This window comes from Dermacentor albipictus, chromosome 10 (assembly GCF_038994185.2).
Source record: "Dermacentor albipictus isolate Rhodes 1998 colony chromosome 10, USDA_Dalb.pri_finalv2, whole genome shotgun sequence".
Classification (NCBI taxonomy): Eukaryota; Metazoa; Arthropoda; class Arachnida; order Ixodida; family Ixodidae; genus Dermacentor; species Dermacentor albipictus.
In genome coordinates this window covers 48,654,048-48,798,226 of record NC_091830.1, presented here as the reverse complement: position 1 = coordinate 48,798,226, position 144,179 = coordinate 48,654,048, and the positions used below count along the sequence as shown (strand labels likewise).

Genomic DNA, 144,179 nt, shown 5'->3' with positions numbered 1-144,179 from the left:
CGCCAACAGCACTCCTTGCGTTTGAATACAGCTTGTTAAATGCAAAATGCGCATTGCATCTGGTAAAATAAAATGTCAATTACAGTGAGTCAGCTAATTCCGGCAAAAGAATATGCATAAAGTAGCATTTGGGCCTTTAAACATGCGAAAAGAATGCGCAAGAATGTCTGGCTCCATGCAAGAGGTGGCGCACATACCGCGAACTGACTTCATTAAAGTTGCTGGACCTTTTTCGCAAACGATCACGCAGACAAACTTACGTCAGCTCCGTCCTCTGATTGGTGGGTGTTGGCAAAAGTACGCTGTTACTAGTCTCGTCTGGCCAATCGTGGGCTGCGACGTAATCTCCCTCGGCCCATTTAGCATTTGTGCCTGCAGAAAGCCGACATTTTCTGTTGAGACTGTGCCCTTGTGAACTCTTGTGTGCTGCTGCAAAGAGGTAAGATAACTCTCTTTTTTCTGTTAGCTCGCTTTCTACCTCCACCAATTTGACGCAGAGTACGGTCTCTTGGCTCGTAGTGCATGCTGTCTGTGCGAGCGTTCGAAATTTTACAGGACGTGCAGGTGCAAACTGCTGTGGTAGCTAGCTTTAAACGAAGTAGATGCAGCTCACGCAGTGCCTTCGAAATCTTTCATTGGTTCAGTTCATTTGAATTTACTTGCTTTTTGATAATTCGCGGAGTACTGCTGGATGAGTCTTCAATGCGTCTGTCACTGTATTGCAGTTTCTTTAGTGGGACCTATTGCGCCGTTAAGATTAAGGGTGCAGTCGTCTCGGAGTATGACGTTCCATTCTTGGTTTCTACAAATGATAATTTGGGCATTACTGTATGCTCTATCGGCTAGTATATTTTGGAAGTTTTGCTAAATTGTTCATCTAAAAGCCCAGCGAAGTCAGTTCGAACGCGGACCTTGGGCCTATGTACGACCACTGTTGATGTGCCGACACCCCTTTGTTCGGTTACTTTCCTGACTGCTTCCCCATTTCTTTCACAGATCAGCCCTTATGCAGATCTTCGTGAAGACTCTCACCGGAAAGACCATCACGCTTGAAGTTGAACCGAGCGAAACCATCGAAAATGTGAAGACGAAAATCCAGGACAAGGAGGGGATCCCGGTTGATCAGCAACGCCTCATATTCGCCGGCAAGCAGCTCGTGGATGGCCGCACACTCTCAGACTACAACATTCAGAAAGAGTCCACCCTTCACCTGGTGCTGCGACTCCGCGGAGGCATGCAAATATTTATCAAGATGCTCTACGGGAGAACAATCACCCTGGAGGTTAATCCAAGTGACACGATCGAAAATGTCAAGGCGAAAATACAGGACAAGGAGGGGATCCCACCTGATTGGCAACGTCTCATCTTCGGAGGCAAACAGCTGGAGGATGGCCGAACACTCTCAGACTACAATATTCAGAAAGAGTCCACCCTTCACCTGGTGCTGCGACTCCGCGGAGGCATGCAAATCTTTGTCAAGACGCTTACCGGGAAAACAATCACCCTCGAGGTCAAGTCAAGCGACACCATCGAAAATGTCAAGGCAAAAATCCAGGACAAAGAAGGGATCCCACCTGATCAGCAGCGTCTCATCTTCGCCGGCAAACAGCTCGAGGACGGCCGCACACTTTCGGACTACAACATCCAGAAAGGGTCAACCCTTCATTTGGTGTTGCGACTGCGCGGAGGTATGCAAATATTTATCAAGATGCTCTACGGGAGAACAATCACCCTGGAGGTTAATCCAAGTGACACGATCGAAAATGTCAAGGCGAAAATACAGGACAAGGAGGGGATCCCACCTGATTGGCAACGTCTCATCTTCGGAGGCAAACAGCTGGAGGATGGCCGAACACTCTCAGACTACAATATTCAGAAAGAGTCCACCCTTCACCTGGTGCTGCGACTCCGCGGAGGCATGCAAATCTTTGTCAAGACGCTTACCGGGAAAACAATCACCCTCGAGGTCACGTCAAGCGACACCATCGAAAATGTCAAGGCAAAAATCCAGGACAAGGAAGGGATCCCACCTGATCAGCAGCGTCTCATCTTCGCCGGCAAACAGCTCGAGGACGGCCGCACACTTTCGGACTACAACATCCAGAAAGGGTCAACCCTTCATTTGGTGTTGCGACTGCGTGGAGGTATGCAAATATTTATCAAGATGCTCTACGGGAGAACGATCACCCTGGAGGTTAATCCAAGTGACACGATCGAAAATGTCAAGGCGAAAATACAGGACAAGGAGGGGATCCCACCCGATTGGCAACGTCTCATCTTCGGAGGCAAACAGCTGGAGGATGGCCGAACACTCTCAGACTACAATATTCAGAAAGAGTCCACCCTTCACCTGGTGCTGCGGCTCCGCGGAGGCATGCAAATCTTTGTCAAGACGCTTACCGGGAAAACAGTCACCCTCGAGGTCACGTCAAGCGACACCATCGAAAATGTCAAGGCAAAAATCCAGGGCAAGGAAGGGATCCCACCTGATCAGCAGCGTCTCATCTTCGCCGGCAAGCAGCTCGAGGACGGCCGCACACTCTCAGACTACAACATTCAGAAGGAGTCCACCCTTCACCTCGTGCTGCGACTCCGCGGAGGTATGCAAATATTTATCAAGATGCTCTACGGGAGAACGATCACCCTGGAGGTTAATCCAAGTGACACGATCGAAAATGTCAAGGCGAAAATACAGGACAAGGAGGGGATCCCACCCGATTGGCAACGTCTCATCTTCGGAGGCAAACAGCTGGAGGATGGCCGAACACTCTCAGACTACAATATTCAGAAAGAGTCCACCCTTCACCTGGTGCTGCGGCTCCGCGGAGGCATGCAAATCTTTGTCAAGACGCTTACCGGGAAAACAGTCACCCTCGAGGTCACGTCAAGCGACACCATCGAAAATGTCAAGGCAAAAATCCAGGACAAGGAAGGGATCCCACCTGATCAGCAGCGTCTCATCTTCGCCGGCAAGCAGCTCGAGGACGGCCGCACACTCTCAGACTACAACATTCAGAAGGAGTCCACCCTTCACCTCGTGCTGCGACTCCGCGGAGGCATGCAAATCTTTGTCAAGACGCTTACCGGGAAAACAATCACCCTGGAGGTCACGTCAAGTGACACCATCGAAAATGTCAAGGCAAAAATCCAGAACAAGGAAGGGATCCCACCCGATCAACAAATTCTTATCTTCGCCGGCAAACAGCTCGAGGACGGCCGCACACTCTCAGACTACAACATTCAGAAAGAGTCCACCCTTCACCTGGTGCTGCGACTGCGCGGAGGTATGCAAATATTTATCAAGATGCTCTACGGGAGAACGATCACCCTGGAGGTTAATCCAAGTGACACGATCGACTATGTCAAGGCGAAAATACAGGAGAAGGAGGGGATCCTGCCCGATTGGCAACGTCTCATCTTCGGAGGCAAACAGCTCGAGGATGGCCGCACCCTCTCAGACTACAACATTCAGAAAGAGTCCACTCTTCACCTAGTGCTGCGACTCCGTGGAGGCACGCAAATTTTTGTCAAGACACTCGCCGGGAGAACAATCACTCTGGTGGTCAATCTAAGTGACACCATTGAAAATGTCAAGGCGAAAATCCAGGAAAAGGAATTCATCCCACCTGATCAGCAGCTTCTTATCTTGCACGGCAAACAGCTCGAGGACGACCGCACACTATCGGACTACAACATTGAGAATGGGTCAATCCTTCACCTCGTCTTGCGACTACGCGGAGGTATGCGAATGTTCATGAAAACGCTCAGTGGCATGAGGATCACACTTGAGGATGAGCCGAGCGACACGATAGACAAAGTGAAATCCAAAATCGAGGCCAAAGAAGGCATTCCTCCGGACCAGAATCGTCTCATCGTCGCCGGTAACCGACTCGAAGATGTCCTAAACCTCTCTGACTACAACATGCAAAAGGAGTCGGCCTTTCACCTTGTCCTTCTGAAGCGCGGAGGTATGCCGATTTTCATCAGGACATTAAATGGCAAAAATATCACCCTCGACGTGGAGCCTAGCTATACAATTGAAAATGTGAAGGCGAAAATTCAGGACGAGGAGGGCATCCCGCCTGACCAGCAGCGTCTGAGTTTCGCCGGTAAGCCGCTCGAAGACGGCCGAACATTGTCCGATTACAACATTCAGAAAGAGTCTACGCTCCACCTGGTGCTGCAACTCCGTGGTCACATGCAGATATTTGTGAAGTCGCTCGCCAGAAAGACCATCACGCTTGAAGTTGAACCGAGTGACACCATTGAAAATGTGAAGGCGAAAATACAGCATAAGGAGGGTATACCTGCCGAGCAGCAACGTCTCATCTTCGCTGGCAAGCAGCTCGAGGACAATCGCACACTCTCAGAATACAACATTCAGAAAGAGTGCACCCTTTATCTGGTGCTGCGACTCCACGGAGGCATGCAAATATTTGTCAAAACTGTCACGGGGAAAACAATCACTCTGGACGTCAAGCCAAGTGACAGAATCGAAAATGTCAAGGCAATGATCCAGGACAAGGAAGGGATCCCACCTGATCAGCAGCGTCTCATCTTCGCTGGCAAACAGCTCGAGGACGGCCGCACACTTTCAGACTACAACATCCAGGAAGGATCCACCCTTGATGGGCTGTTGCGACTGCGCGGAGGTATGCAAATATTTATTAAGATGCTCTACGGGAAAACAATCACCCTGGAGGTCAATCCAAGTGACACGATCGAAAATGTCAAGGCGAAAATACAGGACAAGGAGGGGATCCCGCCCGATTGGCAGCGTCTCATCTTCGGAGGCAAACAGCTCGAGGACGGCCGCACACTATCGGACTACAACATTCAGAAAGAGGCCACCCTTCAACTCGTTTTGCGGATTCTCGGAGGCATGCAAATCTTTGTCAAGATGCTCACCGGGAGAACAATCCCCCTGGAGGTAAATCCAAGTGACACGATCGAAAATGTCAAGGCGAAAATGCAGGGCAAAGAAGGCATTCCTGTGGACCAGCAACATCTCATATTCGCCGGCAACCAACTCGAAGAGGGCCGAACCCTCTCCGACTACAACATTAAAAAGGAGTCGACCCTTCACCTTGTCCTCCAGAATAATACGAAGTTCGGCATATTTCAGATTTTCATCAAGACGCTCACTGGTAAAACTTTCACTCTCGTAGTAGAGCCTAGTGATACCATTGAAAACGTGAAAGGTAAAATTCAGGACAAGGAGGGTATTCCGCCGGACCAGCAGCGCCTTATTTTTGCAGGCAAGCAGTTGGAGGACGGGCGCACTCTCTCAGACTACAACATTCAGAAGGAATCTACCCTCCACCTTGTCCTGCGGCTCCGTGGTGGCCTGTAGAACTGTTTTGTTACTTACAGCCGCGATGGTCCAGTGATCATTTTTTTCTCATCAGTGGTTCCATAGCGGCCAGCGTGTACATGAACTTGGCATGTAAACCTGCTAATAAAAAAAATTTCTTGCCAGAAATTCGGATTGTTTTATTGTCCCTGTCAAGCTCGCGGCGAAGTGTACGGTGCCGCTTGAGCTATGGAATGTATGTAGTTCGTTAGCTTTCTGCCCTATACTATGCATTCTGAGCCCACTCTTTTGGGGACTCGTTTCCCACCTCGGCCACAAGTAATTCGCTTTCATATTCAACAAGCTCCCGAGTGGTAAACGTATGTATATGATTAATGTTATGGCGCTCCTGTCATTTGAATGTAAGCCAGCCGAGTTGTCGCTTAGGGCATCTGAGTTGGAGTTATTCATCACTAGCTTCTGTGCACATGTCAAAGTAGTCATGGCCGTTGTAATATAGCATATGTGTGTCATGAATCACAGCCACCTCAGCAATTTCACGTGTTTCGAAGGCATTGGCAACAAATTTTTACCATGATAAATTTCATTGTTTCAATGAGGTGGAATGAATAAGCCACCCTCTGCTGCATTAATTCATCATTTGAGGCATGTCATCTCTTGCAAAGAGAAAAGAAAATTGTGAAGTACTAGCACTAATTTTGTGAGTGCCTCAGGACTGGGTGACGCTTCTAGAAGAAAGAATGGTGACAGGAGACCGGGATTTCTACCGCTTCTGTCTCAATGGCACATACGTATTCTTGGGGAGTGGCCAAGTATTTAGGAGCATACCCAGTGGTCCAGGACTAAGAAAGCTTCAAAGGATGAAAAGCCACTCAAGTACACAGTACCTTGCAATATGTGATGCCCACGTCATACTTACCACAGCGGGCTCTTTCTGAGTAATCAAAACCAATCTTGAATGTCATGCTTTTGCATGGTGCAGGTGCTAGAAGCTATATCGTGGCCACCATGCTTTAACAGGAAGTACCTAAAGTTTATTACTTAAAAATTTAGAATCTTCTTATTGCTTTTTTGGTACCCACAGATGGTGTAAATTTTGAAGTATTCGTTGATAGTCATGAGACTTGGGTCCATAGTTGTCTATATGATTTAGCCCAAGGGGAAAATTCCAACTGCTTCTAAATCACTCTCAGCTCGGCAATGAAAAAAAATGACTGAGGCTTAGGTAAGGTTAAGCCCAGGATGCGAAGCATACTAGCCTTTAATTTAGTTGTTGAACCACTGTTTAGCCTGGTGAACTGCTGTTGCTTGGCTATATTTGGTTCGGCTAGACGAAGAAACAACTCATGCGTTACTCTCCTTCGCCTTCAAGAGTGGAACGCGACAGCGTTCCCGTCGACCCGCCAAGGGGTCTAAGACAATGGGCTACGGCGCAGCGACTACGCGCCCCGCATTGGACGCGGTGAGCGTCGAGCAACGCAGCGTTCGGCGCGGCAACGAAATGTGCGCCTGAGCAAGCGACGCACGCCTGAGCCTTAGAAACAGCTCGTTTCTAAGGCAACACCGCATTCACTAGAGGCGCTTTTGTACCGCTTTGAAGCATCGTGCTCGTGGCTCAGTGGTAGCGTCTCCGTCTCACACTCCGGAGACCCTGGTTCGATTCCCACCCAGCCCATTTCGCAAGAGTTGAGCCAAAGCCACTTCTCCTCGGTCGTGACGTCACGGTGTCACGTGGTATTGAAGGCGACACCGCCGAGCCTGAGGATCTGGGTTGAGCTCTCGTAATATGCTTCGCATAAAAAATCTGTAAAGCAAACGCCATGCATCTGCACCGCATATATTCGTGCTTTATTTCCGTTATACACTTCAGGAACTATTTTTATTTGTATTCTTTTTAATGCTGCCCTTTCTGGTGTGGATTGACACAGTTGACACCACCGAGGTGCACCTTTTTTAAACCGCTTAAAAAATTTTCCCTTCTCAAACCAGCTCTGAACAGCATGTTTTATGTCAGAAATATCCTAAGAACATTGTCGCTTCAGGTGTTTCTTCAAAGTTCAAGTAGCTCAGATGTTTCTTCAAAGTTCCCCTTAGCTGTCCGAAATGACCAGCTAAGGGGAGTAAGAGGGATGGTGGCGCAAGTGGAAACCCAGAGCGTTTAATTTGGGATCCACAATGTTGGAAGTGTGTACAGGTGCAATGTCCTGAAAAAATTATACCCTTGGTCAGCTTTCCAAGTAGTTTTGTCTTAATTTCTTCCGTCAGCTGGTCTACCAGTTTACCGTACTACTGTCTGGGAATACTAGAGCTCCGAGGTAAGTAGTCCACCAACATAATACTTTATTTTTCCCAAAGAATGGACGCCATCACTTTTTGGTTGATTTCTGGGTGCCAAACTTTGCTCGGTGGGACCGACAGTGACACCACTCTTTGACTGTTCCTCTGTTTCAGCATCATAGATGTGGAGCCAGATTTTATCCTCAGTCACTTTACCTAACCAAAAAACTCGCTGTGAAAATTCTGGAGTGCGGAATGGCGGGCAGCAGCAAGCAAATTGACCCTCATGCATCTCTCGCTTCAACGCGAACTAAGCGTCGAAAGCAAAGCGCATACGAAGCTACCAGCACTACGTGCAGTCTGCATAGAGTTTCTCACTACATTACCTAGAGGGAAATCTGGCGCTGCTGCGCTGTGGTATGCATGGGAATGCCGGTATATTGTGACTTCGGATTGGCATCGTTCTCGTAGAGACAGGACACCTTGAAGACGCGCTTGGCGAGTACCGTTCCGTCTGTCACAATGGTTCATTTTCTACTAAAACAGCACGTGAAAAGCCGTTTTGGCTTCATTATTACGCGAAAACATGTTTTGTTTCTATGAGAACTTGTTATTGTGTGTACGACTACAGGCTACGTAAAACGTATCAGCGGGCCGCTAAAGTTGGAGCACAGAGGACAAGGTTGGCGCTCGCTTGAAAACAGTTTGTCGTCTGTTCTTGCTTTTCTTCGCTTGATCATGCATTGTGGGTGAGTAAAGATATAATATGCGTGAATGGAAACATCTTATGAAGATTTTACTTTGAAAACGCGTTATTTGCGTAGCCATATCCACGTTCTAGACGAAGCCTCTTACAACACCAGCCAACACGAGCCTCGCAGACACATATACCGTCATTTTCATGACGGCACGGTGCCCCCTTAAGAAACTCTCATAGACGGTGGCGCCAGATTACCCTCTTGGTGTTATAGTGAGAAACTCTATGGCAGTCTGAAAACATCGCAGATAGCTTTCAAGATGAAGCCAGCGCGGGCGCGCACTTTGGCTACGTCGCAATCCCTTTAAAGGCGCACGAGCGCCGACAACGCGTCTCTACGGCGTCCGCGATTCGCGTGGCCAACGCCGTAGTAGACGCAGCGGTTGTCTCTACTTTGTACCGAGCGGAGGGCGAGGAGCACATCGAGGCACTCTATCAGCCGTCGGAGAAGAACGCCCCTCCTCCCTGGCCTGACGCCCCTGCTTCGCGCGCGACAGGAGGGCACGCATCCGGGCACCGTTCCTCGCTCGCGCACGCGAGATTGAACCGCGTTCGCCGGCTCACCCTCACAGGCTTTCACTCAAACGGAGCCTCACGGTGACGGTGACGGCGATGGTAGAAATGCGCCTGCTGTGTCCATATAATTTCTATCGCAATAAAAACTTTATGACGGCCCGTAACTCCAACGTGAAACAGCTTCTGCCATCAGAGCTTGTCACTGAGAAAGAAACATGATATTTGCAGACTTTAAATATTGAGATGTTAGGCTATGAGCAAAATGACCATAAGGTGAAAACTGGAGCCAGCATTTCGACAAGTGGATTTGTCTTCTTCAAGACGGCATACGATTTTGCTAATTGTCTTGAATTTCCGTCTCCCGACTTCCACCTATTTTCCCCGAGACATCAGGCTGGCATTTAACCCCATACTTGTTTTTCTATTTCATCTGGAGGGGGAAAAAGCAAATAACTTAACCGCATACCCTCGTACTTAGATTTCAGTGCACATTATCATAGTACCTCAAAGACCAAAATTAACTTGGCATACTCCCCTACAGCATCACCACTGTGCCCTTTCAGGGCGTTCAAGCTTTAGTTTTTTGGTTCTTTGGTGAAAAAAAAATATGCGATGAGCAAGTGCATGAGAAAACAGTTGTATGTTTGAGAGACCTGGAAGAAAATACTGTCAGGCTAAAGTGGCAGATAACACTTTTGGGATACGAAAAAACTGGCTTGGTCTGTCAGACTATACAGGATGACATACGAGTGCCAATTCTACTCTGAAGTGTCGCCACAGATCTCCATGATGCCGCATTGTGGCAACAGCTGCCTTAAACTTGTATTAATATTCCTTATTAAAGAAAGACTAGCACTTCATCCCTAAATGAATAGAGGGACAACATGACAACTCTTGCAGGCTTCTTGCACAGAAACTCCTCATAAGTTACTTGCCTTTCTTTTTAAAGACAAATGCTATTTACCAAACATCCCATGGAACCGTAGGCATTGCATCATATGCACTGTCATCCCATTCCACGGTTCCCTTGCTACAAGTAATCTTAAATAATTCCTGCGCTAATTTTTGCATTGAAATGAATGCCCTAATCTGAGACTAGGTTCTCAACGTATCAGTTACTTCCTGCAACAAACAAACAAAACAGCAGAATAAGCGTGAGATTGACAACACGAAGTGGATACTGTAATGCATGACCACGCAGTAAAGGGAGAAAATGCCAATTTCAGAGGTACTGGTGGATCCCTCTGCACCTAGCCCTCACTTCAAGAAGGTGAATTTTGTGGTTCATGCATATGGCAGTTGTTCACGCTAATGTGTGAACAATGTGTACAGATCCATGGCTTGGACATTGTTGTATTTGAGTACGTGGCATTGTGTTCCTGTGTCCAAGTTTCATTGTAACCTATGTCCCTCTGCTGAAGTCCAATTCATCCTGCCGCAATGCATGACATTGCTGCTCCATGTTTTAAAGCAAAGATTTCTTCGTGAACTCTCCTACACTTTCCTGACTATGGCTGTTGGAATGCCAAATAGTGGCATGCCTCATGTCGCGTAGTACCTGCACGAGAGCGCGTGCACGCGTGCGAGTTTTCATCGCACCATTGACGCATGAATCAAATGGGGAACCCGCCGTGGTTGCTCAGTGGCTATGGTGTTGGGCTGCTGAGCACGAGGTCGCGGGATCGAATCCCGGCCACGGCGGCCGCATTTCGATGGGGGCGAAATGCGAAAACACCCGTGTGCTTAGATTTAGGTGCACGTTAAAGAACCCCAGGTGATCAAAATTTCCGGAGTCCCCCACTACGGCGTGCCTCATAATCAGAAAGTGGTTTTGGCACGTAAAACCCCAAATATTATTATCAAATGGAGAAAATAAATGTCAGTCTTACCCTTGTCTCTCGCACAGCACTTCTCTCAGCATACATCTGTCCTCACCATTTTCGCATCGAAAATCATCCCCGCGTCCATGTATCAGTGTGCATTCGCATAAACTGCTGTTTGTATCGCACCTTAGATTGTGAACGCTGTAGCACATATACATTGCAGCCCATTGATTTTGTGACTGGTATGATAAATAAACAGTGCATGAAAAACATGTCGCATGGGCGACAATGAAGTTAACTGTAAGGACTACATTTAGTTTCATAGTATTAAGTTACCGCTTCATGACAGCTTCGCTTTAGATTCCAACATATTCCAGCATGCGCTTTGGATAAACTTCTGGATCCAAAAAACTACAGTTCTTAAGTTCTCCTGTTTGTCATCAATGGTGTTAACGTCGTTCAGATCTCTCTGGCGGTTGGAACGACACATGTTGGCAATGTGCGCAATTTCTTTTACATTGGTTGCACTGGTTTCTCTATGCTGAAATTCTCATGGTTTATGGAAGCTTCCGCGAAAACCACACACCCTACTGGGAGGTGTGAACTTACTCGTCTTTGTCCAGTTCTTCTCCAGCGTCCATCAGGGCCATAATTACTTCTGTGGTTGTAATTCTCGAGCTGTTCGCTCGTTCCTGAATGCATACGGATGTAATCTATTCAGTTGATGTTGCTAAGAGTTTCTTCCAGGATTTTTCTGAGAACTTGTTGGAAAGCCTCTAGAGCCGTTGTGATGCCAAAAAGTACTCTCTTAAAGCAGCAATTCTATCATCTGCACGGTGTACTGAAGGCCAGATACTTTCTCATGCATTCTGACATTTCTATTCGCCAGAAACCCTTCTGAAGATCCAGCAGATTAAATCTGTTGGGGCTCTCTGATTCGCACAATGATTTATTCCAATGTCGTGAGGAATGCCGCCGGCTAACAACTTTGTTCAATTCTACTGGGTCGATGCTGCTCTTTATCTAGCCTCTGTATTACTAAATAAGACCATATACTGCGGAATAGAATTGGTTCTGTTAACTCCAGAATCCTCACATGCTGAAAGCAATCTGATAACAAGAACTCGCACCCTCAAGCTCAAAGTGAACTTCTGAATTTTTAAATATTCCTCTGCACCGACGTGCTGTCACTGTACTTCATTATGCGCCTCAGTGATTCCAACAGTGAGGAGCCGTTTCAAGGACAAACATCTATTCGAATTTTTGGCAACTAGGCGCGAAAACACACACGGCACAAGGAAGGGAACGGGACAGGCGCTCTGTCCCGTTCCCTTCCTTGTGTCGTGTGTGTTTTCTCGCCTAGTTGCCAAGATGAATTGTGACCCACTCGCCCAACAAGACGTCCTTTTAATCTATTCGAACATTTTCAGATGCTAAAATGGTAGCAAAATCAAAGCTGCTGAATCACAGAGGAGCGCTACTGAAGTGTAGCGACTGCTTTAGTCAAAGGACAGTACTACCCTCTGCTATTAGAAGTCAAGGCAAGGTGTGAAGTGGAAGAATGTTTAGGTATGCAGGGTTCAGGAATAGTACACCGCCTGCCCATGGTGACACCATTCACAGCCCTTTGGTTCAGCTACTGGCCATATGCCTAGCGGGCTTGTTAAACCTTAATTGCACATCACAATGAGGTGGCATGATACAATATCTATCATGGCCATCAAAATGACGTTTTTCTAAGAAAAGTAATTAGGTTTCAACATAAGGTAGCTTGTTGACGTATAAAAAGTTGATTGTGTACATCATCATCATCATCATCAGCAGCAGCAGCAGCAGCACTTCAAGACAATGAAACTGGCACCTGCAGTTGCGGGCTTATGCTGATGCTGAAACGGGTGTCACACGGCGCAATTGTGATAGCGGTTGAGCCCGATGCACTTCAAATTTATTGGTCGCAATTGGCTCGCTTGGCCAAGCTGCGAGAAGGAGCCAAACGCATTCGAGAATTTCAATGCAGATCAGGCTCGATTGTGATCGAAAGTGGCGGTGAGACACTGTTAGAGTGGCTTTGAGGTTTAAATGCTTATCTGCACACTGTTGCATAATAAATCAATTAATTAAAGCAGTTGGACTTTATCTGATCATTCATACACTAACGACTCTGCTTTCTAGATTGCCATAATTTTTTTTCACTGTAATAACCCCACATTACAAAAGTGCCTCAGATGCAGCTGATGTCACCATTACATGTATATCATATTTCGTCCAGTCTCTGTTCTCTTTGTAATATTCCCAATAAACTCTCATATTTCCCTAGCTGTTGCCCTGATCAGCATTTACAGACAGTGAGCTGTTTACGATGAACATATTCATAACACCTTTACAAGCCCGTCTATAGATTTGACATTACCATCATCATCACTTGGCAAGTTGTATGATACATTTGCAATACTAACTCCTCCTAGGATTCAGACATCAGACAGCTAAATTATTGCCTTAGCTGGGTAAATGTCAGCCTCAAAACGAAATGACACTCAGTTTCATCATTGCTCAACAGTACGAGTTAAATACTATTTTACCTCTCACATGTGCTTTTACCAGAGGATTAGCGGTACGTTTTTTATGAAGATGCAGAATGGTTCTTGAACAAAATTGGTGAACCTGCGTCTCCTTATCCACTAGCCCCTTCAGCTAAACTTCATGAAACCAATCTATAAGTTGTGGGAACGCATACTTGTGTACACAATACGCAAGAGAAGCCATTATAGTTTAAAACCCACTACTGTAAGATACCGTCTGTCACAAGATAGCTCCATGGCGGGAACCATTTTTTTACGGGCCCTTCGGACTCTCATTGAATTTCACAAATGTGGCAGGCAAGAAAGGTGGAGCAATATTCGAAGACATGAACTGCCTGTTAAACAACAATAATCTGTCTTTCTAAAACTGTACACAGCCCTTACTCACAAGAAGTGCTTCTCAGTGCAAGGCATGCAACAAAACTTTTTTTGGTACAAGAGTTACTTGCACTCGCATATTGCCGAGGCAAACTTCTCATGAGAGGACTGACATTAGGTTGCAGCAGGCACCACATGTGGAGTCCTCCGAGGGCACCTCCAGTGTTGCTGGTGGTGGCACCGTTTGTGAACTGGGAGCACCATCATCGAGTAAAAATCCACCACCTGCATCAACAACTTCCTGCTGCTTTGTGGATGAGCCACAAGTCACAAGTACTACAAGGAAATTTAACATACATAACGCACTCACAAGAGTGCAAAATAAAGCGCGGTCCCGAGCACAACAGAAACCAAAGCTAATAATGAGCATGTTTAATTGGGAATAGTTAAACAAGGGCTACTAACAGGTCATTGTAGAGTGCTGCAAATGTGACCGTATGAAGTAACCATTATGTCACCATATATGCTTGTCAAGATGGAGCTGCTGCAAACAGCAATATAAAAGTGGACATGTACATGACCTGCTGCTTCATTGGGCTGGAACAAGGAAACAGGGAAATGACAGGGAAAGGAAATAACAAACGTAATGTCATACAGTAACACGAGCTCAATACCGGTACAGATCGGTACCGGTAGATGACTTAGGCTAATTAAAATGAGTTCCAGGGTTTTACACGGCGAAACTTCTACATAATCATGAGTCGAGTTGCAAAACCTGTGTAGGAGCATTACAAGAATGAAGACGAATTCTGGACGTAGAACAGCAAAAAATCAGGACGCATTTCTGGACAGTCCGCGGCACAGCAAAATGCGTTCATTTTGTTTCTATCACGATCGAAATGCCTATCGTTCCCACGCCTCTGAAACTCATGCTGCTTCATTTTCTGCCATTGAAGTAAATCGAAAAAATAGTCCTCAAGCGGCTCCACGCTGTACAAGTGTCTTTCTCCTTCAGGATATTGTTGAAATGGCTGGAAGATATGAGTTACGCTTCTACAGAGACGAAAGGTAAAAAAAAAATAACCAGAGCGCTCCGTTTACGTCAGAGTCGTAATCCCCATTCGCTGTTCTTGGGACACACAACCACTCAATGTCAGTTTTTCTCGCGAGTTTTTCCATGCTAGGACCATCGAACTGGGCCCCTGCGTCCACCCCTGGTGTTCCCGCCTAGGTGTGGAACACCCTACTCATCACTAGTTCACGAAGTCATATAAATGTGCGCACACATGTCAAGCGGATATGATTCTTTGAGGGCAGGAGCTTTAGAAGTCTGCAGCCTTGCGGCCCATCATGGACAGCCCCATCAATAGCTCTTGAATGACGTCACTCACTGGTATAGCAGAACTCCGTGTAGCATACGCTATAGTACACGCAAGACACAAAGCATTGCGTGTGGAGATGAGATAGTCGGACGGGTTCACGGCATATGTCAGACGTCTCGTAGTTGAGTCCCTTGAATGAAAATTAAACTATGTAGTTGCAAAAAATGGACCCTTCAATTTAAGAGCTGTCCTGAAAGCGAATGCATGACCCATGATGCACACGAAATAATCGTGGTGCTTTCACAGTTCTTGCAAATTTTGAAAGGAATGAAAGACGCTTTACGGCCATAAGCACGTAGGCAGAGGAAAACACTAGTGCTCCCTACCGAGGATAATAAAATGTTACCTATGGTTGAATATTATCTGTAGTTTAAGAAGCACAAGAACGTCACAAGCAGAAAGACAACTGCTTGTCCTTTCTCCTTTTTCAATAAACGCTTTTCCTCCTCCTCCTCCTCCTCCCCCTCCTCCTTTGTTAAAATCCTGGAAACATTAAAAAAAAACCTGCACAATTGGGAAAATATGTAACTTTCCGGGACGCGAGACATAATTTCGGTACACATGGTGACACGGCCCCCCTTTCGTCGCGAACCGTAATATCCGGCGCAATATCAGCACAGACGGTATGTGCGTCCGGAGGATACAGGCAAATATACTTTACTCAACCGTGTTTTTAAGCGAAATTTACCTCGAAATTGCGTACACAGTGCGCAGTATTTTGAGCCAACGAGTTGTGCTTTTCACAGAAGAGCCGTTGATAGCGGACTCTCATAGTGGCGCAGTACCCAATCTGGTGGCTCAGGAACTTGGAGGCAAACGAACAAGCTCGAGAGAAGATAAGGACCGCGCATCGAGCGGTGGAACGAAACGTGATAAGCGTGACGTTAGACAGAGAAGGTCCGGTATGGGTTAGATAGCAAACGCGATTAGATGCGATTATATATTTGAAATAAAGACGAAGGAATGGAATTTACAGGGCCACGTAATGGCGCATGTCAGGTAACCAGTGGTCTATTAGCGCAGAAGAATGGGTGCGAAGGTAAAGGAAGTGCACTCCAAGACTGCAGGTGATAACTTGGCGATATCAGATTGGGAAATTCGCTATCTTGGGACGGAGCCAACCGATGTAAGAGAGATGTAATTGGCGATCGCTGGGATAGTCCTTGGTCCTGCTCTGTGCGCAATGTAGAATTAATGTTTTTACTTTCTAAGTAATAGCATATTATCGCATTGAGTATTGAATCGTTTAAAACGGTGTAGTATAAATACATAAGACAGACAGACAGACAAAGAACTTTAATAGCAAGGTCCTGAGACGCTTTGCCCTAGGGCAGAGCTGCGGGCCGCTCCCACGTGGGGACTGGTAGGCCGAGCCTAACCGCCGCATCGTGGGCTCTCTGGACAGCCCAAGTTTGATGTGCATATTCTGAGCTTCGGATGGCAGAGCTCCATTCTTGTTCTGTGATGCGATTGGGTCCCTGTAACGAGGGGCATCGCCAGAGCATGTGTTCGAGAGTGCTAACAGCCCCACAGTCGGGGCAAGTAGAGCTGAAAGCCTCTGGAGTGATCATGTGGAAAAGAGCCAGGTTCGGATAGCACTGCGTCTGAAGCATGCGTAAAGTGGACGCCAGAGGTCTAGCCAGTTTGCAGTGAGGGGGAGGATAAGTCCGCCTACCCAGGTGATAGTGCGTAGTAATTTCGCTGAAAGTAGTGAGAGTGTCCCGAAACTCGAGAACCCCAGAGTCTGAGCTCAATCTTGCTCCCGCGCGGTGGGTTAGTGGGAGTGGGCAATGTCATTAAGATTGGGAAACGAGTCAAGCTGGGGGTCGAGGTGAGCCGGAAACCACGTGATGGTGTGCGGAGAGATTATCTTGTTCTTGAGAATCTTGTGAGCCTCCTCAGCGATGGATCCTGAAGCGAAAGCCCTGACCGCCGATCTCGAATCAGTGAAGATTTGTAATCTGCTGTTGTCTAGGAGTGCCATAGCAACTGCGACCTGCTCCGCTCTGGTTGGTGTTGAGCACTTCAGGGAAGCCGCATTCACTATCTGTCCGTTGTGATCAACGAGGGCAATGGCGAAGTTAGACGACTGTCCATATTGGGCTGCGTCGACAAAACATGCCGAGTAAGGATCGTCTTTGGTACGCTTGAGGAGGGCGAGGGCTCTTGCCCTGCGTCTGCCTACGTTGTGTCGAGGATGAACATTACGGGGAAACGGTGCAACTCGTATGTTGTTCCTTTGATTTTCTGATATTTCATATTTACGCTCTTCCATGAGGATAGGGTTGATCCCAAGAACTGCCAGGATCTTCTTTCCAGCCGGGGTACAGGATAGACGGGCCAGTTGGGCTGACTCCTGGGCCTCGATTATCTCGTCCAATGTGTTGTGCACTCCTAGTTGCATAAGGAGGTCCGTGCTCGCCCGTAACGGAATGCCTAGTACTTTTTTTATACTTTTTCTGATGAGAGTGTTTAATCGTTTTTTCTCGGAGTTATACCAATTGTGCATGGCTGCCACATAAACTATATGACTCATGAGGAAGGCGTGGAACAACCGGAGGAGGTTTTCTTCCTTTAAGCCTCCACGCCTATTCGAGACTCTGTTGATGAGTCTCATCATGTTCTCAGTCTTGGCTGTCAGCTTGTTGAGCGTAGTATTATTACTGCCATTCGATTCGATGAACATGCCAAGGACCCGAATGGTGTCTACTCTGGGGATGGTACAGCCGCTTTTAGTGTGGAGTTTGATGTTTATTTCAGGCAACGGTTTCCATCCTCTAGGTTTGGGGCCTCTCCTGACTGGCCTGTAGAGGAGGAGCTCAGACTTGCTCGGGGAGCATCTAAGCCCCGTATTTTCCAGGTACATCTCTGTTTGATCTACAGCCTCCTGTAAGCCTAATTCAACAGCTCCCTCGCTTCCTCCGGTGCACCAGATTGTGATGTCATCAGCGTAGAGCGTATGATTGATCCCTTCTATGTTGGAGAGTCTTTGCGATAATTTCGTCATGGCGATGTTAAAAAGCAGTGGTGAGACTACCGCTCCTTGTGGCGTGCCTCTTGGGCCCAAACTGAAATTGTCGGACTTGAGGTCACCGATTTTGAGCGTGGCCTTGCGATCCCGTAGGAACGAGCTGATGTATCTGTGGAAGGCGTCTCCCAAATTGAGCTCTGAGATGGAGTTCAGAATGTGAGCATGGGATACATTATCAAAGGCTTTCTCTAGGTCTAAGCCTAGGATGCCTCTTATATCTCTTGTGGTGTTGTCAATGATTTGACATTTGATGAGTTTCATGACGTCTTGCGTTGACAGGGCCGGACGAAAGCCGATCATGTTGTACGGAAACAATCCTTGTTTCTCGATGTGCTTAGAAATTCGATTGTGTATGACATGTTCCGCTACTTTCCCCACGCAGGACGTGAGGGAAATGGGTCTGAGGTTTGAGAGACTCGGGGGTCTTCCAGGCTTTGGAATGAGGATGACCAAGGCCATTTTCCAGGACTCCGGGACAACCCCTCGTTCCCATATTCCATTAATCTCCTCTGTCAACCATTCTATAGAGCAGTCGTCCAGGTTTCGGAGGGCGCGGTTGGGGATGCCATCAGGACCAGGGGCAGACCTGCCATTTAGATGCTGGAGAGCTTTCCTTACCTCGCATGCCTTGAAGGGGTTATCTAGCTCGGGGCAAGATGAGCCTTTGTAGGGGGGATAGTCTTCGTCACTCGAGTTACCCAGTGGCAGATACTTGCGAGCTAATCTGTCGAGTACGGTCTGCAATGTCTCTGATTGTGATGCCTGGTGCAGAACCTTCGCTATCACTTGTCTTTGGTTTGACTTGGTATTGGTATCATCCAGCAGATGCTTGAGTAGGTTCCATTTAGCTCCAACTCTCATCTGGCCATCCACAGAATTGCAGACCTCATCCCACTGTTGTCTGCTCAAGGTTTGGCAGTGATCTTCTATAGTTCTGTTGAGCTCCGCGATCTTTTTTCGGAGCCTTCGGTTGAGTTTCTGCCCTTTCCATCGTTTCAAAAGTGACGTCTTAGCTTCTAGAAGATGAGCGAGGCGGCTGTCCATCCTGTCCACCTCCAGTTCAGTCTGGATTTTCTTTGTCGCCGCGCTGATGTCCTCCTTTAACTGTTCAGCCCACTGCTCGAGGCTAAGTGCTGAGTCATGCGTTTGTGGTCGCTCTTCCCGAATCTTGCGAAAGTAATCCCAATCTGTAATAATGAACTCTTTGAGGTCCCCGCTTTTCACGTTGACGCAGGTGGCCAGGATGTTGTGATCACTGCCAAGGTCAACTTGGAGGTTGGACCAAGATGCCGATTCCACATTCCGTATGAAAAAAAGATCGGGTGTGGTATCCCTAGAGCAGGAGTTGCCAATCCTGGTCGGAAAAGCCGGATCTGTTATAAGCGTGAGGTGATTATTGATTGTAGTTTGCCATAGGTCAACGCCCTTGCGGTTAGCTTGTTGGTACCCCCATGCTTGATGCGGAGCGTTGAAGTCTCCGGCCACCAGGAGTGGAAATGTCTTGGCCTTGCTTGTAGCCCTGTTAATAATTGCCGCGAATCTTTGCCTGAGGTCTTTGGGTGTGCTGTATATGTTAAGTATAAAGATACTTGTCTTGAATGGTCCGCTGGGGATTATTTCAACAAGCGAGTGTTCAACCTTATTGGATTGCAGATTCAGATCGTGGGCTATGAACGCACATTTGTTCGAGACTAATGTGCTTATTCCCCTCTTCCCATCAGCATATTGGGTATGCGATTTATAGCCTGGAAGGGTGACCTTATCCGTGAGCGTTTCTTGTAATAAGATTACATGTGGCTTTTCCGAGTGGGTCCGAATGAACTGTTGGAGGACGTTCCTTTTACGATGGAATCCCCTACAGTTCCACTGCCAGATGTTAATTACTTTGTGATGTGCCACCATGGTGGGACGTAGTAGATAGCTTTTATTATAAAATGCTGCGGAGCGTAGCCGCTGCCGACCTTTCAGTGTCGGTGTCATTCACTTTTTCCAACGGTGTAACTGAAGCCATTGTAGAAACGTGGCGTTCCAGATTATCGCATCTGATTCCTAGTGCTTTGACCGCCTCCGCAAGTCTGTCAATAACAATTTGGACTTTTTACAGGGATTCATCAATTTTATCGATCGTTTTTTCCAATTTTCGAACGCTGGCGCTCTTGTCTGAGGCATGAACTGCCAGCGCCCTCTTTTTGGGTAAACCATTGGCAGTCGGTTCCGCTACGGGGATCTCCATAAATACATAAGGTGAGTGGAAATAGCGATCGTGAAACAGTTGGCATCGTTCTTGGAGTAGGTGTCGGCGCGAAAGTGGTTCCACTCTGAGCTCGTGGTTGGGGCGAAAGAATTAAAATGCTCATTGGCGCAGTAATAGGGCATGCCAATTGTGAACCAGGGGGTAATTGTGAGAAGAAACTATGATGGTGATGATGAGGAGGATGATTCGGTGTAAATTCTTCTATAGTCGGACTTGCTCACTGACGCTTGTGCACCGACTTCGTACCCTACCACCGGCTGCCAGGCCGAAAATATAAAAACTTGCCGCTAAGACAAATCTTGCGCTCACGACTGCGGCCTAATGGATCACGAGGACCACGCGCCACGTGGTGTCATCATCCGGTCGTTCACAGCGAGACGCCGCACAACGGAGTGGTTGTGCGGGATACGAAATTCAGAGCCGCGCACGAAGGACCTCGATTCTTTTCCAGTCACGCGTTTTTTGTGTGCAACAGCCGTCTCTGTCCATTTGGGTGAATTTTTTTTCCTCTTAGACTAAGTACGGCGACTTTGAGAGGCGCCTATAGTTCGCACAATGAAGTCTATGAGGAACCTTTAAAAAACGCCGTGCTTTGTTGTGTCCCGGCATTTCCTACGGCGCTCGGCGCGGTGGGACATAATAAACAGAGCTGGGGATCTTTAGATACTTGAACTCCTCTAAGAAGCTATTTACCGCGTGTTTCTGCACCGACGGTCTGAGGTTAATGCAAATGGAGGAGTGGAGACAAAATTAGAATTTTTACTGACAGTAATTCATAGCACGGTGAACATCAGACTCTGCGCAACGATCACCGATACGGTCATTACACAAATTTACACAATTGACTAGTTCGCTGTTTGATTAACACCTGGTGGCTACTTGTATTTGAAGAACTGAAGCCAGCTGGTGCTTAAAGCAATGTTCTTTGCTAAAAACCCTTGCGTTATATCCTATTTGTTTCTTTAATTTAATTTCAATCATTATGCTTCTTGTCTTAATTTGTTGAGAGTCACGTGTATTTTTCGATGGGTGTACGATACCTCTTGCTGGTTTCGGTCATCTGTTATGGAATAAATGTAACTAGCTATATTTTCTTCCAAAGTACTAGTTTCCCCCACCTGTGTCTTGGAAATCACTCAGATTGCTTACTGTGTTATGCGCCATGTATCAGTCTATTTAATTTTACGGATTAATAAAGCAAAAGTTTCTTCGCATCTTCGCTTCGCCTTGCATGGACGGCTGTGTGGCAGAGCCAGTTGGGACATTCTCCGAGGCAGAGCGACCAAAGCTAAAGGCTTGTTGCGCCATTTCTGTTACAACGTGCACGATACGTTCCCTCGCAAGAGTTCTTATGCACATTGTAACGCGGGCCGATCCTGGAGGCAGTGCAACATCACAACAAACATGTGGCTCATAACATTAACCAATACAGCTAACCAATATATTCCTCCGACAGCAACCTACATCATTTAATCTACGCACTATTTGGAAATTAGCCATATGCCCCATGCCGTAATCATATACGATCATATGCGTTTATATGGAAATGTAAAGGTTTTCATGGAGGGTTCTTTAGGACCACAGAGATTATGGATGTAGGGCATATGGGACATGCGGGGTTTTTCAATAGTTACAGTGATAACATAGATATCACGCATGGGCTTATATGTATAGCCACTTGTACTATGCTGCCATATATATTCTGGTTAATGGCTCTGCCCTCGACGGACGCAACGAAACGTCGAACGCTACCTAGATGTCCTCACTGCAACAAATGCAGGCCCGTCAAGCGCATCATTTCCTTAATAAAGTCGAGAAGCATTCGGCTGTTCTCTTACATTGGCCACTGGCAAACATCTTCGATGGTTTCCGCATAATTTTTTTTTTTGCAGTGCAAATTTCGATTGTCAAATATAAGTCTGTTTGAAAAAAGTTAGCGCAGCGTTAACTGAGCTAACGGCGCTAACGAGTCGGGCCACAGTAGACGTCAGCGAAGCGTGTCTCACTAACGAACAGACGCCTGCTGGGAAGCTGTTAAACGAGCTGGAACCTTTTGTTCTCTACTGCGTACAAAGCGAGAAAGCATTAGAAGGAAGTGGGCGAAGGACCGCCGGTTGACGGTGGTTTAAGGGCTGTTATTTTAGGCGGGAGCACAATGACTCAAGGTCAATATTACGTGTTAAAAATGGAAAAGCAGTGGTAAGTGGCCGACCTTCTTGTGATGATTGCGAGGTCGCGGACCAAAATTTCGTAAAGCGTCTACCCTCGGATCCCTTGCGGTGAGGCAGCACTAATGATGATGATGATCCTCTGGCAACACTGAGCTCAGGCGACCTTCTCCTCCTCTTCGTCTGTTCTCTCATGCCGTCATGTTTTACGAAATGTACCATTCCTTCCTTGTACTTCTTTCGAATTAAATTCTTGACGTCCAGCTCATGAAAGTGACCTTGCGCTAATAACAAACTACAAGATTGTGTTATCTGCGAAATAGAAGCATTAAAATTAAACTAGTTTAGGTGTTGTGAGCACGCCGTGGTGGCTCAGTGGCTATGCTGTTGGGCTGCTGAGCCCGAGGTCGCGGGATCGAATCCCGGCCACGGCGGCCGCATTTCGATGGGGGCGAAATGCGAAAACACACGTGTACTTAAATTTAGGTGCATGTTAAAGAATCCCAGGTGGTCAAAATTTCCGGAGTCCTCCAGTGCGGCGTGCATCATTGAACAGAAATTGGTTTTGGCACGTAAAATTGCATAATTTAATTTAATTTAAGTGTTGTGGCTATGCGCGCCAAGACCACGATCTGAATACGAATAACGCCATAGTGGGGGGACTCCGGATTAATTCTGACCACGTGTAGTTCCATCTGACATGCACCTAAGCCCACAAATCTTGTGCATTACGCCCCTATTGAAATGCGGCCGCCGCAACCTGGATCGAAACCGTGACATCGAGATGAGCCCCCTTGCAACGCAAGCGCACATGCCGGGCTCGCATTTTTAACGCGAGAGCATTAAGGACCCCGTCTCGCAGAAAATCCGGTGTCGGCATCGGCGTCCTGCACCGGCGTCACCGTGAGCAAAACTCCCCGTATATTTTAGTAAGTTTAGTATTTAGTAAGTTCAAGTAACCTACCCTATGTTGTCCTTGGTGTCAACGTTTGTTGGCCTCTTACGATATGCTTAATAAAAATCGGGCTCCTAGGTTAACCCTTTTTCTTCCAGGCTCTATGTGGCATAAGTGCAGGAGCCTTCTTGAAGCTTCTACTGAAGTATTTATCTTCGCCAGTCATTTAATTCAATTACATATTTTATGTCCAGGAACTTTAATGTTCTTTAACTTTAACGTTCAGTGTTCTTTAATGTCTTCGAGGAAAATTTAATGATAAGCGAGTGCTTAAAATATTTAAATATGTTGACAATTTATTTATCATTTTAATGATTATATCCAGTGGCCTTCTCTTAGCCTCAGTGAACAACTTTCTAGACACATCAAAAGCGTGTTCCAATGAGCTACATTTTATGCTTGAACCCCTGCTAATCACTCTATCCGGCTTTTTGAACGTGCTGCCAACATTTACTGGTCAAGGACATGTCGGACGTATTCACCGAGATCGAAGAAAGTGTTATTGCTGCCTCTTGTGTCAAACCTTTCCAAAATAATTAGGAGAGGAATCGCCAAAGTCATGTTTTCAAAACGCATTAAGTATGAGCTTCTCGCACGCGCTGATGACAAACATTAAATTGCAATTGGAACGCCTATAGGAAGTTGGATATCCGCAGGCACGGCTAAAAACAGTGTCTGGGGCTCTTAAGCAAATCAAGGGCACACTTCAACAAGAAGAGAATAAGCAAGAGCGCAAGAAGGTATAAGTGGTTTCCCATTTGCTTAAAGTGTCATATTCTTTAAGGACAGTGGTTGAACGGCAAAGCGTGAATGTTGTGTTTTTCGCGTCGTCAAAGTTGTCTACTTTCTATTAGCGCGTTTCAGCAAATTGCGAAAGCAGTCACGGGTGCTCTACTAATCGCAGCAACAAATCAGTTACCTATGCCTCACAAGCGCTACACGAAAATACCTGCGTTTTTCAGAGAGGCTTGCATTGATCAAACAGAGCAATGCAAAGGCCAGATGCTGAGGGATTACAAACACAAGGTATTTTCTGAAGATGATGGATCACTCAGCCTATCATTGCAGTCGATGTAGCCATGTTCCCCTATTAAGTGCTGTAACACGTCTTGGACGGAGCAAACCGCGAATTGGCAGATACCGTTTTTAGGTTAACATTAAGATTGAGGTTATCTTTAAGATTAGGAAGCACAATTACATATGCTATCAGTATGCGGTCAATCTGATTACCTGAGCGAGCGTGTTCGTATCTAGAGCCTCGAACATGATAGGAGGCAGAAGTGATAACATGTATAAGTCGTGGTGGTTTTGCGTTCCTTTTTGCTGGCGCATGCGCTTTATGGGACCTGGCTGGTTTATGTGAGCATTTAAGTTCATTGTAACTACAGCAGTCCTGCTCTGTATTCATTGTTTCTTTTGTATGGGTTTAATTCTTTCGCTCGCTTTCATCTTTGTTAGCATTTCGACGACGGCACATTTAAATACTCGAAAAAACAATTATTTTTATCCAAGTCTGCAAAACACATCGAGAATAAGCTTAATCAACAAAAAAGAGGACTTTTACGCGAAGTTTTTTGCAGCGTTAGAGGGAAACCTCCAGGCAGAAAACGGAAAGTGCCCTTCAGCCCAAGCTACTAATAGTTTTGTTTGGTATTAGTACAGACAGCTCTCGTCATATGTGAATCATAGGTGTACATTTTTATTCGCTTTGCATCAGCTGTATGACACCACAGCAGCCGGAGATCTTGCACCCGTCTGCCTCCTCTGACCGCACTTGCAAACGAAATCGAGTCGCGTGCGGGACTTCTTATACCTCCGTACTGTGTTGCTATTGTAGACCAACAAATCATGCTTGCTGCTTGTCAATTAATGTTTATCCAAGACATTTAGCCAAAAAAGGAACTCAAAGCCGAAACTCTGCAAGAAAACAATATCTTCGTAAGTTGCCTGAAGGTACCCGCCGTGGTTGCTCAGTGGCTATGGTGTTAGGCTGCTGAGCACGAGGTCGCGGGATCGAATCCCGGCCACGGCGGCCGCATTTCGATGGGGGCGAAATGCGAAAACACCCGTGTACTTAGATTTAGGTGCACGTTAAAGAACCCCAGGTGGTCAAAATTTCCGGAGTCCCCCACTACGGCGTGCCTCATAATCAGAAAGTGGTTTTGGCACGTAAAACCCCATATATTATTATTATTATTATTGCCTGAAGGTAACTTTCCTCAATAAAGGGTTAAACGTGTAGCAACTTGCCCAGCACATAGCCTTGTTCTACACTCATTAATAACCAGGGCATCTGCTCGCAAAATATATTTAGTCTTTTTTGTTATAAAACTAACCATCTCTACGAGACCAATCTCTGTGATCGATTACTTTTTGCAGTTATAACGGTTTTTCTGACATGGCCTAAATATTATTGCGATATGCTCCAAAATGTTTACTGTTTGTTATAAAACTAATCATCTATACGAGGCCAATCTCCGTGATCGATTACTTTTTGCAGTTATAACAGTTTTTCTGACAAGGCCTAAATAATATTGCGATATGCTCCAAAACCGTTTCTGCAAATTTAGAGCCCTGTGTGAAATAAAAAAAAAACATGCAGGCCGTAAGAACATTGTGTTGAATAAACTGGCTGTTTCGTAGTAGGTCTGAAAATAGACAGAGGTTTAGTGTTTTTTATTCATTTATTTAGATGCTCCGCCCATCCAGACAAGTGCCGTTGCCTTAAGTGGGTTCATCCTATGCAATTACGTAGGGCGGATTTTCGGCCTAGTTTTGTAACTTCCGCGGAAAAGCGGAATGTTTGCACTCCCTGAGAAGTAGCACGCATATTACCCCATTCAGACTTCGCTAGAACACGCTTTGCAAGTGGCTTCCACAAGTCTTGTTTATAACGAGCCTTTTTCTTTTCTTTTCCTGGCGGGGGGAGGGGAGCGGTTGGCGCCAACTGTGGCTCCGGAGCAAAATAGCAAAAGAAGTAAACATTCTCGGCTCGTTCGCGCGAAGGTAAATTTAGTGCGACATCTCGAATTGAGTTTAAGCTTTCTGCTGGCTTTCACTCACGATTGAGCGGATGGTCTGTGCATCTTTACATTTTTTAACAGTTTAGCAGGTTTGTCCCTGATTAAACTTAACTGACCACTGCCGACACTTTACCACCTCTGCTTTCAGCACAAATTCAAAAGCGCCCAAGATCAGAACTGCTAAAATGCATCCTTTCATTTGCAGCTTCGCCTACATATCTTTCTACACCTCTGGGATGATGGTTGCCGGCAAAGAAAAATTACCGAGCATTTCCATCACCAAATTTGACAGAGCGGGTCACACCCAAGAACGACGTATATGCCAAGCCGTAATGGATAGAGGTTCCTGCAATGATTTCACGCCAAGCTGTGAATGTTTTTTATGCGGAGCTACACGAAAAAAATGTGTTATTCTGAATACGCTATCAGCGAAATCATTTAACGCCATTCCCATAGAACAAGGAAACGTGCTTTAAAGAAATGAAGGTGGCACAGGTTGAATTTCATACAGCGGCTAAATCATTACCTCTTTTCTTCTTTTTGGATTAATGCTCGCCGACTGGTTTGAACGAGAAACTAGATGGAATGATAACAAGAAAGAGAGGCATAGAAAAAAAAAGAAATCGTGTACCACCGCATACCTTCACGATCACCCACTCAAAAGTAGGCATATGGTTCAGCGAGTGATAGGTCCCGGGCGCGGTTCATTGTTGCCGCGCCAGCGTCTGACTGGGCTGAATTGCAGTGCGCCTGACAATGGGTGCCCATTGTGTTCTGACATCGCGGATGTTTTCAAGGTGAAATAGCAAAACGAGATTGAAAACAAAAACATCAATGGGCGTCCCGGTTTTTTGTCCTTCTCGCTTTGGGGCCTGTGAATGCTTTGCGAGACCAGTCCGGAGTGACCTCGTATGTGTGCTCCTCGTCGTTGGTTTCTCGCAGCCTTACGGGTTTAATGATAGCGCATACAAGGAAATAAAAAAAACGACAAAGTGTGGTCACATATGCGAGAAACCGCGATGATATCTTTCGCAGCATCAGTGATGGATGGCCTATGCACAGGCTCGATGTTGCACTGGACATAGACCATAGTTTGGCAACAATAAGCACTTTGGTTATAGGCGGGCGGGGGGTACGAAAGGCTGATTTGCGCCACTTCGGGGTGAAATTGAGATATGTCGTGCGCAGTGTACCGGCCGCGTTGTCATTGTGCCGTATTCATGAAGAGTCTTTCAGTGGTACAGCATAATCTCAGGACTATAATCTTCAATGCGCGTAATCTGCATGTTAATGCGTAAAACAGTGTCATGCTGAAGCGAAATTTCTTCATGCTCTCATGAATTTGCAAAGGCAAGTTGGTGAAAGGAGCGGATGCCAATCACGTTTCGGGACTACTGATTACAATACCTCAAGTAAGGCTCAGGTAACACCTGGCTCAACGATAATTTGGCTACAGCAAAAACAAACATAAAATTCTGGCACTCAGGGAGATCCTGTTTACCAAGCCAACAAGAATAATGATGACGACGAAGACAACAGCAACAATGCCGGTGATGCAACAATAACCATAATAATGACAATACTTTTCCACCATGCTAATTTTTTTGCAGCTTTACTTTCTTTCGAGCACTATTCGTTTCACTAAAATTGCTTCTCCAAATTCTTCCTTAATGGGGCATTTTATTGTCTCCTTCATTAATGCATCTTTGATAATTTTGTTTCAGTTAGTATGACTACTCCCTGGCTTGCCGTTCTTGAACGCAGGTTTTTGAGCAGAAGATGAGGACAAAGCTGGAGCTAAGACACACGAGAGTCAGCGTCAGCGCACTCAAAGCTAGTAAAAAGGGGCATCGCGATGTTATGCCTGTACAATTCTTTATGCGAGTCTTGCTCAGAGATCATGGCCGACAGCTTCTCTGAACAGTCACATCGCCCCGGGAACGCGGGGTACCCCACGCATGTTCTCGTTAGCGGTGCTGAATGCCTCTTGAAGCGTATGTCCCAACAAATAAGAAATGCAAACTCAGCCTTCCACACTTTGCAAAAAAGTCGCGTTTGTTACGTATACCCACGACATGTCGGATCGATTGAAAAAGATTGGCCAGCAGGCCAATGTAAAAGTATTGTTTTCTAATCCCGATAAACTGCAATCTTTGTGCAGATTAACCAGCATGGTGTCCCCCAGAGAGCTTGCATGCAAAAAGAGACATCAGTCAAAGTTCGTTGAATGTGCGGAAGAAACAGCTTACAATCTGCCTTTGAACTGCGGGTCCGACTATGTTGGTCAGAGCGAACGATGTCTTAATGACAGGCTCCGGGAGCATCGCTAGAATGTGATGGAAATTCGAGGGGAATTTTCGGATACACACTGTAGAAATTGCATACGTAATTAGGCAAACGCCACAAAAGCGGTCACATGTAAACCGGTGTATAGTGCTTGCTGAATTGTCAGCAAAAGTCTTAATCAGTAAGCTCGCGAGCTCATCGAAGCAGAATTAGTTGTCAGGTGTGTCAAAACCTGTGTGTCAAAACCGTCTCTCGCCCCTTTCAGCAAGGAGCTATCCTTCTTGTGTAAAGACAGGAATTTTCCGCAGGTGGCGCATACGTGACGTGTCACAGATGTTGCCTTATACGTAAGTGGTCACTTTTTCCAAAATAAAACACTACGCTCGTGTGTATTAGCCTCTGCTCTGTCCCCGTCTTGTGCTCAAAAAGCTGCATTCATGTCCTACCGATATGCCCAAACGGTCACCTTACCATTCTTGCTTTTTCGATCTTTCGTTTTAGACATTTCATTTCTCCTGTTAGAGAAGATTTGCTCTTAAGCTACTTACTGCCGCTCGATTCTTGGTCTATGCCTCTTAGTGGGTACACGCCATAGACTTGGATAATAATAATAATAATAATAATAATAATAATAATAATAATAATAATAATAATAATAATAATAATAATAATAATAATAATAATAATAATAATAATAATAATCATTCTTCTTGGGACTTCAGTTAGTGCGTGTAGAGTTTGTTCATATTTTGGTCATGTCGTCCTTCTTTTTCTTGTCTTAGGAGTGTGCGTAGTAGTTTTGGGATAGTTGGGCTTTCAGAGGCCTACATTTTTGTTTTAGCACAGACACACACAAAAAAGGAAAATGTTTGGCACGTATTTTTTTTGCTATTGAACGAATCGGCATTGACAAACAGTAGTTTTTCAGCGCACCGATATCGGCTGTAACGCTACCGCATCAGCCACCTGGGAGCCTAGCTTGGACGTGCGATTCAATGTCAAGCTGCACATGTGCCTTGCTTGGATTAGTTGGCAAGTGAAAAGCCCGCCACTGGTGGAGACTGCAGTGGTACAAAGGTAAAACAACAGCGGTGCATGATAAAATACTCTATTTAGTAAAGAAATGAAGGGGGCTAGTTGGTGACTGTTCATGGTTATATTGCGCTCAGCTTTACAAACACGATATTAAGGAAGGACAGGACGCTACGTCCATCCACGTCCTGTCCTTTCTTAATATCGTGTTTGTAAAACTGAGCGCAATATAACCATGAAAATGCTCTAGTTATATGCAATGGATTTTGATGATCGGTGAGAAGAGACCTCTCTAAACGCGCATAGCGGAGATTCCTGACTCATATTGTGCCAGCTGTGCCGAAAGTCGTGACGTTAGAGACTTGCATGGCTGAGATAGCTCCCACACTGCATCTGAAATTTCATGTATACGGATCAAGCACATCGACATTCGCACTTGTCTATATGTTTTTTTTTTCAGTGACCATTTATCACTGACTGACAAGTGTTACGTTTAAAGGTAGATGTGTTAGCCATGAGATTAACCCAAACCAAGCGATGTTATCTATTGACAAACCAAAACAAAAGAAAGCCTTGTTATCCATGTAGAGAACGAAACCAAACCAAATTCAAACCAAGGCTATGGTGTTAGGCTGCTGAGCACGAGGTCGCGGGATCGAATCCCGGCCACGGCGGCCGCATTTCGATGGGGGCGAAATGCGAAAATACCCGTGTACTTAGATTTAGGTGCACGTTAAAAAACCCCAGGTGGTCGAAATTTCCGGAGCCCACCACTACGGCGTGCTTCATAATCAGAGAGTGGTTTTGGCACGTAAAACCCCATAATTTAATTTTTAAATTCAAACCAACACCAAAACAAAACAAAGCAAAACAAAAACTTTTTGCTCTCTATGACAGAAAGCAAATGAACACAATGGTAGCGCATTTTGCTTTTAGCACTTGTAGCCTCTAACACGTGTGCAGTCAGAGCTGCAAGGCGTACTCGCTGCAACCATGCACGCATCGGCAGACACATTGACGGAGCCGTCTCTATGCAGGTAGCGCTAGTGCGCATTGCATTTGATAGCTCGCTACTAAGACGTGTGGGGGGAATCATTGAGCAGGGCAAGGCTGAGAGTACTCAGTGAACACCCCCGGTAACACAGTAACTCCCGGTATCACCATCTACAGCGCTGCACCTACTTTATCTAGAGATAAAGATTGCCCTTCCGTTGGAGTACCTTAGAGTCCACATCAAACCATATCTATAAACTGTAATCTTAGAAGCTGCAAATGTCAAGTTGACACAGACGCAAAACGTTGTATTTGGCTGCTGAGGCACATTTATTGAAGATATTCACACATAACACAGAGCTCGCTGGTCAAAAGTTGTCCGTCACGTTGTAGGTCCTGGTCCTCCTGAAAAAATAAAGAGTACATATTCAACTTGAGAAGTTTCTCGTTAAAGCGTAAAGTAGCACATTTAATGTAAAATATATTCGCAAGCACTGACCACTACATTTGTGCTCCGCAAATTTTCATAAATTTCGCAGGATACGATATATGTCACTTGTGCGCTCAAGCGAAAGACCTGTCATTGCCAAACACGCTTTGCTCGTAAGAAGTCTCACTGACCCGTTACGATCAAAACGAATGCAACCGTAGGTTAAGGTGTAACATGAGCAACGCGAGGTGCCAGGAAGCACATGCGATACCGATAGCGAATAATGCAGTTTGAAGGCAAAAAGGGCAAATGTTCGACTTCTGCGCACAGCACACCAGATTCCGCGATCGACAACTGCTTCCGGTATCTCACAGCTCCGTCGCGGCTGCGCCACCCAGAGCGCTCCCTGGAACCATCGCAATTCCGCATATCCCTCCGGCCAGTCTTCCTCAAAGTCGTTTATTGCGCAAGGAACTTACACACACAGCGCACCCCACAACTTCTAAAGGCAGCGTGGAGATCGAGGGGGGGGGGGGGGCGGTTGCACCAAATACAGCCGTTCTTTCCGGGAAACGCCTCCTCTTAGCACTTTCACGATCGCCGGTGCGACCGGGTACGAAGTTTGGGATGCTTGGTGGAGAAGAGAGAAAGTGCGCAGCGTTTTTCTTTCTTTTTAGGTAGTTCTCCTGCGACTTAGAGCCGCGGCCGACAAAGAAAACTACATAACCCGAAGCAGCATTCTGACGTCTCGGTTCGCCTACCACCGAACGTGGTCGAGCATTGGGCTTTGGGACGTGAAGAATGAAAGACGACGAGGAGGGTTGGCGGAGAGAGGGGGAGTCGGTGGAATGACCTTCTCCCACCATCACGGGCCACCTGGCACTACTTCGAGGACCGCTGTGCTGCCCGCGTCGAACGAGGTCACACCATTGGGCAACGGGCGGCTGCGACGCGAGGGGAGAGCTCCGTGAGCATGTCGTGTGCTGTGGAACGGTCCGCGCCACACGCCACCGTTGTACACGCCTTGTCTGCTGCTGCCATTTTCTTTTTCCCACTAAATTCCTGGTCAATTCTCCACTTCTCAGACTTTCTCGCGCTATGATATTTTGTTTTTCTTTCGGCTCACGGGTTTTTAGAACGCCAGCTTTACGGGAGATTGCGTCAAGGCCACCCGGTCCGTTATGACGCGTCGCTGATTTTCTGCCGAGGTCCTTGCATTCGGCCCGCAGAGACGATTGGAACACGCGAGTTTGCGTTCAATAGGAACGAATGCTTAATGCGCCGACTCGGAGATTGAGAAGCGAAAAGAAAACCCGGCTGGCTCGCTTGGAACCAACCGAATTTGTTTCTACCCTGGGCTTTACTGGCAAAACTACTGCCGTCTGCTTCGTTCTGCGAATTTCGCGTGGGAGAAAGGTACGCTGAGTCGCCGCGCCGGCCTAGCCGAAGAAAGTTTCGCACGCGAAAAACTCACGCGAGAAGGTGCAATCGGGCCGTTAGGTGAAAAGCAGATGCAAGGTGGCACTGTGGTTACAAAGAGAAACGAAGAGAAAACAACCGAAGGTCACTCTGCGACGCCGGGAAACAACGACACATAGCGAAGACAACAAGCAAGAAGAAGCCCATGGATTCCGTTTTTGTTATTTTTTTTTTTTTCTGACAGGGTCGGTCGCGAGTTGTTACGTAGCTGCCTGGAAGTTGTTGGTCATGCGTTTCCGCTGCGCAATTGGGCGAAATATTGCCGGGTTGCACGTAGCTAATCCTTCCTTTGCAACGCACCTCTTCAAGATGTTGCTTAATACATTATTATTTACTGCCCGGAGAAAATGCGAATGATTTCTCGAATGTATGGTCTAACAAAACAAATTCTTCGACACGGTCATTGATTTTCAATTACTCGTAATTCAGCCTTCATTTTGGCATGAAAATGTCCTGTATCCCCGCTAACTACATATTGAGAAATCATGAGTGTCCTTGAATACACATACAGAACGTATTTAATTACTTCTGGATGCCTAATAGTGGCATCCAGCATGCAACGTTCAACGTTCATTGCATGCATGGCATGCAACGTTCCCTACAACTAAGCGCACATATTTTAGTCATGGTTAATCCACATCCTCACGTTCACGACAGTTAAGCCACGTTACTATAATTTGTATAAGCTATGAAGTCAGAATCCGCTTTTGGAAAGCAGGAGTTGTGAAGTGCACGCCAAAAATACGCATATGAACTTTTCCATAAGCGGATATTTTCACTACACAACACGGGTCACCAATTCTCTTTGGTATGCTCAGTTGAATAAACATCCCAGTACGGTAGACAGTGTGCCCAATTGACTAAATGTCAAGGGGGCATACCGTGTATTCTCAAGGCTAATCTTTGGAAGTGCTTTTGTGTAAACCTTATTTCGTGGATAGATTTGACTATTGAAATTGTCGTGAATGAATGGAACCCAACGACAACAGTGGATTTAGAAGAGTTTATAGCGTAAGGAAGGCCTTGGCGTGGACTTAAAAACAACATTGCAAATATAAAGGCAACTATTATTATTCAGTTTCACTGCATAGAGAAGGTCTCATAACGTGCCGCATATGACGCTTCGGTACTGTGTGCACTGTGCTTCCTGAAACATCGAGCCTCGTGTTTTGGTATCAATGATCACACTTGTATCACAGCAGTCGCTCAGAAGTGTAGCCAAGCGACGAAATTCTCTTACGACGCCATCATCCTCAGCAATTATGCTTGAAAATCGCTTCTCCAGTACTATTCCCTGCTTGCATCTTTCAGCGCTCATGAGTTTCAGTCGATGATAGCTCGCGTACAAGTGCTACGAAAAGTGAGCACTGTAAAATCTTCGAAATTAGTTTTACCTACCTTCATTTCGATCATGTGAATTACACATTTCCCCAGTACTGCGTCCGATGAAAATAGCTTTCTATACAGTTTGACACGTGCTTGGGCTACTTGTCGAGGGCGCTTACACAAAACTTTCCTCAAAATAAGTATGGACTTAAAGGAACCCCTCCGAACGTTACAGCCGTTTATGCTGTCGCGTGCACACTGCTTCGGCTTTTACACAGTGAGAACAAAAAAGCTGGAGCCTAGTGCCCCGTAAAAGTCTCCTCGAAATCATCTCACCAGAACATGTATGCAGAAGAAGGGATTAGCCGTAGATGCTAGCCTTTGAAGCCGAGACCGTATCCGCCGAAGCCACCGTAGCCACCATATCCGAGCCCGTATCCACCGTATCCGAAGTAAGGCGCCGCCCTCTGGTTGTCGAAGTAGTAGGTGCGGCCTATGCCAAATCCAAGTCCGTAGCCACCGTAGCCACCGTAGCCACCGTAGCCGCCATAGCCACCGTAGCCCAAGCCGTAACCTCCGTATCCACCATAGCCAATGCCGTAGCCGGCTGAGGTCAGAGCCACAAGGGCAAGAACGACAAGGAGACACACCTGCGTTTAGAGGCATTCACTGAACCAAACCCTTTCAAAACCTGCAGACTACAAGCAAAAGCTGAGGCACACAATATGTTAGGAGTGAATCGCATCTTCTTATAGGTGGTTTCACGGATCATATTCTGGTGGCTCAGATTCGCGTAATTTTAGTAAGAAGATACCAAATGATTCACGGCCTCACTTCTAGTTAATCCTAGATACAGTCCCAACAAAATCATTCTAAAGAACTCCAAAGTTCAGCGGTTATTGCGTCAGTGCTTGAAACCTCCCAGAGAAAATTAGATGCGATTTTAGTCCTTGCCAATCGTTGCATGTTTTGCATGCATGGCGCGAAAAATTTTGTACATGCAAGGTACTGTTAAGCAACTGATATTATCGACGGCTTAACTGTCAAGTTATATAAAAATCTACAAGGGAGGACCCTACAGAAGCTACCACTTGGGCACTTTGCTCTCAGTGCCTAGCTTTCTCTTCAACTCCCCCGAAAGTATCCAAGAACAATATACATCTTCCGGTAACGCCCACTTACGGTGACTTTCATATTGATATCCTTTCTGCCCTGGTGACGGCGAGTCTCTGTTCTACTCAGCCAGCTGTGAGAGCCTTATATACGGGAACACGCCCTGCGAATACGTCACGTGTTTTTGGCGACACGAGTTAATGGCAACACGCAAAAGAGCAAAAAAAAAAAAATGTGCCCCCACCATTACAAGATGACATTTTTCAAGGGTCAAACAGTCCACGAAGAGTTCTGTCCCGTTCCCTGGTGCTTCAGCGTCCACCATTTCGTTTTTTTTGTTTTTCATTTGGTTTCTCTAGCTTGAAGCCTTCCAGCCCAAATTCCGCGTGGGCTGACAAGGCTTAAGCTGGGTCACCGGGCACCACTGCAATGCTGAGAGAGCAAAAGAAACAAATGATTCAGCTGCCGAAACAACCGGTGACACACATTCTAGTGTAAGAAGCCAATTTTGTGCCCCACACTGTCTTTCCGTGATTGTTCGCGACGACTGCGTCCTTCTAAAGTAGTAGCAGTTTTGTTGTACTTTCACGCTTGCAGCTGTACTTCTTTGTCTGATTTCGTTTTTCTTCGCACGCTTGGAGGGTTAATGAGCCGGCCATTTACTTGAACGTTGGGCTGGGCTCCTGGAATCCGGAGGGAACTAACAACTCGCAATGGCCCGCGGGCGCACGGTATGGCTGGCATTATGGTCAAGGCCTCAATTGGGCTCAGTGGCCGGCAGCTGTAACGTAACTGAAGCGGTGAAAAGTAGGAGGGACCGCACATTTTGCCTCGTCGTTAGGCCACTTTCTCCAAGTCCAAGTATTTTCATTTCGGCGAAACGGGAGGATATTTAAAGAAAGTAACGCGATCGGGCGGTGTAGGCTCACATTCATGATTTCTCGTTGCCCGAGAGGACGCGTTATACCATAAACTCCTAGTGAACGCTACGACTGTTCTTACGTGCGCTACTACTTTCATGTCCTTCTACAGAAATGTCGAAGAAACGTGATACTCACCTGTGGGTTTCAGCGAAGGAAACTAGATACAGTTTGTCGTTGCTCCGCCCGGGATTTTCAGCTGCGCGTTCTGATGAAATTAGGGTGTACATTGTTTTTTGAGCACTATAATTTGGAATAAAAAGCGAAATTTTGTAAAAACAACTACTCAAACAGAGAGGCCCGCTATTTATAAAAGGCACCGTTCGCCGGATAATTCTCCTTCGCCGGAATTTTTTTAAATAATTTAAGTGATTCATGAATTTCACAGCCAAAATTTTATTTGCCTCCACTGCGTTCTGTTTCAAAATTCTGCGCGTCAGTGCTTCCTCATATCAGTGTTCATGCCTATACGTTATCAGGAATATGCAACCAGATGTCGAACACGATTACTTCAGCTTCAAGTTTTACGAAAGACATGTCAGTGTGCCGAAGTCACAGACGACTGTTGTTTATATTACGAATACTCGGAATACTCGGAAGCAATTATGTTCACGGGGAAACATTCTGTGGCAATAGAAGAAAAGCTAAGGAGACAAAGGCGTGTACAACTAAAAGCACTTCTGAATTTATCTCACATTCTCAGTCGCGCTAGCTTAAGCTAGGCAACAGAAAATATAAACAGATTTTTATTATTAGAATAGTGAAGAAAATGCAACACTCAGTGACCTGCGACCTCTTTTAACGTTTTTCTGTTCCGCGTTTGGGATGAATGCGGAACTGACACACGTGGAAGGTACGCTGATTTCGTGTCTCTTCCAAGAAACCCGCCGTGGTTGCTTAGTGGCTATGGTGTTGGGCTGCTAAGCACGAGTTCGCGGGATCGAATCCCGGCCACGGCGGCCGCATTTCGATGGGGGCGAAATGCGAAAACACCCGTGTACTTAGATTTAGGTGCACGTTAAAGAACCCCAGGTGGTCCAAATTTCCGGAGTCCTCCACTACGGCGTTCCTCATAATCAGAAAGTGGTTTTGGCACGTAAAACCCCATAATTATTATTATTATCTCTTCCAAGAAACCTAAAGTGCTGCCAGATGCCGTGGAACTACATGGCGCCTTAGCGCACGTACAGAAGCTCCCCTCCTGCAGCTTTCCTTCCATTGCCATATAACGTTCTCCAAGATCCTGCTGATACATTTCTAGATTTAGGAAACCGTAATTACGTCTCAATAAGTGCACAAACCACACTTGTAAGGATCGCGGTTTATCACAAGCCCATCAAGTAGGGGCTTTTGCAGCATAGCACAGTATGTATGCGATGGTGTGAATAAGAAAATGTGTAGTGGCGTGCAATACAAAAGATAGAATAACCATGCAGTTGTTTGGATAGGGAAACGTGGTCGACGCGGGCCGAGGAATGTGCGGTGGGATGAAATAAGAAAATTATCAGGCACTGGTTTGAGTCAGCTCACGCAAGACAGGCCTGACTGGAGATCACTGGGAGAAGCCTGAGTCCTGCAGTGAAATTAAAATGAGGCTGGCGGCGTTGATCGATCCCGGTTTTATCAGTTTTTTGCAAGCGAGTCCGCTATCGTTGTCGTCCTCACCCATGACTGCCAACGCAAACCACTTGCCCAGTTTCACGCATGCTTTTGAAACAAAATGCATTTATTTTCCTATGCACAGACTGTACAGCGACTTCTAGGGTTTCTCCTCATAGATGTGTCAACCGAAGCCTTAGACATGATAGCCGTGACCGCCGTATCCGCCGTGTCCATAGCCGCCATGTCCATGGCCTCCATATCCTCCGTGGCCGTAACCTCCGTGTCCGTAATGGGCACGCTGGTTGTCAAACAAGTGCGTGATGCCATGGCTGTACCCGCCGTGGCCATGCCCACCATAGCCGCCATGTCCACCATAACCTCCGTGCCCACCATGTCCACCATATCCATGGTATCCAGCATTGGACACAACGAAAGCAAAGGCGAGGAGAACAGCGCTGCACATCTGTCGAAGTTAAAGCAGATGACTTTTAAATCACTATGAATCGGCAATATAGAATGTAGAGATAACAGTGGAGCTCTGAATAGCTGCCTCACTCTGTTGTAGAAGAGTCAGCTCGTTTTGATAGTTTCTTATAAATTGAGAAGTTGGAAATCTTTCCCAACTAGGCCAATTAAGACTCTCCTCAAGGGATACAAGGATATTATATGTTTCCTTCCTTCTGTTTTCTGACGCCGCATACTATGATCAGAAATAATCTTGAACTACTGCACATGTACTTCTTTTCACACGTATATCCCTGTTCCTGATATTATTGATGAACTTAGTGTCATATTAAGGTCGTAAACATCAATACAGTTCTTGAGCATCATGCAGCAATGCGAACACAATTCTTGAAACGTTACCCTTTCAACAAGCCCATCAAATAACAACATTGTGTTTAATCGCACTTATAAAACCGAAATCCAATCAATACAAAAGCTTCACAGGAAGACGTAGACTTGAAGTGATGCATACTCGACGAATAAAGGGAGCCTCAGCCTGGTGAGAACGTCGCCCTTGCAAGCTACCACGGCTACATTTATTTACTGTTGTTGCTCCCCAGCGTCCTGGTGCAAAGCAGTTCTTGGGATCGGCCGCTGATTGGGCGGTACAAGAGTTCACAAAAAATATTAATTTTGATGAACATAACTTCAAGCAAAATGCTCAAATGGAACATCTGCAAATTAAAAGTTTTCTGATATAGATTTCAAGCTTATTGTATCTACATGTTACAAAATATAAAAATGCTAATTACAGGCCAAAGGCCAAACAGAATATCTTTATATTGAATTCCTTTTCTTTCGCGTAATAAATTGCTGCGGCCATCACAAACTTCTTGTGGCTAAAATCAAGTAGCACCGATGTAAATGACCAATGGAATGTTCAAATTCAAGCCAAGCTGTCGGGAAGGCTCTTTCAAAAAACTTTTCCTTTGAACGTTAAAACGGCGACATGCTAAAATGAAATCCTATTGAAGCGGTAGACGTAGCGCTGTCGTCTCAACAGTTGTTAATTGAACATGTGGCTCACATCCTCAACGCAGAATTCTCCAAGAAATGGGTGGGTTTTTCCAAGTTGTAATCAAGAATAATCTTTGGCGACTGACATTGAGCAAATACCGTTGAAAGGTGAAATTAAATGTTAGAATTGAAGCAATAATACCAAGAAGAAGCAATAATTATTCCCTGAAAAGAACTAACACACAATACGAGCAATGTTTAACAGACAAATTCGGTTGGACTCAATAAGAAATTCCTGGACAGTGCAGCAAGCATTCCTGTGGCTGAATTCCAGAGCGCAGGACACAAAGGAACGAATTACGGCTTCAGCCAAGTCCACGTTAAGCCTTCGAAGAGACAGCAAATAAGAAGCTGCTGGCTGTGTTGATGAACTTCTTCCTCGTCTCATCTGCTGCGCTTTCGAATACCTTACGGCAGTGCCATTCCGCCTTCCCTCCTTCTCGTCGGCAGTGAAAACTATGCACAAAAGTTACGAAGCCAGCGTTTCGACAATAAAGCCCTTGTCAGCGCTTGACGAAGAAAATTCTCTCGTCGAAGCAATTTGCTCCAGGCTGCGGTTTTTTTTTGTTCACCCACCGCTCGTCACTTAGTGTCGAGAGCTTTCTCTTGATTCATCCAATATAAAGGCCCTTTTCTTTGTGAAGACCTTCCGTTAGTTCGTTCACGTCTAGCGATGAAACAATCGCGCAAGTAGTTTTTTTTTTCTCAATAAATCACTCTTTTGATAAACTTTATACGCGAGCATATATGACATCGATTTGTTCGGAACTATTCGCACTCGCCTTACTTCGAGCCAAAAATGTTTGCTCTTTGCATTTTTTTTTCCTGCATATACAGCTATAGAATTTTCATTAGACTCCTACAAGACAAATAGTCGCTTGATGATGAAGCGCAAACCACCAAACTCATCGGATAAACCTTCCGAAAACCCTATGGCGTGAAATCAGGAATCACGCGAGCAAAACCAAATATCGACGTAAAGAACGGATAGCGTAAGGATTGCCGCTGCCCTAATTTCGCTCGCCGGGGACTTTCAAAGTAAAAAAAAGGCGCTCCGAATTACAAGCTAAGTTACAACCTAAGTTACAACAAGCTAAGTTACAAGCAGTTACAAACTACAAGCTAAGTGCTCCGCTTTCAACAGCGAAGCTTCATCAACAAACACCGGTGCAATCACCAGGAGACAACAACAAAAAACTGAAGTAACACGCATGGCGTAAGGAAGCGCTATATGGTTACCGAAGCACATCTATGGTTCCCGTTTCTAGAAGGCTCACCCCTCCCCAGCCCCGCTCGTATTCGCCGTGCAAAGAGATTTTGGCTGATGGGAAGTTCTCCGGCAGTTCTTGTTTGTTCCGCACAAACGCGGCTGCCAGGACCGTCTTCGGGTGGCAATGGGTCCCGAAGGGCTGGAAAGTGCAGAGCAGTAGGGTGTAGGTGGATGGGGGGGAGGCGGAGGGGGGGGAGGGGGGTTGGCGGTTCACGGACCCGTAATGGACTCTTTCGTCGCGTCACCTATTCTGAAGGACTCGCTCGTCCGAACCACTCTAGCCGGTTTAGCCGGTTACTTGGAAAAGGAAATCGAACTCTCCTTTAGCGCGAGCTGCGAGTAGCTTCGCGAAGTGTGAGGGAATGCGGGAAGTTGAAGGTGCTCCTCCGTTCTCTTGGGAAAGCACTGTACACTTCGCGTGAATGGGCTGCCAAACAAAGTCGAAGCGTGGGAGGTGAAAGTTTCAAAACGGACAAAAAGATATTCGAGGACGGAAAGGTAGTGGCCCATTGTTTCAGCAAGCATCGGCAACTGCAAATCGACAGCTGTAATGTCGGAAGAAGTTATTGAATGTCACGCGGAGAAGTAGTTATGCGCTGAAACCTAACGACACCCTACTGCTACCCCTAAATCAACTTGTGTGATGTTTAAACTAACTTCCTTATAGGAACCAAGGAAGAACAAACTATTGGCTGTCTTTAAAGCACTGAAAAATAATTTAGTGCTTAAATTTTTTTCAGAATAAGAAGCAAGAAGAAAAAACATAAGAATCGTACCATTTCTTCACAACGTTCAAAGAACGTTTTCTATTCGGTGTTTAATTTAATTTCACAGTCACTGTTATGCCTAAATTGGAGAGCTGTGTGGAACAAATAAAATAACGAATAAATGTGACTAAATGAAGATCAAATGCGGAATATTACTACAAGCTATTATATGTTACTAAAAATATAATTACTGCAATGACATTCAAAGGAGCGATGCCGTGATGCCACTTAGGCTATGACGTACTGTGGGTACGTTGGAACACCTTCACAACTTCGAACAAAATCTACAAACTTATCATCTTTGCAAAAAGTTCAAAGAAAGGTTTTCATTGAATGCTCGAGTTTATTTCAGAGTCACCGTTATGCCTGAATTGGAGAGCTATATTCGGGTTCTTATTGAACAGTCACTGTTATGTAATCTATTGGGAACATTAGGTACGGGATGAATAAAAATATGAATAAACATAAGCAAAAGGAATCATCAGAATTCCTGCAAATGTTACTAGCGCCATTGCGCATAAAAGATAAAATACTGCTAACACCGTGGTACCGTGGGGTGCCCCCCCCCCCCAAAGAAACGCCTTCCACTACTATTGATACTACTGTTACCACTGCTACGGCTACTGCTGATACTGCTGCCAGCACTACAGCATACGTTCAGAAAAGGACGCACACCCAAGGTGAATGCATTAATTTCAGTGCAAATGCATGCTTTACATGTGGCCTTCAGACTTTTCAGTTTTAATCGCGAAACACCTAAAGGTACCAGCCTACAGCGTATTTCGCAAATTTCCGATGATGAATTTCTTCGGACCGTTACAGAAAATCATCACCGACTTTCGGGACATCTTCACACACATATAGTATTCTTCCGAACCGCATAAAAATCACGGAAATGCTAAAATTTCAACATCTGCATGTCCTTTCGCCTGAAAAAGCAACGAGCTGTCCGGATACGTTTTCCCTAATAATGCAGTGAGAGGGTGCGTAATTGAACGACAGTCATTGATTGCAAGCGGGTATCTCATGAATTTATTGTATCTCATGAATCATCATACTTGGGCCCCCGTCTTGATGTCACCACCAACCCCCCGACCCCTCCTCCTCCTATGCCCCATTCACTACGCTCTGATTGCTTACCGACGGAAAGGTGTCTGACTAGCTCGAAAACTTACGGAGCCTTCTTTAACTCATGCACCTCAACTACAACAAGCAGTTAAGGCCGACCGCTGCGAAACATGAAATATCATCCCCTAGATTCCATTTTGTGCTCCAACGGTGTTTTCAAATACCGGCGTCATGAAGTCTATACTGGGCGCCAAGCAACTGTCCGGCACAGAATCTCCTGACTCATGGGAGTTTGCACGCGAGCGTTGCGCCTGTCTTTATCGGCACTTAAAGATTACTCAGCGTTAGCATTCCCATGCATTGCGTATCCCTATACCGGTCTTTCAACTCACAAGGCCACTCCTGTCGGCATCCATTTGCACAGGTGTGGAGATGTCCTTGCTGCCGCGCTCAAAGGCGTCTGCACATGCAGCGTTCCTGCATCTGTTATTCGAGCATACCTCCTCTATCTCATAATTTCAAGCACACCGCAAGGTTTTTTTCTCGTATATTATATTTCAGGATATTTGCGTAGCTTGCTTGGTCGCTGCGGCCGTTACACCTCATTCTAACATGCATGGTGCTCACGGCACAGAAAGCCTTCTCGGTGATTGATCATACGAATTGTAAGGTTTAACGCCCCCCATTGCGAGAGGCACTGTGTTAGTCTGTACAGCTAGCAAAAACTGTTTTGACCGCCTGTGGTTGGTTAACGTGCGAGCGCACTTTTAAATTCCGCCCCTATCTCCATCTGGCCTCCGCGGGCCGGAATCGAACCCACGACCTCGCGTTCAGCCGCGGAACGCCAAAGCCACTCTGCCACTAAGCCAGCTGCAGCATTCGCGCTCCCTTTGTCAGCAAAATACTCATGCGGATCCAACGCATATTTTTGGAATCAATGTGAAGCGAAGCCTTCTTGAAAGGGTCAATAAAATGCTGTTAATTTGCCTACTTCATTTCTGCGTCTTTGACGTAAAGGAAGTTGGCGCGCCGTATGGGCTCTCATGCACCCGTGTTGCGCTATGGGAGAACTCAAATAGTGGCTAGAATTTCTTCATTTCTTCTGATTTGTTTTAAGCGTTTTAAACTCTCTGCTTGCTCGATCTCCCGTTGTGGGTATGTGCCATAGCACCGAAATAATCATCACCATCGTCAACAAGCCGCGATTATCTCGATAAGCTGGTTGATGTTGGCACCGTGAAAGCATACTTCCTCCGGCGTACTCCCCTATTCCTTTACCTTTCTCCTCGAAGGCTGCACTGACCAGCTTAGACCCGCAAGAGAAGAGATGGCTGATCCGGCGGGCACGTGGAGTGGTGCGAGCCAATGGGACCCTGCACTAAGGGCTCCACCCTACGAGGAACTCTCCCCACATCAACAGAAGTCGATGTTTTCTGTCTCTCCCTCTCTGTCTTACGATTGGGGCATATTGACTAAAACATATGGCTGCTGTACAGGGGGGGGGGGATGCAGTGGTCGATCCCAGCATAAGACACGTAATAATTCATTTTCTTTTTTTTTGTGTGTGTGAGCTATCGCCAGGACAGCAGTAGCACCCACACAGCCAGCAGTCATGGTCAGGAAAGTGTTGGAAGGTGCACTATGAAACTTTCGCTTTCATACCAGTGTACGTCATGTGGCTCTGGACCCCCTGACGTTATACATTGGCCATGGCCATGCACCATGCCTGACTTAAGCTTAATCCAGTTAAGCTCAAGGCTGCTCCGAAGCCCGTATAGACGAAACGGAAAACATCAGTTTTTACAGCGAAGCGGCTTACAGCTAGGATTCCGTGAAATTTTCATGTGTGTGGGCAAGAACTAGCACCATCAGCAATGGCTCGTGTCACTGCTCGAACATTCGTTGTCTTCTTCCACAGCATGCTCCGATGGCGCGCAGCATGCCAGCGTTCCCATACTACCCTTCCTTCTGCAAAGGCGCTGACGGCACTGGCCCACTGCCTGTGGGTGCAGTGATTTCTGTCTCAAATCATGTGCCTCAAGATATCGTGAAATAGAAACACGAATGTATACAACGAATGCCAAGCCTTTGTTGACCTACAGGAGGCTTTAACTCTCGTCAACCTCCCCTGCCCTTCTCTCATTTGTATCTCTCTCTACGTAGATATACATAAAACGAATGTGAATAACTTAGGTATGACACTATTGAACGCGAATGCACAAAAATAAATGTGGTGCGTACCTTTCGTCACGATGATCATGGATCAAGACAATAAATCTGTCCGTACCTTTGCTCAAAATTATGTGTCACCTTTTTGTCGTGCGCTATACAGCTTCGCTCGCAATCCACCTTCACCGCGTGGAATAGCCAATGACTTTTTTTTTCTAGTACTAAAGTCATCGCCTCAGAAGTACAAGATCGTGCACCTTAAGGAGGCTGTAGGTTTGGCAGTCTCACTTACGAGAAACTTCATGGTAACTCGTGCCGTGGCTCGGGTGTAGCTCCAAAGTCTGCGAACGCTGCAAGAACGGCTTCAAGTTTATATACTGGCAGTGCACCATTAGCTGAGAACAGGATCAATCGCGTCCGATTCGCTGTCGCGTGGACAAAAGAGGCGTGTTTGGTTTTTGTTCGTGTTCGACTAAAAGCTTTTGGTTGCAGTCGACCGGGTACAGCTGACCGAAAGTGCAAGGCACACCAAAAAGAAGAGACAAACCGTTGGTTCTGCTTGGACGAAGACGAAACCAGCGGGGAAAAAGACCGCTTCTTTTTCTTTTGCAAGGCTGGTTGCGTCAGCACCGGGCTGTTTATCTTGGTACTGCAAGGCTCGATACATTGTAGCCATCGAAAAACCTGTAGCACTACATCTCCAGCGCTTCAAATACACGCCACAGCGATTATTGATCGGAAATATCGTAGTCAGGCACTGACGGCTGCTACGCAAGTACACCGGACACAAGATTAGTTTTTCAAAGTAGTGCTCGTCGCAGGAATCAAAGACGATCATTTATTTAGAGCAATGCATGTTTTCACCAGTCGAGAAGCCGCGCCCTGTTCCACTTGATGAAATCGAAAAAGCTCTTCCAGTTAACGCTTGTTCTAGCACTTTGAAGGAAAAAGTACAGCGACCATCTTTGGAGATTTAAATTGGCTTTTATCTGAACGCCAGTCAGCATTCCTACCTCTTAAGCGCTGCGGTGGATGGCCCTAAAGAGGCGCATCGGAACGCAAAGGTGGTTGTCGATGCTTGAGCAATGCGCAAAAAAGGTTCTGGCAAATTAAATCCGTTATGATGTTACGGGGATGGTGAGGGTTGAATATGCAATAAAAAGTGTTGTCTTGCAGCTCGATGACAATGCAGTTAAGATGTTTCTTAGTTTAAAAGCGTGACGTAATTGTGCGAGAATGAAGGAAGTGTTTTTTAGCGTTGTTGCAAACAAACTTTGACCAGTCATGGTAACTTTGAACCCGAAACATGACGTGTTTCAATATCGAGAGGAAAGAGCGCTGGGACGGTGCACTTCCTTAAAAGAAATATGAAGAATGAGGCATAGTTAAACTGCGTAACTTAATATGGAGACCATTATGCATAGTTCGTTCAATAAAATTATTACGCCATAAGCTAGATGTCAGCTTGAGGGATGCCCAATCATAATAAAACACTTACACAACGTGATATAACACATCCACGCCTCCTATTTACCAAAAAGAAACACCTGGCCAATATGAGCCAACCACAGACTTCTCTTGACTAAGCATTAACTTCCAGGCCTTCATTTTGAAGCTAAGCTGCTCTGGGAATTTTGTTAATTAACGAAGCATTAACCGCAAGACTAGACGACATGTATACCTAACCCTCATACAGACGAAATGCACCTAGGCTAGCTTCTTTAAAACGATGCTTTCTTTGCTAATCTTCCCAGTAATTAGTGACCGTGACGTCTGGGTGCTTATGCTGTTTTTCTGAATACCTCACACTTAAAAAAAAATGCTTCATGTGAAAAAAGAAAAGGTAAGTCATACAGACATGGAGACAAGACAATAGAAACAGACGGCGTTTGTGTTGTCTGGTTCTCTTGTGTCCGTGTCGGCATGGCTTACTTCTTTTTGCACGATGTGCCTATTTGGGATGATAGCCACGTTTGTCACATTACGTAACACGGGGGGGTGGAAGAGCGCACGCGCTTTCCTTTACGCCGAAGGCGCAGGGACGAAATCGGCAAATTTATAGCATTTGCTTAACCGCCTGACCAAAGCCTCGCTTTTCGTGTATTCTAAGACGTGCGTTGGATCTCCATTTATATTATTTCTTTCAATGTGAGGCCCCATACCGTAGCGGCATCAATGTAGTCTACTTCCTTGTTGGTCTTGTAAGAGCGACACAAGACACAGGACTCTAGCTCTCCGGCTGGCTATTTAACCACGCTGATAAGGTAAGCTCGGGAACATGACCTCGCGCAAAACGGATTTTCCCGCAAAGCACTCGGGAACAAAGGAGATGCGCAACTTGTCAAACACACTAAATTCGCCAATTCTCACTTGGTCCAGAATTGCAAAATTGACCAGGTCAATTTCTGTGCGCACCAGCACATAGAACAGGTAAGTAAATGCAGATAAGGTTCTTACGAAGTTGTAGCTCAATTCGTTTTACATAGTGCGAGTATAGAGGCCACACAAATGAGGTTGGCCAAAACAGAGGCCAAAACCATCATTAACTTAAGAAATAATCTTACATATCGCCCATTTATAGGTAATACAAGGTTGCGTCGTTCCTGCAGAGCTTGTCATCACTGGTAAATATTGTTCATTTGCGAAATATCTGACGGACTGCAAGCAAGGGCGAACACGCCTCACATGATCGCCCCCGGCGATGACGTCATGCTACTGACGGTTCGAACAACTACTTCAAATAAAAGTCTGATGCCGTGTGCTAGTCGTGTCGTTGGGAGCCGCATTGAGATCCGGCGACTAACGAGAAAAGTGCAGCGAAAGGACTTGCGGACGTCCTCGAATGCCCTCATGAGCTGCATGTGGTCATTCATACCATTTTCTACAGACTAATATCGCACATCACCCACTTACAGGCCTCGTATATGAACAAGTGTTGCATTGTCGATTTACAGGTCGTACATGTTGTCATTACTGGTAGCAATAAGCACTGATTATTTCGAAAAAGCTTTCGCGGCATAAAACACACCTTCACACAATGCACAACGGTAACGACGTAGCACTGCAAAAGGCTTTCACTAATTCCTTTAAAAGATGCTTTAGGTGGCAAGGTTGATCAAACAAAGATGAAACACATTAAGATCTGCTGCTTCCGAACGGACAAACTAAGGCCTTGACGAAGTCTTCGGAGTTCGGCATGGTCCTACCAATCAATAAGCAGAGCCTAATCTTGCACATCGCCCACTTACAGGTCATTTATATATATATAGACGAGTCTCGCATACTTCCTTTACAAGTCGTATATGTTGTCAGTACTAGTAGCAATAAACATTAAATTCATTCACAAAAGCGTCTCGCAACAGGAAGCACATGCTCCCACAATCCATCACGTTGAATGTGTTGGTAACTATTGGCAAACATTGGTCACTTAAAAAAATCGCAGCTTCCATGATCTCATCGATCACAACAGCGAAATAACACCGCTAAGATACCGCTAAGGCACTATCTCCAATATGGATGCGTTTGATCTCAGCACAGGTCATCTCGAGGCGAGTCCCACCGATATCCGGCTCCTCCCGAAGGACGGACAGCCGAAGGCCCTGCGAAAGTCCTCCGAGGCCATCAGGAGCTGGGCGCTCTGCTGCAGGTAGGCTCGAGGCAGGCGTCCCGCGTTGGAGCAGACCTCGCGCACGTAGAAGAGCTCGTAGAAGAGCTGGCTCTCGCTCAACTTCCACGAGCCCCAGGTGAAGGCACTGCGGTGCCAGGACTCTCCCGTCTTCAGGGCCCGGCTGACGAAGCGAAGCGCCAGCTGCGGGTACAGGACGTCCGTGAGACGACGCGGGTCCTCGGCGCACAGACGGCCGAGGGAGCCCTCGGGCACGACTTGGGCTTGGCCTTCGCTCTCGCCCCTCAGGCAGAGCCGCTGGACGAGGCTGTCCACCAGGTGGACGCCCACCAGGTGGGCGTTGAGGTACACGGCCTCGGTGCCGCACTCGAGCCGAAGCTCCGAGTAGATGGTGGGAGAGAAGACGACGAAGCGCGAGGTGACGCGGACGTGCTTGTCGAAGAGCTCCTCCCGGTGATACCAGGCCTGCGACGCATTCCACTCGTGAGGGTGTGCAAAACATAAACCTTGTCTGCTCACTCGCTCCGCCATCTAAAGGGGAACATTGAAGGGGGTACGGCCTTTGGCACGCGATAAGCGCGAGACCCACAGCGATGACGAAAAACTGTAATCGGCTCCTGTATAGTTATGCATCGATATTTGTCGTGCGATCACAGCACTTGACAGCTGCCGGATTTGGTGGGGCCTCTTCGGCCGTCCGTCGTTTCCCAAACGCTGTCGCCATCCTAGTGTCGTCATTAGGCCGTCTCTTAGTCGTCGACTTTACAATCGCCACATGGAGAAGGAAAAGCAGAACGTTGCACCCAACCACCTGGGGAAATCCGATTCATGTCTAGGTGACTTTGCGATCAGGACGCTCTAACGACTGAACCATCGCGGGTCATTCACGCTTGCAAGTTTGTGTGTGATTTGTGCGCGATACAGACTCGATCCAGACTCAATCCAGACTCGATCCAGAGAGCTGTAGTGTCTGTACATGTATTACGGAGGGCACCGGAGGCAATATTTAGGCGGACGAACACGACGTGTTTCACCTCACAAAGAGGAAGTTATCCATGAAAACAGCAGCAGTAAATGACGTAATGACCTCGCAGATGGATCTTTTAGTGAAGCCTAATTTCTCGTACGTCTTGAAATAAACCAATTGAAACGGCGGAATTGTTTTATGTGCTACAGGGCTAAGTTCTGGTTAATATCTGTAAACGTTATTGCAACAAAAAAAAAGGAAGACGGAGGCAGTTTCGATCGGAGGGCGAAGCATCAAAAGCGCTAACAAGCATTGTGCTGAAGCTTCTCGAACAGTGCTCTAACAATACGCTGGAGGGACATGCGGGCGCAGCACAGCACGCGGGACAGCTGCGGCGGCAGAGCAGAAACAACGCCCTGGCCGCTTACAGGCGTCTCAGAACGCTGGCCTGAGGACGAACGCCGCCACCGCAGCGTCGCTGACGTTCTACCTCAACAGTGCACGAAATGAGACCGAAGGAAAACCGTTAGCGTTTGTAGCTTGTACATTGAAGTACATGCAAAATCCGTTCCGCTCAGGTGACTGTACACACCCTGGCGTGGTGTACAGACAGCTGCTCAGTGGGAACGCTATGGCGTCTGTGCTCACAGCACTCGTGCTTGCAGCGGATGGCAGAACGCTGCCTCATGTTGCGTAGTGGAGCCGACTGCTAACTGCGTTCACTTTGCCGTTTTTGCCTTCGAATGGCCCTGCGTGTCTTTGCGTCTCTGGAGAAGTAAAGACGCATGCGCATGCGCATGCGCCGTCGATGTGATGACAGTGCTACGATGGCCCCAATGACGGCGCGATTAAAAAACTTGGAGGACGCTTAGGCTTCGCCTTTAAGAGTGGAGCGTCCCCCGATAGCATTTAAAGATGCCTGACTGCTTCTCACGCTTCCCGGCAAATGCAGCATGTGTAAGCGTAATTAATGTTCATGGGGCCACGGTTGCGATGAACGCTACGCACGAAGGCGAGCTTTCTGATAGAAACGTGGCCTCTTGCGTGGGTGGACCCACTGTTATTGCTCCACCATTTTAATATTTAAGTCTGAGAAGATTTAACATAAAAGGCACGCGTGGTCGGTCTTTTGCTTCATGACAATTGTTTGTGGGCTGTCATTCTCAAAATTCAGAGGAATAACTTTAGAAAGATTGTGAGAGAAGATATGAGCAACTTGAATGATAGAAGAAGAACTTCTGTGCTGTAAATTTTCGCTCACAGGTTTGCCGACGCTGGACGCCGACACCGGATATTCTGCAATACGGGGGAGGGGAGGGGGGGTGACGCTGTCGCGTTAAATTTTTTTTAAATTATTGGGTTTAACGTGCCAAAACCACTTTCTGATCATGAGGCACGCCGTAGTGGAGGACTCCGGAAATTTCGACCACCTGGGGATCTTTAACGTGCACCTAAATCTAAGTACACGGGTGTTCTTGCATTTCGCCCCCATCGAAATGCGGCCGCCATGGCCGGGATTCGATCCCGCGACCTCGTGCTCAGCAGCCAAACACCATAGCCACTGAGCAACCATGGCTGGTTGTCGCGTTAAATTACAGTGGCGTTTTAGCAATATGAGAGAAATGCGTGAGCATTACGTCGCACCTCACTGAGCTCTCAGATGTGTGATTTCAACTGCGTTCAGCACATTGCAGAGTGTTGTGCAGGAGCTCACTCGACACACGTCCTGCCTCGTGGAGGAGCGAAGTGCGACTGACCGTTGGCGGAGCACACTACCATCTATCTATCTATCTATCTATCTATCTATCTATCTATCTATCTATCTATCTATCTATCTATCTATCTATCTATCTATCTATCTATCTATCTATCTATCTATCTATCTATCTATCTATCTATCTATCTATCTATCTGTCTGTCTGTCTGTCTGTCTGTCTGTCTGTCTGTCTGTCTGTCTGTCTGTCTGTCTGTCTATCTATCTATCTATCTATCTATCTATCTATCTATCTATCTATCTATCTATCTATCTGTCTGTCTGTCTGTCTGTCTGTCTGTCTGTCTGTCTGTCTGTCTGTCTGTCTGTCTGTCTGTCTGTCTGTCTGTCTGTCTGTCTGTCTACCTATCTATCTGTCTATCTATCTATCTATCTATCTATCTATCTATCTATCTATCTGTCTGTCTGTCTGTCTGTCTGTCTGTCTGTCTGTCTGTCTGTCTGTCTGTCTGTCTGTCTGTCTGTCTGTCTATCTATCTATCTATCTATCTATCTATCTATCTATCTATCTATCTATCTATCTATCTATCTATCTATCTATCTATCTATCTATCTATCTATCTATCTATCTATAACCTCGTAACTGACTTCACACACTTTTTTCATTTGGACACTCCTAATGCTGCCGCATCGACAAGCAGTTCGGTCACCATGCGGCGGAGACTCGCCTCGCGCAAATCTCGGGAGCTGTCCAGCACCTCGGCGCGCACTCGAAACTCCCTGAGCGCGAGTGCGCTGGCGATGTGGGACTCGTCGTGCGACGGCAGAATCCGCGTGTACGGCTCGACGAACTCGGCGGGCAGCAGGAGACGCAGGCCGGACACCACCTCGACGAGCGGCGTGGCGCTGTGCGCGAACATATCCCCAAACTCGGCGAGCACGGCCGCCATAACGACTTGGTAGATAGTCCTGCTCGGGACCGGAGCCGGCGCGAAATGCAGAATACCGCGCAAGGTAAACGTAAACACACACTGTCAGGGTGTACAAGCAACATTCTAAATTTCGAACAAGAATGTAATAATATCTTGCCAATCGATTCGTATTTGATTCGAGAATGAATTATACGAAATTGTCTAATAGTCACTTCTGTTTGAACGCGAGGCCCAGCAGCAACTGTCGAAGCCTCGAGGTGAAATGTGGATGCGATTGAGGACTATTCTAAATTACTCGGCCGCAGGAGAGCTGTGAGTGCGTGCGCAGAGTCACTAGTTCCTGAGTGATCGCACGAAGCAGGTGATCCCTACGTAATAATTGCCATCCATTCAAACAGGAAGCCTCGCTCTTAGGCAATACGAATTCACACGCTGTCTCGATTTAGGCAAAGCGCTTTGTTATATAACCTGTCACACCGTATTTGCATTCCTTTACATTAGTTTGCATTGCTATTTCACACGTCTCTCGTTCAACACACACAAAACATTACGCGCATCCGGTTACACGCTGTTCCCTTAATTACATTCCTGTCATTGCCGTGGGCGCCATAGAATACTGTGACCGGTAGTGTCTCATTTACATGCTTCTCAGTAGACCTGTCTTACCGTAGCGAACGACAGAATACAAGCACGTGTCAGAAATTCCTAACAAGCTTTCTCTTTTGTTTGTGAGGCCAACTACGCGCTCCTGTACGGGCTGACAAATACATTGCATGCTACAAATACGTGGTGCAGCACACGCAGTGTCGAGCGCGTTAGCGCGAAAAAGAAATAAAAAACGACACAAAACTTCTGCGACGGGTAAAGAAAGCGAACAGGTGCACGCGTGCAACTAGACATAGAAAAAAATACATTTGCATATTAAAAAAAAATGGCCAGGCTTAGCTTGGTTAAGCCAAGAATGCGTTGCATATTGCGCGAGTTGGGGCCCAGCTTTTCGTCCGGCTGTAGCGAAGTCACGTCACGTGGTCGCGCTGAAGGTCAATGGTGGCTGCCCAGCCGCGCCCAAGGGCTGAACTGAGTGATTGCAATATGCAACGCATAAAAATTTAATTATGGGGTTTTACGTGCCAAAACCAGTTCCTGATTATGAGGCACGCCGTGGTGGAGGACTCCAAGAATTTTGACCACCGGGAGTTCTTTAACGTGCACCTAAATCTAAGTACACGGGCGTTTTCGCATTTCGCCCCCATCGAAATGCGGCCGCCGTTGCCGGGATTCCATCCCGCGACCTCGTGCTCAGCAGCCGAACACCATAGTCACTGAGCAACCACGGCGGGTAACATTTGCATATCCAAACGCACGTGTTGGATTCTACGCGAAGACAAGCTTAAGTGAGGCGGTTAGTTAAATGGTCTACAGCTAACGACGACGCTTACAATTAGGCGATGACAGGCGTATGCGCAGAAAAGTGCACGTATCTAGAAACGCTTAGTGATTCCGTGCATTCTGTGTCATGGTGGGACATACTCATTCTAGAGCATTGGTCAAGAACGGATGCACACACTCACCCTGGAGCACATATCGACTGGCTAAATCAAGGGGAGTAAATCATTAGAATTCGGGAAATACAATTAACCATTCCATTAGCAGATCAGGTGTGCTTTAGAGGTGTGTGTGAGCGGACGTATTACTCAAGACATGCACGTTTTATGTAGTAATCGTATATGGTGGGGAACGTCCATTATGGAGGATTAGATAAAAGCACAGTGGCACATCTTGACCGGCAAAACGAAAGAGAATAAAACTAAAGAAAGAATTCGCTAAATTTTATTCGCCTATCTATTGACAGGTCTGTATGCTTTAGAGATGTCTTTCAGTCGAGGTAATATGTACAGGCTTTAAATAGGAAGTCATTTACTTATTTATTTATTTATTTATTTGTTTGGTTATTTGTTTATTGCGCAGAACCGAGGTGTACATACGTGGTCATCATAGACAAAGCTTATGTAAGCGACTTCATGGGTACCATCACGCTGCATTTGTGTGTATATATATATATATATATATATATATATATATATATATATATATATATATATATATATATATATATATATATATAGAACAGTCTGCGAAGGACCGTAAAAAAGTTTCGTTTTCATAATGTTGCACGCATCATGCGTCTCTTTGTATAGCATTAATCGAAACGTTTCAAAAAAGCGACGCTTCAAAGATTCCAGTAAGTAATCTGCCCGATTTTTTACATATATAACAGAGGGCTGAGGTGCAGCGCATGGTTATTTTGTACGGAGGGTGCAGTGAACCAAGCGCCAAAGTGAACTGCAATGAACCGCGCGACCTTGTAGGAAACGTGCTGTGGTCATTTTTTTATGACGGCCGCCGATTTTATTTCGAGAATACCTGCACAACCTTTCACGATAGACATTGAGATCCATATTGATCTTACGTATGTAATCAACGTTAGGCGTCAATTGTGGGTAAGCCGCGGTCCCCGTAGACTGGGGCCCCGGACAAGTCCGAAAAGACCCAACCACGCTGAAACCGTTCCAGCTCCTCTCCTCCTCCTCGTCCAACAGTACCGCCAGGGCTGTTCGCTCTTCCGCAATTTGGCGGTTAGTCCCTGCACAGCTAAGAACTCGTCCCAGCGGTCCGAGCAAAATTTCTATCTCGGCGGTGAAAGCAAAAGGGTGTTCCTCTTGGATTCTCTGTTTCCTAAGGAGGGCACGATTCAGACATCCTCATGCATACTACGCACATGTATTTTGCTGTATGTTTGCCAATAAATGAGTTATGATATTAAAGACTTTGGGTGCACTCGCCTGAGCGCACGGTCTTTCTCTTCTGTGCGCAGTTTCTCGACGGCGATGATGTCCCAGACGTGGCTGAAGTGCATGATGTCCTCAACGCAGTAGCGCATCTTCTCCGCTATGCCGTGCTCAGCGCCATGACCGCCGGCGTACGTGGCATTGATCTCGCTACCAATCAGATCGACCGATACCCACAGGGACAGGTAGGCCAGTGCAGTGGGCCGAAGATGCGGGCGACTCAACACCTCAAGCTGCGCGACTGTGATACGCATAGAAGGGCGTCAAGATACGAGGAAGGCGGAGGACTTCAGGTAAGCAATAGAGTGTATGCCGGTGTTAAACATTAAGTCAAGATGATGTAATGCATGGAACAGGGGCGTTGATGGATTTCGCAGCCATCGAAGTACGGCCGGCACAGCCGGAATTCGATCCTGTGACCTCGTGCCTAGCAGAAAAACGCCGCAGCAGCTAAACAACCATGAAAGGTCACACTAACCGATTAGCATTGCTGCTAGATTGCGTCATTGCTAATCCCACTAACGTCAACGTTTATCGTGTGATGGGTCTGCAGGAATTTTTCCTCTGCTGCTGTCTACAACGTTGGCGTAACGTATATACTGGCTAATTTCCTGTTTCCTTTTCTGCATTGCGATCAATATTTTTTTTTCAGTGTAGGTGCGCTGTAACCGTGGCGCCCGTCTTGTGCACGGTTCCCTTGCTGTACTGACTCGCCGAGTGCAGTTAGAGCCTGGTAGATCCTGACCTCCGAGATCTACTTCCTGAGTCCCATTATCAGTGTGGTTAAATCTATTTCAAACTACACAGCTAGTGCCTCCCGCCCCTGTAGGTTACTTCTGGCTAAAGCAGCTTTATGGAGGCGATGATAAATAATGATTTCGACGTCGCTGAAGGACTCGCAATCGCTGCCGTTCTCGTACAAAACGTCCCTGTACCCAGCGATGCCTCAAGGAGAGCGGTAAAGATGTAGAGATTACGAAAACCCCGGAGCAACTTACGACGAAACCAGGCGAAACGCATGCCGTTACTCATTTTCTGCCGCCTTGGCCCTGAGCAGCTGTAACCACTGAATCTTTTGCAAGAGACGATGCAAAGACCTACCCTCAAGACTAGGCGTCAACCTCGAACTCGTGAAGGTGAAATTTCGAAGTAGAAGTGAGCTCACCTATTGCACCTGGACGCTGCACTTCAACGGCGATGTACTCGTTGCAGTCGCACAATTTCGTCATCATGGGGTCCAGCAGGGGAGTCTGGTAGATCTCGGCCACCAGCGAGTAGTTCCCGCGCTTCGTGCCCGTCTTGCCTGCAGCCTGCCTGCGGACCTTTGGGAGTACATGAAGACGCAGCGCGCGAGAGTTGAACCTATGAAAAATTTGGCAGCCGCAACTCCGATTGAGCACTACGTGTTGAGAAGGACTGTTGTGCGTTAGTGTAGAAGGGCACTCACAAAGTGCAATAATTTTCTGAAGCCAAATTTTCACTGCAAGTTGTGAAGATTGAATGTTTATATCTTATTGCACTGTTACAGATGACGGTTACGCACCATATTAGAATTTTAGATGGTAAAGCATATAGAATTACACATATCTGTATCACTTCACAAAATTACTCAATGTCTATCACTTCCCTGTTCGTGGTTTCGACCTTGTCTCGGCCGGTGACATCACTGGCTGTTTCGCTGGTGGATTAACCCTTACTAGATAACCCAATGTGCGTCACTGCTGACATCAGTGTGTACTTGTAGAAGTATAACCTAGGTGGCACAATGCCTAGAATCTGAGAGAGGATGAGTCAAGCGATCAGTCATTTCACATTACTTTATCGGGGCTCTAGCGGGTCTGAAGGTCCCATTGAGCGTATCTGGGCATTTGATAACAGATGTGCGCTCTGAATGCAGTCCTAGGTCACTGTTTGAGACACTGCATTAGATTACACAACCTTCGCGATCGGCCCCCGGAAACGGTCAGGTACCAGGCAGTAAAAGCCAGTCCATCGTCGACAAAAACTTTTTGCAATAAAATGCAAAATTATAATAATTAAAAATTATATAATTATAAAATTATAAATACAAAATACAAATTGCAGGTGAAGCACTCTGCAATCCTAGCCCAGGTGTCCAGACTCAACATGGGCGCAAGAACATACAATTATATCAAGGACTTTCTGACGGGACGGACTACCGAGCTCTGCGCCGGCGATCTACGGCTCCAAGAGAAGAGGCTCGGCAGTGTCGGGACCCCCCAAGGCTCGGTCATCTCGCCGTTGTTATTCAACCTCGTCATGATCGGGGTGGCCAAGCGACTCTCTCGCGTCGAGGGCGTCCGGCACACCATCTACGCCGATGACATCACGCTGTGGGTTCCGGGAGGCAGCGATGGTCACATTGAGAGCACGCTGCAAGAAGCCGTCGATGCGATTGAAGACCAGCTGAACGGTTCCGGTTTGATCTGCTCACCGAGCAAGTCAGAACTGCTGGTGTTGCCACCGAAATACGTCAGACGTAAGAAGAGCGAAGCGAGGGATTACGAGGCCATCAAGATCGTGACGAGGAACGGCCACGTGATCCCGGAGGTCGACAAAATCCGGGTGCTCGGCATGATCATAGACAAGCGACGAGGCAACGGCGAGACTATTTCCCGCCTTACAGCCAAGATTACCAACGCAATACGTCTCATCAGACGGGTCGCCAACCGCAAGGCCGGGATGAAGGAGGAAAGCTTGACTCGGCTTGTGCACTCCTTCGTAATCAGCCACGTCACCTACGTTGCAGCCTTCCACAACTGGATGCAATGTGAAAGGAATAAAATCGACGCCCTGATACGCCGAGCTTACAAGGCGGCGCTCGGACTATTCGAGTGTACGAGCACCAACAAGCTCCTGAGCCTGGGGGTACACAATACCCTCGACGAAATTGCGGAAGCGCAACGGACCGCCCAGCTGGAGCGGCTCTCTATGACCGAAGCCGGCAGGCGCATACTTCAATACTTGGGCTTCACGCCCGGAGCGAAAGCGGCGAGTAGCGACGTTTCTGTCCCGGACGGAACCCGGCGCCGGATTCGGGTGGACCTCATCCCGAGAAACATGAACCCGGAGTACAACAAGGAGAGAAGAGCGGCGAGGGCCAAGGCCCTCATCGACTTTCACGCCAAGGACGAGCACGCAAGGTTCGTAGATGCGGCAGAATACCAGGGAGACTGCGCGGCGTTCGTAGCTACCGTCATCGAGGCTTCGTCCGGCGCGACGAGGGCAGCGGCGAGCTTACGGGTCCGCGAGGCGTGTCAGGCGGAGGAGGTGGCCATTGCCCTGGCCATTGCCGACCCCGGGTGCCAGACGGTGTTGTGCGATTCCCGAAGTGCAGTGCGGAATTATGCAAAGGGCAAAGTGTGTGGTGAGGCTGTGCGCGTTCTGTGCTCGGCTGACCTGCAACGACAGAATCGGTGTGTTAGAATCAAGTGGTTCCCGGCGCACGCGGGCAACGATGCGTCCGAGAAGCACGATAACCACAACGAGACGGCACACGCAGTGGCGCGAGCGCTAACCAACCGCGCCGCTGCAACCGACCGTCCAACGTGGTGTAGTGCCAAGGACCGCATGACGACGTTCAACGAACTTACCCAGTTCCACCGCCTGGCTCGAAGGACTTTCCCACCCCCGCACCCGGGGCTGAGCCGAGCGGAGGCGGTGCTGTTCAGACAATTACAAACTGGTTCTTTACCCACCCCAGTATTAATGACTCATCTATACCCTAAATTATATGTGAGTGATGTGTGCCGCGTGTGCCAGCGGGAGAGGGCCACCCTGACGCACATCCTATGGGATTGCACCAAGTTTCCCAATGAGGCTTCGACAAGTACAGCGATTCCTCCGCGACTCGCGGCTGCGGCGGAATGCTACGACCACGAAAGCCAAACCTGGGCCGTCCAGCAGGTCTCGGCGGCTCTTGAAAGACAAAGGCCGAGCGAAACCGACGGAACGTTGCCCCCCAGGGCGACCAACCGCGGGAGTAACACGCGCTGGAGTTGAGTAGAGACCACCCGCTGAGAAGACGTCAGGGCCCGCGTCACGGCGCCATTTAGTCGTGGTGTCGTTCTGCAGGCGACTACATGAAGTTGTCTCTCTCTCTCTTGCAATAAAATATAATTTTCTCTTTCAGACAGGCTGGCCACAACACGATTTCGAAACGCACATTCTGACAAGCAGTGAGTCGTCTGTTTCCCATGTACAAGCGTGCTTTAATAGAAGCACGCGAAGTCTGGGACGGGTCTAATCATGATTGATCAGTTCAAAACTGCCACCAAAACAACTTTCCCTGAAGAAGGCTGAAAATAACTTTGACATTGAACTGCCACTGGTCATGCTATACACCGACACGTGAGACTCCTAATTGCGCGCACAATACTGTCGCGCCACACGGTACGCAATTTTGCAGAGTGAAACGGTTTGCCTGGTCGTGTAGCAATTCTTTTTTCATTTGCGGTGTGCCCTAGTTGTATTTCGCACTCGAAAAAATGCCTTTGATGTAGCGTTTCGCCTCCAAAAGCCACCATAACATGTACTATATATATATATATATATATATATATATATATATATATATATATATATATATATATATATATATATATATATATATATATATATATATATATATATATAAACGCGAATTTTGTTTTTCCCGTTCGCCAGTGTGCTACACAGGTGCGGTTCGTCTACAGACGCTTATAGTTAGAGTGTATTGTGTAGTCATGTTAAGGCGTATTGAGCGAATAGTCAAGTCAATATCACACATTGCAGTAACAAGCAATGAAACGTCAGAGGCGTTTGACTATTCTCCTTACGCTTCGCTTTCCATTGGAGCGTGACAGTATACCTTCAAGTATACTGCCATCAAATGTGCTGCAATTTTGTACATTTGGTGCATCTTGTATTGCAGGTAAAAATCCTGAATAAAATGATGGCTGTTAAGCCATTATAGGTTGCGAAATGTAGTCGGCTTGCTGAAATCAGTCTTTCTCGCGGCCGCCAAGGTTATGATTTCAAATCATATTTGCACACATAGTTTTTGAAAGATCACTTTAATTCTTAAGAACAAAGTTTACGGCGCTAAGCAGACGAGGACGAAGTGAGACACAAACGACACACATGGGCGCCGCTTCGTCCTCGTCTGTTTAGCGGAGTAACCTTTGTTTTTAAGTAATGAACAAACTAACTCAGCAACAAGTTTCGTTAAATCTCTACAATCCCTTGCAAGTTTACTAGGTGTATAGTATCTTGCGTCACTATGTTCAAAAATTGCATTACTTATGTAGCGTCGTTGAGCGGAAATACCGGGCGGGAAGAAACGGAGCGGACAGGACCGACGCTCTAGCAGACGACAACGACACGCTCAACCACACTACATGTTGCACCCACTGGCTCAACAGTCTACGCTTCTGAATGTCATTACTACTCCGATGAGATGCTTCTGGAAGAACGACAAGCATCCAGCGGCTGCAAGTTGTAGATTGAAAGAACGGTTTTCGTTGTCATATTTATTTTTCTTTGTCAAGGTGACTTTCTTGCGCAAGTTCCTCTTCTTAGGCAGGATACGCTGGGACACCGACAGGTAAACACGAAGTGGACACGAGTCACCGTCTCTGTATTTGTCACCTAAGCCGTGAAACTTAAATCACAAAATTGCTGGCACCCCAACTTGCCCCCATCGAAGCACTTCTGAACGCCATAATGGGAGCGCTTGTGTCAAGTAGTCAGGTACGCTGGAGCCAGTCATAGATCACAGTTCGTTGAATAAACACTTTGAAGCTTCAGCTATGTGCAGTTGCCGGCCCTCGTATTTATTTTCCGTGCAGCATCATAGGCCCTGACTTCTAAGGGTCCACGACTGGGTGTAGCACAAAGGGGAAAGCAGGACAAGGGAGAAGAGGAATGGACACACGCCACCAGCTTATGGCTAATGTTTATCGCAACACAAGCTGCCTTTCTGTAGGCAGACAGCAGCTATCACAAAACCAGGCGAGCAGCAGCAGGAAGAAAACATAGACGTGAAAGAAAATGTAGGGAAAAAAGTGGCACAATTGTGAACAGCGACATATTATGGACCACTTGCCGACCCCTTGCGCTAACAGTCCTCCGCAAGCACCCGACATGAGCCCACGCGCATTATTCAAGAAAATGCACTTTTTTTCCTGTAGAAAAAAAAAGACGAAACTGACCGTGCGCTAACCGCTTCTGCGTATTACCCTTCACAAAGGAAACGGTTGATGCAACACCAGGCAGACGGAAAGGTAGACATCGAGGCATCCACGGACAACCGTTACGAAATTATATAGAAGCTACACTATCATACTGCAAGCTCCCCCGATCTTCCCGTAAAGGTTACAAATTCGGGTTCGTTCCAGGGTTTCACGAATTTTACGTGGTTTATTACGAAAAATAAATTCTCTTTACGGAAAAAAAAGTTTTCAAGGTGTTGGTGGATGAAGGCTGAAGAAGTGGACGAAGAGAGGAAGTGTGTGGTGTTTTAGCTTCCTTCTTGAGACTGTGCAACATGTCGCACACTTGCAGGGTACTTACTTTGAGCAATTTCATTCAGTACAGTTCCCGAAGCAGAAAAAATCGGCGACAGCAGACTCACTGAATAAAGGCACACTCTTAAAATTTTCACACCCTTATGGGTGTAATGCGGGTGTATTCATCTTTTCACCCCTTGTAAACACCCTTGAAACACCCTTTTTCAGCGCAAAAGGGCGTTCAACAAGAAAACACCCTTGGAACACCCCCAGTCTTTCTAATTTACACCCTAATTATAAGGGAGTAAGTGAACAAGCTTACAGTATATGATAAATGAACATTGCCAGTTAAGGCGTTGATATTGGCTGTACATGAAACGCGCGCTACCTGCGCTTGAATCAGGTAGCTGGAATGATTAGATCGGGGCACCTAGGCAGCAGCGCACTGGCTCCGAACAGTGGTCAAAAACGAAGTTTCCCACGAATGTTGATATCGAACGGATGACACTAACGCACAGACTTTGCATAGCCAGATATCTGCAAAAGGCTTCATATGATCAATAGCAAAATATTTACAATGCTATCACTCAATGCTTAAAGGTGTGCAACCAGTTAGACTAGGAATGGTTAGAAGTGAGGGCTAACGGTAAATAGCTCACCAACTTACGGTTTGTAGATGACATTGGCATACTCAGCAACACTGCAGACTATTTGCAACAAACGTTTGAGGAACATGTCGAAGAAAGTGTAAGTCTGACTGAGAGTTAGTATGCAGAAGAGAAAAGTAATGTTCCGCAGCGTGGCGAGAGAACGAATGTCATGGTCGGCAGTCAGCCTCTAGAACCTGCGCAGAAATACGTTTATTGAGCTTAATTAGTCGCAGGGGCCTCTGATCAAGGAAATTAACAAAAATAAAATATTAGCTGGAGAGCTTACGGCAGGCATTACTAAATCATGACCAGGGAGCTTACTGCTAACCATTGCTTTCTACCGTTAGTAACGTATGGGGCCGAAACTTGGAAGTTCCCAAAGAAGCTTTGGAAGACGTTGAGGACCGCGCAACGAGCGATGCAATGAAAATTATTAGGCATGATGATTATTAATAGACTGGAAGACAGCGATGTGGATTAGAGAGCGAACGGGGATAGCTGATATTCTGGTTGACATTATGAGGAAGAAGTCGTGCTGGGCAGACATTGCAATGCGTAAGGGAGAGAACTGCTGGTCTATTGGAGTTGCAGAATGGGTGCTAAGGGAAGGGAAGCACAGTCGAGGACGGCAGAGAATAATGTGGACGTGATGGAATTGGGAAACTTGAAGACACGTGGAACCAGTTAGCACAAGACAGGGGTATTGGAGATCGCTGGAGAAGCTTTCGTCCTGCGATGGACGTCAGAATAAGCTGATGATGATGATGACGTGACGACATCCATGCTAGCTTCGCGGCATGTCATTCATGTTATGTCATGCATGCGTGTCATGCACGTTCTGATAGCTCGATTTGCGTCGATTGCGCGGGGGGGAGGGAGGGGACTAGTAGCGGCGTAGCCAAGTGGGGCACGCCGGGCACTTGTAACGCTCACTAACAGTAAAATTTTTGCTGCTATGGCAATGGCCCCGCTCCTTCCCCCTCCACGGCCAATCGGGACCCCCCCCCCCCTCACACGAAAAAATTTTCTGGTTACGCCACTGTCGGGAGAGGGTGTAAGATTGCTCTAGACCCCTCCCTGTAACTTGTCAACGGAAACGGGGGACGGGAGGGCAGCTGCCGCCGGGCCGCAAACCTTAGGCAGCCCAATTACCGGCTGCATTTCCCTTTGCACGTGAATACTGCTCTAATGCCATTACACTGTAGGATCTGTGGCGGTTCGAGGGCATGCGACAATAAAAAAAACCCATACAGCCATCAGCAAGTCTTAGCTTGAGCAGATCTTTGGGAGCTGGGCAAGACTCTCACAAAAAAAAAAAAAGCTTGGCACCCCTCTTACAGGCATTGTCAGCTCTGGGTCCCACCGCTGACTGTACATTTCCGGTAAAAAAAAAATCACACCGGAACTCCTCTCGGATTTGTCTAAGTGTGCGTAAGCATTGTGACTCTTCCTAATCTACACGCAGTCCATGTCGTTATCAATGTTATGAGACTTGAGCCGACAAGTATAAGCGACAGCGCTGCGGCGACACGAGCTGCTCTGGTCGGCGGCGCAAGCAAAGTACTGCTGGTGGCGGGGCCAGGCGCGCTGGTGACGTTCCGTTCGTTTTGAGCTGTTATCGCTCTTTAGCCCTCCTCATCCGCGCTGAAACATTATCAACCGTTCTCCGGCGGCGGCTGCTTGTGGCACGGCCGCGCGAACCGTATCTTGAAAGCGAACTGCATTGTGGACAGAGTGTGCCCACTGCTGAAACCTTCCCGCGCTGTGTTCGCACCGTTTACTTCGCTTTGAAAACAGACGCGCGTACACCTATCTTGAAAGTGTTCTGCGAAAAGCGCATAGTGCGGCATGAGCTGAGAGCTTCGTGAGCGCAGTGTTCTCGCCGCTTCGGTCGCGTTGAAGCGAGAGCTAGCACGAAGGTGAATTCACTCGCTGTTGCGGGTTCTATTTTGAAACGTATCGTGTGGTACGGACTGACGGACGGATGTTTTTTCTTGTTGGAGAAGTATAGAAATGCTTACGTTATAAAAAAAATCGCAGGGTTCGCGAATTTCGCGATAAGAACCAACACCAACCCACTCCTCGGCGCCCCGCGGAGCGATGCCGTCTTGATCGCCCCCTCCCAACCCCGGGAAAAGGGACACTACCTATCTCAGTTGAAGAAACGATGATGAAACGTTAACGACAAGAACGGCTTCTCCTAACGAGTTGTCTTATGGCCTCTGAGATTTGCGCGCGCAGCTGGGAGGCCCTAATTGGCCGCTTAATAGCATAAAAAGACAAAGATAATGCCAAATGACACAGTTAAAAATTCAAACAAATAACTGATCTTAATTATACTGTTTGGGAAAAAGAAATAAAAAATTAGACAGCCGCAACACACGCCACTAAAGCCACCACCGCCGGCATAACGCGGAACCAACAGTTGGCAACATTCATTCGCGCGTCATTGCTTCGTTCGCTTCGTCTTCGCAACGAGAGCCGCCATCTTCTCGCGCCTAACGTTTTGTATGGCTTTGTTCTCTGCAATCCGCGCACGAAGCTCATCGGTGGATGCACGTCTGCTCGGCGTCGCAATGCGGCCTGCGTCATTTTTTGGTGTTCGCGCAATCGGTGTGAAGCATGTCGCATGTGAAATGTTTGGTAGAAGTGCCTCACGTCCAAGTCAAGCCGCCGTACGGGTGTATGGCTGTGCGCCCTGTTCTCGGAAGCGTCAACGGCTTTCCGGCATGCGGATTTCAGGTACGTGCAAATGCGTTTCGCCCTCCTATTGAGCTCCGGCGCAAAGCGTGCAATATTTCATGTGAAAGATGCAGTGCCCGTCATCATGGTGTGAATTTCGAGCGGCAAACGAGAACTTTGGCATTTAGAGCACACCGCGGCTGCTAAGTTAGCGTGGAAATTGTTTTACGTTACCGTAATATGTTGCTGTCAGTCTAATCTGCGGCTTGTGGACAACTAGCCCATTGACTTTTGCTTGTGGCAGCGATAAGTATATAAATGGAAGCGGTAATAATTTTCGAGAGCAGAGAGTTGTTTCGCTCGATGTTTGGTCGTGTTCATGGCGTTATGAAAGCTAGAAAACTAACTGGCTTTATCGTGCTTAGTTCCAACTCCAAGGGGCGTAACGTTGGCGCTGTATATGCTTGTTCTCGGTGTCACGAGTACCACTTTCATGCTTTTGTTGCATGAGAGGTAGCTGCTGCATGCCGTCTGGGCAGAATACAACAAAAGCAATTTCCTCACTTTCATACGTATGCAATGTGACGTAACAAAATTTCCAGCGTTTTATTCGGAGCGTGAATATCCAGTATAGTTTAGTAAGAAACTCGAATTCTGTCTTAGCTTAGTAGGCGTGAAACAAGTGAAACTCTTTCCTTTTTGAATTCGCCCGCAGATGCGTCATCGGGTAATTGACAGTAGCTTCGCTACGTGAGTTGTTTTATGCGCCAATATTGCCTGGTTAAGTATCCTGTTAATTTATGCCGACGCTCGTTCATCTTGATTTTAAGCGGTTACTATCCCCGAGTACCGGACGATGCCAAACTTGTGAGGTGTAGCAAACGCGGGAAATTCAATGTGGCGTGGCTGCAAGTTCCTGTTTTTACGTTTCTTGCATTCAAAGCCAACAGAGTATCACTGATTTATTTTCCATTTCTGCTGTACTTGATCAATCTAATGTGACAACTGCATTTGCTCTTTAATGTTCTCCATTTACTGTGTATTCAGCTTGGCTGCCGTCCTCTCTTCATAGGATGCTGCTGTGATAGCTCTTTCGTATAGCACATGCCTCTAGGCCCTTGTGTTTCAAGGGCTCTGGCGAGGCAGCAGTGCTCCAAGTAATTTTACCATCCTATATATTTTCTATTTTGCATCATTCTTCCACGATGGATTTTAATGTTCATACTATTTGTCATTAGTCATCGCCATAATTTTATAGCACGTAGATTTTACGCACTTTACAGCGACAATTTTTAGGCCAGTTTACAGCCAAGTTACATCTTCCATAATACATCGTCAACATTACCACTTGTCATGGCCCTCTTTGGCCAAACGTGGCCCTTGCGCCATAAAACACCACACATCATCATCATCAGCTTGGCTGCCAGAAAATGCTTGAATTTCTTTCAGTATCCAAGTGACGAAATATTCCACTGACGGCCGTGTGTGAAACACGCAAGATGACAAAACTGATAGCAAAATGATGAGATATTTCTTTTATAGCGTTTGGACTCGACTTTTGGTGAGGCTGTCGATCGACCTTGGGCCTGGTGACAGCACACCCGACATCGCCAAAGTGCAGCCTATCAGTTGAGTGCCCCCGAATGGACCATCAACATCGGAAACTGAAGCAGAGCCAGGTAGGGCCAATTTTTACTTTGGAACAGAATACTGACAGCTGCCTCTTTTTTTAAGAACTAAATAACATATTTACAAACCAATCCTTTCTCTTTGTGCAGCCTACATAGAATTGTTTTTTGTTCTTATACAGACCTTCAGAAAGCAGTTCTTCTGAACCCTTTTTGCATGCACAAATAAATAAAGAGGAATTCACTTTCTGAAGAAATTGATGCACTGAAATGTGCGTTCGACACACAATGAGATGCAAGGTAACCAACAACTTTAAAGCGGTAAAAAAACAAGTTTGAAACAAGTTCTAACATCATAACCCGCCTTGGCATACGGATCTAAATATAACAGCAACAGAGGTGCATGCAGAGAAGTGTTTGTAAATGTTTGCAAGATATGTACATTGTCTATGAAATTGTTTTATTTACTTAGAGCTTCTTGGTGCCATGGCAGTGCAGTAAAAGCTCAAAATGATGCCCCTGCTCCTAATAAAGCACCTTTAGATATTAAAATTAAATTATGGGCTTTTACATACCAAAGTCACAGCCTGAAGTTTTGGGAACCTGGCCTTCTTTAATGTACACCTGAATATAAGTGCATAAGCGTTATTGCATTTTACCCTCATTGGAGGGCAGCTGTCATGGCCTAGATTGAAGCTGGGACCAGCATGACTGAGCAGCATGGCATCATAGTAAGTGGGCTATAACACTAGGTCAAAATGAGAAATACTGCTTAGAACTACCAACTTCTTGGCTCACAAGCACTTTGCACTAAGTTAAAGGAGTATGGAGTACTGACAGCGACTGTTTATGTACCAATTTCTTTTTAACCTGACTCCATTATTAAAGTGCGAAGCTTCAATTAGTCAAAACCAGCCTAAATTACAGAACCAGCTCAAAACACGCGCCATGCATAGCTGGATTTGGACATGAAAATGGAGTCAATTCATGTCGCCGAAAATGGAGGTGGCAGTCACACTATTTCATGCATTTTGCCTAAAACATAGTCAATTTTTCAACAACATAGTCATAGTTTTTCAAGCATGAAAGGAGGAGCCAAATGGTGTTCAGGTGCACGAGCGGTTAGTTGCACGGCACTTGCATGTGTTCACTGGCTACTTTCAAGCTTGAAAGAAACATTTGTTGCACCTATTGAGCAGTAGAAAGCTGGATTGGGAATTTTTCAGGGTGCTCTACAATTTTCGCACTGACACTTTTGCTTTGAATATAATATTTGAGCAGTTAAGTAATCGTTGTTAACTAATTACCTAATTACGAAAAATGCAAGAATTGGTTTCACTTCCTCAAAACGATGGCAAACGACATTACCTTGGTGCTGTCCAGCTACGTTGCAGTTGTACATATTTAAAGCTTGCATGTGTTATACAGACAACCTGGTAATTACAAGGCATATATAGAAGTGGCTAAGTTGTGTAAGCCAGCCATGTGTAGCGAATCATGAGAAACAGCCATGTTTCTTTGACTTAAGGGCATGATAAGATTGACATGCTCGACACCTTGTATCAGTGTGTTCTAGGCCTGTTCGTAGTTTAGCTACTACATAAACAATATTTCTCCACGTGTAAGCTCATATGCATCTTTCAAGTATATTGCCTCGTGTGTCCAAAATAAACCATCCTCGCGCTTCCTTCATTATGTCTTTATCTGTTGCTGTGCTAAATTTTTAACATGCAACTGCACAAATTTTCATCTAGTTTTCATGTTTCCTCGTTGTTTGGTGGCTTTATTTCTGAACAAGTTGTTTTCGTTAAACCCTGTTGCACACAGCAGTACACAGCATTTCTGCCTAGAGTGGAAATGGTTTTTTTTTTTCAGATTGACATAAATACACCTTGCCTGGGCAATGTAAGGCATTCTACATAACACTGCCATGCAATAATGTTTATATTGTATTCCAGCATCATGCAGAACTGTTTACTTACCAGATTAGAATATGTATAAGTGTTGGAAGTAACAGAACTGGAAGAAGCCAGCAGATAATGAGGCCAAGGAAAGCATACAGGAACATGTGTTAAGTTTTTTTATATGAAGTATAGAAATGATAAATTCTGGGTAAGTGAAAGTGGATTAAAAGATATCCACCTGTGGGTGGAGAACGGACCCATAACCTTCACATTACACATGTGATATACTAACCACTGTGGTACTACTGCCGTGTTCGAGCGTCGACAATCTTAGGGGCCATTGTGGACGGTTGAATGCTGCCTCGGTGGCACAGTGGTTAGTGCATCGCATGCCTAATGCAAAGGCTGTAGGTTCGTTCTCCCCCCATGCCTGGTTGTTTTTTTTTTACCATTTTCATTTCCCTTTATCATTTCTACATTTAAATAGAAAATTACAAATAAGTTTCCACGTGCCTTCCCCGGCATCTTCCAGCTGTGATTCAGAAAAATTTTGATCCTCAGTATCCTTTCTTCTCCTTTGGAAGAACAGGAGCTTCATTTTAAAAATAATGAATTCACCTTGTTCAGTATCTCAATGTGGTCTCAAATCTTATCATAGCATGTGTATTACTAAGTGAAGTTTTTGTTAAGATGATATAGCATGGGACCTAATTAGTAGCTTTTGTGTACAGATATATGTATGTATGTATGCTTTATTTCCACAAAAACTAAATACAGCTTTGCGGGGGTAAGGTGGGGAAAAAAGCTGCTCGTAGCAGCTTTTTTCTAGTCTAATAAATAGGAGGATTTTAAGAAGCACTTCTAACATGGTCTGAGCATGTGTTTAAAAAAACTAATCTAGCATGATTTCAGGCATAACTGTTGCCCCTGAAAAATATTTGGATAATATGCATTGGCATTGTTTTTAGAGAGCACCAATACTGCTTTGATAGAGGTAGCCTCGTGGAACATGAAGCATCGCTCCTTGCTGAGTCAAGGAAATATTTGCATATCTGAGGTGCATGTGTCATAAGCTCGAATGCTGTTTAGAGGCTGCTAATAAGAAAATTACTTGACTTGCCTTCCAGAGATTGCTTCAGTAGTCTATGCTACTCCATCATAAACAATTTACCAGGGTGAACATTCACCACAGTTGGCTTTGCAATGTTTATGCAAAATACCACAATTGGTTACTAGACATGTGACTGCACTAAAACTTGGAATTAATGACCAGTAAGATTTATGGGACCAGCAAAACTTAGTTTATTACTCCAGAACAAAATGCGAGGCACTTCGGTTATTTCTGCCATAGAGTTTCTTACAGTAATTACTAGAGGGAACTCTGGCGCTGCAGTCGTACCACCATGGGAATGATGGGAAGCACATGGATTTGTCGGATAATCGTGCTTGTGAATTCAGACGTTCTTGTGGCTTCGTATATTATACGCTATATAAATCTCATTGTCGTAAGTTTCAGCGCAGTCTATACTCTTCGAAGTACAGAAGACGGCGTCAACACGCACAATTGCTATTAATTGCAACGATTGAGCTTGTCCAGGTAGCCAAATCGAAGGGCGCCAAGCGTCTCAAGGCACTCGTATGCCCGCGATAAATTCATCGGGGCGTTGCACTCGCTTGTCGTTACATGCCTCCGTGGCTTAATGGTTTCAATATCAGACTTCTGTTCTAGAGTTCCTGTGTCTGAATCCTGTCGTCGGACGATTTTCATGTTTATTTATTTATTACACAGTATATTGTTGAGAATGACTAGTTTACAAAGTCACAAAGCCGTTTGAAGCCAAACAGATGAAGTTTAGGCAAATCCATGTACTTCCCATAATTTCCATGCTGCTACAGCCGTTCTTGTTTGATCTCCTGTGGACACTAACGTCAGAGTTCCCTCTAGTAATTATTGTATGAAACTCTGATTTCTGCGCCTCACTCGTGCAGAAGCGGCACCACACCTGCTGCGTAAACATGCACTACCTTTCGGCCAAGTGCAGGGAATGCTGTGAACTCGCCCTGTACAAAGCCTGCACTATAGTCGGATACAACTTTAGAAAAAAGGGGAGGCCCCGCCCAGATGACCGAAGCGGCGAAGTCACCGGCCGTCCGGCGCATGACGTCGGTCCAGAATGCGCGCCCATTGGTGCACCCGCCTCGGAGGAGTAAACGCCTCCTTTTTTCTAAAGTTGTATCCGACTATAAGTAAAACGAATCACAACATGCAGGTGCTGCCACGTTGAACTGGTGGAATGAGGAGTGAAATTCGGCACCTCCTGAACTAGTTCAGAAAGTGCAGGTTAATCTAGTGGAGATTATATAGTAACAGAAGTTGAGTGATTCTGCGTTACATTCACGAAATATACTTCATGATACTTTTCCATTTATTTCATCAGTTATTAAGAATCCCTTTTGCATTGTTGGACAAAACTACAGAATGCCAACATATTTTCTAGCATTCACTGGTAACAAACATGTCAAAACTTGTTCTAGTGTCTGGATTGCCGCTTTAGCCGTTAACCCCCAAGTTAATTCCGGAAAAATGCACCAAATTTTTTACGTACTCAATTTTTCGGCGTCATTCTCATTCTAAAAATATATTGCTTCATTGGTCTCTGGTTAGAAATAACACAAAAATAAGAGCTGCTCTTGAGGGCAGCTTTCCCTCAATGCCGACTGTAACTCATCTTTGACAATACGAGCAGCATAACATCGGGCAGAAAGAGTGCAACTCGTCATTGGCGATATTGGTACTACCTCCAGTCACTAGTACAGCTTGGGATCAATGGTTAAATGTTGCGACTTTGTTGATGCCCAATTTTAATTCTGCAGCTGTTACACTTGGGTGTAGCATGTGTATGTACGTGTGCATGCATTAAAATGACTTCACGCTAGAGCAAAGCAACTGTAGTGCAGAGAGGCATTAGTCATCTTTATATATTTGCTTTGTAAAGATGCACTAAGTTTATTTTTTGCAGTATAGGCTTGGCGCTAATTGGCCAAAGATGCCCTTGTGCTACTAAAACCTATCAATTAATTCGCTTTTTGCAGTAGCAGGTGCTTATTCCTTTTTCAGGATCGGTCTGTGAGTTTTAATCTGTTTTTCTTGAACTGTGCAATTTCCACTCACAGGACTGCATGTCATGTGAAGTGTTCCTTTTTCAATCAAGAATGTTGAGGTTGTGTTTGTGAAACTCGATTTCTTGCCTCAAACGAGCTTGTACAAACTGACCAAGCTGATAATTCTACCTGCTTATATATTAAATGTGTTGCGGTTATGAACCCTCATAATGAATGACACACAGTATAAAAATTTTATCTAATAAAACGATTTAATGAAATTTTTCATGTTTTTCGCGTTCGTGTTCACTTCTCTACTCTCGTGTCCTGTCTGCATGTCTCGCCTCTTTTTTTTTGCATATTAAATATCGTATAAACTTAACCATGCTTTTTTACCACAATGCAGGGGGAAAAAGCTCCGGTAACACCATGCATTCAGTATGGTGGCCCAGACGTGTATGCAAGCAACCTCCTTCATGTGGACCAAGAACTACTCTGCAGTGTCTCACAGTCTTCCATGCGAAGCCCTCAACATTCTCGTCTCAGTGGAATGGCTGCCCATCTATCTGCGTGTCCATCACCAAGACGGCTAGTTGTAAAGCTCCTGTACCCGTTTAAGAAAGCTTAATGATTTTTTTTATTTAGTTTTCACGGTTGGCCGTAGAATCTTAACATTTTTGATGTTTCTAACGTTTTTACCTGGCACAAAGTGGCGCAATAACTTTAAACCAGTGTAATGTATTTAAGTGATGCTCACTCTAATGCCTATCTGGTTTTGTTTGTGTTTAAGAAATTTGAATGTCTGATGAGGTAACAGCATTTAAATTTGTCATCGTGGCTTGGTTCAATGAGCTGCTAGGAAATAAGATGCAAAACTTATCACATGCCAGTTGTAGCATTTTTGTATTCATGACTAAAGTATACACGTTTCAAAAGATGGAAAGTGGGGAAAAAAAGCCTCAAGAACATAATCATCCTAGGATTGTCATGTCCTTACAACTCTGCAATGACTAATGCCTCATGCATCTTGGGAGCACAATGGTCCCAATGCCTACAGGTATACTTGATAAGAGACTAGCTTGCAAAAATTTAGTTGAGAGTTAGCGCTCTTCCTGTCTGCTTCTAGTCTGTGTCCATGCCACTTCGCGCTACAATCCAAGATCATGTTACTGTACCAACTCGCCCAACTTTTTATCCTTGTGTTAAAGACACACTCAGACTTGTTCTTACTTATGTGACCGGTTATTATTGTGCTTTATAATAAGATGCAGTGCTTTTCGAATGAAAACGTGATATTTAGTAGTGAGGTTATTTAAAAAAACTGTTCTGCTTAAAATTTAATTGAGCAAGCCTGTGCCATTATTCGGTGCTTATGTCTTTGTATTGGTATGGTTTTACTCATCTTCCTTTTTACTTTTAAAATGTGCAAACATTATTATGTAACCATTTCTCTTGAATGAAATAAATACTTCTGACATTTCGTCACAAATTTTACAATGATGTTGTTCAATTACGTAACCTTAGACTAGCTGATGGTTGTTCTGGTAGCTTAACTTACAATGCCTTTGCAATATTCAATGCAAGCACATGGTGAAAAATAAACTAAGTTATTGGGTATAAGCAGGTATCTTTCAGTAAATGGAGCATACATATATTTCAGGAAATAGTGCATGCTTATATATTGAACAGCAAGGACAGCTACACATGCTGTTTTGTTCGTAAATGCTGAAACATGATTCGACGTGGAAGCACTTTGTTCTTTGGCTTTGAGTGCTACCTTTAAGTCATGTGTCAAAGTAGTAGTAGAAGCATCCCGTGGCGATAAATGACAACTTTGATGAATAGAGGTGTAAAATGTGTGCTTAAAATGGCAAAAAACTGTTTGACAGGCAAACATATGCTTCTGTAGTACTGTACTTGTTACCATCGCCAATCCATGCATTGCTTGTGCTCTATTGCATTCAATATGAGCTACAACAACGAGCTGTGGTGTCTTTCCCTCCTGGTCGAGCTGGTGTTGCGAAAATGTTTGACCAAGAAAAGTGGAGGTTTTTAATTATTTCTGAAATGCATGTAACTATGCTTTTGGCTGTGTGCTGTTTCCACGGGGTTATAAGTACTGGTGCACCAAGGTGCGGGAGATCCTGTGTCCTTAGTGCAGCGCGCATTGTTATTGCGCTCTGCATCCGACCGGCAATGTACTATCACTGCAGAGGAAGATTACGAAAAGCATGGCCTGTGTGCCTTGCTGCAATGGTGAAACCTTCAATTGTTTGCCTGAAAGGGTCGCACGTTATGCTACCACATGACGGACCAGAAGCGCAATATGACGACGCCTCACAGATTCTGGCTCATACTGAACAAGGTAGTACCGTAGCTAAGGCTAGGCAGCATTCACAACAGCTAGTCTGCCCATTAACTACATGGCTGTAGTGAACGCTAAAATACTTGGAGGGATAACACCCTTTTGGAAGCGTGTTGTCCATGCTACACCCATATTGAAAGGGTGGTGTCTCTGTTACACCCCATATAGAAAGGGTGTTGTTAGCTTTACACCCATAGGCGAGGCGACGTCATATTAACACCCCTTCTCTTGTAGGGTGTTAATTTGCACCCTTTGCTTGAGGTGTAGCAATACACCCAAAAAGGGTGTCACCCATGGGACAAGTCATTTACACCCTTAAGGGTGTTAAAATTTTTAGAGTGCAGTGTGATCTAACGAAAATGCGTTGCTCGTCAATCTCTGCTGTTCCAAGTTGATTAACCGCGGCATGTGTGATACGTCGGAGGTTGACCCAACAATAAAGTGCGCGCGTATGCCAGGAAAAGGTAAACTTTCCTGAGAGAGAAGTGGTTCTCTATGAAGAAGGGAAAGATAGGCACTGTCTTCTGCAGCCCTTGAGGGAGCACGGCACAGCGCCAAACGTTCCAAAGAAAGTCTGCAATATCCCTCCTCCTCCTCCTCCTCCTCCTCCTCCTCCTCCTCCTCCTCCTCTCTCTCTCTCTCTCTTCTCCCTTCGTTCTAGCGATTTTATCGAATTTCAAACCTCGGGGATTGTACGGTATACGGTGTACGGTATAGGTGTACGGTATATGGCCTAAATGCACGTTGGCTGCACGATATGATTGCGGCCGGGTGGACAAAAACCAAAGCATGCAGACGCACCTCGGTGATCAGACCACGGACGTCTTCTGCGGTGACGTTGTGGCCGAGGGCTCCACTGAGCGCCAGCAGGCTTCGATGACGGAATATTTCATTGTCCACACCCGCAACGTGCACGTCCCGTGTGTCCAGCGCTATCATCATCAGCGAAGCGCGCTTGGCTACGGGGTCCAACGTGCTTATGAAGGGCTCCATGCCCACCTTCATGTTGTACCTGTAGAACGGGACACGGCCGAGACCGGGACACTAAAAACAGCCGTTTCTCTAAAGCGTTAAGACGTGGTTACTAAAATCAGCTAACAGTGAACTACAACTTCACGATAATGAAAAAAAAAACATGAAAATAATAGCAACGTAAAAATGCCACGGAAACCCGAATGATACCCGCCGTGGTTGCTCAGTGTCTAGGGTGTTGGGCTGCTGAGCACGAGGTCGCGGGATCGAATCCCGGCCATGGCGGCCGCATTTCGATGGGGGCGAAATGCGAAAACACCCGTGTGCTTAGATTTAGGTGCACGTTAAAGAACCTCAGGTGGTCGAAATTTCCGGAGTCCTCCACTACGGCGTGCCTCATAATCAGAAAGTGGTTTGGGCACGTAAAACCCCACAATTCTTTTTTAACCCGAATGAGCATGAGGCTTTCGTTACTCTAGGGGCAACGACTCAGACCGTCAGCATTGCCGTCGTTAAGCTTACCCTTCTTGTAGCGAATATCGAAGGTGTACTGTTGAAGAACCCAGCTCCCGCTCAAAAGACGACCATTTTTCGCAGACATGGACTGCAGCCTTGTTAGGAGACAGTGGTTAGTCTCTATGGTGAACCTTGAAGCAGCGATATAGCAAACTAGCTTCTGCACCGCCCATACTACGCAGTCGCATTCCTTTTCTGATGCACTGTATGCTTCCTCACGAATTGAAAGGTTTCTGCTGGCGTACAGTACACATGTAATCACTGGGCCTTCCCGATCCCCCTTCGTCAACAGGAAAAGTGGTCAACCACAATTGGGAAGACCATCGCAACATGTTGATCTCGGTGAGTGCTAATCGATGTTTGGTTGGCCGCTTTGCAGCCGACCAATGTTTTAGTTAAAATTTTGAATTCTGGGGGTTCTGCGTGCCGAAAGCGCAGTCTGATTAGGAGGCGTGCCGTAGTGGAGGACTCCGAAATAATTTCTACCGCCCGGGGTTTCTTGAGCGTGTACCAAATGGGTGGCACACGGGCTTTTTGGCATTTCGCTTGGCAGCGAGCCGCCAAAGCTACTAAGCCACCACGGCGGCTACATTTCAGTGATAACCTATTTCTACGCTTTTATTTCACATAAATGTGGAAAGTTAAACATCTTCAGTGTTTTTTTTTCTAAAACGTCGACTGCTTTATCGCTGGAATTACACTTTTTTTATATAGCGCACGAATCCCGTAACAGCACAACCGCAAATTCAAGGCCAATGCAACGATCGTTGTCCTTGGTTTAAAACAAAGCCTGCCTGAATATTTGAGAGTTCAGTCAAATAATTCGAGCCCGATATATGAACTACTCTAGCCTTTACATTATTCGCGTTCAATTCTTGTACGCACGTAACTCCAGACAGCCAATTTATGTATACAAATCGGTTTTAAAATAAACCGAGCTGCAAGACAAACATTTGTAAGCTGCAGTTAGGGGACCAAGCAAAACCCTGCAGATTTTGAACACTATTCGAGCAGAAGTAATCACAGATATAGAAATCAATTTTGCGGGTAGTAAACGCAAAATTACAAATATATCTGCTTCAAGCGTTCGGTTGGAAATCTGATGAAAGGGCGTCTCCTAGGTTGAGCTAACTTGAACACATGCTTTCCTTAGGCGTAATGACCGGAAGTAATAGGCACGAGTGATCGCAAGTAATAGGCTAACAGAACTTCCGGGACCGCAAGTGTTGGCGGTAAGCTGCCGACATGTCACGTGTGAATACAGCTACTCGGAGAACTTGCTTTCTTGAAACGCTAAAAATAAACGCCAGAAACAAGTGTGAAGTGAAACTATGATGACAGATTACACTTCGATATCGCGGAATAGGAATGTTTATCTAGAACCCAACTTGGTAAGCAAGAAAAGGCACAGGGATGAAAGATCAGCGGCAACGTAACTTCAAAAGCGCCGTAACCTATAGCATTTCGAGGGTGCTTTCTACGGATGGTAGGGTGCAGGTGATAGGGGACGTATATAAGAAATAACTAAACGGGCGCTCGAAAACACGAACAGTACGTTTCGAGGTTTATTCTCTTCGAACCCTCGATAATTTTTACCGGTGCTAAAACGCGGAAAGACACATAAATTTTGTCGAGGAGAACTACCAATTTTGTTGATATCAAAAGACCAAACCCCCCATTTCACTGGCACTCGATTTTCACACCATAATAACTACCTCCTACCGCAACCAAGGACTAACTACGGCAAACTTACTGCGAACTTTTTAGCAACATCAATATGGAATTCACTACCACCCTCCATTAAATCATCTCCTTCCATTCGTTTATTTAAGAGAAAAATTCGTCGCCACTTCTTGGGAAAGTGATTGTGTTGTATAAATTTTACGTTTCTGTATGTCGAATAACGTTCCTTGGATCTGCTTTTCGTGTTTATACTTTGTTGTTATTACTATGACTCGACTTTGTTTGTTAATACTTACTGTGCCTAGGATTGCTATTGCTGTTAACCGCATTAAGTAAACTTTTTCTATGTATTTTTTGTTGGAGGTCCCTCCTCAGTCTTTGACTATGGGACCTCCTAGAGTTACTTCTGTAAAACATTTCAAACGCTCAATAAACTGAAACTGAAACTGAAACTGAAAATTGGGACGTCACCCTGACGTCGTCGGTGCTGCAATTGGAACATGAAATTCAAAGCAGTAGGTACGGCTTTCAATGGTTCCCATAATATTTAACTCTTTTTTGCAAAAAATGCCTGCGGACTTTTAAAGGCTGCCTTACCCTCCTACACGAATTAATTGATTCTCTTCCGCGTGCCTTCAAACGAGGAATGGCTATTGGAACTTAAACAGAACAACGTCAAGGCTAGCTCTCGGGAAGCTTTAGAGAAGTATCGACAACTCATCATGGCAGGAAGTTTGTAATCCACAGGCCAGTGCAAGGTATTTCGTGCCGTAAGTTACTCTAACCTGCCCGCTCGCTGTGAATGTGTGTACCTGAGGTCCATGGAGGCAACAATGCTGGCAAAGTTTACGCTGCCGTTATCTCCGAGGCCCCACAAGCGAAGAGATTCCAGCGAGGCGATCGACGCACTTTCCGGAGTGACTGGGTTGTTGGCCATCCGCTTCATGCAGCTGGTGTACAGCTGGTTCAGCAACACGCTCGCATGGCTTCTCAAGGTGCCCTGCGAGAAGGGACATCCCGTTGTGGTCGTGCCCCTGAGATAACCAAGCACTGCAATAACGTTCGACGCTGGGACGGTTTCTACGAGACAACTTGAGGGCGTGCGAAAAAACTCAGTAATGAAAATCGTGGTCTTGGCAGAAAGTGCGAAGCCGTGACAGACACATATGGCGAACAAAGTAATATTCGATCTAAGTAAAATTATGGCGGTGTTTCGAGTATCGCGACTTAATTGTAAACGCTCGCAGGGGCCCGCAAAGAACCTGCGGTTACCTGTCCGGCCATGATCGTAGCCTGCCTGCTCATTGCGAAGTTGTTCCCTGAGAGCAATTTTGCAGGGATCACTGATACTTGTATAGACAAGTAAACAGTTGCCCTACGTAAACTTATAACACAAATGTGTTCCAGTGCGAAAGCTATATCGTACAAGAGACAACTTCAATTTCATTGCGGAGTTTTACTTGCAATATATCGGATTATGAGGCACGCCGTATTTGGTGACTACGGATTCATTTTGACCACCAGGGGCTTCTTAACGTGAAAGCAAATCGAAGTACACAAGCGTTCTTACATTCTGCTCTAATCTAAATGCAGTCGCAGAGGCGGGGATCGAACCCATAAGTTCGAGCTGAGCTGCGCAATGCCATCGCCATTGGGCTGCTGGTGGTGACGGTAAAATCTTTACTTTCGATAAGAAGGCGATCGCCCTCGACGGAAGACATATAGATAAAAGGGAAAGGAGGAAGAGGCATACGGTAAGGCTCAATAAAGTGTTGCAAACTACTTTCCCGGATAAAGCCCAACAGGCTGTCAAACAACAGGACTAGCACATCCGATTCAGTAGTAGGATGGAACCAGGCGTTCAAGTCCAACAGCCTATTCCAGGGTTTCCAGGGTTTCCAGGGTTTCTTGGCACTGCCGAGCGAGACCAGCGCAAGCCAACATGATATGCTTGCAGGTCCGCTGGCCGCGGTCAATGCAGTATAGGCAGTCCTCTAACCATGCGAAGCCGATGCGTTGGCGCCACTCAGGGGTAACCACCTGTGCCTGTAAGGACAGGACGCAGACGGGTGACTGCTGCCCGAGGAAAGTTCGCACGGATGGGTGCCGGGTTTTCGGGTAGTGTCAGTTGGACTGCTTGTCGTCGTTCTCGGCGGACAATGGACCCCCCTTCATCGTAATCATAAACCGGAGCCGAGATGTCTTTTTGAGGATCTGAGGCCTTGCACGACGCCACCGGTACCAGCCTGTCAATACACACGTTACCCGGAACGTCTGTTGTCACATGGGCCTAGGGGTTATCTCAGAAAGGCAGTTCTGAGTTTTGCACATCATTGGATAGGCGGCGTCGTAGTTGGTTCACAGCTAAAGCTTCCTCTTCATAAAAGCAGTTTTATCATCATTTCTCCGTCATTTTTGCTATTGCGTGTGTATACTTGTGACACATCACTGTAGAAGTTGTACAAATCTCGTCGACTAGGCAAGCAAAGCCTCTGCACCGTTTTGTGATTGTTTTGCACACTACAGTTCACCGTACTTGCACCTTGAAGGCTTGGTTTTTTGTCATTTTTTTATCCTTATCGGTCTCTTACACTCATTGGTTTTCGATCACCTGTGCAGTAATATTTTTTGTTCTAAACACAGAAGACATTTAACGTCATTTGGGATGCGCCTTCGTGAAGGCACGTCAACTTATGGTGCGGCGTCTATGCCACGCTCACTTCGTGGCCTCACTTCAGCTGTTGGCGGATTCAACAGCAGTAACTACTGCAAGGCGTGGAAGCGTCCAAATGTACACGAGATGTAGTTCTTGCGCGCAATTTTGTCATAATATCATCTAATGTTCCCCTCAGTATGGCAACTTGTGATCCTTCTCACTTTATTCAAGGTTCTCGTCAAAACTTAAACGGGAGGAGGCGACGCTTCGCAAGCTCAGGTCATATAGATATTCAAGCCTCGCGCTCTTTCAAGCTTGAGTCTGCAGCCTTTCGCAAAAGATCAGTCCTACTGCTATGGGAGTGGTGTTCGTTGAAGACTCCGCCATTTGGATACGCTGCCTTCTGGAAGCCAGGCTTCTGAAAGTGAGTGCTTTCGCGCCTCAAAATTTTTGGGGCATTAGAGGTTTCCAAGGCCAGCCATCTCCCGCACCCACTGGCCCGTAGCCTAACATATGAAGTAGAGGCCCCTAGATTTCGTATAAAGTTTAGGTCGCGGTGGTTCTTCAACCAAAGTATACGTTTGAGCTGCCAAATAAGTCAGCTCTCTATGCTACAACGATCCAAAGTATATTAGTTCGGTGAAGAGCATGCCGACAATTTGGGAGATGTAGCAATTGCGGGGCTCTAGAATTCAACAGCACTGGGGATCGCATGACGGGCGTTGTACATAAGCTGCGGTCATACGCGCAAATTGTTTGAAAGCTGCACAACAGGCGCTTTCATCGCACACAAGCAAAGCATTTATCGAAAGTTCCGAATACACTGCGCCTGTAAGACCACCTGTAGCGGAACGCTGGCTCCCTGGCCACTCCAAATGTTTTTTTACCCCCAGAGTCACGCTGAAAGAAAAGAATTTGCGCTACTGAATAGGCTAGGCATCCGCAAAAGGCTTATGAAATCCAGATGTACTTTCCATTATCAGCGCCCCAACGTTCGGTGGCCAATATTCACGCTGACGAAGTGCTTTCAAACTTTTGACAGGGACTGTGAGCCTCGGGTTCAGGCGTAGTAATAGTAATTAGCTGCTTACTAAATTAAACAAAAAATAAAGGAAATGATAGTGTCGACTGCACTGCAACTGTGTTGAGCGGAAGCAGCGAAAAGGAGCAGGGTGTAACAAAGGTAAAGACAACGGCGCTGACTATTAGCCTAGATTTTATTCTTTCAAACGGCATATAGAACGCACCACTTTGCAGCAAAAACAAAACACTCGGAAAGGAAGCACGCGTGGAAGTGATATGGAACAAAGTCACTCCGATAGGGATCTTATCTGCTTCAGAATAAGTGGAAGGAAAGCTTAGGCATGCACAAAATCAACATTTAATTGATTGGCAGCGCCATTGTGTGTCCATTTCGTATACGTCCTCTTCCTTGGCGCTGTTGCTGCTCAAGACACGACTCAACCAGCCCAAATGCGTACGCTTCTGTAATTGTATTGCGCAAATCGCAAATCGCAAATATAGCAAGTCATTCCGCGACCATGGAGAACTCCAACGCCGGCCCGCAGCGGTGGAGAATAGAGATCAACCGACCACATATAACGAAATTGCGCAGCACTTTTATCTCGGCAGGAGAGAGTTTCCCCTTCCACACAAGAAGTTAAATAGAACGCAGGCATTGACCCTCAGATTACTGCAAACAGGCTCATATCCCAGCCCGGCTTTATTCCACAAAATTTATCCCGACACCTATGCCACTAGTTCTTGCAGGCATTGCAATGACATCGCTAGCCTAGATCATATGCTCTGGCGTTGCCCCTCGGTACGAGGCACAGAAGAAATCAATGAAGACAAGTGGCTCTCCGCTATCAAGAGCCCTGATGCAGGGGTGCAACTATGGCCTGTCCAGAGGGCCCACGATGCGGCGGTCGGGCAAGGCCTGACTGTCCCAACGTGGGAGCGGCCCGCAGCGCGCTGAGTCGCGTACCTCAGGACCTTATTAAAGTTTCGCATCCATCCATCCATCCATCCATACAGGAAATCATATATATATATATATATATATATATATATATATATATATATATATATATATATATATATATATATATATATATATATATTAACCGTGCCTGCAACGTCGGGTTGACGACGGCCTTGAGGAACTCGTCCCGGCGCACGTCGTGGCTGACCAGCAGCTGGCGGTCGGAGCACGCGTAGTGGCTGAAGTCGTCGCACGGGTTCAGGCTCGCGTTGCCGATGATGGCCAGCTCGTGCACCGTGGCAGAGGCGCAGTTGGGGCCGCTGCGGTTGGTGCGCACCGGGGGCCCGGCGGGAGCCACGAACGCCGCCAGCAACCACAGCGCCAGAGGCGCGACGAGCACCAGCAGCACGGCGCACACCATCACGGCCGCCCGGTCCAGGGGCCGCCGAATTCCCGCGGACTTGGTGGCGTCCACCATGGCGCATCTTCCCGCTCTTCCTCCTTCTCCTCTTCTTCTTCGTCTGTGCCAAAGACCCGCATTCGCTCTAAATCTGATGATTATGGTAGTGTGTGTGTGTGTGGGGGGGGGGGGGGGTAGTGTTGGCTGAAAAGGCAGTGGAATGTGCCCTCTTGGAGGGATTAGCGAACCTGTTATTCTCTAAATAATGGAGAATTTTAGCAAACGTGAGCGGCTTTGATGATGATGGTAGTGGTGGGGGTAGTGATGGCTGCATGGGCAGTGGAATCTGCCCACTTGGAGGGACTAGCCAACGTGGTACTCTCTAAATAATAGAGAATGCGTCCGGTATTCCGGCAAGCGCGGACGGTTTGCCAGGTGAGCGGGGGCGTAAACGTGAGCGGCCACATTGCTGGCGCCAGCTGGACAGAGCAGCTGGACCACCTAAAGACAGAGCCAATTACTATATTCTTCTTGCCTGGGGTGTAAAGTTTCGACAGCGGCGTAATTGTGAGCACAAGTACGCCGCTGTCGAAAGTTTGCACCTGCGGCGAAGCAGAATAAAGTAGGTTACTGAAATTTTAGCTCTGTGTTTGTCTGGTTGAGCTCTGCAACACCAGGCGGCTGCACCGCTGCGCCGGCTCACGTTTACGCCCCCGACCATCCGGCAATCCACCGAAACGGCCCCCGTTTGCCGGACTAGCGGACAGGCTAAAAGTCTCCATTGTTTGACTTCGTCCACTACTACACCGATCTGACCACAGCGCCCCTCTTCAACTGACCAATGCGCTACGCTCAGTGGCGTAGCTAGGTTGCGTGGCACCCTTGGTCCATAGGTCTTCTGTCACCTCCCCCCCCCCCCCACTTCTCGCTGGGTGTAGCCGGCGGAAAGAGGGGTGTCTTCAGACGTATATGACACCCCCCCCCCTCACTGGCCCCTTGCACCCGGGGCCCACGGCCCCCCGGCCCCCCCTGTTGCTACGCCACTGGATATGCTTCTCGAGAATCGCCGCAGAGTGTCACTGAAGCGCAGTGGCCACTTAAGTAGCGGGCGGCGCTAGCAAATGTCCTAATTAAGATGAGGATGCGAAATTGTTACAAAATAAAGATAATGATAATAAATATTACACGTAAAAGGTTAAAGATATATTCTGCTTCAGCAGTCAGCCTAATAAACAATAAAAAAATATCTAAGAAATAGAGGAAGGAACGAAGAAACAAATCCGCAATAATATGTCAAAGTGCAGATGAGGGCTCCATATGTTCACAAAGGATTTTATTCTCGCGATTGACGTAGAAGCCGCATCATATCGTTTATTTCCAAAATTGGAAGGTAATTGGTTTACGGCACATTTGCTCACTTTCTATGTATATGCGAGGTTCTGTTTTTATTACTGTTCATGCTTTACATGCGATGGTAAGTCATGCTGTGGGTTTTTGCTGGAACGTGAAGCCTTTTGGGCGTCATATGTGCCTCCGAGATACTTACCTGAAACCTTATTTCTTTAGTGTCATTGGTCTAATTATCCAAAACAGGTAGAAAACGGCGCGAATGCGTGCACCAGCATTTCACCTGCAATGGTTGTCAATGGCGGAGTACATGCTACATGGCGCTACTAAACATTGCCGCAGCGATCGTAAACGTATGAGCTCTGTACCACATGCGTCAACTGCAGCCACTGACAATTCGACCGCCAAAGACATTGCGCCTTTCACGGTGCAGCAACCATGGGTTTCACCACGCAAAAAAATTTCAATTAAAAAAAACGATGATAACGTCCTTAACTAAACGGAATCAAGATATGATGAAATCAAAATATCTAATCCAAAGCTAATCCAAACGGCTGGGTCCAAACAGGAAGGCGCAGCTAATTAGTGCCATAGATCAAGTGATTAAACGAAAGAAAATTCTGAAAGAGAGACGTGAAATCAGGACGAACCTTATCGACAAGGGCAAATGATAAGGCGAGTTTGTACAGACCAGTTATGGTAACGTCGGGAAAACGTAGAAATACAATGCAAGCCATGAAATCAGAACTGCTGAAGTGGCTGGAGAAAAATAGTTTCTGGCTAGAGATGCTTGGAGGGCAATATTTTTGTTTTGTGTGCATAGATACTTCAGTAGCTAAGAACAGACCTTTGCGCAGAGCATTTCTAGATAAGAAGAGAGCTTGAAGCAACGTAAGCAGGGAATTTCTGTGGGATATTTCCAAGCACGAGAGCATATATGACAATTTTGCGGAGCTGCAAAGGGCATATATATGGGCAACGGAGTGTAAGGCAGTTGGAAATTTAAGGAATCCACATAATAAAAGAAAATTCACCGAGGACTGAAACAAGGATTCATCTCTTTCCATTGTTGTTCACGCTCTTTGTCAGGGCGTAGAAAGACGACAGAAAAATGGTGAATTGGGTTGTGACTTATCTTACATTCGTAATGCGCAAAGGGTGTAACAGAAGGTCACTGGGCTGATGCATTCGGACGACATAGTTCAAAAAGTTTACGATGCAACCAATTTGCAGAGACTTGCGTATGTAAGTGGCAGTTCACCTACAATTATTTTGTTGAATAGAGCCTTGTATACTGACAATTGTTTTCGTTTATTTAATTTTTCTATGTTGTATTTTTCGCGATTGTGTTTGTTTCTTTTACTTAGCTTGCTCATCTTTCATGCGTCTCTCCATTGTTATTATTAACCGAGGGTCCCGTTGCGGTCTTTGACCTTGAAATCTCATCTGTATATTGCATCTTACCCATTCATTGTATATAAGGAATAATAAACTGAAACTGAATCTAGGTCTTAGGTTTAGCACAGATAAATCGGGAACTGTGAGCTATAATGTATTGACGAGTAACTACGCGGTATCCATTCAACAGGAAACCATGCCAACTGTCTAGCAATGCAAATACCCTGGTGTACACATAAATGAAGGAAAGACCTAAAGCTTCCACGACGATAGTTCGAGAATGAAGGAGATGTGGAATGCAGCAATAATCAAATATGGAGCAATTTGGGGCGACAGTAAATATGAGGAAATGCAAGGCATCTGGAAAGGAATAATGGTGCCACTCCTAGTTGTTCGCAAATGCCATTCTGGGCTTAAAATCAAAAATCTTGTTCAAGTTGGAAGCTAACCAAAAGTGACCGGGTCAATTGGCGTAGGATACTCCCAGTAAAGCAACACGTAAGGCCGTGCACGATCACATGCGTAGCACCTAGTTTGAGGTCAAAGAAGCGTTGTGCAAAATTGTTTTGAGGAAAGCCTCAGGAATATTGCTTAAAAGAAATGGGTGGTTAATGTTCACAAACATCGTTACCTCAATCGTTTGGACACGTAACGAATGAAGAGGTAAGGAAAATTGGAAACCAAGTACGGGGTAATTGAAAGCACAAGTGCACTACCTGAATTGATCAAACAGAAAGTGAGAGCAACAAGGGGGGTGCAAAAATAATGCAAGCAAAAAATGACATGGGCGTTTACAACTGCGACAAAGCATTATATTGGCGGAAAATCAGTACAATAACCCAATGGGCAGTGCCTTGCTATTCGAGGCTCGAGCTGACGGCTTGAGGACAAGAACATGCTGTAGCAAACATACGCCACAGTGTGGCGCCTCTGTCAGCTGTAGCAGAAGTCCAGAGACGGCCCAACACGTCGTCATGTTATGCCGAGATAGTCACCCAAAAGGTACCGCAGAGAACGCCCACCTTCCAGGAGAGCTGGGATTCAAAGAGGACGGAAGCATTAAACGGGGAGGTGGTCGAGATAAGCCGGCGCCGTTCGGAAAATCACGGAAGGGATGGATAAAGCCGGGGTGGTTGAAAAGTGACCGTACAATGCAGAGATAGAGGTTTTAATGAGAAGATGGACAATCGAGGACAGATGGGCGAAATTCTAGACTCCGATGCGTTTAGCGAAGCCTGATTACCTGAAAGACGACAGGGGACTATTTGTCGCCGCCCCGTTTTGAAAGAGATGCTAATGGAAATCGCTAGTATAGCAGCAGTTAATATGAAGGTTTTAACAAGGCACACTTAAGTCTTCTCGGAAGACAATCATGGTCCGGGGATTAAGATAAGTTATCTGTCAACAACGAAAAAAAATAAGAAATAATTTTGGCAACTATTAGTAACTCTGTAGCTGTTGCTGCATGTACCGGCATCTGTCATGAAGAAACGCTTGTAAGAGTGACGTCCCAGAGCCATCACAAAGGCTACGAAATACACCGTAGTCGATGGTCCCTGCTTCATTTTGACCATCTGCGGTTTTTTTATTTGTTAATTAACGAAAAACAAGATGGAAGGTGGCTGGGGGATCAGCGGGATACAATCCGTTCAAACAATTTGAACCTCTGTCTACTGAGTATAACCTTCTGTTATGCCGCTGGTTGTTAATACAAAAAAAATATATGGTGAGGTTTTAATAAGCGAACGTCAAAGAAAAAGTGCCTTCTGGTTCAGAAGTTTTCCTTTGACAATTGGCCTTTCTTCACCTGTCATTCTCTCCCTTAACCCATCTTTTCTAGCCGTCAGTCAGAGGAACGCTCTTATCGCCATTGGTAGCTTTATCCACGACAAAAATCGATTAGAGTGCGAAAGTTCCGGAAACGTCTCTAGCTTCATTCTGAGGAAGATGACTGAACACTATTTGGGTTTCCTTCACGTGTAATTCTCTCCCTTGGCGCATCTTTGTTAGCGACAGCAATCAGTCAACATTTACAACTTGATCCACACCAAAAAAAGCTACCATCGTGGGAAAGTATCGGAAGTGTCTATCGCTTCGTTCTGATCACATCAGTATTCATTATTGAAATTTTTTTATATCTCGCTGGAAACAGCACCCACACATACTGTAATATTCCAAGTTCAAGTTCATGTCATATACTTTATAATGAATAAATCCCGCCTGCTTCTTGGCCAATATTCCCCAGAGAGCATGCTATTATTGAGACCACGAAAAAAAAAACTTTTTTTTATGCGTGGTCATTAGGTTGTAGTGGTCACTGTTGTTATTTTTTCCTCCCACCGGCAGCTTCTACCTTCTACCTCCTTGGTTGCCGGATGTTATTGTCGGAGGGTGGCTACTCCACCCAAATTGTGGTAATTCATTCGGTTTCCTGAGCTGGTTTATGTCCGAAGGACAACACTAAGGAGGACGACAAGAACGAATGATGACGGAAGAATGACAGGCGAGCTTAGCAGTGCTGTCCTTCGCGCGCAAAGTAGGGTATCAAACTGAACGACGTAGCACCAATTAGTGCAAGAGCCTTATTTAACTGTAAATGCGTCTGATTGGGAGCAGTTGATTTTACAGTACGGCCGTCGTCTGAATGAGCAGTGATACACTGTTGTACTTCCCGGCGATCTTCTCACAAAGCATCCGAGAGGATCGCTTCACTTGAATGCGAACGCGGCTTTTCTTGTGCGAGAGAGAGAGAGAGAGAGGCGTTGGAGAAAAAGTCAACACGTCTTAGTTTCGAAGGGCACGACCATCACTCTTTTTATTGTCGGTGATCACGTCCTCCACACATCAAACTTCAGTCAGCGGTTGAAGATCCTAGCCGTAGAATCCGTGGCCGTAGCCGCCGTATCCACCGTATCCGCCATATCCGCCGTATCCGCCGTATCCGCCGTAGCCGCGGCCGTATCCTCCGTAGCCACCATAGCCTCCGTAGCCGTAGTGCGCCCTCTGGTTATCGTAATGGTGCGTGATACCATGGCTGTAGCCTCCATGTCCGTGACCGTAGCCCCCGTAGTAGCCAGCGCTTGCCGTAGCAGCGACAACCAGGATGACGAACATGCACAGCTGAAGAGAGAGTTACTGTAACATTAATTCAATTAACCTAGAAGTACCGCAGGCAGCCATTGTGGTCAAATAAAAAACATGAGCGTTTTATTATGGCATTAGTAAACGGGTTATTTGAATAGTTGAAGAAGAAATATAGTGGGCGTTAAAATACCTTCCTGAAGTAGCAACAAGCACGAGCCGTTTTGTTTAGCAGCTATGTCACAGTGACCCTGCAGTCATCAATGATAAATATAAAAAAAATATTATAGAATTCTGTATGGGTAGACTTTCGCTAGGAATTCTGGCTAGTGAATTTGCTGCCTTGTACGTCGTCTTTAGGCAGGAAAATAGGCACCAAATTATTTTGATTTGCAGCCAAGCTGAGCATCGTTTACTTATAACGAAAAGTGCCATTCAATCACCTGCCAGTTGTTCCGCCTAAAATACCTCGCTGGCACCAAAAACTTTGCGATTTATTGCTTACAGGTGCGCAGCCTAAGAAATCAACTTTTAGTCGCGATAACAGGGTTACAAAGTAAGCAGTAAGTCCTTTCCCGCCTCACTGCATGAGTCGTCATGTTCAGCCGTATTTGAACAGTGACGAACTTTCCTGAAAGCAGGCATTCGGGCGTAGCGGTGCATGACTTTAACTTCTAGATTCACCTGCAGAAAATGACAACAACATCATCATCGTCATTACTGTTATCCTCCTTCACAGCCGGATCATGCAGTTTATTAAATATATAGGGTTTATATGGTTCTACTTTTGTGCACGCTACATCAGTAGGCTCTATTCTACCTGAAGCTTCAGATATTATTTTCATAACGCAAACGAAATCAACCGCGACAAGAACTGATGTAACTGGTGCACCAATTTGTTAGCGAGCCTACTGCACCGCTTTAGTGAACTCGGTACGCTTTCGTGCATAAAAAATCCATCCATTGCTCTTATCTCCGATTGAAGGGCCTTGCCACCTTCGGGCATTTTCTTTAAAATAGCATGTACTTGTCGTTTAGTATGAACGTTAAACAATAAGTTATGCATATCTCTTCACCCATTTTGTCTAACATCGACAGACGTTATGACAGCCTTCTCGAGGAAAGCAGAAATGCACTTAGCAGGCGCTAATCCATCATTTGCATTCCTTGAAGGCAACACCGAATATTCTCTATATGAGTACAATAGATAAAAATAGGAAGTGTGTGCGTGGGTTCTTTTTTTTCACCTTAACGCAGTTTGGAAAATCATCGCATGTTGTAGATTTTGCAAACTTGTTTCTGTAGCTACTTGAGTGCTAACCTTTCTATCTCCAAATTGGTGTTAGTTAGTTCTCTAGGCACGCACAATTGGAGAGAACCTTGAAACCAGCGCAGCGCCAGCGTTAGGATAAGCGCCGTTATATTTGCGGTAAAATGCGATTTCGTTTCACTTAGATTCTTTTTAAAACAGAATGGTCTAAGCAGGGCCAGGGAAATTTAGCTGCAAGGTCAATGCAGTTCGTCGCGTTCTTTCGGAACGCATATCGGGAAACTGGTGTACGCCCGGAAACTACAAGGACATGCCTTGAGAACTTAGTGATAATTCGTAATTTACAATGACGTGAATATTTACGCACAAATTTTATTATTATTTAGTTGATCATACAGTACATCTCGCGAATACCTTGTCATGTTCCTAAAGTTGGGGTTACACATTGCAGGACAACTTCATATTGTATTCCTGTCTGCGACATATATAAATATAACGAGCAGTATTACAGTCGCGCACACTAGACACCATTCAAAATCGTTACGCATTTATGATTCCATTAGTTATTATTGTATCATAGAGAAACTACTTTTTGTAACTTTTACTATTTTGTTGCTACATAGCTAGGCATAGTATAGTTATTAAGCTTGCCTACGCTTTTATGGTGATGTTTGTGTTCTCTTTAGAATAATTTTAGTTGACATGTTGCGATATTTTGTTTCACAGTTATAACATATTTTGTGTCAACACTCCCCTCTGTTACGTCTTTTAATTTTTGTGGTATTTTAAATGAATAAAGAAATTATCCATTTCGATTTCTTGGGCTAATAATATCCATCTCTAACAGTAAACCCTGTCAAGGAGTAGAATTTCAATATCAGCAAGAGACAATTAAATGGAATTCAACCAAAATTTAAAATATAGAAACGCCTGTTATTTATAAATGGTTATTGCTCGTGTGAGGATGATGCATGCTTTTCATAGTAATAACGATAAATTGTAACTAACATGTATGAGTAAAGCACTCTATAAAGCTATAGAACCAGGAAAAGAAAGTAAACACATAAAATAGCTGAGATACGAATCCATTGGACCTGCCATTTTTTTTTCCGGCCAGACTCTACGCGTGCTTGCAATAAGTGTTGTCCTTTCTGAAGAGTTCAATAACGCCCTCACACACTCATTCAAGAGACACAAAAAAAATGCATCGCTTCTGTCCACACTGGCGCTGTTGCACGTCTCAAGGCCCAACTACAGTAACCCCTGACATCCCCACAGCTTCAACTGCCGCCGAAATATCCGTCGGTATCTCCCAGCAGCGTGATTGACACATCCAACTCCAGGAGTACAGTTCAATAACGTGCCCGTCCACTGTCTGGACCGCCAGCAGCGAATACTCACGAGAGCCTTCATAGTGAACTGCTGGGGTGTTGTGGCAAGCACTGTTCTTGCGACTGGCTGGTCGTCGGGCTTATATATACCGCCTCCGACAAACAAGTCATTCCAGTGACGGATTAAAGGTCAACCGGGGGCGGCTATAGCGTGGATACACGTGGATGCCGAGCGCGTTCTACTTTCAAACGTTTCCAGTAGCGCAGCACTGGCCAGCGAAACGGTTCGTTTACCGCGTGTTTGCCGCCCTGTGAAAACGACAAAGCGAGAGAGAGAGAGAGAAGCTAGGCTTGTTGGAACGGAACAGCTGGTGGGTCTTAAAAGTAACAGCTTTGTTACTAGTCGAAGCAATAGCCATTTATTAAAATCTCGCAGCTGTAAATGCAGAAAACTTTCACGACATTAGCCTTAACAGCATCGACAACTTCAAAGAAGTCCCGATTCCTTCAAAACTAAGTATAACAATAAAGGTTTTTCCTGCGTCGTAACGTCATGACGGGAGGCAGCGAACAATGGTTAAAGGACTTGCTCGACAAGCACTTATGTCCTCGAATTAAAGTATGTTTCTGACAATCAGGAAAATCTGCATGTTGCAGAGCACTTCGTGTGCCTAAGGAAAGAATTTGTCTTACAAACTTGCGCACTACTTAAGCCAAGACATCTATTACTGATTACTGACGGCGGTGAAAGATATCGATCATCATGGAGATAACAAAGCGCGTATTTGCTTGCTACACTGATCGAACATGCAAGGGTGGACTGGTGTGAAAAGAACTCTTAATAAAAGGAAAATCAGACATCCGTCCGTTCGCAGCAATTGTTACAAAGGAAACCCATACGGGTTCCTCGAAAGAAAAGCCTCAGAGGTGAAGCAAAATTCGTCCCGGACTAGGACGAATTTTTCTTCAATTCTGAGACTTTTCTTTCGAGGAACCCGTATGGGTTTCCCTTGTAGCAATTGCTTCGAACGAGTGGATGTCTGATTTTCCCTTTATTATTTACTTCTCTCCACCTTGCGGGTTTCCGCAGAAGTACTACGTCGAAAAGAACTCTACATGCAAAACGCGCTTCATTATACCGGAAGTTTCGGACAGCCTCAACTACTTCACAGAAAGTTACTAGCTTGGATAGAAAGTACCAAGGGTATATTTTAGCCATCAGCATTCATTAAAACATTTATAGCCCTGAAATTAGAAATGCTATGACGGTAAGACACGAATGCAGTTGTTTTTCTTTTCTTTTTGTTTTTCTTTTAAAAACCGGCAGGCGTGCCCCTTCTGATGGCAGCTGATGGCAGTCTGCCAACTATAGTTTTCTTCCTCTTCTCTGTCATTGTTTTCAAACATCAAATAAAATAACAAAATGCGCTGTGCACGCAAATCAGGGCGCCTACATTCAAGGCAAGAGAAATACCCTATTGCTACATTCATTCTCAACTTAGGCACTCTAGCTTTCTCCGTAAGGCATTTGAGGCGCATCTGAAAAAAAAAATATTCGTTAAAAACCTTGTTTCTATGGAAATTGTGAAATCGACAAATTTATTGACTGGTCGATTAATTAATTGACTCATTTATTATATACATCCATTCATTCATTCCTTCGCACCCAGACTCTCAATGAGACGCGTGGACAGCGAGTGCTATATCGATATATCGTGTGCTATATCGGAAGGCTGCGGATTTGTTTTTACCCCTGGGTTTTTTTATCACGCAGCCGATGAGTGGTAGACGAGCATTTTTTGTATCGTTACAACGTGAATGAAACTACCGTGTCTAGTATTCGAACCCATAACTTCGAGCTCAGCCATAGCCACCGAGAAAACAACGAGGTTGGGCTGTAAAGTTACAGATGTGGGTCCCTACATTTCCATGAGGATGCATCGGTCTATATGACTGAATCTTACGATATATTTTTCGCCACCATGATGAATTAAATTTCCGTGGCTAAGCTTTAAGAGATCTAACGTTCCGCTTTGGCCACTGTGGATGTCGCGGATTGGATCAATGGAATCGGCAGCATTGCGATTGTTTGGAAATGAAAAGGAGACCGCGGAGCTCACACACTACTTTTTTTCGCTTATAATCTTTTTGCGTTCATGGACGTATGCACTTTACAGAAAGAGAGAGAGAGGTAAATAGAAGAGAGGAATGGTAGGGAGATTAACCAGACGTGGGTACGGTTGGCCTGTACTGGTGGAAGGGGTATAGGGGTGAAAATAGAGAGAAAGAGAGGGGACATAGAACGAGCACAGCTTCGCACACTGTTAAAGGTTCGCGCCGAGTCTACACACGACAGCCAAAACCTGTCGACTTGAGGTAGTGCAACAAAACTTTCATGGCTTTCTTTGCCACCGACGCGTACGGCTATGGTTCAAGGATATTTATTTCCGAAAATGATCTAGAGTCCAGCCAGTCCAACGCTGTTTGGAAAGCTTCATGCTCGACATCGTAGTGGGGAAAGAGACATAGGATATGCTCAATCGTTTCTACAGTTCCATAAGAGTGGCACATGCACGTATCTCCCATTCAAATGCCGAACGAGTAGGCCTTCGTAAATGTCACCCCGGCCCATAGGCGGCACAATACTCTCGCATCAGAGTGGTAAACTTTTAATGGAACCTGTAGCATTAGGGATGGATAAAGGTTATGATGATGACACTTCGGGAGGTTGGAAGAATACCAGCATTTGTGTATCATAATTTTAGCCACAAGATGAACCTTTCTTGTAGCGTCGGTTTTTGATAAGAGGATTGGAACTGATCAAGCTTCCAGATGGGCGGACAGGGTGGCTTCGTCGACGAGGTCATTACCAGCAATGCCGATATGTTCAAGTAGCCGATGAAATGTAATCTCATGCCCTTTAGCGATATTTTGATGATGATCTTCTCTTATTTCATATGTCAACTGCTCATGAGTCCTGTGATATAGGGCAAAATGCAGACTCTCAAGTACTGCCTTAGATTCGTAAATGGTGACTCATTTCTGAGGTGTCTTGCAGGAGGTTTTTGACAGCAGCACGGAGGGCTGCTAGCACTGCCGCCGTTTATGTTGTCATGTTTGACAGTTCGAATTTCATCATAGTTTTCTTAGCCGGAAAAGCAACGACACCTCAAGGGCTGGTACATGAGATTAAACCATCGGCATTAGTGTGTATTTGGTCCCCGTTTGTCTCGTTAATTACTAGCAGAGTTATCTGTTTCAGAGCTATTTTTGGATGATTGACCTTCTTATTTACACTCACAAAACTTGGGCTCACCTCAGGTTGTTGAAGACACCACAAAAAGAATGAAGGCCTTGCTGCTGGCGAGCATACTGATGGAAGACAATCTGTGTGGGTGATAATAACTTCAGAAGACGTTTCACGAGGTCTCTGATTGGTAAGAACGCCAAGTGATGATCGGAGAGGCGGGAAAGATGACTTAAATGCGTCCTGAGATGGGATGACCTTCGGCAAGCACGGTTGTTACAGGTGTGAACGCGCGGCGAGGTATTCCTAAACACGTGCTCAATGCTTGGCCCTGCAAGCTCTTCAATGAGTGAACATTGGACTTGCACTTACTGGACAATACTGGAAGGCTGCAGCGTAGATATCCTAGAAACATATCTCTCCACAACTGAAGCACGGAGCGTATAGATGTGTTCCATGTCTTCCCGCACATGAATCTCAGTACCTAAGCAACTTGACAACAGTTTTTTCTTCAGGTACGTGCTGCAAGGGTTCCAGGAATGATTTCGGTCGATTCTTACATCCAAGAATCAACGGGTCTTTCCATAGGTGCCGGTGTGCCAATTAACGGAGACTGGGTGTAGCGTCATAGGTCAACGTGTGTGTGCAACCAGCGCACATTTCTCGGTTGATGCAGTCAATCCTTGCGTTTGAAGGTATGAATATGCCATGGTTACTACCCGCTGCAATCGCGCGCGACCCTGAGGGCGAGTGGCTGCAAAAGACCGAAAGCAAATGTCATTGCGTATATCTAGAGGCAGTTTGCTTTAGGTAAAACTTCAGCTAGGCCGGAAGTGTCTTTTGATACAGCGCTGTTCTTTCTAGCTCCGGGTTATTTCTGTGAAAACCTAAGTTCATCCGCTGGTGCTCGCTCCCTGCTCAGTCGTAATGGAAGTGGACGACCCCGCACGTCTGCCGGCGACGGCGGCGTCAGCGGCGGCCGCCTCCAGGAAGCGGATCGGTCGGCAGAGCGACACCGACAGCGAGGACACCCATGTCTACTCTCTCAGCAGTGAGGACACTTCCGATGACGACTTCCAGCTTGTGCAGAGCCGCAGAGCGAAGAGACGGAACACCAGGACGTCCTCATCGTCAAGCACGCAAACAGTGAGACAGACACAGAGGCCGGACGCCAATACCATCATATTTGTGCCACTGCTTCCCAACGTCAACATGAAGCTACTTAACAGGCAATCTGTGTCGATGTCACTAGAAGCCTTGGTGCCAAATGAAATATCGGACATTCGAGTGAACTCCCGAAAAAATCTTCTGGCGGTTGATGTCCAGCATGCGGCTGCTTTGACCACTCTACGCAGCGTAACGGACCTCGATGGCATTCAGGTGCGCTCTTACATCCCTCTGGGATCTGACGTAGTCACCGGCGTTATCTACGACGTAGACGTCGCCATCCTTAATAACGACTTGCCGATTCTCATCAAGCCAGCCAATGATGAGGTCATCGTTGATGTTAAGCGGCTAGGCAGTTCACGCTGCGTGAAAATAGCATTCAAGGGCAAACACATACCCTCGCATGTTAAGGTTGGACACTCCAGACATGCAGTGCGGCCTTTCATTGCGAAACCTCTTCAGTGCCGCAAATGCATGAAACTGGGACACGTGAGCAGCGTCTGCGAAAATCAGGCAGCATGCCCCCGCTGCGGAGAGCCCCACGCTGCAGATAAATGTGGCGCGACTGTGGTCAAGTGTTCAAACTGCGGAGGATCACATGAAGCTTCATCGAAGAAATGCCCACATATTAAGAAGGAAATGGCCATCTTGATAAGATGGCGAGAGATCATTCATCTCATCGCGAAGCCGCCGAAAAAATCAGGAAGCGACGTTCACGTCACCGGCGCTCCTCAAGAAAGGCTCCTCAAGGAAGGCGCATGCCACTTCCTACAACGCCATCTCCTCCTCCACCGCCTAGGCCAGACAATGTGGAAAGGACCGCGAAGAGCAAGTTCACTGAGAAGGCCACATCTGCCGAATCTTGGCCGGCTCTACCGAAACGGCAACATTCACCAACAGAATCACAGCAAACTATCGCTGGACAACCCCCGACGTCTACTGTCGGCGATGTGTGCGACCAAGACAGGCAGGTGGCTGATACGCTGCAATCGCTAATTACTACAATGTGCATTATACTGAACAAGCTGCAAACACCAGCAGCTCGAAGCGCTCTGCAAATACTGGATGCACTAAATCCAGTGCTTGCTAGCATCGTTTAAGCACCATGGCTCGACCAATAGTCCCCTTCCGCACTGAACTTAAAAGTGCGTCGATCTTTCAATGGAATGCCAGGGGTCTAAGGACCCGTATATCAGACTTTCGCCAATTCATTTTCACAAATCGCTTCCCAATAGTGGTCATTTGCGAACCAAATACATCAACTCCACTCAGACTGTCCGGTTATGAATCTTTCGTCTCGTCCACATGCGGTGCGAGCACGAAAGTGATCATCTACATCCGCACGGACTTCACATATGTCGCTAACGCGATAGAGCCTCATGACGACAACCAATATGTCTGCCTAAATGTCCAAAAGAAGAATGTGTCATTTACACTAATTGGTGCCTACATATCCCCAGCGGGTCACTTTGACGGCGACCGACTTAAGAAAATATTACTAATGAACAATGGTCCCTGGGTTATCACAGGTGACTTCAACGCGCATCACCAGCTATGGGGAAGCACTAAAATGGACTCCAAAGGCAGGAGCCTTGCCTCCTTTGCTGCCGACCATGATTTGTGCTGTGTGAATGACGGCAGCCCTACATTTCTGCGAGGCACGACCTACAGTAGCTGCTTGGACTTGACTTTGGTGTCACGGCGCTTTGCCTCGAGCGTCCAATGGTTTACAGACGTAGAAACACATGGAAGCGACCATATTCCAACATACATAAAGATTAGAGGAATTGAGCAACGCTCCTCTACTGTGTTGCGTACAGTTGATTGGACAAAATTTAAGAAGGATATGGATGACACTTGTCGGGAAGGCCTCTCACACACTATCGAAGAAACAATCGCAGAGGCATTGAAAACGTTCATGTGCTCGCTTACAAGGTCAACAAGGCGTACAGACTTGGACGTGGAACTGGATAGGCTGCGTGCGGCACGCCGACAGGCGGAGAGGAGGTATCGGCGCACGAAGTCCGTCTTGGATCTGAGGGCTTCACGACGCATACAAAAGAAAATCCAGCGTCACATGGATAAATTGGAGGATAAGCGATGGAAAACAATCTGTCAGTCGCTTGATCCCCGAAAATCGCTCTCGCACATATGGAGAACGGTTAGGGGTCTTCGCTCATCTCCACATCAAAGGAAGCCCTTCGCTGCTCTGGCCCTCTACCAACTCCGCTCGGAACTTCAATTGGCTGAAGAGTTCTGTGCACGGATTGCTGGGTCCGTGGCCATCATTACTGACGCAGCATTGAATGACATCCCTGAGGCACGTGTACCAGAAATCAACGTGCTCTTTTCACTCGAAGAGCTCGATGCTGCGTTGGCGACTTGCAGGCGTTCTTCGTCACCAGGACCTGATGGCATCACGTATGCTGCCCTATGCCACCTTGGACATGACGCACGTGATGAGCTTCTCAACTACTACAATGAATCTTGGCAGAACGGCGCCGTTCCTAAACAATGGAAATCGAGCCGCTTGATCCCCATTCTGAAACCTGGAAAGTCACCGCTTGAGATCTCATCGTATCGTCCGATTGCGCTTTCGAGCTGCGTCGGCAAAGTGATGGAAAGAATGATTCTTGCCCGATTGGAATGGTACCTAGAACGATTCAACATCTATCCGAACGCCATGACAGGCTTCCGTCGAGGTCGCACGTCCATAGACAACGTCATTGACATCGTAACACGGGTCCAAAATCAAAAAAGCCTCAAGCGCCTGTCTGCGGTACTTTTTCTGGATATAAAAGGAGCCTACGATAACGTCGCCCATGAGGCCATATTAAACTCACTTGAGGCTGTTGGAGTTGGTGGCCGGATGTATCAATTGATTCAAGACTATTTGACTGAAAGGCGTTTTTTCTTACAGACCGAAGACGGCCCAACTTCAGACCATTACATCTGCCGTGGTGTGCCGCAGGGTGGAGTGTTGAGCCCTATTTTGTTCAACCTCGTCCTGGTAGGACTAGCGGATTACCTACCACAGACAGTACATGTCTCAATATACGCCGACGACATTTGCATCTGGGCCTCTGCGGTGACTCGCCCTCAGCTAAGAGCCAAGCTTCAGCGGGCGGCAACCATGACGGTTTCTTATCTCCGAGAACAAGGCCTCAGTGTGTCTACTGAAAAGTGCGCATTACTTGGTTTTACGCGGAAACAAATGTCACCGTATCCTGTTACCATCAACGGTCCAGCTGTATTCTATGTTAAGACGCATCGCTTTCTGGGCATCATCATTGACCGCAACCTCTCGTGGAGCCCTCACTGCGTCTATCTGAAGAAGAAGCTAGTCGCCATTGCTCAGGTCTTCAAATTTCTATGCGGGAAAAACTGGGGTACACCAGTCCATTCTACGCTGCAGCTGTACAGGGTTTTGTTTCTCGGAGTTCTACGTTACAGCCTACCAGTGTTGTCAAATGCATGCAAGACGAACTTTCGCGCCTTGGAGAGCATACAAGGTCAAGCCCTACGCACGTGTTTGGGGCTGCCTCGGTGCACGTCAACAGCAGCAACAATTGCCATCGCTGGAGACCATACAATCCAGACACATGTAGCTGTCGACTCTCTCAGAGCGCACATTCGACATCTGTCAAGGATCCCCGACCACCATTTGGCCTCCCTACCAGCCGAGAGACCTCAAGCGACCTTTTCACGAGTGATTAACGCTCATCAAGAGTACATACCAGCAAGTTTTACACCGGCGGCGAAGCCTTCCTCCCCCCTGTGGTGCCTGCGACAGCCTCAAGTAAATTTTGATATTCCTGGAATTACAAAAAAGTCCAATCATCCATCGCCGGCTCTGAAGCAACTTACACTCCTATTACTGCACCAGACGTATCAATACCGCATACACATATATGCCGATGGTTCAACCAACGTTACTAGACTGGTCTAGTAACGTTGGGTTCAACCTCACCTACCAGCTCAACTGCCGCATTCGTCGTTCCAGCCAAGAACGTTACGGTTAAATTCAAACTGTCGCACACGACTACATCTACATCGGCAGAACTTGCAGCTCTCCATGCCGCTATGATGTACATCACCGAAGAGCCAACAGAGAAATGGGTCATATTTTGTGACTTTAAGGCAGCCCTTCACAGCATCAAGTCCGCGTTACGTCACAGAACTTACGAGCAAATGACATCTGAAATCAGGGAACTGCACCACCATGCTCTGGAAAGGGGACACCACATTGTATTTCAGTGGATTCCGGCTCACTGTGGCATCGTCGGCAACAACCTAGCTGACAAGGCTGCCCGGTGTGCCCACGAAGATACAAAGACGCGTCCAACACCTTTGGCGAGGTCGGACGCTGCCAGAGAACTTCGCCTACTTGCGCGCAAGAAGTCCCAAGATCTCTGGACATCAAGTGGCTTCAATTGCAGATTACGTAAACTGGACCCCACGCTACGGCTACAACTGCCATCTAGCCTTTCCCGCGGCGAAGCAACCTCGTTGTGTCGCTTGTGGTTGGGAGTGGCGTTCACGAACGCATACTCCTACCGTATGGGAATGGCCGAGAGCCCGATGTGCGACTCCTGTGGGTGCGAGGAGTCCATCGAGCACCTATTGTGTACCTGCCCTCGCTACGATGTCCAACGCCTCTCTCTGCGGGCAACTTTACACAGACTAGACTCGAGACCGTTCACCGAGTCACAGATACTCGGACCCTGGCCACAACCGTCACTGGCTCGAAAAGCGATTAGTGCACTAGTGCGGTACTTGAAGTGCACGGGCTTAAGAGACCGCTTATAGTGTCATTGTGTAAGGTGTCCCTCCCACATGTACTCAGTGCTGACTCTCTCCCTTTCTTCCCCTTTCTATTCCCCTTTCCCCCACCCCCAGTGTAGGGTAGCAAACCCGATGCTGTTCTGGTTGACCTCCCTGCCTTCCCTACCCTTGCTTTCTCTTCTCTCTCTCTTCAGCTAGGCCAATGAGTGTCCCATTGGATTGAGCAACGTGGGCCTCAATACTTCTCCAGGAGGCACGCCGCAGCACGCGTAATATTCAGCTGTGGGGCCAACTTCTGCCTGCACGAAAAACGACCGCCGAGTTATGTAGTCGCGTATTCACTTTAACTTCTCGGAGTGTTGAGGTTTAGCAGAGCTGCGCTGGTAGGCGCTGAAGGGCTTAGCCATGCACACCGATGAAGAATGGATCACGTCCGGAAGCAACGAAGCCATGAAGATAGCGCTTGCGCCCCAGTGGTACGCGTAGAAGGTTGGGATTCTCCATCATACATGAGGAGACTCTTGCTACCGGGACCCTAGCGCCATCCCTCAAATCCCACTCTCTAACCCACTCACATTTTCCCCAGTGAAGCCGAGCCATCCTTCCCGAAATAAAACGCTCCATTCATTCATTCATTCATTTAGCCGATTGTAGACGAAGAATGAAATCGTAAGCAGATTCCATTTGAGTAAAACGGCATAAAACAGTCATATTCACTAAGCTTTAGCTGTACCATGCGCAACAGTTGATATTTAGAAGTATAGGTTGCTGGACCAATACCCTCAACTACACCAGTTCGTCTGTTTACATAATTAATTCTTGTAACTCAACGTGATGAAGTTACTTCAATGTTACTCCTTTTTTATTGTGTAAGATTATAATGCTTGTTGGATTATCGGCAGTTTACGTGCTTTTCTAAACAATCGAAACAATCACCCTCCACTTTCGCTTTATAGCGTGTACCTTAGCATCTTCACGGGAACTGCCAAATACTGTCAGTGTATGCCATGAACAATGCAGCGGCACATACCCTTGTGATGGAGCAGAGTTCTAATGTAGCACAGTGTTCTGATGCTTTCACCTTCAATAAATAACTTTCTTGAGCAATACCACCTGCCGCAAGAAAATAGTTCTCTGCCTTCGACATGCTTTAGGTATCATGCATACTTTCGATGGACTAAGAGACCCATACATTGCTTGTGCCGACAGCCGAATAGGGGTGCAATAGGGAACTATTTTGCTGTCATGATATGTATAGAGCTATCGATCACGCAATACATCAAATACTGACCATGGCGTGATCATTGAGGGCATGTTAGCGGCAGCCAAATTCCATACAATGAATGAGATTGAATTGTTTTCTGCCCAGCCTATTGAATGCATTCGATATTTAGCAATTTCAACAGCATGGACTTCGACATGTCAACGTACATTCACAGGAGAAGCGTGACCACGTGCAGATGCATGGTATTTGGAGGTGCACAGTAGTCTTCGGAGAATTAAAAGCCCCATTTAACAACAATATCTTCCTAGAAGGCAACATTCACAAATTGATCCATCCGCTATGCAAGATGTCTGTTCAAACAAGCATAAGTCTGGGATACAAGTAGTGGTTTATTATGTCAGTACACGGCCACATTCATACATCAAATCTCTTCGATGAATGGGCTCAACCGTAGAAGCCGTGGCCGTATCCGTGACCACCGTAGCCACCGTATCCACCGTATCCCCTATAGCCGTGTCCGTATCCTCCGTAGCCGTAGTGCGCCCTCTGGTTGTCGTAGTGGTGCGTGATCGCATGGCTGTAGCCTCCGTGGCCATAGCCGTGTCCGTAGCCGCCGTAGTAGCCAGCGTACACCGTGGCAATGGCAATCAGTACGACGAGGGTGCACAGCTGCAAAAGGATAGCGAAAATTTGATGTGCCTTCGACATCGACTTTAGCCCTACCGACATACAGCCGTTTTAATCTGTTCTTGTACTAAAATATATAACGTGCTCATTTTATTAAACTATCAATAATTGTATTTTACCTGTTTGAAAGGAAAATAATACCTGCGTTGAAATATTGAAGCTCTGGAGTAAGTAGCAGCCCCTACGGTTATTTACTAGTAGGGGCTGCGCGAATATTCGAAGCTTTCGAATAAGCAATGGGATATCGTCCTATTCGACTCGTCTTTCGAATCGAATCGTCACTTTTCTTAAATGCAAGCGTTCCTCGAATAACCTTCGAATACTTGAATACGTCAAGCGCACCCAAGTGAACATAAAATTGCGGCAACAGTGCGGTAAATATTCACCCCATGGACATGGTATAGACATAAAACATGAGAAATTGCGCAGGGAAGCACGTTACATCACTTAGGTAGCCATATTTTCTAGGCTGTAGAGCATTCATTCGCACTTTCTGAAGAACCCCATGCATGTACACAAACTACTTGCCTGCTCTTCGTGATTCGCCTGTGCTACTATTGAACAACGCTTCATTAACGTCGTACTATGTAATGACAAAAACTTGCTAACTTTAAGAGTACTGAGAGGCGAGTATAGTTTTATATTAATTGTGATGACTGTTATTCCTCTAAGGAAAATATTTAACAAGTATTCGATGTTCTGTTTTTCATTTCTTTTCACCTTAAAGGCCCGGAGGCATTCTATAACAGCCCTTGATTCTATTAGTTGTTGGACCAATTCGATTTGTATTCAAATCTGTCTAAAAATTATTATTCCGACACCCTCATTATCTAGTACTCAGTGTCCAGCCTCTTCCGACACTGCTACGGCTATATTATACCATAAAAGAGCTTAGGATAACGTCACGACGTCATTTGCGCTGCCAATATCCGATGACATCTTTTGAGACTGAACAAGCTGTATGCAGTGCCAGAGTTTCGAATCCAATCCACTGCGTCAATCCGATGCGGTGCACAACAGCGAACAGTAACGACGGTCTTCATTGTGAACTGCTGCGGATTTGCCGTGATCACTGTTTGTCGAGAGGTGGGCGCTACGCTTATATACGAGCTGCTCCGAGCGAGTTATTCCAGTGAAGAATTGGAGGTCAACTTGAACGTAACGTATCATGTGCCCGGCCTCTGGGCGCGTTCCAATTTCCGAAGACGTCAGTTAGCGGAGTGCTGTGTGCGGTGAAACGGTTCGCTTAACACGAGTTTGCGGCAGTGCGAAAACGGCTACGAAACGCAACAATCATGAGAATAGTTCTACAAGCAACTCGCAGGTAGCAAAAGCGTCAGAAAATGCTGGATCTCTGATGCAAGTCGGACACCCAAGGTGTGTTTAATTGTATTGTATGATATGAGTAGCAAAACGTGCAATTATAGAGCGTACAATGTCATCGATGTATGCGAGATATAGAAAGCATTATGGAGAAGCCGTAAGTGCGTCGGTGGCTGTTGACAAGACAATGCTTCCCGGTAGATGCTCGAGACATCTGCTCAATGTCAAAACTTCTGGTGGTTAGTAATCATTAAAAAATTTCGTATCATCAAACAACATTATGGCTGCAATACAGTGCGCATTTTTGGATGCCCATGAAGCTGACAACGATGTGAATGATTTGGGATGGTAATGGGAAGAGAGGGGGAAGGGTTGAAGGAGCATGAAAAATCGCTTGCGCCTGAATCACGGACGTCCGTCACGGACTTTCAAGAAAGCACATCCTGGATTTCATCGAAAATAACAAGTACTGAGGTAGGAAAGAGAAAGCGATCATTTCGACCTTTATATTTACTGCAGAACTTTCACGAAGGTGACCGCGTACGATCATGATAAATAGTTGAAGCGCGATGAAAGACTGCTGTAAAGTGTAAGAACTTATAACTCATGTTTAAAGACAATGTTCTCGGCACACTTGGAGCTTTTCTACTTGGAGTTGAAACCACGAGAGACATTCCCCTAAATCTTTATACCCCGTGTTACATAGCTCAGCATGTAGCTTTGTTTAAAAGTGTTTTATTGTTATCATCAAACACAGCTGAATTCATACCATCCAACCTAGTCAACATAGACAACTGCCATGTTTACGATCGGCGTGAACGTGGTCTGCATCTTAAAAAATACTTGAGGCCTGTCGTGAATAAAAAAATAGTTACATTTAGTAATTCCAGCAAAACTTTTTGTTGGGCTAGTTGGTGCATTACTGAAGTACTATAGCGCCAAACCGACGACACAGGAAGAAGAGACACGGACGAGCGCTTACTGACAACTGATGCTTTAATGACGGAAACACACAATATATATACACAAATTTGGCGACGCAACTCGCGCATTGTCAAAACATCACATGGTAAATGGGCAAAAGGTGATAGAACGATTGTGAATGTGACGTTCGTAAAGATGACACGTGGTGTACAGGGCCAAATGACTATAAATGAGAAACGGGGCGGTGTCTAAATGAAAGGCTGAAAGAACACGAAAGGCTACAGGAGAAAGGAACAGGTTCCAATATGGCCATCCACTGCAAAGAGTGCGGGTGCAAGCCTCGCCTAAGAGAGACTGTCATTCTGGACAGAAGTCGAGACAGCGTGGCCCGCGAGCTGAAGGAAGCCTTCCACATTAAAAGGAAGGGCATTGAATGCGTAAGCGAACCATCGAAAATTCTCTATAAAAGTGAGATGTCATTTTTAGAACCCCATAGTTAAATCTGAGCATGTTGCTGCGCCGCCCGCGCCTGGTGAACATTCCTAATCTTTTAGTTTTTAAGGGGTACTCCCTTACGGCGGTGTTTGTGTATCACGTTATCATTATCATTTATAGTCATTTGGCCCTGTACACCACGTGTCATCTTCACGAACGTCACATTCACAATAGTTCTATCGCCTTTTGCCCATTTACCATGTGATGTTTTGACAATGCGCGAGTTGCGCCGCCAAATTTGTGTATATATATTGTGCGTTTCCGTCATTAAAGCATCAGTTGTCAGTAAGCGCTCGTCCGTGTCTCTTCTTCCTGTGTCGTCTGTTTGGCGCTATAGTACTTCACATTTAGTAATAATGATAACTAAGCACTCAAGGAAAGTATGCAGAAGGCCCCCGGAGGAATGGAAACGACGCAACATTGGCGTCATCCATCCATACGATGTACAAAGATTCAGCGATGGTAGTTCGACAAGACCCGTGTATAGAATAGTGATTCATGGCAGACACATGTAAATAACGAAGCAAATCATTGCCATATTTAGACATGGAGGACATTTCTATATAACTGTATAGTGCGCAAAGAATGCGTCGGGGAAATCATCTGGGCCCGTATTCACAAAAAAAGCACTTACGCTACAGAACCGTTCGTAAGAGAAAAAGACAGCAAATCATAAGGTTGCTCATATAATTGCTAGCGAAGGCTTCATGGCCAATGGCAAACAGGCCTTACAAATGATATGCCTTGGAAATTCGGCGCCATGTCTATCTGGTGGGAGACAAAGGAACGTCAATGCGTCATTACGTCTTTAAATAGAATCAGCGGAATAAATACGTGAAGCGGGTACCAAAATGCTACAACTAGCTTTATCGGGACATTATCGGTGGGACATCTGGTACAGGCTTTCATGTACCATGCACTCAGTGCCATGGATGTTCGCGTCATACGAGGGTATAAATCAACAAAGCTAATTAAATCAAGTCTAAGCTTTAAAGTTAACGCTATATATACCTTTTTTTTAGTATGTGGACTCGTAAAGTGCCATTCGTTGGGGTTGAGCGACTTTCGCGTTATCATCGCTGATTCAATTTAAGCCTTGACAAACACATTACTAAAAGAAAGAAAGAAGTCAGGCGGGCGGTGTACAGACATAATGTATAAGCGTTCGGTGTATGTCACTTAGGCGCCAGCTACGGGGCATTTATAGCCGCATACAGATGGCATGCACTGACGTCTTTATAGACGCCATGTTTGTGACCCAACATGACGAAAAGCTGCGTCCTTGACGTCAGGTGCAAGCTATCTGTAGCCACTCTTTAAAGGCTTTTTTCTTATGCAAACTGATAGTATGGGATAATTGACAACTCAGGAGGAGAGCTGTGTCACTTTCTTTGCCTTAATCTTTGACTTGTACTGGTTACCTGTTTATTGAGGCACCCGGAAAGCTGCGCTGCCAGGGTGTCGATCGAGGAGCGCTTTTTTTTCTATTCTTATACACGCCAATTAACGCAATGAAAGGGCAATGTCTTAGCCTTAATAATAATATTTGGGGTTTTACGTGCCAAAACCACTTTCTGATTATGAGGCACGCCGTAGTGGAGGACTCCGGAAATTTTGACCACCTGGGGTTCTTTAACGTGCACCTGAATCTAAGCACACGGGTGTTCTCGCATGCGGCCGCCGTGGCCGGGATTCGATCCCTCGACCTCGTGCTCAGCAGCCCAACACCATAGCCACTGAGCAACCACGGCGGGTTCTTAGCCTTACTGCTTCGTTCCGTATTGTTATATGTTGTTATTATCCCGCTTTGTGTCGGCCGATTCGCGCGTGGGCATTCGCTATGTGTCCCGGCTACAATGACAATACCGCGCGCAGTAATGTTCTTTCACCAATTTTCGGCAAACCGCCCCAATTACTAGGCGATCCCCCACGATGGGTATGTGCCACTTGTGCAGATGAACAACAACAAAGACAAAGTAACCAAGCTGGTACAGATCAAGCCGATGAGGGTCACAACGACGTCTCTCATTGGTCAGCTATCCGGCTATTAATGTAGCTGACGAATCTTGAACGCAGGCATTTCAGAGCAATAACTTTCAGTCTGCGTAACGCATAATAGTGTTGGCTGCAGTTTCCATCAACTTGCGTATTGTTATGTTTCTCTGCTGCTGTAATTTCGTATGCTCATGAGTTCGAGCTCAATGAATGTATTATACAGGCAGCGTGTAATAAAACAGGATATTGGCACCGCGCCTTCGGTGTCTGCAAGAACGTTCAAGACTGCGTTCAATTTGAGCTGCCGCATATCCCTTTCACGGACTTGTGTTGCTACCCAGTGCTCCCGTGTAAAACTGGATTAATGGCGCTCCTCGCTGCCTAATTTAGAAGAGCGCCTTTTTTGCGAACCGCTGGTCTGACTCGAACTGCAACGGTGCGGAGCCCGCTCTTGATGAGAACCAGAGAGAGGGTGACCGAGCTGATCGTTCAGCCCCTCGCCAGAGCAGTCGCAGGCCCGGAAGAGGAAACACGTCAGCACTTGTTGTAAGCAAGCGAGGCGAGCATGCTCGGAGGCAACAACGCGGCAGAGCCACGCTAACAACGAAAGCTGCAGAAGCCACGTGACCGGAGCTGCGCCAGATCTCTGTCGCGTTCCCATGCTCTGGTCTGCATCGCGGCGCTCTCAAAGAACCGGCCGAATGTGTTCCGAGGGCTCGAAAACGACGAGTCATATGTAGCAATAGAAAATAGTGATTGCTTGACTCCGTATTGACTTCGCAATGGTTTCTGCAATGCGCACTGCACACTAAAACATAACTGCGACAAAGAAGCCAAGAAAGACTGAATTTCCTTTTTCACTACAGAAAAAATTGCTGGAACGGTAACCGCAGAGATTCCCTGAAGTAACAAATATTTTTCTTTGTTTGGTTTATGCTGAAGAAAAAAAATGAGTTTCTTCATTCTAACAGAACTGGTCACTATCGGGTGAGGTGAAAATTTTCTCATAGATACCGCATGCGAATAGCTATTTTTTTTTATTGCTATCCTCAATTAACATTTCTGTACGGCTTCGTCGCCCAGTAGGCACACAGTTCTCATATAGGTGAGCCAATCAGTCCTAATTTCTGAAAAAAGAAAGCATACTAATCCTCGCCGGAACAGTCGCACCGCTCAAGCGCAGGCTTTATGGGGATTTATGGCGCAAGGGCTAGAATCGATGTGGAATTTGTCGCGTAGCGCCAGCTGTCTTGGCGCTTAGAACATGTTCTGTGTAGAGTGGTTATCGGGTATAGTTGAGTGCTTTGTTGTGTACAACCGCATAACAGCATCTGACTCTTTTTTACTCCCGTAAAACTGCATTAAGGGAGATAAATAGTTAGTCCCCTAGAGGAGTCAAATCTGTGACAAACTGTTTTCTGTAAAATGACTAGAAAACACATTAATAGAATGATTTAGTGAAACTACAGAAAAAGTGAGAGACAGAAAGAAACAGCAGGGGCATGGCGCTACAGCTGCCATATTTTCTTTCACATTTCTTTTCTTTTTTTTGCCGTGTGCGTCTGCGTAGGATGAGCTTCGGCACTCAGCCTGAAGTTTTGTCTCGGGGCAGCCTGTACAGCCATATGGCTGAAACTATAGGCCGCCTAAGCTGCAATGCAACGTGCACATACAAATTATTCATTTATTTTAACGTTAACAAACATTTTATTTTAGCGTTTTACACGCCAAAACCCCGATCTTATTATGAGGCACTCCTAAGTGGTAGACACCGGATCAATTTCATTCAGCTGGGGTTCCGTAATGCACCCCTAAATTTAAGCCCACTAGCGTTCTTGCATTTCGCCTATATAAGTACGTGGCCACAGTGGTCGGGATCGAGCCCACGACCTCGAGCACAGCAGCGCCACGACATAGCCACTTGGCACTGGGCGGGCCAGCTTTTACTATTCTTTATCGATATTGATAACGTATTACTAGAAAAAAAGCGCTTACTAAGAAATGTAGAGATAATTTATTTGAATGAAGGCAGAGAGGTCGGCCTGAGCTAACGAACTCTAGCCTGCTACTGACAAGCAATGCTTACAGCTCAATGTACCGCAAACGGTTCTTCCTATTTAGGGAATGATGGTTGCGGAAATACCGTAAACAATAAGGTGATTGATGAACCGCAGACAAAAGCTTTGTCCATCGCGTCGTTTTTACCGTAACTATAGCCTATTAAGGTGAAAGGAGTCAAGAGAAACTCGCTGGTGCGTCCTTCAAGCGGAAGAATTCACGATGAGTTGGGCAAGACTACCTGCCCGCTACGCAGGTTTGGTACCAGTTCGCCTAACCTGAGTGAGCTCTCAAAGTAGTCAGCCTAACTTTAAGAAGCTGAGTCACAAGAACGCAGCATGGCGCAATTCACGCGGGAAACGCTTCATTTTCTGATGGCACGCAAAGCTTGCCTCCGTTTCTAGCATCTCGCATCGTGTCCTAATGAACCTCAAACCAGAAGAATTAAAGCGGCGAATGCCTCTTCGTTCCACCTAGCATTCCTGCGTTTTTCGTATGGACACGTACGCTTTTCTCTCTTCTGGAACTACCCGCCTTCGCTGAGCAGCGCAGGTCGGTACTGAAAGACCTGATCGTGAACTCCGATGAAGAATGGATCGCTCAAACAGACAACGAAGCCTCGAAGATAGCGCTGTGCCCTAGCGGTAAATGACTTGGGTTCTCCATCATACATGATGGGACTTTTGTTGGCAGGACCACAGTGGTATCCCTCCACTTCCATTCTCCAACCCATCTCCCCTTTCCTTTGTGAGACCAGTGGCCATGCTTGCTATAGCTCATTCATTCATTCATTCCATCATTCACTCATTCATTATGCGCGCAAAAAGGGGGGTAAAGTACAACACCGCATCACAACATTGCGGTGAAAATGAAATTGTGAAGCTGTCCATGCATATACGAGTAAAAAAGAATAAAACACTTATATTCACTAAGCATTAGCGGTAGCATGCAAAACACGCAGAACCATGCAGGTTGCTAGGCTTATAGCCTCAACTGCATCAATGTGTCTATTGATAAGGAACTCTTGTAACCCAACGTGATGAAGTTACTTTATTGTTGCATCGTTTTTCTGCTTTGTTAACTTATAATACTCTTGTTTTTATCGACAGTTTCCGTGGTTTTCTAAATAATAACTTTTTTCTTCGCTTCATTGCGTGTGGCTTAGAATCTTCACGAGCAGTGCAAAGAATGACAGTGTACGTAGAAAAAAATCCAGCTGCGCATACCTTTGCCATGAAGCCCTGTTCTAATATAACACAATCCTATTTTGATTTAGCCATCAGTAAAGAACTGTCTTGTGTAATACCACTTGCCACAGGAAAAATGTTCTACCTCTTCGACGTGCTTTACGTATCATGCATCCTTTCGATGGACAAAGAGTTCCATGTATGTGACCCATTGCTTGTGCCGACAGCATACGTAGTATTGTGATAGAGAACTATTTTGCTTTCCTGATATGTATAGTGCGTTCTATAACGCAAAAGATTGAATACCAACCGCGGCATGATCATTGGTGCATGCCAGCGGTACCCAAATTCTGTACGATGAATGCAATGAAATTATCTTCGACCCATTTTATTGAATGCATTGGATTTTAATAATTTTAGCAGCACGGGCGTCGAAATGTTACAGAACAATCACAGGAGAAGAAGCGTGACCATGTGCAGATGCATAGCATGTGTAGCAGCACAGAAGTTTTCGGAGAATTAAAACTCCATTTAACGACAATATTATCCTAGAACGACAAACTGATCCATCCGCTATGGAAGGTGTCTGCTTAAAGAAGCACAGACCTGGGATAAAAGTGGAGATTTATTAAACGAGTACACGCCCGCATTCATACATTGGATCTCTTCTACAAATGGGCTCAACCGTAGAAGCCGTGACCGTAGCCGTGACCGCCGTATCCGCCGTATCCCCCATAGCCGTGTCCGTATCCTCCGTAGCCGTAGTGTGCCCTCTGGTTGTCATAATGGTGGGTGAGAGCATGGCTGTAGCCTCCGTGGCCGTAGCCGTGGCCGTAGCCGCCGTAGTAGCCAGCGCACGCCATGGCAACTGCAATCAGCAGGATGAGGGTGCACAGCTGCAAAGAGACAGCGAAATTTTCTTCGTACCTAGGACATCGGCTTTAGCCTCCTCTCCCTACTTCCCGGACGTGCAGCTATCACAAACTATCCTCGCCCTAACATGTATATCCTGCACATTTTATTATACTAGCACTGATTGCGCTTTATCTGTTTGAAAGGAAAATACTGTCTGCGTTGAAATATTCACGCTCTGGAGTAGCAGCCCCATGGTTCTCTAGTCCTCAGCGTCCAGCCTCTTTCGATAGTGCTGAGGCTATAAGAATATATCCTCAAAAAGCTTAGGATATCATCGCGGCGCCATTTGTGCCGCCAATATCCAACGACATCTTCTAAGATTGAACTAGCCGTATCCAGCGCCAGAGTATCGAATCCAATCCACTGCGTCAATCCAATGCGGTGCACAACAGCAAACACTCACGACGGTCTTCATGGCGAACTGCTGCGGATTTGCTGTGATCACTGTTTCTCGAGAGGTGGGCGCTACGCTTATATACGAGCTGCTCCGAGCGAGTTATTCCAGTGAAGAATGGGAGGTCGACTTGAAGGTAACGTGTCGTGTTGCCGGCCTCCGGGGGTGTTCCACTTTCTGAAGACGTTAGTTAACAGAGTGCTATGTGCGGTGAAACGGTTCGCTTAACACGTGTTTGCGGCCGTGCGAAAACGGCTACGAAACGTAACAATCATGAAAATTATTATTGTACGAGCTCTGAAAACGTCAGCAAGCGCGGGGTCTATGATATGAGCCGGACACCCACTGTGTCTTTGAAGGTAATCTATCATGTGGGTCGCCGAAAGTGCAGGCATGGCATACAATGTCATGGTTGGATATAGGAAACGTCTTGAGGAAACCGTAAGTGCGTCGACGACTGCTAACCAGACAACTCTTCTCAGTATACGTGCCAGAATGTTGCTCCATGTCAACACATTCATACATAACTCTTCGATTAATGGGATAAACCGTGGAATCCGTGGTCATAGCTGTAACCACCGTAGCCACCGTATCCCCCATAGCCGTATTTGCATCCGCCGTAGCCGTGGTGTGCCACAATGACACACTGGTTGTCACACTGGTTTCGTAATGGTGGGGGATAGCATGGTTGTATAGCCTACGTGTCCACAGCCATAGCCGTAACCACCGTATAGCCAGCGTTCACTTTGGCAATGACAGTGAGGATGACTAGAGCCCCTCTGCGCGCAAACGTGCTACCATCAAAAGCTATCCTAGCAGTTGTGAACTATTACGGTGGTTAGTGATTTGTGAAGAATTGCGTAGCACAAGAAAATAACATGTTAGGTGCAAAAATGCGCGCATTTTTCGGAAGCCAAGAAACCAAAGACCGCACGGGGAGATTGTGGAGTCGGGATTCTAAAGATTGAGCGAATGGATGAAGAGGAGTAGGAAAAATGGATGGCGTCCGAAATGCATATCATAAATTCGCAAGAAATCAGAGCCCGCTTATCATCGAAAATGACAAGTTCTGAAGTAGGTTACAGAGCTATCGCTATGACGCCTATATTTCATGAACGCTTAGGACGGTGCCCGTGTTAAGATGGGATTAACGAGGGAAGCACTAAGTAAGATTGCCTAAGGTACAAAAAGGCATAATTCATGTTTAAGGAGAGCATTCGCGGCACATTTGGAGCTCGTAACAAGTTCACTGGGACAAGAAGCATGCTTCGTTAAAAGCGGCGCATCGTTCACGGAGAAAAAGCTGTAAAGGAACTTTAGGCATGCACTTCAACAGTGGCGAGAGCTTGTGAACCGCACATTTCTTTCTTTCTTTATTCAGAAATAGCTCCGCTCCGCCAGAGGGTGTTATTGCAGGGGGTTTTACAGTACTTCAAAAAAGTATGCCTTCATTTTTACAGGACACCTGTTCTTCCGACAAAGTGTTCCACTTAAAAGTACTCTCCATGGTAGCTTAATGGCTATAGACGTCGCGCTTCTAAGCACGAGGTCGCTGGTTGAAATTCCGGCCGCGGCGGTAGCATTTTGATGGTGGAAAAGTGCAAACACACCCGTTTACTATGCAGTGGGGCACCGTAAGGAACCCCAGGTGGCCAAAATTATGCCACAGTCCCCATTGGTTCTGGCACGTAAAAACTCTGAGTTTTACTCATTCCCCTCAGCAATGCTGCTGACAGAAAAAAAAGAATTCGCGAACAGATTTGGCCTAGACCGTGATTCATTAATTTGTAGCACATGGTCATCGGTGCTATACATACAGCGGGAATGTGACTTTCGAGAAATTTTGCTGACGGCCGTGGGCAGGTAAATTCCTCCTTGGTCAATTATCATCCCGTGGTACAGAAGTGTCCAATTAGCTGTCAAAACGTGAAGTAGGGGCCTCAGCAGAGTTGTTTTGCCCCTTGGACATGTTTTAGGCATTTCAGATGCTTTCAGAAAACATATGTACACTGAGAAGCCCGGGCATTTTCCTTTTATGGTCCGTTTCATTCAATGTAATATTTGGCACAGTTACTTGCGTGGTCTTTGGGGAAGAAATGCGAAGTTGCTTTCGTCTACGAACCTCGGATGCACGCCTGAGGAGTTAACGAAAACTAATCACGAAGGCCATACTATTCCGTACTGCAGAAAGTGGAAGTAACATAGTCTCCATATATTAAACATTCCAGTCGTCGAAAGGTGCCGACGAAGGCAAATTAAAGGTTTTGCCTTGACATGCCAGGCAAGTAACAGCAGTGACATGGCCAGAATTTTTTTTTTAAAGGGGGACGGAGGGGCACCAACTTGGCCAGGGCGGAGAAGGTGAGGAGAAGGGAGGGGGCAGGCCAGGCCCCATATAAACAAAGATGTTTCGAGGTGGGGAAGGGGGGGGGGGAAAGGCGCATGCCCCGTATGCCACCCCCGGGCTACCCCACTCAGTAATAATGCCAAGTGTTACACTGAACAGTCCGGACAACAAGATGCGACATTTCTGTGACATTTGAGCAAGCACAAAGCCGCGGACCACACAAAACTTTTTTTTCTTAGATCTTTAACGAAATATGTGCGTTCTTGTATTAAACATGCGAAATCATTTTTCCCTAGGCTTCCGTTAGCTTCGTTTTCAGTCTTCTTCATATACAGTCATCACTAACAAAAAATCGAGCTTTTAGAACCCCCGTATTCTTCTCGTTCACTTCAAAATGTCGAAAAGATCAGGCCATCAAATTTTCGAGTCCGCATTGTCTATTACATGATAGACCGTAAGTGTCCTAAAGCGAGCTCACAAAATTTAGGCACAGTCAGGCTGGCACAGTATTTCAGTCTGAATTTTTTTATTGTCATAGGTAAACTGTACGGCAGTCTGGCAACAGTAACGGGTGATAAAATGAAGTCGCAGAACCGGCGACAGCTTTCTCAAGATAACGCAAGCTAATCATAGATGTCATGCTTTAGTGCGCTGCAGTCGTCGAAAGCGGTCTAAGGAGCCAGAATTATGTTTTTGTGTCATGCGCACTTTTGTTTTCCGCACGCGTCTTGGCGACCACTCTGACACGTTTTTTGCTGGCGTTCTCTGGATTGTACTGTTTTTATTACGTGGGTGAAAAAGAAAATACGGGTAGAATCCAGAGCTTGCTTGTGCTGGGAAACTCCCACAGCTGTGGCCACGTTGGCCGCAGCTCACATGGCTTCGGAATGTTTCCAAGCCGACTGAGTCAACACAGTCAGGTCCCGCACCTTTGGACGTTACACAAACCACGAAAAAACTGGGGTCGCTGTTTGTGGGAGCGGCTTAGAGGCAGTGATTTCATATTTAATTTGCTGGTTAGAATTTTGTGCTGAGAGCTCAGTTACGTCATGCGTTTAGCATTCTTTGGGAAGCAACCGCGGCTTCTCGTGACTGTCTAACCCTTTTCATGGGGCGATTAGGAAGACACTGCATATCTAGCACGGCGGTACAAATCGCACAGTGGCACAGCTCCACCGTGCGGTGCCATAAGTGGTAGCGGTGGTACTGGGCCGTACCACACGGTGCCCCGGCTGTAAAGAGAGCGTCCTCGCATTCTTCCCTTGTGACAGGTACCGTTTTGGGACGCTGACATTTGCGACGCTGTAGTTTCAAATGCTGTTATTCCTGCGCTCGCGGACGCTGCACGGGATTCCAGAACTGGCCCTTGAGGAAGTGGCACTCGAAGTACCAGCCAGCTGCCGTGTACGGGTAAGGCCCAGGCCTCCTAGATACAACAAGGCCTGTGCCGCGTCTCATCCCTGACGTCATGCTACCTGACCCCACTGCCGTAAAATCTAATGGGGATGCTCCCAAGCAAGCCGCGGTGATTTTGTCCTCACCGCTTTCGCCACGCAGGGCTTGCCAATGGAAATTTCGGGCCTGGTAGCCTGAAGTCGCAAAGCTAGGGGGCGCAGGTTTTGCGCTATGCACGCGGCGTTGGTTAGGCAGTGTAGAAAGGGTAGCGGCACCCGTAATACCACAGTGGAGTAGAGTTCCACAAATAAACATTTCCCTAACCATGCGAAACGCATTCTTGCATACTGGTTGTCTCGACACGTCAGACTCATCGCGCGCTACTTAGTTTTCTAGAATTAGCTGGCTTAAGTTCGCGTTTGTAACTCGGACACCATTAACGCCATAGCGTTAAGGGCCCCGTGACGCAAAACGCCGGACGCTGGCGTCGCACAGCGCTTGGCGAAAAATCACTCCGTACCAAACCACGCAGGCCCTCCGCATGGCACGGGTGCGTTACTGAACTAATCGAGCTCCTCGAAGTAAAATACGTCAGAAAAATTGTGGAATGTGACATAAACGCAACCTACGGACATGATAGCGTCGGATTTTAATTTTAATGTGCCAGGAACAATCATTCTGTTACGCGGAAACTCAAACAAAGACCCTTTTTTCGGGCGCCCGCTCGTTTCCTTGCAACAGCACCATCGCGCTCTGCGACACGCATCCGCACGCAAGCTGCGGTTGCCGTGAAGCGTGACAAGCAGCCAGGGATCTTTAAAATTTATCGCGTTCTACTCTTAAAAGCGAAGCTTAAGCGCCCTCCAAATTTTTCTTCTATCTTGAGATTCTTCAGGAGCGTGACCTGCAGTGACCGGCCCTACTGTGTGTGACCTGTACTGTGTGTTCTACTCTATTATTTCAGATTTGCCCTCTTTCTCTTTCTTTCCTCTTGCCTCCCCTGCTTCCTATCTATGTTTGTCTTCTTTTCTAAGAGTAGGTGGGCGTTGGAACCTGTCCGGTGGCCAGCCTGCTCCTCGCTTTCCCTTTCATGTCAAATGTATATATGTCTTCAAGATAACTATTATTATTATTATTATTATTATTATTATTATTATTAAGCAGGGTTAGTCCTCAATTTCTTGTGCCTATTTAACTATTTAGACCACCCTACTGTCAGTTGAATAATAAATTGAGAGTAGTTCAGCGACTGTGTCAACGTTTACTTAGGATTGATCAATTTATTTCGTTTCATTAGGCAATCTTGGAATCGCGAAATGAAGGCCCTTCTTTAGCGTAGTTTTGTTTCTTCTGTATATACGCACTTTCTGTGGGTTCTTTCTTTTTTTACAAGTGGACAGAGCCGTAGGGCGTTATCTATATGACGATTACTTCATTTGCTCACTAAATACGTAACTACGAAGACTGGCCTGCTGCACATAATATGAACTACGTTGGGGTATCTAGTAAATAATGCGCTACAAGGTATCTGCTATTTTAGGTAATTTTGATGCTTCTGATCTTTTTGGTCTCACTTTTCCACTCACGTCCACATATAACCTCTCTTGGATTTCAGGAATCGCAGCAAAAGTACGCTATGCAATGAAATTGGTTCCGCACGAAAACAAGGCGGAGGTGTCCTGCCAACGAAAAAAACAAAATGATGCTTTCCTAATAATTTGAAAATATTTCGAAGAGGCAATATTAAGTTGTAGTCGAAGTGTTCGCCGCGTAAGTGATCGCGAAAATTGCCTAAAATGCAAATTTATTTACGGAATACTAAGGACCAAACGAAGTAGCAGGACAATTCTACCAGTGGTATTTTCAAGATACGGTTGTAATTTGACAGAAAAGCACGAAGTGCTCTCGTACTAGCTGTTCCCCGCCTATGAATTAGGCTTTGCAAGCATGGGCTTCCCAGTGACACAGCTTATTTAAATTTTAAAGAAAGTAAAGTGCCATACAGCAACAATTTTGCTGTCGGACCTGACTTCGCGAAACTACACGAGCTCTTGAAAATTCACCTTAAGTACACGTAGACATTGAAAAGACAAGATGTTTATTCTGCGCACACACATCATTCATGCTTCACTTGTGTGTCACTGGTGAAACAGCCTAACCGTAGAATCCATGGCCGTAACCGTAGCCGCCGTATCCTCCGTAGCCTCGACCATAGCCTCCGTATCCTCCATAACCGTGTCCGTATCCTCCATAGCCGTAGTGCGCCCTCTGGTTGTCGTAATGGTGAGTGATGGCGTGGCTGTAGCCTCCGTGGCCGTAACCGTGACCGTAGCCGCCGTAGTAGCCAGCGCTGGCAGTGGCCAGGACAGCAAGGACAACGAGAGTGCACAGCTGTAATTTGATAACGCCATTTCATGCGTTACGCGCCCTCAAGAAATGAAGCATTTGTCAAAGGTTCTCGGCATGCGTGTTGTTAGATGGATATGGGAGGGGCATCGAACATAATTTGGTTGTCAATGCGCTTGGCGGCCAGCGTAACTCGATGACAATTATCATGAATACAACACATCGGAGTGCACAAGTGAAATGTAAACCATGAATATGAGCAGGCTGCGATTACTTATTTCGAGAAAAATCGCGAAATCGTTCTGCTGCAGTCCACGTTTCATATTACATGGGAAAGTGCACCGCATGCCCAGCGCGCACGTTCTAAGAGAAAGAGAGAAAAAAGGATAAATTGGTTGACAGAGAAATGGAAAGCCGTACTGACCACACCGTAACATTGTAGGGTGCGGCTGACGCCTGCAAGAGAGTCCCGTAAACTCCTTTGGCGGAAGCAACTATACAACAACTACAATTAACTCCATTTAAGAATTCTCGCTCACTCCGTGAAGCACGTTTATTCCTCCTGGGCGCAAGTATAAAAAAATGGTACTTTGTAGTACTACAACCAACTCTCAAAATGGGAGTAAAGCCGACAATGCGCATTTACTCCTTCAGAAAGAGCCTCCAGTATTCCCCATGATCACTGATGGTACGGGTGCATCGAAAGAAAACGCGACTTCGGAGCAGTTACTCACGAGGGTCTTCATGTCGAACTGCTGCCGAGGTGTCGAGAGCAACTGCGATACGGGAGCTGGCCAGATACCTTATATACTGTCAGGTGTAAACGAGCCATTCCGGTTCAAAAAAATAAAGGTCGTATCCAGAGAGCGGCTCGCTATCCACCTCGCTTGAACGCGCGTCAATTTCTGGACTCTGAAATAGCGGAACTTTCACAAAGAACACGTATTTCTCAAAGCACGATCGAATATCAACGTTAAAGAATATATATACGTAAAAATAAAAAAAACACTGAAGAGGGACCTATATGGATAAAAGTTTGGGCTTTTCGTTATGACCAAAATTTTTATATTTACAACGCCTAATTTCACGACCCCACCGACCAATCTTGCTGTCAAGCTTCCTTTCTTATCAACCATTTTCGCTGCCCCGGTGCTATAGCCCGTATACTGTCGTTTGTTTCCATCTGCTCCATTCTTCAGAATAATGAAGGTTCGAACGAGATACGTATATTGGAAATATGAACACATCTGTGCTCAAGTACACACTGTAGCAGCTTATGAAGTACAACAAATGAATCGTTAAGAAGTTCTTGTCGTAACGTGTGGTGACATAACATCAGCGACACTCCGCAAAACGAAGCAGATTTTATTTTTGCAATTATCAGTTTCGTTACAGTATGATAACTGCTCTGTTGACAGACCCACACGTCTATTTGCTTCGGCCTGCTGGACGATCAATCTCTCTCCGAACCGACAATTCTTCAGCATCAGCGTAACCTATCATCGTATGAGAAATCTGCTCAAGCAGTACTGTGCTTTTAATGCGATAAACATTCTTAGTCTACGTTATCCACTTCGCGTCAATCTTTGTACTTCTCTGTCTTTCTCTTTACGCCGCCATTTAATTCAGTATGCTTGCTTTGAAATGGATCTGTGATTTCTCTTCGCTGGTAATGTGCTTTTTTGTTTCATTACTGTGATTAGCACCACGCAATTGAAACACCTTTTCTTTCCGATTTGACGCGGACGTGCACTATTGCAAAGAGATTAAATGTGCGCATCAAATAGCGTAAATAAGATCTTCTACGTTTACAAATCCCATGCAAACTTTGCACTTAACGTTGTTGAGAAATGAGAAAATATTCAGTTCGATATCGGGATGTTGTTTTTCTCTGATATTCTTATTCGATTTGATTCACATGTCTATACAAATGTAGCCTGCACACATTCATCAGCACATGCGGCAGCGTTAAACAGTATACGCTCCATGTGATGAATGCTTAGTTATCTTTAAGCCTTTGTGTATAAAATACCGACAGACTACATAAGAACGAAGCCTACATACATTAGTACACACGAAAGCAGACATGCTGCTGTTGATATTTACATTGCGAACAATCAGACTCCACACAGCGCTAAAATCGTATGCTTTGTGAATGGCGATGATAGGTCACGGCGTACCTGAACTTGTTATGATCAAAGCGGTCAACCTAAGTGGTTCGACAGGGTTTCAGTAGTTGCATCGCGATTACCAAACCGCAGTCGCTGATCATACGTGCTGACATCACACAACGGGAAGGTAATATGAACAAGGGACACCGAAGAGAAGCAATAATTTGAGGTGTGTTAGGCAAGTATGATTCTACAGTTTTGGAAAAGTCTACTCTCACCGCGAGAAGACGCTGGATAAGCTAACAAAGGCGCTAGAACGAAATACCACTGCTAAAATGAAGAGAATGGCGCGTGTGCCGTTTTTTTTTTTTCGTTTAGCAAGACAAGATGCTGCACCAATTGTACCAGTAGTCAACTATTAGTGAAATGTGTTAACTTCAATGTATAGCTCAACGCTGTTCGCTCAAGGCACACTATGGTCTTTGTTATCGTGATAGGAATTGAGAAAAAATAAATTCTGTTTTTTTGTTTTCGCGTGCCAAAACCACGATCTGATTATGAGGCATGCCGTAGTGGGGGACTGGGGATTAATTTCGGTCCCCCGCGGTGTTCCTTAGCATGCACCAGATGCATGGCACGCGGGCGTTTTTTCCATTTCGCACCTTCCCCCCCCCCCCTCATAGAAGGGGTGGGGGGGTGGGGGGGCTAATACCTCGACAAGCGCACGAAAGCGCTAATCTGGCCAAAATTTCAAACAGGCTGGTCGCATGCGGACAATGCTTTAAAATATGTAGCTACATTACAGTCAACTGGTGTTCCTGCGGCAACTAGAAAGAAATAGCATTGCTGAAAATAATGCTGCGATTCGATAAAGTCAGGCAAGTCCGCGGCCTTTTCAAAGTGTTTAGCATTTTTGGGGGAACCATCACCGCGATCTCTTGCGAGTGTCAAAGCCGTCTTCGCCAGCCGGTCCTCACGATAGTGTGGTCTACCAGCGCGGTAAAAATCGAGCGGTGGTACAGGACCACCTTGTGGTGGTACCGGTGGCATTGCACGGTGGTACGGTGCTAGTGGAGCGTTCTCGCATTCTCTCCTCGTGACAGCTATCGTTTTGAGACGCTGTTGTTGAGACGCCACGCCTACGGTCGTAGACGCTGCACGGGGTTCCGAACTGGTCCTTGAGGAAGTCGCGCTCGGCGTATCGCTTGGCTCCCACGTACGGGTAAGGCAGGGTAAGGTAAGGGGAACGGCATGCCTGGCATATAGAGCTAGACAAGGCCATATACAAACACCTTTCAAAGCATGCCAAACGCATTCTTGGATTATTAACAAAGGCTGATTCTCCGTAATTTTCTTTCTTCCGACAATGCATACGGTATAACTGTATTTCGAAAAAGTTTATTTCAACAAAAGACTATACGAACACTGAGCCACAATGACAACACAATTCCACCAGGACGACAACACCTACAAAGCACGACACATTGTGTACGCGGAACGTTTTCAAAGAAGCTTCGAGTCCGCACTCACTAACATAGGCCCGCAGAAACACACAGGCACACATAAACTAATTGTCACATTATATAAAATGTTGATGAATATATACAGTGTACACAATGGTGATGTACAATGATGATGTGAAGGCACGCTCCGGTCTTTGTTATTGTGATAGGAATTCAGAAATTAAATTCTGGTGTTTGACGCGCGAAAACTACGACCTAATCATGAGGCACGCCGTAGTGGGGGACTGCGGAATAATTTCGACCACCTCGTCCACCCAATGCAAGGTACGCGGGCATCTTAGAGCTATGATTAAAATTTTGTCACATGCTTCGTTACAGAATACCGCCATAAGGATAGAAAATGCCACTGCATGGAGCGTCATTGGCGATTAGTTTTCGCCAGCTTGCATCTGTGCGCATCCCGCATAGCCGCTGTGGCCATCTTTACAACTTTAGCGCGAATACACCTTTCACGTTTATAACAACCGAGCGCAAAGACAAACGTTGTCGTCGCACTTTTCCTGAAGCACAGACTTTCCAACCTAATGTTTCTAATAAGTATGAATTGAAAAGCTCGAAGTCGGCTTTGTGCTCTCAATTGTCATCAGGTTTCGCATCTTGTAGGAATGCGTTTCTATGCTTTTGTTTCCGCATCATTCGGCATGTACAGATTGACCGATAGTTCCAATAGCATTGTTCCACAGGGTTGAAATGCCCAGGGGGTTGGAATTGGTTGGAAGGTGGTCAGAATTATTCTGGAGTCCTCCCCTATGGTGTGCTTCACTATCATATATGTGTTGATGTAACGCGTTAAGCATTGCCGGTTTATGAATAGCCAGTGAAGAATGCTAGGCGTCAGTTTTTATTTTCTAGTTTTCTTGATCGATGGAAGTTCTTTATTCATATTGCCAAGAATCAGGTATAGTTGGGCATGTTATTTACTTGGGCTTCATATTTCTGCAAGATGCCCATAAGAGGAAAACCTCCAGTTTAAAGCTGCAGGGCGACTGAGCATTAGAATGTTCGCTCCGGAAGAATTTCTGCTACAATGCGATAACGAAACCTAGGGAGAACATGGCAGCGCGCGCCAAGGACTGGCTTCGCCGTATCGCAATGCTGTAGCGCCATGCGCGGGGCGATGTTTTGCGAACGTGAATTCGCTCATCGTCAGGGAAAACCGTGCCGCTTTTTTAGTTTAGCCAATAATGCGGAACATCGCGCACCGATGATGAGCAAGCGATAAAGAGAAACTGACAAGAGCGCGGTTTCTCGGCGCACGCGGAACAAATTTTGCTGCGTAACGTCACGTGGTAGCCAGCGTCCAAAGAGACGACGTCGAAAAGACGGCGCTCGCCGCGTTCATTGCACTTGCGCCGTTCCCTGTCAATCGGTTCCTGCACGAAAATAATGAACTGCAGAAGCATGGATTGGCCACCACTAATAACTTGTTTTGCTTACCTTCATCCATGCATCAGGGACTGCTCTTCCACTTATGTGAAGTGGTCCGGGCACAGTCGGTAGGCCTTGTGCATCTGCTCCCTTGTTAGCCCCGCCAGGTCATACCATTTGGCGTGATTTCATTACATGTCATATCTGACAACTGGGCGAAATACCGCGTGGTCATGATTAAAGGATACCTAAATGAAAAACTAAAGTTGAAAGTAGGAAGAAGCGACGAAAATCTTTTAATTAAACTATAAGGTTTTACGTACCGAAACCAAGACCTCCTTATGAGGCACGCTGTAGTGCGGGGACTTGGGAAATTTGGACCATCTGTGCACGGATGTTTTCGCAGTTCGTGGCCGAGATTCGATCCCGCGACCTCGTGCTTATAGCGGCCCGACACCATAGCCACCAAGAAACCACGGTGGGTAAGAAGTGACGAAAAAAAATCTGCCCTTCGAGGCACAGGTTGAAGAGTGAAGCGCACCTCGGTCGTCGTGCATGTAACTCGAACGTTTTGTAATTCAAAACGCGAACGGTGACTGCTACGTAATTGTTTTTTTTTAGGTTCCGCAGTGTTCATGAACATATAAAGGTGGTAATGTCACAACAACAAAAAAAAAACAACAGGGTCACTGGAATGCTCGCCAGAGTAGCCAGTTCGAGCAGCAAGCATTTAAATACCTAACCGCTAACCACTAACATAAACCGAAGTGAAATTTCCGTCTACACGTCGGCTAGCATCAATCGTCTCATGAGCAACTGTCAACAAGTAGCTTCAGTTTGTTAGAACACCGCAGAAGAATGACCCGCTCCTAACGAGAAAGGTATTCACTAGAGAGCAACCACGTAAGAACTCTCGTTTCGTCCTGTAGCTGTTTTTACAAGGACTGCGTTTGTTTCTTCATAACGACTGCGGAAAAAAGTGTTCTCACCTTTCGTCCGCTGGGAAACGGAAAAATTTCATCCTTGTGTTGCTCCCCGAGTTGCCACACCGCACAGCCGAGCAGCACGCCTTTTGTGCTTTCCTGTTTTTTTTTTCAATATTGCCGGAACATACGCGGGCACAGTAAGAAAGTTTTGAACTGCAGAGCACACGAAAAAACATGCACTTGCTTAGAAAGCGGCAGAAGCAGACGAACCCAATATCGTTCGACGCGATAAGAGCGAAAGCACCCCTTTGGAGCAATGAATGCAACGACTAAATAAAGATATCGGACAGCAAAAAATAAAATAGTGAAAAACACATTTGATTGCTACACATAATTGCATCGCTTTATTACTATGTAGGCTGAAAAGATAAAGCCATATATGCAAAAGGTATTTAATATTTCTTTGGCTCACCGTGTCACGGCGACGCTTCCTTGTCAATACCCAAACTAGCTCTACTGTACACTCCGTGGTTTATTCATGCACTCTTACACTCTACGAACAGTTTACATCGTTTGGAGTGCCGCTTCTGCCACACAACGATAATCGTCGTCTGCCTTGATGCGTTTCCTTTCTTTAACGCTGCGAGCCCGGCAGTTTCCAGTAAGGAACGGCACGCGCGCTATCAGCATGACAGCATTGGCGACAGGAAATGCTATTCCACAGTGGCTTGCCCTTGGTTTTGCTAAGCGTTAGAAGACGCAAAAACGTGTTTGGGGTGTAGCAAGCGGTGCACGGCCGTCCAGAGGGCCCGTGAAAGAGCGGAGAGGCTTGGCCTCCCGATTTCAACATGGGAGCAACCAGCGGTGAGCCGGGGACCCCAACGGGTCTCTGCCGGCTAGTCCCTCAGGACCTCAATAAAGTTGTGTGTCTGTCTGTCTGTCTGTCTGTCTGTCGCAAGATGACGAAACGACGATGGCATGGCGGCGACGTTGATGGCATGACTACCGATTTCGTTACTTTCTTTTTATTGTCATTAAACGCCAACGAGAGGGCGGTATCACACATGGAAATAGTTCCAAAGATTGGAAATAACTGTCAGATTATTGAACGCGAAAGATGACTCGTTATGTTTTCTGCGAAGGTTGAAGAGCAGACGATAAGAACGTTGATGTGGGAGAGGCCATTCCAGTATATGTGTCTCCTCTGAAAAGGAAGGAAGCCGCGAAATTGGCAGTTTCTCCTGAAGGCGACACACTTAAACCGATAGCATGGTTGAACGCTGAGCCGGGGGCGTCGAAAAACGCAGGCGTGGCGACCGGCACTGCCAGCGGCGTTGCAGGGCCCTCGACAGTGCACAAGACGAGATCGAAAGAACGCCGCCGGCGCCAGCACCCAGATAAAAAAAAAAGAATTAAGTAGATTTATCTTGATGTTTTTCTGACCGTTCCATTCATACCAGGGGGGAGGGGGGAGGTATTCTGTAAGAGTCCACTTAGTAGACTGTTCATTTCGACCGCCACTGGTTGGTTGGGGCCGCTCGTCGCCTCCTCGCTCGCACCGCTCCGTCCAATCAGCAGCGGCCACAACGGACAGTCCAGCGACAAGTTTTTTCCATTTCGCACCCACCCCCCTCAACGAAGGGGGGGGGGGGGGGGCGAAGTCAGGACAAGCCATCCGACAAGTCAGGAGAAGCGACATTCCATTTTTTTCTTTACCTTCGTGTCGGTGCATCAGTCACACTGTATTGACACGGAGCTCTCGACCGACCATCGGCAGATTGTCGGCGTCGGTATAGTGGGACATAGGCGCCGACACGAAGTTAAAACGCTGTCGCCGACAGTAGGCAGACCAAAATCGGTGTCGCGTCGGCCTACTGTTAGCGAGCCGTTAGTGTAGACCTACACAATAAACCCTCCACATAAAACAACGAGTGACAACATATGCCTGCCCCACCCACCTTCCTCGGTTACACGCGAGCCCCTTTCACCAGGGAAACAGTTCCTGGCTACGCCACTGGTACACCGCCAGCAACGGTTAACCGGACGCGTTCTCTTTGGCCTCGACGCAGGGTTTCGCAACAATCTCAACACGTCGGGTACGAGTTGATACAAGTGCTGTCGAGTCGGGCTGCCCCAGCCCGACTTCTAACTCGACCCGCTCCTGTCGGGTTCATGTAAACATGGCCTGTGTATCATTAGCCACCACGAGGAGAAAACTGGGGACGCGGAGACCAAACACGAAGGTGGTGCAAGCTCACACAGCAGCTCTGCAGGGTCTAGCTGCCACGGAGACAGAATTGGAGACACTGGCATGGTCCCACTTTTATTAACAGCGTGTTGATATGCGACGTAACGCACGCGAAAGGTAGGCGTAAGGTTGGCTATACCAGAGCCTTTTAATACAGGACTCCGGCTATAACATTCCGGCGTTTCATACCTGTGACGCGTCTGATGCTGTGTGCAAGCTTCATGGTTCTATTGCGGTGGAACCGTTTAGCGTTTCCCGGAAATTCCCGCTAGTTCTTATGATAATGTGCGGTCTTCCAAGACTATCTCAGGGTTAAGATAACGTGAATTTACAAAATATATTCCAGCCTTTCAAGTGCTTATAGTTCCTCTTCAAAAAAAAAAGGAATGAAATGTAGGGGTGTGCGAATATTTTGGAACTTTCTCATTTGAATACAATCGTTGCTACTTGTAAATACGAATGGTTGACGAATAGTTTTAGAATATCTCAAAACGTCAACTCTGCGCAATCAAACATGAAATTGGAAAAAAACGCGTGATCAATTTCATCCTAGCGGCCATGGCATATGCACAAAACACGAGAACTTGCGTAGTAAAGCAACATACGTTAGTAAAACAAGGCAGTCCTATGTATGGTATCCAACAGCTTATTTGTTTCTAATGGTCCATTCCTGCTTTTAGCATAAAATGTTTGATAACTGGCAATGTAATGACAGAAACTTGCCAACGTTATGAATAGTGGGACGCGAACCTCGTTTTGTATTCATTGTCAAAGCGGCAGCTCTTTATTTGAAAAGTATTCGAAAAGTATTCGACATTTCATTCGATTCAATTCACTTCTGGTACTATTCGATTCGTACTCGATTCAGTCACAGAAATCACCATTCACACTCCCCTAATTAAATGTGTCTGAGTGGTACCCTGAGTTTGAAAATTTATTATTATTATTACTATTATTTACAAGATGGCCTACTTTCACGAACTTGAGTACCTATAAAATCAGAGCCCCCGCCCCCCTCTTCCTCCTCAGCGCAGAAAGGTCGGAAAAAGAAAAGAAAACGTATAGGAATGGCAGCACTCCTTAAAAATAAATACTTGGCTCGTGACGTTCAGGCCTAAAGCATGGCAATCTTTTGCACATGACTGTTTCACAAAGGATCTCAATAAAATTTGGACTAATAAACACAGTTCAGAACACAAGTATGTCTTGCGTGCACACAGATGGAGTGTTACAAAAGATCTTGAATGAAATTATTATGTTTTGTGGCTGCGTAGGAATGTCTAGAAACGCTGTTGAAAATTTTATCTGCTCGCACTATTTAGTATTATACATGTTTGACAAGAGAGATTGTTCATGGTTATACTGCGCTTAGTGTTACACTTACGAACGTGAAGGACAGGACGCGGGCATAGGTAGCGCGTCCTGTCTTGAGAGAGTGTCTTGACCCATCTGGGAGCTGCGCCAACTACTAAAAAAACTCGAAATTTTGGGCCAGCACTGTTTTACGAATTCATCTGTACTCTGATTCCTTAAGAGGTGCGAAGAAGAAAGGAAGCATGAAATAGTGAAGACCAGTTGTTTATTGTGCTCGCCCATGTCGTCCATTGGTCAGGTTCTCGGTCAAACGTTCAGTAGCCTAGCCGTAGTAGCCGTGGCCGTAGCCACCGTAGCCACCGTAGCCGCCGTAGCCTCCATAGCCGTGGCCGTAGCCTCCATAGCCATGGCCGTAGCCTCCGTAGCCACCATAACCGCCGTATCCACCGTATCCGTGGCCGTATCCACCGTAGCCATAGTGTGCTCTTTGGTTGTCATAGTAGTGAGTGATGCCGTGGCTGTATCCGCCATGGCCGTAACCATGACCATAGCCATGGCCGTAGCCGTAGCCACCGTAGTAGCCAGCGTTGGCCGCTGCCAGGACAACCAGGACGACGAGGGTGCACAGCTGCAAAATGATGACGTCGATTGGGGCACACCCTAAGTGCACACAACCCTGGACTTCACATGAGAGCGTAACATATTATACTTTGTCACAGTACGAGGGAGCTTAATTCATCTGCCATGTATCCGCAAACGTTATCATTCAAAGCTAAAACCTGCAGTGATCGTAGCTATGATTACAGATTCTATCTCGTTCTCGTGCGGGCGTTCGCGTGAAAAGTGTAGATCTATAAAAATTATGCCCTATCCCCAGCGAGCTTCTGTTTTTATAACGACCAGACTACCGCCGCAAAGGACATGAACAATGTATTCTTGGAGTAAGCAGTAGTTATCTGTGCTCGCAGTTTGTTGGTCGATGATAACAAAACCCGACATCGGCGTTCACTGCTTCCAGTCAGGATAAGCTCATACGAATTTGCGCCTCACGTTTATAGAGCACGCGCACAGTTTATGGAATGCAAGTAAGGATACAACGCCGGCAACCGCTCAGAAGCTATCTATAGCGCTCATTGCGAAGAGAAACATTATTGGAAACTAATGTGCTGTGGTGTAGGTAAGAATGGTGTATGCGGTAAGTGGAACAACGAAAGCATGAAACGAGTTTATCAAAATAGTAGCACTGCCCGAAATGGAGAAAGGCGGAATGCACATATTTTGATGCTGAGGGGAATTCGATCGAAAGTTTTAGGTCTGAGCGAAAATATGCATTGCAAGCTGTGACTGAGGATTTTAATGAAAATAATTAAAATTAAAGTATTATGTGGTTGCGTCTAGAAAAGAATTGAGCTCCTCAGTTCTTCCACTTCTAGTCAACAATACTTAAAGTAATTCTATTTAGCGAAATAGTGCAAACTGAAGGCCTCACCCCACCGAATAAGTGCTTGAGCACTGTGAAAGTGCCAGGAGTGTGCTACTAACACGTTACTCAGTGAAAAATCTAGTGCTGTTTATGTCGAAATGAGAGTTACAAATGTTCTTCACAGTTCTCTTGAGCTCGTCTCCTATTGCGAGTAGTTTTATCGCTCGTTGGAAATGCTTGCCGCCAAATATTAAGCGAACATTCTGAAGTCCAATGTAAATATTATTATGGTTTTCACACATGGTTCACGATGCCTTCACCTCAAGTCGACTGTACATAACTCGTTCTCAACAACAGAATTTCGTCGCTACTGAAAGGAAGGGAACGGTAATTGTAGCGAGCGCTGCTCAATCGATGTATCGTTTGTATAGGCAGGAAAGCAAGTAGAAACTTTTTGTTGTCATAGAAAGAAAAACTCAGATTATAGTTACATTGGGAAAAATGAAGCTCTACGCTTTTATGCGAAGATTACAGTTGATACAAAAGAAAACGAACACTTTGCCAACCAACCAAGCCTAAAAAACTTATCCCGACACTCTCTGGAAAGTCCACAGACGTTCTTTCCATCAAGTTGATTGAGAGTCTATAGAGAGCCTAAAGACTTGTGGTCTAACAGGTGTTGAGTAATGACCTGGAATTACTGGAAGGAAGCCGTTCGCGCCAGCCTGCAGATCCCGACACCCCAAAGGACAGACACGTCAACAAATTCCGTCACTAGCAAGTGTATACACCTTAATGTGGATAAAACAAAGAGTCTATAAGAAAACAAAATCGTCCGCGAGAAGTCCTTAGGCATTTTTTAGGCTGTCTAAATTAATTTTTATGCGTAAACCTACCAAAAGGCGAAGATTACAGGTGATACAAAAGAAAACCAGAACTGTGCCATCAAACCAACCCGAAAAACTTATCCAGACCGTCCCTGGAAAGTCCACAGACGTTCTTTCCGCCAAGTTCACTGAGCATTCTGGGTAAATGAAGAATGGTCGACACCGAGTACTACGCGTATATCCACGAAGCGTAGGCCCAGCGTTGGAGTACTCACAATGGTCTTCATGTCGGACTGCTGCCGGAGTTGCTTGGGGAGCACTGATTCTCGAAAAAGCGAGCCACGGCGCTTATATACCGCCACCGCCAAAACGGACCAACCCGCGCGGTGACGAATTAAAGGTCAGCCCGCGGATATCGGCTCGTGTCGAAAGGATACCAGTTTCGGAGCGGGGAAACGGGCAAAAGAAAGCAAATCGCTACAAACTGAGGCGTGTGCACGGTTGGCTTAATCCGCACCTTCCATACACCGAGAGAGGGGAACATAAAGAGCGCTCGTGGAAAACACAACGAGCCCCTTGAATTGTTCGCGTGGCCGCAAAAGCTCGCGGGCATTCTTGCGAGGTCTGCTGTCCGTCCAGTCGGGTCTTGGAGACCAAAACGTGTATACGCCATACTCTTATGAACGACGGAATGCCGCGCCAGGCGTGGTGTTGGCAGCAAGTTTCCGTTCTTACAAGCAGGCAACTCTTTGTTGTTTTCTTGTTGGCTTCTTTGCCTTTTTGCTTTTCTTTCTTTTTTACCGCTTAGTCTCAACTTCACCTTGATTCTTGAAACAAGCCGGTGGCAGCAGCCGAATATATTTTTGGGGGGGGAGGGGCAGTGGGGGGGGGGGCTCTTGCTTTCACCGCTATAACTATAGCCACAACACGTGCAAGCTTGTCTGTTTGACATTTTGACATGCGCTTGAGAAGGTCTGACGTTTCCTGTCGGAATGCGCGTTGTTCCTCACATGATCGTCACGCATCGAAAAACAAAGGGGCTCTTGCCTGACACATCGATGATAAGCTGCGGCAGCGTATCCTTGTTTGTACGTCAACTCCGATCGCAGAGGGAAGAAATCAAGCACCACGTCTAAACGGGCCGTCGTCTTACTACCCCCCCCCCCCCCCAACCCCAGCCCCGCGCTACCGCGTAAACAAAAGACCGTAGAAATCGGCCGAACGATCAAACTGGAGCAAGGTAAGCGTCTTCAATGTGCATTGTTCGAAGCCTCAGGGGTACCGTTATACCTCAATTGAATGTGTTGTTCTTTTTCTGTCTTTATCACATCTGTTTTTGTTCTTGTTTTATCGTAGATTGATTAGTCACCAATGTGTACACTGTCTAAATTTTTGTGTCGGTTGCTAATGGCCTAAGCGAACAAAAAAGAAAAGAAGAAACAGCACCACCGTATAAGTTATCTCGAAAGCCTTCTAAGCATGATTCTTTAAGCGTTTAGTACTGAGGAGGTCCGGTCATAGAGTTTCCAAAGAAAGCTTACCGTGGATCTTGTGTCTATAGAGATCTTTGAATGTCGCGCTTCAGCCAGCGTCGGAATGGTACGGAGAGTCCATGGATTTGTCTATTGTTTTTTTTTATTATTATTCTGGCTGAAGACCGCTTTCAGACTTAACAATTTCATAATTTTCAATAAGATACTGCCTTAAAGTGGTACAACTCGCAATGTTTACGCCCGTGCACAAAGAGAAAGAGAGAAAATAATGCAGAGAAAGGCAGGGAGGTTAACCAGAGGTAGTTCCGGTTGGCTACCCTGCGCAGGGGGAAGGGTTAAGAGGGATAAAAAGAGAAACAAAGAGACTGTAATTGCTCGCTGTGTTTAGAAAACTGTGAGTGCTTGGCAATTTATGAAGGCGAATCGTAATAAATACCGTCTCAAGATCCTCTGAAGACCCAACCACGAAGATGGGACATATCCATGCACTGCACCAATTATTCCCTCCATATTTATTTCTCCAGTTTATCTTTTTTCTTTTTAGCAAACCATAGCCCTGGCCGCTGCAGGTGTGCAGCAGAAACAGCAAGGATTCCTAATCGTCAGTGTAAATGTGAGTGCTCGATAAGAGGAAGGCAGTTGATTAGATAAGCAGAGTTCAGAGAGGGACCCCATAGCGAATTGGTAATCGGGGCTGCTAAAGCGGAGGACGCTTCAATGCACTAATTCGCTTCACCGCTTCACTGTTGTGCCCTCACGTCGTCTGCGTAAGCCATTCGCATGACTGTCGAATTCCGCCATACTGGCGCACTCATGATCTTGTAAGCTCCGACTGACTCACACGGCCGCTAGGCCCTTTCTCATTGGCTCAAAACTCGCCAACATGGTGGAATTCGAGAACGTCAAGAATAACCGCTCTGGTTTTCCCGGCCGCTTGTTTAAAGATTTCGCAGTTCCTCCCGAAAGGCGAAGCACCGATTGAGATAGCAAATTAGTACATAGCTGTACGAAGTAGGGATAGTAGTTTTATCGGCCGTATAAACTTATAAACATTCGCTTACTAACTAAATTAACAATGCTAGAATGTGTCAGTGTGACTCAGCGAGGACGTACAAGGAAGCAGACACACAGAGACAGACCTGTCTCTGTGTGTCTGCTTCTTTCTGCGTCTTTGTTCAGTCGTCCCGCCTACACATTCTATTATGGATTCAAACCAACTAGCCCGTCAACCTGTTATCGCTACATTAACCAGCATGGTGTCACGCGCACACAGGTAAACATGAACACATCTCGCTCGATGATAGCGGAAACTGTCTGTGAAAACGCTGGAGTTGGGAATCGCGGCAGCAGCCGCGAGAAAATTGACCTCCGTGCATCTGTCGCTTCAACGCGAACGAAACGTCGAAAGCATGGCGCATACGAAGCTACCGGCACGACGTGCACTCCGCAAACGTCGCAGATCACTTTGAATACGAGGCCCACGCGGGCGCGCATTTTGGCCACGTCGCAGATCGCCTTCAAGACACACCGCGCGCCGGCAACGCGTCCCTACGGCGTCCGTCAAAGGCGTCTACTACGGCGTCCGCGATTCGCGCGGCCAACGCCGTAGTAGACACCGCGGTTGTCTCCACTCTGTGCGGAGCGGCGGGCAAGGGGGATATCGAGGCATCCTAGCAGCTTCCGGAGAAGAACGTCCATCCTCGCTCGCCTGACCCCCCTGCCAAACGCTCCACTTGAGAGGGCACGCGTCTGGGCGGCATTCCTCGCTCGCGCACGGGACATTGAACCACGTTGGCCTGCTCAACCTCACACGCTTTCACTCATAGGGAACCTCACGGCGACGGCGACGGCATACATGCGCCTGGAGTGTCCATATAATTTGTATCGCAACAAAACTCCTTGCCTAACAATGGCGGCTATGGCCACGGCTACGGCGGTGCCTTCTTCTATGGCTATATAAAGAAACGTTGCTAAAAAATGGCTGTGGCTTAGGTAAGGTTAAGCCCAGGATGCGAAGCATACTAGCCTTTATTTTAGTTGTTGAACCACTGTTTAGCCTGGTGAATTCTGCTGTTGCTTGGCTATATTTGGTTCGGCTAGACGAAGAAACAACTCATGCATTACTGCTTCGCCTTCAAGAGTGGAACGCGACAGCGTTCCCGTCGACCCGCCAAGGGGTGTAAGACAATGGGCTACAGGGCAGCGACTACGCGCCCCGCATTGGACGCGGTGAGCGTCGAGCAAAGCAGCGTTCGGCGCGGCAACGAAATGTGCGCCTGAGCAAGAGACGCACGCCTTAGAAACAGCTCGTTTCTAAGGCAACACCGCATTCACTAGAGGCGCTTTTGTACCGCTTTGAAGCATCGTACTCGTGGCTCAGTAGTAGCGTATCCGTCCCACACTCCGGAGACCCTGGTTCGATTCCCACCCAGCCCGTCTTGCAATAGTTGAGCCAAAGCCACTTCTCCTCTGTCGTGACGTCACGGTGTCACGTGGTTTCATGGCGACACCGCCGCGCCTGAGGAGCTGGGTTGAGCTCTCGTAATATGCTTCGCATAATAATCTTCCTCACGGACAACCTGGGTGAAATACTGACCTGCAGCCGGTCAATCGGTTGGTCCAGTCGATGGGAAAATCAGACTTTAAAACACCAGCTTGCGCCTTTTGAATGCATGCGTTAAACATGTTAGGTTAAACGTCATACGCTTCGATCAATATTTCTTGTGAATGTTGCTCTTGTCATGTAGTTGGTGCGGCTTTTGATATACTACATAGGCAGGAGTCGTTGAAATTACACGGATGTTGAGAGACGTTCTGCCAACTGGGTAGGTAGCCCCTGTGGCTGAGGAAAGGAAAGTAACTTTACGAACTGACACGCCTAAGCGCGTAGACAAACAAATAAATAAATAAATAACCCCCGTATTCAGAAACGTATCTTTACTTGAAGCCCGTGCTTGACTTGATTTTTATGACACCTGGCGTGAACGCGCTGCATGAAACGCAATGAGCGTCTTTGGCTCGTTCACGCCAGGCGTCACATAAATCAAGTCAAGCATGGGCTTCTATTCAAGATGCATTTCTGAATACGGGGGTAAGGAGGGACACGGTGAAGACTGGTAACAGCAAATACGCTACGCTAGTATTAATGCGATCCGTTAGCGGCCGCGAGCATCGCACATGCTACCTGAAGGCATCAATGTTGCCGGGTTTATTGACCAGTTGCCTTCACCCAGAAAGATCACGTACTCGTGACGCCTGCAGCTGGAGGGATGCTCATCTGCCGCCAAGTTTTGTGAGTGGTGGCACTGGCTGACACTCCCAAGGCTAGTTATAGTAGTAACACAGAAATACTCAAGAAAGTGGATGGGGAACCCATGCCGCAGTAGCTCGATTGGTAGAGCGTCGCACGCGTAATACGAATACGTGGGATTGTTCCCCACCTGGCGAAAGTTGTTTTTTCATCCACTTTCATTGTCATTCATTTATTTCTTTATTTCAATTAGCAAGTACAAGTTTTTCCCCCTTTGTTTTCCTTGGTGTCTTTATTTGTTCGCTTCTCAGGATATGATTATTAAAGATGGGGCCCCTCCGTTAACCCCCTTTCTACTCGTTCATACGGACGCACAATCACATTGACGTGCCAGAACGAACGCAAAGTTGACGCTTTCCGTCACATCATGTGTCGCCACGCCAACCATCGCGTTGACAGCATTCTGCGCTAAAAGTAGCGATGCTCTCACTAGCTTTCACCTCGGCGCTTCACATCCCGTGCTCTAATTTGTTGTAGCACCGGCACAATGATGCGGATACAACAGGCGCACGAGACAATACACAGCGCTATAATGTTGCCTCCTGTGTCTTCCATGTTCGCGTCGACGAGCCCGGCTACAACAAGTGAGAAGATGACTCACTAAAAGCCCATATAACCACTCACATGTCATGATGAAACAGAAGGCCTAAAGTCTCCCCTTAGCATCGTAGTCGTTGTGGTTTTAACGATTACGTTACGAAATTGACGGATGTGGGGACACTTCAACGAACGACGGAGCGAATGAATCGTTTTCTGCTGGTCTGAGTCGTTCAGTTCCTTAGATATCTGTACCGATTTGGACAAAAGGCAAATAAATACTTGAGAGATCACTGACGGGGTGGACGTCACTTTCTGTGCAAGTGTTGAACATCATCATTCCTAGTTTTCAGCTGAAAACACTCTGTCTTCGTGACCTGGGGTGCAAATCTGGACACTGACGAATTCCTACGTATTTTCTGCTCTGATTGGCCCAGAGCAGCCTCAGACGGCTGCTACAGACGCTCTGATTGGCTCAAAATGCGGCTATTACTAAATTGTGACATCACGGTGGAATATTACTGTGCCCAGAATAGCACCACTGGCGAAAATCAGTGGCCGCCACTTCTGCGTCCATGCAATTAGATTCCGAAAGCTACAGGTGCGCGTGTGCTGTGTCCTGAGAGTTTCGACGTTTTCTATTGCTAACAGGCAGAATGACTTAGCGTTTGAACTGAAACTTGCGGCGAATTTGGCAAAATACGTAAGCACTACTTCCTCTTTAACCTAGCGTTCTTGAGCATTTCCTGTTAGACTTCTCTCTATTTTGCACTTTATACGCTTATTAAGCTTTGTCACAGTTAATCGTTTATTGCAGATTAGTTTGTGATTCTTCCATAGTACAAACAATCCTTTGCCAATGAGTAATTGTGTATAATAATTCTTTGTAATTATTTATAGTAAGGTTGTACAGCGTTGCTAGTCATTGTTTGCACTGTGCCGTTCACTGGCCATTTAGCCTAAAGTATCTCTGCATAAACTATTTCTTCTCATCTAATACAGCTTTCATTCACTGATTGATTGATTGGTTGATTGATTGATTGAGAGCGACAGAGAAAGTGAAAAAGATAAATGAAAGGCAGGAAGGTTATACGAGGACTCAGCCAGGTTGGCAACCCTGCACGGAGGTAGCGGAATGAAATATTTGAAGAAGAGAAAGTCAGGAATTAATGCACACTGCAGTAACCCTTCTCACTGCGCAAGCTCTTGGGACCATGGCAGCGCGTATCAAAACTGCAGAAGGCTACGAAAGCGCTGTTGCGATTCCCGACGACAACCGCAACGATCGACCATCTGGACGCAGCGCTGCGAATTCCCGTTACGCCGACAACTCAAAAAAGGTCTTGAAACAGTGATGAATCGGCTTCAACTACCAGCATAGAAAATAAATGTTTAAATGTGTTGTTTCACCGCACCTCTAACCTCCCTGTTCCGTGATTCAGGCTGTCACATAGCTAAGGCCATCTTGGCTGTCACTCAGCTGACACCAAGATCTCGGTCGGGTGACATGACAGTGAATGCACTCATTGTTAAATTCTCACTCATAACGGGGAATTGGTGACTTTGCAGTGCAGTTTGGCCCCTCCACCAAACAACAAATAACGGAGCGACCTGTGATTAATATTAAGAGTTATCGCGATGACCTGAGCAGTGACGCAGAGCAGCGTTGCCATCGGCAACTATGCAAGGTTGAATTAGGCTGAAAGAAAGAGTGTCCTGCAAGAAGTAATCGGTATATACAAGTAAACTATTTTTTCAAAGTGCGATCTTGATTCACTTGGTAACCAAAAGTTTATTACTACTCGAGAGAATGAAGGTCAAGCTTTATTTCATTTTGTTGTGTTTCATTTCGTGCCGATACCGCAACGGACGACACTTTAGTTCGACGTCACAGATTTCGCAGCTTCTTGCTGAGAAACATACGGAAACTTACTAGGTCAAGTCTTTGGTTCCTTAAGCATGTAGCGTAATCTTTTATTAATAATAAGCAGGTTATTAGCTCCGAAAAGTGACTGTCCGTATTTATTACAGCGCCAGCTGGTGCCCATATTTCGTTTTATATTTTTCTGGCTTGCCAGGCCTCCTCTATTGAAATAATCAATGTAGGGTGACCTAATATTCCTCTTTAGGTTAGATTACATTTAACTGTGTGAACATGTGAAGAGGTTGAAAGCATGTATGATCTTCTTCATTTCACTTCCATATTGTCTGAGGCGCTATGAGTAGCGAAAATTGCTTCGAAAAAGTGCCTGCCTACCCAGAAAGAATGAAAAGAAACAAATAGCAGACTATCTAATTTCGCACCTAAATTTGAGGCTAAAAAGAAAAACGCGAGGACACCTAAGCAATTCTTTTGACTTGTGAATGCGAAAGCATTAATGTCCCATTGAACGGTGCTGAGAGGTACTTCAAACGATGTGCTGCGTGTAATGTACTATGGCGGTACGTGTGGCCCGAGACAGCAAGCAGCCTGCCGCATGCCACCACAGCACAAGGCCTGTGTACTTCGATCCATGTCGTCATGATACCTTGCCCCACTGCAACATAATCTAATGGAGATGCTCCCGAGTAAGACGCGGTGATTTTGACGTCACCGCTTTCGTCACGCCGGGCTCGACAGTGGAAATTTCGGTCCAAGTAGCATGACGTCGTAAAGCAGAGTGCAGAGGACTGCTATGTCAGAGGCGTTGGCTCTGCTCCATCGAGGAGCGCTCGCGCCGAGAACGAGATCGAGGGTGACGTGGCGTCGCGGCGACGCCCTCTCCCCTCACGCAGCGCCTTACGCGCTAGCGCCGCAGCAGGTGTTCCCTTTCGCTCGCTCTGCTCCGCCGAGGCGCACCACGTGACGTGGCGTCGCAGCCAATGGCAATGCGAGTTAGGTGCCATTTCGCTGCTACAGGCGACAGACGCCGACTTTTTCTCTCGATGGGCAACCTGACGCTTTTGCACCAACATTCAAATGCATGCACATTGTCAGTACTTTCAGGCCAGGTTGCATGAAGCCCAGAAATTCCTCGGAGTACATAACGGCCTCTTCGCAATTTAAGGAGAAGGTCATAGTCTGAGAATAGTCCTATTTCCACCAGTGACTTCACCCGCGACACTAAAAGAGAGCGCAGGATTGTCACTTGTTCTAAATTTGACATGCAGTTCGCGTCTATGCTTGTTACAAAGCAGACACGTTAACAGCACTTTTGAGATATCCTCATCCGGTTCACCACAAGCACATGATGATGATTCAGAGATCCCTATATTGTGTAGAAAAATGTTGATGGCGGCTGCACCGAGCCGAAGTTGATGTAACAGTGTTTCCGCGTTTCTCAGTAAAGTTAAAGCAAATCTGAATTTCATTTGAGGGTCTGTGGGATACGGAATCGATCATTTTGTTGCACCGTCGAACCATTTTGTCAAAGACCATAGAGTGGAAAGTTTCTTCGTGGTGTCCTTGAAGCTGTGGCCGAAGAGAATGACTGAATAATTATTTTTTATTACCATTAACCGCTGACGCTACACGTCATCACAAGATTTCGGAAAACCACAAAAACATTGTTTTAGCAAGAGTTTATTGGTTTCGAAAGTTCGGCAACACGCACATGCAGTGAAATATAGTATGAAACAACCACGAAACGTCGGACTCGCCCGTACCTGGGCGAAAGACAGTGGTTGCTGATTTTTGGCATTCATCTTTCATGCGTCACGCTGCACTTTCTCCAGACTTGCAGCTTTATTCAGTGGCATCTAAATCGGCACTGTTGCATCCTACTGCTTCGTTGGGCTGTAGTTCCGCCATTGTCACAGTGGTCTCTGGATGCTTGATTGGTTCAGAAAACCATTCAAAAGTGCGCATTTTCGCTTATATCTGCAACACAAGACCACAAGGTGTTACAAAAAAGACATTTGATTAACTCGTCCTGAGTAACGACACTATTTTCTTTCCGGGGCTGTCAAATGAAATTGTTCAAACAAGCTGCAGGAACAGTTATCTTCAAGGTTCTATCAGCACAATCTGTTCAACTGCCGTATACCACCACTTTTTTTTTCTCGCGAACATTGCCTTAAAATCGCCTGCGGCCGAACAAAGTCCGCATCTTCAGCTACACTGCTTAAAAATGAAGACATATTACTTGTCTATGTATATGCTGTGCTTGGTGTCTGTGTCTGTTGACTTCTTATGATAAGACTAATAAAAATCGGGTCCCTCGGTTAACCCCCTTTCTTCTCGTTTAGACATTACTTGCACGACAAATCTCCATGTGGAATTAGATAATTTTTTATATCCCACTAATCAATTTCGTAGTATTGTAGTTTTACCCCGGCATGGTTGCTTAGTGGCTTTGGCGTTGAGCTACTAAAAACGAGGTCACGGGATCAAATCCAAACGCGGCAGTCGCATTGCGATGGTGGCGAAATCCAAAAGCGCCCGCGTATGTACCATGCATTGGGTGCGCGGTAATGAATCCCAGGGGTTCAAAGCTAAACCGGAGTCCCTGATTACGGCCCTCATAATCAGACTGTGGTTTTAGCACTTCAAACCACGGCATTAAATTATTTTTTTTAGTATGCTTGTTTGGGGCACATGCTGGCGATTGCGGAGTTAAGCTGGTTCGATGCCAAGGTGAGCACGTTTCAACATGATTCCCGAGTCTAGCGCAAGCTTAGCTATATATGCGTGTACAAGTTGTCCCATGTGATACACGTTCGCATAGTATCGTCCCACATATAGAAGGACGGGATTCTTGGAAAAAACAATATCTAGAGGGTCAGTAAACTTCAGCTGACGTTGTGAAACGAGCCTTTGAAAACTGATGCCTAGAGATGTCCCGCTCTTTGTCGGTTTGCGATAATTTACCTGAGCGTTTTATCATGTATTTCTATTCGCTTTAGTATTTCTTATCGCATTACAGTGAACCAAAGCGAAAATCGGTAGGCGGCTCAGGCTATGTAGTTAAAATTGAAAACGTACACTTTATAAAATCAACGACGTCGTACCTCGGCTCTGCGTGGCATATTCTATCTCATCCGTGGCATATGTACAGGTCACTGTGACTCCTGGAGTTAGCCGTAGTGGCCGTGGCCGTAGCCTCCACCGTATCCTCCTCCCCCTCCTCCTCCCCCTCCGTAGCCTCCGCCGTAGCCGTGATGTGCCCGCTGGTTGTCGAAGTAGTTCGTATAGCCATGGCTGAACGTGTAGCCGCCATGATCACCGCCATGACCACCACCGTGGCCTCCGTAGTGGCCCGCTTGGCACACAGCAGAGAAGGCCAGCGCCAAGAACAACGTCGCCAGCTGGGAAAGGCATGAATCAGTTCACCTTCGAATGTTCACTCAAGATAGAGGAAGGGAAGTGATAGGGAAAGCCGTGTTTCGGCAGTAAAATTATATACTACATCGGTTTCGACCGATAAAATATCATTTCGAAACTCTACTTCCTGTATTTACTGATAAGAAGTTGCTGACTAAAAGACAATGTGAAGGCGTAGATTCAGTTTTTTTTTTGTTTTTGGCGCCAGTACCTGCAGTGCCTCTACGTCAGTATGGCATATCCGCGATTTCAAAGTATTATTTTGGCTGAGCACGGCCGCGCGGGCCCTATCTTGAAAAGCTGTCTGCGATAGATGCATAGTCCACAGGTGCGCCGATGGCTGATAGCCACGTATGCGCTGTGCACTTGTCGCTTAGTTGGCGTTGAAGCGAGAGCAAGCACGAAAGTCAATTCACTCATTGCGTTTCTTTACGACGCCAGGGTTTTGACGGCGAGTGGCCGCTCGTCAAGTGAGATGTGTTTATGTTTGTCTGTGCACGCGTGAGACCATGCTGATTAGTTTAGTTAATAAGCGAATGTTCAGGAGTTTATACGGCCGATAAGACAACTGTTCTTACTTTGTACAGCTATCTACTAATTTGCTATCGCAATGGACGCTTCGCCTTTTGAGCGAAACTGCGACATTTTTGGTCGCGGAACTTCGGTCGATAGCAGTTTTACGCAAGAGCGCTTGTTATGTTTTGATTTTAAGATTTTAAAACTGTCTTAGAATATACGGTGCTTCTCCGTGCCAATGTGGGTCACATTTTGCTCTATGTACTACCGCAGAAATAGAAATCAGTTTAGCTTCTACAGAGGCTCAGTGTTCGTTAAACACCGGTGGCAAATTTTAAAGCACGCATATAATGTACAAAATAACAAGTTTCATTTTCAGGTTTCATACGGAAAGGGACATATGCGCGACTAATGCAACCAGTCATGCTTCTGACAACGGGACCTATCTTGTACATCGACAACCTTTACTAGATCTGAACATGTGAGTAGGTATTGTCACAGAAATAGGAAATGTAGTTGTACGCATAAGTAAAACTAAACTTTCTTTGCCTCTTCCTTCGACTTCTTCGCTGCTGCAGCTGTCGCTGGCTTGCACGCCACGTCGGGGGGTGGTACAGGGAGCCCATATACACGACAGTATCGTGGCAGAGAGGAAAGGCGACGCGAGAAACTCGTTTGGACATTTCTATCGCGTCCTCACACTGTCCTCTCGGCGGCTGTAATTGTCCGTGATCCCCCGCAATAGCATTGCAGAAATAGCAGCGCTTCCCTTTGTGGTAACGTACAACAGACCAGAATGGAGGCACACAGAATGGTAGAGAGGAGGCAGAGAGAGGAGCAAGAGATGGATAGAACCAACGCAGCCACGAGACGAGTGGATAACAGCCTTGCCACTGTTCGCTCGCAGCTACCATACGTAGGAGGAGAGCGGGAGAGGGAAAAGGCGACGTGAGAAAGCAAGGAAACTCAACCACTAGACACGACAGCGGTTTCGGACAAACTAGATACATTTAGGGTCAAGGTACGGCAACGTACAATTCTGCTATTTCTGAAAAACAAACACCGTGCACATTTGTCAAGCGGACAACTGGCGCAGAGGGCGTGGACGCGAAATCCCATTATTAAAGCACCGTAGAGTGTAGATGACACTATGGAAGTGGTCACACGTCGAATCAACACTTCTGCACCCGCCGTGGTAGCTTTGACGCTATGGAGTTGCTCGACGTCGCGGGCTCGATCCCATCCGCGGCAGCTGCATTTTCACGGGGCGAAATGTGCTTAGATTTCATCATCATCTTCATCATCATCATCACCAGCCTGGCTACTCCCACTTCAGGGCAAAGGCCTCTCCCATACTTCTCCAACTACTCCGGTCATGTGCTAATTCTGGCCATGTTGTCCCTTCAAACTTAATTTCATCTGCCCACCTAATTTTCTGCCGCCCCCCGCTACGCTTCCCTTAGATTTACGTGCACGTAAAGAACTCCAAGGGGGTCAAATAATTCCGGACTACACCCCTACGGCGTGGCTCATATTACGATTCTGGTTTTGACCCCACACAGCACCATAATTATATTAAAGTTTAACCCTCTGGCTCCGTGCGATGTGCCGTGTAAGGCAATGACAGTGCTAACCTTCTCGCAGGTAATCAACAACGGCACACAACAACGCCTCCAGCAAGCGTGTCTCACTGTGGGTTCTCTCTACTACGCAGACAAACCGCGGACGGCGCCGCTCAAGGTAACATTTAACGTCAACTCACCACTTTCGTACTGAACTAAACGCTGAACAAATTAAACATTCGGCACGAACATTACCGCTAATTACCGTCAATCGAAGCAAACAACCCAGAAATCTTCGCTCGTGTCGATTCCCACTGTGCGTGAGGACCGCGTGATTTTATCGCATTTGTGCATCTTTGGGAGATACGAAGCATAGTTTGAACGGTTCGTGGCAGCTCGGGGAAGCAGCGCATCATGAAAGTCGACCAAGCCGACGTTACTTTACCGCTCATTAATGCGTCATGTGTCGCTTCGTACTGGAAGATACGTCGACCAATACTGAAATTGCCAAGCAATAAGGTAATGTAATTCGAACATCGGGCGACCGATCTATTTTTAGAAAAACGAAACACTTAAAACAGTGCACAGCGTTATGTACCGTGAGCTCGTCTTGAATTCTGGCTAGTCGATACCCACCCGCCGTTGTTGCTCAGTGGCTATGGTGTTGGGCTGCTGAGCACGAGGTCGCGGGATCGAATGCCGGCCACGGCGGCCGCGTTTCGATGGGGGCGAAATGCGAAAACAGCCGTGTACTTAGATTTAGGTGCACGTTAAAGAACCCCAGGTGGTCGACATTTCCCGAGTCCTCCACTATACGGCATGCCTCATAATCAGAAAGTGGTTTTGGCACGTTAAACCCCATAATTTGTTTTAGTAGACGCCCCAAGCCGCATCCTCGTCCACTCTCAGAGAAGTCGTGCTCGTCACATGCTTCGCCGGTTCGCCCTAAGCAACGTCGTCCTCGATGCTGCTTAGTGCGTTCGATATGCAGCCCGTGCTAAAGCGAGCATGGATAATCTCCAAACTGAATATGATCACGAATATAGGTCGAGAGCTCATTTTGGGTAACGTTTGTGCAAACAAAGCACCTATATCTGAACAAAATTGGTATGTTCTTTCACGAATGCTTCAAGCAGAGTGCCAACTATTGGTGGAAGAGCGCAAGTTCGGGCATGTTGCTATTTATTATGTTAGTATGTTGGCATGGTGGTAGCGCTGTGTCCGCGTCGTACTTCTGTCTCTCGTCCCTTTTCGTGCGCTAAAAACGTAAAAGTGATTGGTGAAAATTATGTTGCGCGAACTTCGAGCGCCGGGGAACACGAAGTGTGGTTACGGCTGCCGGCATTCACGAAAGACAGCGTTCGCGACCTAATACGTACGAGTATTTCCGAGTGCATTAGCTGGAGTTACGGCAACATCGAATAAAGTGCTGCACCCGAGCCACATATCTTGTCTGTACTTACCGGATTCTATCCACGGCAACCCGGTATTCATTTTCGCTTACCTTCACGACGTCGTACTGCGAAAATTTGCCCCCTAAGCAGCATGTCCGGCTTTATACATGCCAGCTATAGCGGCACGATAATCTGCCTACTGATGGCACTACACTGCTGAGATTACAAGGCATCTTTCTTACGCAGAGATCACCCACACCGATTCCAGCGTTCTCGACGGCTACTCGCGACTACAACTAAATGCTCACCCCCTAGCGGTCGCGCCAAGAACCAACCAATCTAGGTTGAGCCGTTGGTTCTCACATTATCGTGTGCGCTGCGACGTCGCCTCGTGGTTTCCAAATCGCGTGATGCCACCGCGCACAAGCCCGAAAATAAAATAAAACGGATGTCGAAAGAATTTTGCTGTGTACCATTATGCGTGAAATCGTGATACAAAGGCAGCGGTTCAGTTCATCGTTTCCCGAAAGTAGCAGACGACGCACAACGGAGAGTTGCATGGATACGAAACTTGCGCATTGGGAAAAATGTGGCGGACACTACGGGGCACGGCTTGTTCTAAACACTTCACTCGGGACGACTTATTTATTCCCAACGAGTTGACCAGAGCTTTTCTATACATAATTTAATAAATAACGGAGTGTGCTTTGTTTAGGCGGGCGCTTTAATAAATTAGATTTGTATGCTAAAGCTTCACTTGGTTTGGTTATAGTTTAGTTTTCTGGTCCATCATTAACGCTGCTAATTCCTTAAGCAGCAGGAATTTTCTAGCTAACGTAATTTTGTCCTGCGCACCGGTAACAGGAAGGATAACACGCTCAGGAGCTGTGAAGTTGACCATGATGCCTGTTATGCCGCAAGGCGACATATCGTTTTGATAACACGTTTTCGTTGAGTGGTGTAAGCAGAAGATGCTGTTATCTCTTTATCTCATTCAGGGCAGTGAATTGGCAGTTTATTTTCTTGCAAGGAATTTAGAAGCAACTCCAAACAGCGCTCGTTCTAGATTAAGAGCATTCGCCCTGCCTGCGGCGCTTCCAGTTTGCTTTCTGATACTATGCACACCGCCAAATTCAATTACGACTGGTTCGATTCGTTTCCAAATCATGCACTCACACTAATACAAGCGATCTGCTCAAAAGAAAACTCTCGCTAAACTTCGGAAACATATCGGAGGGAACGCAACTTGGTCCGCCTGGTTGTTATTTACCTCCAACGTTTGACCAGCGTTTAGGAACTCGTATGTGTGGCGGGTGTCGCTGTGTTCCTAAGCCTCGAACACTGCATGCTGCAAGCACGAACAAGTGCCAATCATCAAACCCAGACTACTTTATAACGCGCAGATCAGCTAACTATAGAAAGGTACACCTCGACTCACAAAGCTCGTTTGTTTTTATCGCACGACACTGACCAAGTAACATTAGTTTTTAGCCTCGTTCTATGAGTGCACAATATCCGTATTTACCTTGTTAAAACATGACATACATTACGGCGTAAATATTGAGGAATGCTTTGAGATATATACTGTAACACGGGGCGCAGTACGGAGCTGCCTATGAAAGTTTAAAACAGTTAAGTATCGAACCTGAAGCAGTGAAGCAACGACACCAAGTGCTTGAACCTTTCAGAGGTCCAATACGCTCAAACATTGTCCTTTTTTTAACCTCCGGGCTCTCTTCAATGGCTCTGTCATTAAAAAAGACTGATGCGGTTCGCTAAGCAGGCCGGACGTTTGCACACACAGCGGAAAGATTTCCGCGGTTTCGTCACTGAAATCCTTGAGACTGAACAAACTAAGGTATTCGGCAGCAACAACATTTTCGGCCTCGACGAAACA

At 46.3% G+C, this 144,179-nt stretch overlaps 7 protein-coding genes and 1 long non-coding RNA gene across 12 annotated transcripts in view; 2 read left to right on the top strand and 6 right to left on the bottom strand.

Annotated features, from left to right (window-relative positions):
- Window positions 1–5,359, top strand: part of LOC139050764 (polyubiquitin-C-like) — a 12,868-nt gene extending 7,509 nt beyond the window's left edge. The window contains exon 2 of the mRNA XM_070527484.1: window positions 997–5,359. Within this exon, the coding sequence (XP_070383585.1) occupies window positions 1,007–5,353 (4,347 nt within the window). The 5' untranslated portion in view covers window positions 997–1,006 and the 3' untranslated portion in view covers window positions 5,354–5,359. The remainder of the gene's footprint in view (window positions 1–996) is intronic.
- Window positions 5,360–31,019: 25,660 nt separating this feature from the next.
- LOC139051079 (neuropeptide-like protein 31) lies at window positions 31,020–44,847 on the bottom strand. 2 transcript variants are annotated; one of them, XM_070528157.1, is made up of 4 exons: window positions 44,666–44,847; window positions 37,804–38,041; window positions 34,280–34,550; window positions 31,020–31,113 (listed from the first exon to the last, which is right to left on the bottom strand). In XM_070528157.1, exons 1-3 carry the CDS (start codon window positions 44,675–44,677, stop codon window positions 34,318–34,320), a joined length of 483 nt encoding a protein of 160 aa, XP_070384258.1. In that variant the 5' UTR covers window positions 44,678–44,847; the 3' UTR covers window positions 31,020–31,113; window positions 34,280–34,317. The 2 variants fall into 2 exon arrangements, with proteins under 2 accessions (XP_070384258.1, XP_070384257.1); XM_070528156.1 differs by lacking the exons at window positions 37,804–38,041; window positions 44,666–44,847 and adding exons at window positions 35,126–35,219; window positions 35,301–35,475 and having other exon boundaries at window positions 34,280–34,593.
- Window positions 44,848–46,808: 1,961 nt separating this feature from the next.
- LOC139051078 (uncharacterized) lies at window positions 46,809–122,656 on the bottom strand. 2 transcript variants are annotated; one of them, XM_070528155.1, is made up of 8 exons: window positions 122,420–122,656; window positions 81,260–81,632; window positions 77,284–77,471; window positions 74,102–74,312; window positions 55,626–55,782; window positions 54,455–54,701; window positions 51,408–51,648; window positions 46,809–48,463 (listed from the first exon to the last, which is right to left on the bottom strand). In XM_070528155.1, the coding sequence occupies exons 1-8, from the start codon at window positions 122,590–122,592 to the stop codon at window positions 47,912–47,914; spliced, it is 2,142 nt and encodes a 713-aa protein (XP_070384256.1). In that variant the 5' UTR covers window positions 122,593–122,656; the 3' UTR covers window positions 46,809–47,911. The 2 variants fall into 2 exon arrangements, 1 of the variants encoding a protein (XP_070384256.1); XR_011509220.1 differs by lacking the exons at window positions 46,809–48,463; window positions 51,408–51,648; window positions 54,455–54,701; ... (2 more) ...; window positions 77,284–77,471; window positions 81,260–81,632 and adding an exon at window positions 116,334–116,473.
- Window positions 63,334–72,432, top strand: LOC139050674 (uncharacterized). The gene is made up of 4 exons (XR_011509007.1): window positions 63,334–63,538; window positions 64,162–64,361; window positions 65,844–65,980; window positions 71,342–72,432. It is a non-coding gene; the product is annotated as an uncharacterized lncRNA (long non-coding RNA).
- On the bottom strand, window positions 87,045–90,250 carry LOC139051080 (neuropeptide-like protein 31). The gene is made up of 2 exons (XM_070528158.1): window positions 90,009–90,250; window positions 87,045–87,376 (listed from the first exon to the last, which is right to left on the bottom strand). The coding sequence occupies exons 1-2, from the start codon at window positions 90,018–90,020 to the stop codon at window positions 87,128–87,130; spliced, it is 261 nt and encodes an 86-aa protein (XP_070384259.1). The 5' UTR covers window positions 90,021–90,250; the 3' UTR covers window positions 87,045–87,127.
- Window positions 109,637–110,395, bottom strand: LOC139051081 (uncharacterized). Its single transcript, XM_070528159.1, has 2 exons — window positions 110,350–110,395; window positions 109,637–109,927 (listed from the first exon to the last, which is right to left on the bottom strand). Exons 1-2 carry the CDS (start codon window positions 110,359–110,361, stop codon window positions 109,712–109,714), a joined length of 228 nt encoding a protein of 75 aa, XP_070384260.1. The 5' UTR covers window positions 110,362–110,395; the 3' UTR covers window positions 109,637–109,711.
- A 3,510-nt stretch (window positions 122,657–126,166) lies between the features above and the next one.
- LOC139050507 (neuropeptide-like protein 31) lies at window positions 126,167–128,590 on the bottom strand. Its single transcript, XM_070526968.1, has 2 exons — window positions 128,444–128,590; window positions 126,167–126,546 (listed from the first exon to the last, which is right to left on the bottom strand). Exons 1-2 carry the CDS (start codon window positions 128,453–128,455, stop codon window positions 126,241–126,243), a joined length of 318 nt encoding a protein of 105 aa, XP_070383069.1. The 5' UTR covers window positions 128,456–128,590; the 3' UTR covers window positions 126,167–126,240.
- Window positions 128,591–137,052: 8,462 nt separating this feature from the next.
- The window catches only part of LOC139050696 (heterogeneous nuclear ribonucleoprotein A1-like), a 10,064-nt gene continuing 2,937 nt past the window's right edge, over window positions 137,053–144,179 (bottom strand). The window contains exons 1-3 of one of the 3 annotated variants that reach the window (XR_011509020.1): window positions 142,352–142,560; window positions 138,498–138,794; window positions 137,053–137,367 (exon numbers count right to left, since the gene is read on the bottom strand). Coding sequence is in view for 1 of the 3 variants with exons in the window: in XM_070527319.1 (XP_070383420.1) it covers window positions 138,564–138,794 (231 nt within the window). In the remaining 2 variants the exon portion in view is untranslated. Of the gene's footprint in view, window positions 137,368–138,497; window positions 138,795–142,351; window positions 142,561–144,179 lie in introns of those variants that run through there. The other 2 variants (XR_011509021.1, XM_070527319.1) reach the window with 2 other exon arrangements.

Coding starts and splice junctions, on each gene's coding strand:
- LOC139051078 (XM_070528155.1), bottom strand. CDS start 122,592: ATGTTTTTTCGTGTGCTCTGCAGTTCAAAACTTTCTTACTGTGCCCGC. Junction 77,472..81,259: donor TCGTCAACCCGACGTTGCAG/GCACGGTTAATA, acceptor CCCTTCTCGCAG/GGCACCTTGAGAAGCCATGC. Junction 54,702..55,625: donor GCAGCGTCCAGGTGCAATAG/GTGAGCTCACTT, acceptor TGCGTATCACAG/TCGCGCAGCTTGAGGTGTTG.
- LOC139051079 (XM_070528157.1), bottom strand. Junction 34,551..37,803: donor ACATGGCGGCTATGGACACG/GCGGATACGGCG, acceptor CTCTGACCTCAG/CCGGCTACGGCATTGGCTAT.